This window comes from Pelodiscus sinensis, chromosome 2 (assembly GCF_052426305.1).
Source record: "Pelodiscus sinensis isolate ZL-2025 chromosome 2, ASM5242630v1, whole genome shotgun sequence".
NCBI classification, from domain to species: Eukaryota; Metazoa; Chordata; order Testudines; family Trionychidae; genus Pelodiscus; species Pelodiscus sinensis.
In genome coordinates, this window is record NC_143053.1 from 263887167 (window position 1) to 264004221 (window position 117055).

Genomic DNA, 117055 nt, shown 5'->3' on the forward strand with positions numbered 1-117055 from the left:
CCATTGTAGATGTAGCCACCCTGAGTGAGGGAAAACTGCCTTGGGTTTGTTTTAAACCTGCTGCCTGTTCCTTTCATTGGGCGAGCCCCAGGTCTTACACTGTGGGTCTGTCTACACTGAAAAGTTAGTTCGAACTAACATTCCTAGGCGCTACACTAGCGCTCCGGTAGTTCCAATTTGAATCGAACTAGCGGAGCGCTTAGTTCGAACTAGGAAACCCTCATTCCACGAGGATTAAGCCTAGTTCGAACTAGCTAGTTCGAATTAAGGGCTGTGTAGCCCCTTAATTCGAACTAGTGGGAGGCTAGCCCTCCCCAGGTTTCCCTGGTGGCCACTCTGGCCAACACCAGGAAACTCTATGCCCCCCTCCCGGCCCCGGACCCCTTAAAGGGGCACGGGCTGGCTACGGTGCCCATGCCAAGTGCAAGCCTGCCAGCACCCAGCCAGCAGACCCTGCACCTGGCACGGCACAGAGCCACCCACCCGATGTCCCCCAGCCCACCCCCTCTTGCCGGGACCAGGCTGGCGGCTCCCGGGAGCTTGCCCTGGACCGCAAGAGGCGGGCACATTCCTGGGCTAGTGCGGACATCATAGACCTCGTCCATGATCTCCGCACTAGGCACAGGAAAGTGGCCGGCTAGGGCAGGAGAGCTGCCAGCCTGGCCACCCAGGAGCAGGTGTGCATGAAAATCAAGGGGGTCCACTGAGACCCCCGACCCTGAGCCCTGAGCTTACAATGGCCATGCTGGGTCAGACCAAAGGTCCATCTAGCCCAGTAGCCTGTCTGCCAATAGCGGCCAACCCTAGGGACCCTGGAGGGGATGGACCGAAGACAGTGACCAAGCCATTTGTCTCGTGCCATCCCTCTCCAGCCTTCCACAAACCTTGGGCAGGGACACCACTCCTACCCCCTAGCTAAGACCACTCCATGGACCCAACCTCCATGACTTGATCTCACTTCCCTTTCAACTCTGTTCTAGTTCTAGCCTTCACAGCCTCCTGCAGCAAGGAGTTCCACAGGTTAACTATTTGCTCTCTCTCTCTCTCTCTCTCTCTCTCTCTCTCTCTTTTTTTTTTTTTTTTTTTGGGAAGAACAACTTTCTGTTACTAGTTTGAAGCCTGCTACCCATTCCTTTCCTTTGGTGTCCTCTAGTCCTTCTTTATGGGAACTCAGGAAGAACTTTTCTGAATGCACCGTCTCCACCCAACTCCTGCTTTTAGAGACCTCTATCCTGTCCCCCTCCGTCTCCTCTTTTCTAAGCTGAACAGTCCCAGTCTCTGTAGCCTCTCTTCATATGGGACCTGTTCCCAACCCCTGATCATATTAGTTGCCCTCCCCTCTCCCAGCCTTTCTCTTCCCCTCTCCCACCTCCTTTTCCCAGTCTCCCCCAGTTTTGTTCAATAAAGACAGAGTCAATGTTGGAAGAAACGTTATCTTTATTTTGTACATCAATAAGAAGGGGGGCTAGGGAAGGATAAGTGGAAGGGGGTGAGGGAGGAATGGGGTACAAGCCCCCGATGGGGAGGACTGGGCTGGCTCTGCGGGCTTCTGGGGGTGGAAGCTCTCCTGCAGCCCCCCAATTACTCCCTCTCCCCAGATGGCAGCCTGCGGCAAGTGCAGCCGGGCTGATGGCCGAGTGCTGTGATGTGCCCAGTGTGGGCACTCAGGGCACTCCAAGCCAGAACTTCTTTGCAAGCGGGGCACCCCTTAGAACTGTGTGTCCGGGGTGGGGGTCGGGACCCTTTAAGCGCAGCCCTCGGCTAGCCTGAGACAGTATCTCCATGCTCTAAGTCCTCCTCTGATGCCCTGCCGGCACTGCTTCCGGCCATCATTAAGCCCTGTTCAGAGTCCACTCAATGTGGACTTACTAGTTCGAACTAGCAAAACTCTAGTTCGAACTAGTTTTTAGTTCTAGATGCGTTAGTTCGAACTAGCTTAGTTCGAATTAACTAATTCGAACTAAGTTAGTTCGAACTAGCGCTGTAGTGTAGACGTACCCTCTGAGCTCAAGTCCCAGCTTTCGGATCTCTCCTCACGCGGCCGCTCCGGACCCCTCGTCCTCCTCGCTGCCCTTCTCTGCGCCTTTCCCAGGGCCAAGATACAGGGTTGGACATGGGGCGACCTCGTCTGTGCGCAGCATTGGACACGTGGGCGCCCCATGGCTGCAGCGAGGCGATGAGAGTCTGCCTCCCCCATCCCTGTCGGAGCCACTCCCAGCTCTGTCTGCGCCTTTACCTAGTGACTGGGAGACAGTGAATGTGATGCTGTGAGGAAGTGGGGAGTTTGGGGGGTTCAGGGGGCTGCATGCAGGGGGGCGCTCAGTGCCCGGATGTCCCTGGTTCAATGTGTCTAGGGGGAGGGAGTTTTGGGGTTCAGGGGGCTGCATGCAGGGGGGCGCTCAGTGCCCGGATGTCCCTGGTTCAATGTGTCTAGGGGGAGGGAGTTTTGGGGGTTCAGAGGGGCTGCATGCAGGGGGGCACTCAGTGCCCGGATGTCCCTGGTTCAATGTGTCTAGGGGGAGGGAGTTTTGGGTGTTCGGGGGGCTGCATGCAGGGGGGCACTCAGTGCCCGGATGTCCCTGGTTCAATGTGTCTAGGGGGAGGGAGTTTTGGGGGTTCAGGGGGCTGCATGCAGGGGGGCGCTCAGTGCCCAGATGTCCCTGGTTCAATGTGTCTAGGGGGAGGGAGTTTTGGGGGTTCAGGGGGCTGCATGCAGGGGGGCGCTCAGTGCCCGGATGTCCCTGGTTCAATGTGACGAGGGGGAGGGAGTTTTGAGTGTTCGGGGGACTGCATGCAGGGGGTCGCTCAGTGCCCGGATGTCCCTGGTTCAATGTGACGAGGGGGAGGGAGTTTTGGGGGTTCAGGGGGCTGCATGCAGGGGGGCACTCAGTGCCCGGATGTTCCTGGTTCAATGTGACGAGGGGGAGGGAGTTTTGGGAGTTCAGGGGGCTGCATGCAGGGGGGCGCTCAGTGCCCGGATGTTCCTGGTTCAATGTGACGAGGGGGAGGGAGTTTTGGGGGTTCAGGGGGCTGCATGCAGGGGGGCGCTCAGTGCCCAGATGTCCCTGGTTCAATGTGACAAGGGGGAGGGAGTTTTGGGGGTTCGGGGGGCTGCATGCAGGGGGGGGCTCAGTGCCCGGATGTTCCTGGTTCAATGTGATGAGGGGGAGGGAGTTTTGGGGGTTCAGGGGGCTGCATGCAGGGGGGGCTCAGTGCCCGGATGTTTCTGGTTCAATGTGACGAGGGGGAGGGAGTTTTGGGGGTTCGGGGGGCTGCATGCAGGGGGGGGCTCAGTGCCCAGATGTTCCTGGTTCAATGTGACGAGGGGGAGGGAGTTTTGGGGGTTCAGGGGGCTGCATGCAGGGGGGTGCTCAGTGCCCGGATGGTCCTGGTTCCATGTGACGAGGGGGAGGGAGTTTTGGGGGTTCAGGGGGCTGCATGCAGGGGGGCGCTCAGTGCCCAGATGTCCCTGGTTCAATGTGACAAGGGGGAGGGAGTTTTGGGGGTTCGGGGGGCTGCATGCAGGGGGGGGCTCAGTGCCCGGATGTTCCTGGTTCAATGTGATGAGGGGGAGGGAGTTTTGGGGGTTCAGGGGGCTGCATGCAGGGGGTGCTCAGTGCCCGGATGGTCCTGGTTCCATGTGACGAGGGGGAGGGAGTTTTGGGGGTTCAGGGGGCTGCATGCAGGGGGGTGCTCAGTGCCCGGATGTTCCTGGTTCAATGTGACGAGGGGGAGGGAGTTTTGAGGGTTCAGGGGGGTGCTCAGTGCCCGGATGTTCCTGGTGGGGAGTTGGTTGTTGCAGAGACCAGCCCAGAACTGGAGCCCAGTGCCGGGACCCTGGTGCCCCAGCGCTGCTCAGAGGAGAAGGCCGGGTCCAGCCAGACAACAGACAAGGGGCTGCAGAGGGGACCCTGGGGACCAGCCCAGCTGACCCCGGAGGGGAGAATATTGGACGGGGGGGGGGGGAGAAGAGGGGCCCAGGCGACCCGGTTACCTGGGGTCCGTCTACACTACCGCTCTAGTTAGCACCAGGGTGGTTAATGTAGCCAATCCAAGTTGCAAATGAAGCCGGGGATTTGAATTTCCCGGGCTTCATTTGCATCTTGTCGGGCGCCGCCATTTTTAAAGCCCCGGTAGTGCAGACTCCGTGCCCGCGGCTACACGCGGCTACACGCGGCTACACGCGGCTACACGCGGCACGGAGAAGGTGGTTTGGATTAGGCTTTCTAATTCGAACCACCGTTTCTCCTCGTGGAACGATGTGTACTGGTAGTACGAATTAGAAAGCCTAATCCAAACTACCTTCTCCGTGCCGCGTGTAGTCGCGTGTAGTTGCGTGTAGCCGCGTGTAGCTGCGTGTAGCCGCGTGTAGCCATGGGCACGGAGTCTGCACTAGCGGAGATTTAAAAATGGCGGCACCCGGCAAGATGCAAATGAAGCCGGGGATATTTAAATCCCGGGCTTCATTTGCACGTTCGTATGACTACATTAACCACCCTAGTTTGAACTAGGGGGCTAGTGTAGACAGACCCCCGGGGAGCAGACACTGGCTGGGGGAGGGGCTGTTGCTGGGGGTATTGGGGCTCTGCTGGGAGACGGGGGCTGTATTGGGGGACAGGGCAGGGCAGGCAGGACTCAGCCGGCTGCAGGGAGACTGACGTGTGGCCGGAGGGATCCGTTGCTGTCTTGAAAGCTCCATAACCCTCCTGTCTGGGGCTGGCTGGGGGTCGCTCTGGGCTGGGGGGCAGGGCTGCGCTGTTCCCTCTGGGAGGGGAGGCCCCAGGGGCCAGAGGGCGGGGACCCCCGAGGGGCTCACGGCGGAGGCAGGGGGCCCTGAGAAGTGCCATCCCAGAGGCGGAGGGGCAGCCCCCCAGGTGAGAGGGCCCCCCAGAGAGGGCTGCCCCACCGCCGCGGGAGAGGAGGGGCCCCCGGGAAGGGGGGTCCTGCCAGGGAGCCGAAGGGCAAGTGTGGGCAGGCCCCGTGAGCCGTGCAAGATGTCGATATTTCCAAAGGGCCCTAGCGGCGACCCTGGCGATTCCCGGCCGGTCAGTGCCGGGCTCGTCACCCGAAACGATCGGAAAGAATAAAATTGTCGGACACGCGGGTGAAGGTAAATGGGGGGGTCGACATGGTCCCTGTGGAGGGGAATCCTGCCCCACTGATGGGCGGGGGCTCTGTGGGGGTCAGCACGTGGCCAAGGGGCCCGTGGCGCTTTCCAGAGACGCGGTGACAAGGACCCTCGGCAAAGGCTCCGGCGTTCCTGGGATGAGAGGGGAGGGCTCCCGCGGACTCCGCCTCCACGACCGGCCGTTTCTCCATGCGGCGCGTCATGCTGCCTGGGCCCGTCACGCAGGCTGGGGGATCTCGCCGACGCGCCTCACTCCGCTTCGCTCTGAGCCACCTGGCGCAGCCCGGGCTCATCGCCACATTGCGCCCACCCCGCTCCCCCTTGGACGGGCCCGGAAAGCCCCTGGGGGCCCCGCTGGTCCCTCTCCCCTCGGGAAACCGACCCTTTATCCCCCTTTGAACGGGCCCCGGAAAGCCCCTGGGGGCCCCGCTGGTCCCTCTCCCCTCGGGAAACCGACCCTTTATCCCCCTTGGACGGGCCCCGGACAGCCCCTGGGGGCCCCGCTGGTCCCTCTCCCCTCGGGAAACCGACCCTTTATCCCCCTTTAGACGGGCCCCGGACAGCCCCTGGGGGCCCCGCTGGTTCCCTCTCCCCTTGGGAAACCGACCCTTTATCCCCCTTTGGACGGGCCCCGGACAGCCCCTGGGGGCCCCGCTGGTCCCCTCTCCTCTCGGGAAACCGACCCTTTATCCCCCTTTGGACGGGCCCCGGACAGCCCCTGGGGGCCCCGCTGGTTCCCTCTCCCCTCGGGAAACCGACCCTTTATCCCCCTTTGGACGGGCCCCGGACAGCCCCTGGGGGCCCCGCTGGTTCCCTCTCCCCTCGGGAAACCGACCCTTTATCCCCCTTTGGACGGGCCCCGGACAGCCCCTGGGGGCCCCGCTGGTCCCTCTCCCCTCGGGAAACCGACCCTTTATCCCCCTTTGGACGGGCCCCGGACAGCCCCTGGGGGCCCCGCTGGTCCCTCTCCCCTCGGGAAACCGACCCTTTATCCCCCTTTGGACGGGCCCCGGACAGCCCCTGGGGGCCCCGCTGGTCCCTCTCCCCTCGGGAAACCGACCCTTTATCCCCCTTTGGACGGGCCCCGGACAGCCCCTGGGGGCCCCGCTGGTCCCTCTCCCCTCGGGAAACCGACCCTTTATCCCCCTTTGGACGGGCCCCGGACAGCCCCTGGGGGCCCCGCTGGTTCCCTCTCCCCTTGGGAAACCGACCCTTTATCCCCCTTTGGACGGGCCCCGGACAGCCCCTGGGGGCCCCGCTGGTCCCCTCTCCCCTCGGGAAACCGACCCTTTATCCCCCTTTGGACGGGCCCCGGACAGCCCCTGGGGGCCCCGCTGGTTCCCTCTCCCCTCGGGAAACCGACCCTTTATCCCCCTTTGGACGGGCCCCGGACAGCCCCTGGGGGCCCCGCTGGTCCCTCTCCCCTCGGGAAACCGACCCTTTATCCCCCTTTGGACGGGCCCCGGACAGCCCCTGGGGGCCCCGCTGGTCCCTCTCCCCTCGGGAAACCGACCCTTTATCCCCCTTTGGACGGGCCCGGACAGCCCCTGGGGGCCCCGCTGGTCCCTCTCCCCTCGGGAAACCGACCCTTTATCCCCTTTGGACGGGCCCGGACAGCCCCTGGGGGCCCCGCTGGTCCCTCTCCCCTCGGGAAACCGACCCTTTATCCCCCTTTGGACGGGCCCCGGACAGCCCCTGGGGGCCCCGCTGGTCCCTCTCCCCTCGGGAAACCGACCCTTTATCCCCCTTTGGACGGGCCCCGGACAGCCCCTGGGGGCCCCGCTGGTTCCCTCTCCCCTCGGGAAACCGACCCTTTATCCCCCTTTGGACGGGCCCCGGACAGCCCCTGGGGGCCCCGCTGGTCCCTCTCCCCTCGGGAAACCGACCCTTTATCCCCCTTTGGACGGGCCCCGGACAGCCCCTGGGGGCCCCGCTGGTCCCTCTCCCCTCGGGAAACCGACCCTTTATCCCCCTTTGGACGGGCCCCGGACAGCCCCTGGGGGCCCCGCTGGTTCCCTCTCCCCTCGGGAAACCGACCCTTTATCCCCCTTTGGACGGGCCCGGACAGCCCCTGGGGGCCCCGCTGGTCCCTCTCCCCTCGGGAAACCGACCCTTTATCCCCCTTTGGACGGGCCCGGACAGCCCCTGGGGGCCCCGCTGGTCCCTCTCCCCTCGGGAAACCGACCCTTTATCCCCCTTTGGACGGGCCCCGGACAGCCCCTGGGGGCCCCGCTGGTCCCTCTCCCCTCGGGAAACCGACCCTTTATCCCCCTTTGGACGGGCCCCGGACAGCCCCTGGGGGCCCCGCTGGTTCCCTCTCCCCTCGGGAAACCGACCCTTTATCCCCCTTTGGACGGGCCCCGGACAGCCCCTGGGGGCCCCGCTGGTTCCCTCTCCCCTCGGGAAACCGACCCTTTATCCCCCTTTGGACGGGCCCCGGACAGCCCCTGGGGGCCCCGCTGGTCCCTCTCCCCTCGGGAAACCGACCCTTTATCCCCCTTTGGACGGGCCCCGGACAGCCCCTGGGGGCCCCGCTGGTTCCCTCTCCCCTCGGGAAACCGACCCTTTATCCCCCTTTGGACGGGCCCCGGACAGCCCCTGGGGGCCCCGCTGGTCCCTCTCCCCTCGGGAAACCGACCCTTTATCCCCCTTTGGACGGGCCCCGGACAGCCCCTGGGGGCCCCGCTGGTCCCTCTCCCCTCGGGAAACCGACCCTTTATCCCCCTTTGGACGGGCCCCGGACAGCCCCTGGGGGCCCCGCTGGTTCCCTCTCCCCTCGGGAAACCGACCCTTTATCCCCCTTTGGACGGGCCCCGGACAGCCCCTGGGGGCCCTGCTGGTTCCCTCTCCCCTCGGGAAACCGACCCTTTATCCCCCTTTGGACGGGCCCCGGACAGCCCCTGGGGGCCCCGCTGGTCCCCTCTCCCCTCGGGAAACCGACCCTTTATCCCCCTTTGGACGGGCCCCGGACAGCCCCTGGGGGCCCCGCTGGTCCCCTCTCCCCTCGGGAAACCGACCCTTTATCCCCCTTTGGACGGGCCCCGGACAGCCCCTGGGGGCCCCGCTGGTCCCTCTCCCCTCGGGAAACCGACCCTTTATCCCCCTTTGGACGGGCCCCGGACAGCCCCTGGGGGCCCCGCTGGTCCCTCTCCCCTCGGGAAACCGACCCTTTATCCCCCTTTGGACGGGCCCCGGACAGCCCCTGGGGGCCCCGCTGGTCCCTCTCCCCTCGGGAAACCGACCCTTTATCCCCCTTTGGACGGGCCCCGGACAGCCCCTGGGGGCCCCGCTGGTCCCTCTCCCCTCGGGAAACCGACCCTTTACCCCCTTTGGACGGGCCCCGGACAGCCCCTGGGGGCCCCGCTGGTTCCCTCTCCCCTCGGGAAACCGACCCTTTATCCCCCTTTGGACGGGCCCCGGACAGCCCCTGGGGGCCCCGCTGGTCCCTCTCCCCTCGGGAAACCGACCCTTTATCCCCCTTTGGACGGGCCCCGGACAGCCCCTGGGGGCCCCGCTGGTCCCTCTCCCCTCGGAAAACCAACCCTTTATCCCCCTTTGGACGGGCCCCGGACAGCCCCTGGGGGCCCCGCTGGTCCCTCTCCCCTCGGGAAACCGACCCTTTATCCCCCTTTAGACGGGCCCCGGACAGCCCCTGGGGGCCCCGCTGGTTCCCTCTCCCCTCGGGAAACCGACCCTTTACCCCCCTGTGGATGGGCCCCGGACAGCCCCTGGGGGCCCCGCTGGTCCCTCTCCCCTCGGGAAACCGACCCTTTATCCCCCTTTGGACGGGCCCCGGACAGCCCCTGGGGGCCCCGCTGGTCCCTCTCCCCTCGGGAAACCGACCCTTTATCCCCCTTTGGACGGGCCCGGACAGCCCCTGGGGGCCCCGCTGGTCCCTCTCCCCTCGGGAAACTGACCCTTTATCCCCCTTTGGACGGGCCCCGGACAGCCCCTGGGGGCCCCGCTGGTTCCCTCTCCCCTCGGGAAACCGACCCTTTATCCCCCTTTGGACGGGCCCCGGACAGCCCCTGGGGGCCCCGCTGGTTCCCTCTCCCCTCGGGAAACCGACCCTTTATCCCCCTTTGGACGGGCCCGGACAGCCCCTGGGGGCCCCGCTGGTCCCTCTCCCCTCGGGAAACCGACCCTTTACCCCCCTTTGGACGGGCCCCGGACAGCCCCTGGGGGCCCCGCTGGTCCCTCTCCCCTCGGGAAACTGACCCTTTATCCCCCTTTGGACGGGCCCCGGACAGCCCCTGGGGGCCCCGCTGGTTCCCTCTCCCCTCGGGAAACCGACCCTTTACCCCCCTTTGGATGGGCCCCGGACAGCCCCTGGGGGCCCCGCTGGTCCCTCTCCCCTCGGGAAACCGACCCTTTATCCCCCTTTGGACGGGCCCCGGACAGCCCCTGGGGGCCCCGCTGGTCCCTCTCCCCTCGGGAAACCGACCCTTTATCCCCCTTTGGACGGGCCCCGGACAGCCCCTGGGGGCCCCGCTGGTCCCTCTCCCCTCGGGAAACCGACCCTTTATCCCCCTTTGGACGGGCCCCGGACAGCCCCTGGGGGCCCCGCTGGTTCCCTCTCCCCTCGGGAAACCGACCCTTTATCCCCCTTTGGACGGGCCCCGGACAGCCCCTGGGGGCCCCGCTGGTTCCCTCTCCCCTCGGGAAACCGACCCTTTATCCCCCTTTGGACGGGCCCCGGACAGCCCCTGGGGGCCCCGCTGGGTCCCTCTCCCCTCGGGAAACCGACCCTTTATCCCCCTTTGGACGGGCCCCGGACAGCCCCTGGGGGCCCCGCTGGTCCCTCTCCCCTCGGGAAACCGACCCTTTATCCCCCTTTGGACGGGCCCCGGACAGCCCCTGGGGGCCCCGCTGGTCCCCTCTCCCCTCGGGAAACCGACCCTTTATCCCCCTTTGGACGGGCCCCGGACAGCCCCTGGGGGCCCCGCTGGTCCCTCTCCCCTCGGGAAACCGACCCTTTACCCCCCTTTGGACGGGCCCCGGACAGCCCCTGGGGGCCCCGCTGGTTCCCTCTCCCCTCGGGAAACCGACCCTTTTATCCCCCTTTGGACGGGCCCCGGACAGCCCCTGGGGGCCCCGCTGGTTCCCTCTCCCCTCGGGAAACCGACCCTTTATCCCCCTTTGGACGGGCCCCGGACAGCCCCTGGGGGCCCCGCTGGTCCCCTCTCCCCTCGGGAAACCGACCCTTTATCCCCCTTTGGACGGGCCCCGGACAGCCCCTGGGGGCCCCGCTGGTCCCTCTCCCCTCGGGAAACCGACCCTTTATCCCCCTTTGGACGGGCCCCGGACAGCCCCTGGGGGCCCCGCTGGTCCCTCTCCCCTCGGGAAACCGACCCTTTACCCCCCTTTGGACGGGCCCCGGACAGCCCCTGGGGGCCCCGCTGGTCCCTCTCCCCTCGGGAAACCGACCCTTTATCCCCCTTTGGACGGGCCCCGGACAGCCCCTGGGGGCCCCGCTGGTCCCTCTCCCCTCGGGAAACCGACCCTTTATCCCCCTTTGGACGGGCCCCGGACAGCCCCTGGGGGCCCCGCTGGTCCCTCTCCCCTCGGGAAACCGACCCTTTACCCCCCTTTGGACGGGCCCCGGACAGCCCCTGGGGGCCCCGCTGGTTCCCTCTCCCCTCGGGAAACCGACCCTTTATCCCCCTTTGGACGGGTCCCGGACAGCCCCTGGGGGCCCCGCTGGTTCCCTCTCCCCTCGGGAAACCGACCCTTTATCCCCCTTTGGACTGGCCCCGGACAGCCCCTGGGGGCCCCGCTGGTCCCTCTCCCCTCGGGAAACCGACCCTTTATCCCCCTTTGGACGGGCCCCGGACAGCCCCTGGGGGCCCCGCTGGTCCCTCTCCCCTCGGGAAACCGACCCTTTACCCCCCTTTGGACTGGCCCCGGACAGCCCCTGGGGGCCCCGCTGGTCCCTCTCCCCTCGGGAAACCGACCCTTTATCCCCCTTTGGACGGGCCCCGGACAGCCCCTGGGGGCCCCGCTGGTTCCCTCTCCCCTCGGGAAACCGACCCTTTATCCCCCTTTGGACGGGCCCCGGACAGCCCCTGGGGTCCCCGCTGGTTCCCTCTCCCCTCGGGAAACCGACCCTTTATCCCCCTTTGGACGGGCCCCGGACAGCCCCTGGGGGCCCTGCTGGTTCCCTCTCCCCTCGGGAAACCGACCCTTTATCCCCCTTTGGACGGGCCCCCGGACAGCCCCTGGGGGCCCCGCTGGTCCCTCTCCCCTCGGGAAACCGACCCTTTATCCCCCTTTGGACGGGCCCGGACAGCCCCTGGGGGCCCCGCTGGTCCCTCTCCCCTCGGGAAACCGACCCTTTATCCCCCTTGGACGGGCCCCGGACAGCCCCTGGGGGCCCCGCTGGTCCCTCTCCCCTCGGGAAACCGACCCTTTATCCCCCTTTGGACGGGCCCCGGACAGCCCCTGGGGGCCCCGCTGGTCCCTCTCCCCTTGGGAAACCGACCCTTTATCCCCCTTTAGACGGGCCCCGGACAGCCCCTGGGGGCCCCGCTGGTCCCTCTCCCCTCGGGAAACCGACCCTTTATCCCCCTTTGGACGGGCCCCGGACAGCCCCTGGGGGCCCCGCTGGTCCCTCTCCCCTCGGGAAACCGACCCTTTATCCCCCTTTGGACGGGCCCCGGACAGCCCCTGGGGGCCCCGCTGGTCCCCTCTCCCCTCGGGAAACCGACCCTTTATCCCCCTTTGGACGGGCCCCGGACAGCCCCTGGGGGCCCCGCTGGTCCCTCTCCCCTCGGGAAACCGACCCTTTATCCCCCTTTGGACGGGCCCGGACAGCCCCTGGGGGCCCCGCTGGTTCCCTCTCCCCTTGGGAAACCGACCCTTTATCCCCCTTTGGACGGGCCCCGGACAGCCCCTGGGGGCCCCGCTGGTCCCTCTCCCCTCGGGAAACCGACCCTTTATCCCCCTTTGGACGGGCCCCGGACAGCCCCTGGGGGCCCCGCTGGTTCCCTCTCCCCTCGGGAAACCGACCCTTTATCCCCCTTTGGACGGGCCCCGGACAGCCCCTGGGGGCCCCGCTGGTCCCTCTCCCCTCGGGAAACCGACCCTTTATCCCCCTTTGGACGGGCCCCGGACAGCCCCTGGGGGCCCCGCTGGTCCCTCTCCCCTCGGGAAACCGACCCTTTATCCCCCTTTGGACGGGCCCCCGGACAGCCCCTGGGGGCCCCGCTGGTCCCTCTCCCCTCGGGAAACCGACCCTTTATCCCCCTTTGGACGGGCCCCGGACAGCCCCTGGGGGCCCCGCTGGTCCCTCTCCCCTCGGGAAACCGACCCTTTATCCCCCTTTGGACGGGCCCCGGACAGCCCCTGGGGGCCCCGCTGGTTCCCTCTCCCCTCGGGAAACCGACCCTTTATCCCCCTTTGGACGGGCCCCGGACAGCCCCTGGGGCCCCGCTGGTCCCTCTCCCCTCGGGAAACCGACCCCTTTATCCCCCTTTGGACTGGCCCCGGACAGCCCCTGGGGGCCCCGCTGGTTCCCTCTCCCCTCGGGAAACCGACCCTTTATCCCCCTTTGGACGGGCCCCGGACAGCCCCTGGGGGCCCCGCTGGTCCCCTCTCCCCTCGGGAAACCGACCCTTTATCCCCCTTTGGACGGGCCCCGGACAGCCCCTGGGGGCCCCGCTGGTTCCCTCTCCCCTCGGGAAACCGACCCTTTATCCCCCTTTGGACGGGCCCCGGACAGCCCCTGGGGGCCCCGCTGGTTCCCTCTCCCCTCGGGAAACCGACCCTTTATCCCCCTTTGGACGGGCCCCGGACAGCCCCTGGGGGCCCCGCTGGTCCCTCTCCCCTCGGGAAACCGACCCTTTATCCCCCTTTGGACGGGCCCCGGACAGCCCCTGGGGGCCCCGCTTGGGAAACCGACCCTTTATCCCCCTTTGGACGGGCCCGGACAGCCCCTGGGGGCCCCGCTGGTCCCTCCCCTCGGGAAACCGACCCTTTATCCCCCTTGGACGGGCCCGGACAGCCCCTGGGGGCCCCGCTGGTTCCCTCTCCCCTCGGGAAACCGACCCTTTATCCCCCTTTGGACGGGCCCCAGACAGCCCCTGGGGGCCCCGCTGGTCCCTCTCCCCTCGGGAAACCGACCCTTTATCCCCCTTTGGACGGGCCCCGGACAGCCCCTGGGGGCCCCGCTGGTCCCTCTCCCCTCGGGAAACTGACCCTTTATCCCCCTTTGGACGGGCCCCGGACAGCCCCTGGGGGCCCCGCTGGTCCCTCTCCCCTCGGGAAACCGACCCTTTATCCCCCTTTGGACGGGCCCCGGACAGCCCCTGGGGGCCCCGCTGGTCCCTCTCCCCTCGGGAAACCGACCCTTTATCCCCCTTTGGACGGGCCCCGGACAGCCCCTGGGGGCCCCGCTGGTCCCTCTCCCCTCGGGAAACCGACCCTTTATCCCCCTTTGGACGGGCCCCGGACAGCCCCTGGGGGCCCCGCTGGTTCCCTCTCCCCTCGGGAAACCGACCCTTTATCCCCCTTTGGACGGGCCCCGGACAGCCCCTGGGGGCCCCGCTGGTTCCCTCTCCCCTCGGGAAACCGACCCTTTATCCCCCTTTGGACGGGCCCCGGACAGCCCCTGGGGGCCCCGCTGGTCCCTCTCCCCTCGGGAAACCGACCCTTTATCCCCCTTTGGACGGGCCCCGGACAGCCCCTGGGGGCCCCGCTGGTCCCTCTCCCCTCGGGTAACCGACCCTTTATCCCCCTTTGGACGGGCCCCGGACAGCCCCTGGGGGCCCCGCTGGTTCCCTCTCCCCTCGGGAAACCGACCCTTTATCCCCCTTTGGACGGGCCCCGGACAGCCCCTGGGGGCCCCGCTGGTTCCCTCTCCCTCGGGAAACCGACCCTTTATCCCCCTTTGGACGGGCCCCGGACAGCCCCTGGGGGCCCCGCTGGTTCCCCTCCCCTCGGGAAACCGACCCTTTATCCCCCTTTGGACAGGCCCGGACAGGCCCCTGGGGGCCCCGCTGGTTCCCTCTCCCCTCGGGAAACCGACCCTTTATCCCCCTTTGGATGGGCCCCGACAGCCCCTGGGGGCCCGCTGGTCCTCTCCCCTCGGGAAACCGACCCTTTATCCCCCTTTGGACGGGCCCCGGACAGCCCCTGGGGGCCCCGCTGGTCCCCTCCCCTCGGGAAACCGACCCTTTATCCCCCTTTGGACGGGCCCGGACAGCCCCTGGGGGCCCCGCTGGTCCCCTCTCCCCTCGGGAAACCGACCCTTTATCCCCCTTTGGACGGGCCCCGGACAGCCCCTGGGGGCCCCGCTGGTTCCCTCTCCCCTCGGGAAACCGACCCTTTATCCCCCTTTGGACGGGCCCCGGACAGCCCCTGGGGGCCCCGCTGGTCCCCTCTCCCCTCGGGAAACCGACCCTTTATCCCCCTTTGGACGGGCCCCGGACAGCCCCTGGGGGCCCTGCTGGTCCCTCTCCCCTCGGGAAACCGACCCTTTATCCCCCTTTGGACTGGCCCCGGACAGCCCCTGGGGGCCCCGCTGGTCCCCTCTCCCCTCGGGAAACCGACCCTTTATCCCCCTTTGGACGGGCCCCGGACAGCCCCTGGGGGCCCCGCTGGTCCCTCTCCCCTCGGGAAACCGACCCTTTATCCCCCTTTGGACGGGCCCCGGACAGCCCCTGGGGGCCCCGCTGGTCCCTCTCCCCTTGGGAAACCGACCCTTTATCCCCCTTTGGACGGGCCCCGGACAGCCCCTGGGGGCCCCGCTGGTCCCCTCTCCCCTCGGGAAACCGACCCTTTATCCCCCTTTGGACGGGCCCCGGACAGCCCCTGGGGGCCCTGCTGGTCCCTCTCCCCTCGGGAAACCGACCCTTTATCCCCCTTTGGACTGGCCCCGGACAGCCCCTGGGGGCCCCGCTGGTCCCTCTCCCCTCGGGAAACCGACCCTTTATCCCCCTTTGGACGGGCCCCGGACAGCCCCTGGGGGCCCCGCTGGTCCCTCTCCCCTCGGGAAACCGACCCTTTATCCCCCTTTGGACGGGCCCCGGACAGCCCCTGGGGGCCCCGCTGGTCCCTCTCCCCTCGGGAAACCGACCCTTTATCCCCCTTTGGACGGGCCCCGGACAGCCCCTGGGGGCCCCGCTGGTCCCTCTCCGCTCGGGTAACCGACCCTTTGATCCTGTCTTGTGGCCAGTTCTCCGTCCGGGAAGGCCCTTCCCTCTTGTGCCGTCACAGCTCACTGAGCTTCAGGGCCTGTGGCCGGGGCCTCGTCCAGGGCTTGCTGGGACACAGGTGCCCTGCACCCACCGGGCCCCCTTGTCCACGTGGGGTGAGCCCCTCCCAGACCTCGGGCGGCGCGGCGGGACGGCCCTTTGCACGGCCCCAGCTGACCCGCCCCTCGGGGTCTCTCCGCTGCCCCAGGAACCCTGCCCGGGCGCCCGGCCGAGGCCCCGCAGCGGTGGGGGCAGCGACTGCCGCAGGAGGGGAATGGGGCAGGGGGACCGGCGAGCCCCTGGGGGGCAGGCACCTGCTGGGGGTTCTGACTCGCCCCTGCAGAGCCAGGCCCCCCACACCCCATGGCCAAGAAACACTGGAGATATTCCACAGAGATGTCAACAACCTACACCCCACCATCAACCTCAGCCTGGACCATTCCACACGAGAGATCCACTTCCTGGACACCACCGTACAAATCAACAATGGAAAATTAGACACCACTCTCTACAGAAAACCCACCGACTCATACAGTTACCTACATGCATCCAGCTCCCATCCAGAACACACCACACGATCCAGCGTCTATAGCCAAGCCCTTCGATACAACCGCATCTGCTCTGATCCCACTGACAGAGACCAGAAGCTTCAGGATCTCTACCAAGCATTTATAAATCTCAACTACCCACCCGGAGAAATAAAAAAAGCAAATTGAAAGAGCCAGACGAATACCTAGAAACCAGCTACTACAAGACAGACCCAAGAAAACCAACAATAGAACACCACTTGTCATCACCTACAACCCCCAGCTTAAACCTGTCCAACACATTATCAATAAACTACAGCCTATATTGGAACAGGATACCATACTCAAAGAGGCTCTGGGAGACAGACCCATAGTCTCCTAGGGTACGTCTACACTACAGCGCTAGTTCGAACTAACGCATCTAGAACTAAAACTAGTTCGAATTAGCGTTTTGCTAGTTCGAACTAGCAAGTCCACATTGAGTGGACTCTGAACAGGGCTTAAGGATGGCCGGAAGCAGTGCCGGCAGGGCATAAAAGGAGGACTTAGAGCGTGGAGATGCTGTCTCAGGCTAGCCGAGGGCTGCGCTTAAAGGGTCCCGACCCCCACCCCGGACACACAGTTCTAAGGGGTGCCCCGCTTGCAAAGAAGTTCTGGCTTGGAGTGCCCTGAGTGCCCACACTGGGCACATCACACCACTCGGCCATCAGCCCAGCTGCACGTGCCGCAGGCTGCCATCTGGGGAGAGGGAGTAATGGGGGGCTGCAGGAGAGCTTCCACCCCCAGAAGCCCGCAGAGCCAGCCCAGTCCTCCCCATCGGGGGCTCGTACCCCATTCCTCCCTCACCTCCTTCCACTTACCCTTCCTTAGCCCCCCTTCTTATTGATGTACAAAATAAAGATAACGTTTCTTCCAACATTGACTCTGTCTTTATTGAAAAAAAACTGGGGGAGACTGGGAAAAGGAGGTGGGAGAGGGGAAGAGAAAGGCTGGGAGAGGGGAGGGCAACTAACATGATCAGGGGTTGGGAACAGGTCCCAGATGAAGAGAGGCTACAGAGACTGGGACTGTTCAACTTAGAAAAGAGGAGACGGAGGGGGACAGGATAGAGGTCTCTAAAAGCAGGGGTTGGGTGGAGAGGGTGCATTCAGAAAAGTTCTTCCTGAGTTCCCATAAAGAAGGACTAGAGGACACCAAAGGAAAGGAATGGGTAGCAGGCTTCAAACTAGTAAGAGAAAGTTGTTCTTGACAAAGCAAATAGTTAACCTGTGGAACTCCTTGCTGCAGGAGGCTGTGAAGGCTACAACTAGAACAGAGTTGAAAGGGAAGTGAGATCAAGTCATGGAGGTTGGGTCCATGGAGTGGTCTTAGCCAGGGGGTAGGAGTGGTGTCCCTGCCCAAGGTTTGTGGAAGGCTGGAGAGGGATGGCACGAGACAAATGGCTTGGTCACTGTCTTCGGTCCATCCCCTCCAGGGTCCCTAGGGTTGGCCGCTGTCAGCAGACAGGCTACTGGGCTAGATGGACCTTTGGTCTGACCCAGCATGGCCATTGTAAGCTCAGGGCTCAGGGTCGGGGGTCTCAGTGGACCCCCTTGATTTTCATGCACACCTGGTCCTGGGTGGCCAGGCTGGCAGCTCTCCTGCCCTAGACGGCCACTTTCCTGTGCCTAGTGCGGAGATCGTGGACGAGGTCCACGATGTCCGCACTAGCCCAGGAAGGTGCCCGCCTCTTGCGGTCCAGGGCAAGCTCCCGGGAGCCGCCAGCCTGGTCCTGGCAAGAGGGGGTGGGCTGGGGGGCATCGGGTGGGTGGCTCTGTGCCGTGCCAGGTGCAGGGTCTGCTAGCTGGGTGCTGGCAGGCTTGCACCTGGCACGGGCACCGTAGCCAGCCCGTGCCCCTTTAAGGGGTCCGGGGCCGGGAGGGGGGCATAGAGTTTCTCTGGTGTTGGCCAGAGTGGCCACCAGGGAAACCTGGGGAGGGCTAGCCTCCCACTAGTTCGAACTAAAGGGCTACACACCCCTTAATTCGAACTAGCTAGTTCGAACTAGGCGTTAGTCCTCGTAAAATGAGGTTTACCTAGTTCGAACTAAGCGCTCCGCTAGTTCAATTCAAATTCGAACTAGCGGAGCGCTAGTGTAGCACCTATTAAAGTTAGTTCGAACTAACGTCCGTTAGTTCGAACTAACTTTGTAGTGTAGACATACCCCTATAGACAACCACCTAACCTCAAGATGATTCTTACCAACCACCACAGGACATACCACACTAATACCAACCCTGGTACCTTCCCTTGCAACAAACCCCGTTGCCAGCTTTGTCCACATATTCATTCTGCTGATACCATTATTGGACCCAACCAAGTGAGTTATAAGATCAAGAACACATATTCCTGCGCATCCAGAAATATAATCTACGCTATCGTGTGTCGAAAGTGTCCGTCTGCTATGTACATTGGACAAACATCTCAGACACTTCGCCAAAGGATTAATGCCCACAAAACAGATATCAGACAAGATCACAAAGAGAAAACAGTTTCTTGCCATTTTAACCAGAAAGGACACTCTCTAAGGGTATGTCTACACTACCCCGCTAGTTCGAACTAGCGGGGTAATGTATGCATACCGCACTTGCTAATGAAGCCCGGGATTTGAATTTCCCGGGCTTCATTAGCATAAGCGGGGAGCCGCCATTTTTAAATCCCCGCTGCTTCGAACCCCGTGTAGCGCGGCCACACGGGGCTCGAACTAGGTAGTTCGGACTAGGGTGCCTATTCCGAACTACCGGTACACCTCGTTTCACGAGGAGTACCGGTAGTTCGGAATGGGACCCTAGTCCGAACTACCTAGTTCGAGCCCCGTGTAGCCGCGCTACACGGGGTTCGAAGCAGCGGGGATTTAAAAATGGCGGCTCCCCGCTTATGCTAATGAAGCCCGGGTAATTCAAATCCCGGGCTTCATTAGCAAGTGCGGTATGCATACATTACCCCGCTAGTTCGAACTAGCGGGGTAGTGTAGACATACCCTCAATGACTTGACCACCTGCATTCTGCTACAAAGACCTTTTACATCTGCACTTGAAAGGGAATCCTCTGAACTGTCATTCATGTTAAAATTCGACACTTGCCAACAAGGACTTAACAAACATTTGAACTATCTCACCCATTACCAAGATAGTTTCCCCAATTATCACCTCTAATACCATTAACTCACAAACATCCCACTCTCCCTACCTCTAATATCATCAATTCACAGACACTTACCTTCCTTCCCCCTCCCCCCCACCGCATCCCCCTTCTGTTCTGCAATGTGATTTGTCCTTTTCATATTTGTTCATTTTTTTAATTGTATCCTTTGGTATATATGGTTGTGACTATTTTCTTCCACTATTTGATCTGAGGAAGTGGGTCTGGCCCACGAAAGCTCATCATCTAATAAACCATCTTGTTAGTCTTTAAAGTGCTACATTGTCCTGCATTTTGCCCCACACCCAGTGTGAGGCTGCCCTCCCAGCCCCCACTCGCAGCCTCCGCCACTCCCCCCGGCTGCTCCCCCCACCTCCCCTCCACCCCCTAGGCACCACTCCCCCGGCTGCTCCCCCCACCTCCCCTCCACCCCCTAGGCACCACTCCCCCAGCTGCTCCCCTTCACCCCCTAGGCACCACTCCCCCAGCTGCTCCCCTTCACCCCCTAGGCACCACTCCCCTGGCTGCTCCCCCCCCCCTCCACCCCCTAGGCACCACTCCCCCGGCTGCTCCCCTCACCTCCCCTCCACCCCCTAAGCACCACTCCCCCGGCTGCTCCCCTCCACCCCCTAGGCCCCACTCCCCAGGCTGCGAGATAACCCAGGAATCCTGGCTCCCAGCTCCCCGTGCTCTAATCACCAGGCCGCACTGCCCTCCAGGGCCAGGCTAGAGGCCAGGCATCCTGCCCACCCCTCCCATTGTGCGGAGGGCGGAGGGAGCCAGAGTCACTCCCAGGCCCGGTCGCCCACAGCTCTTTCTCTGCAGAGGAAGCGGCTGTTCCTGGCCGGGAGCTCAGTGGGGCGCGATGGGGAACCTGCAGGGCGTGTTGCCGGAGCCGGGCCGTGCCTGGGCCCTCAGCCTCTGCTCCCGGCAGGGGGGCTCCGCGCCCGAGGATGGCGCCGGCGGTGCCAAGGCCAGGTAAGGGCACCGGGGACGGTGCTGGGCCGGGCATGAGCCGCCCAGCCCACGGCCCTGTGCTCCGGGGCTCTGGCATTCGGGCTGCTCTGCCACATGCTCCCCCGGGCCCTGGGCAGAGTCCTGGCCCCTTACCCCCCCCCCCCTAGTGCCCCTGCCTGGCCCCCTGTGGCGCAGCAGCACCCCCTAGGGCCTCCACCAGGCCCCTGCTGCCCAGTGCCCCCAGTGCCCCCGCCTGGCACCCTGTGATACAGCTCCCCCTAGTGCCCCCGCCCGGCATCCTCCCATATAGCACCCCCTAGTGCCTCCGCCTGGCACCCTGTGATACAGCTCCCCCTAGTGCCCCCGCCCGGCATCCTCCCATATAGCGCCCCCTAGTGCCTCCGCCTGGCACCCTGTGATACAGCTCCCCCCTAGTGCCCCCGCCTGGCACCCTGTGATACAGCTCCCCCTAGTGCCCCCGCCTGGCACCCTGTGATACAGCTCCCCCTAGTGCCCCCGCCTGACATCCTGTGATACAGCTCCCCCTAGTGCCCCCGCCTGGCACCCTGTGATACAGCTCCCCCTAGTGCCCCAGCCTGGCATCCTGTGATACAGCTCCCCCTAGTGCCCCCGCCTGGCATCCTGTGATACAGCTCCCCCTAGTGCCCCCGCCTGGCACCCTGTGATACAGCTCCCCCTAGTGCCCCCGCCTGGCACCCTGTGATACAGCTCCCCCTAGTGCCCCCGCCTGACATCCTGTGATACAGCTCCCCCTAGTGCCCCCGCCTGGCATCCTGTGATACAGCTCCCCCTAGTGCCCCCGCCTGGCACCCTGTGATACAGCTCCCCCTAGTGCCTCCGCCTGGCACCCTGTGATACAGCTCCCCCTAGTGCCCCCGCCTGGCACCCTGTGATACAGCTCCCCCTAGTGCCCCCGCCTGACATCCTGTGATACAGCTCCCCCTAGTGCCCCCGCCTGGCACCCTGTGATACAGCTCCCCCCTAGTGCCCCCGCCTGGCACCCTGTGATACAGCTCCCCCTAGTGCCCCCGCCTGGCACCCTGTGATACAGCTCCCCCTAGTGCCCCCGCCTGGCACCCTGTGATACAGCTCCACCCTAGGGCCCCCGCCTGGCACCCTGTGATACAGCTCCCCCTAGTGCCCCCCGCCTGGCATCCTGTGATACAGCTCCCCCTAGTGCCTCCGCCTGGCACCCTGTGATACAGCTCCCCCTAGTGCCTCCGCCTGGCACCCTGTGATACAGCTCCCCCTAGTGCCTCCGCCTGGCACCCTGTGATACAGCTCCCCCTAGTGCCCCCGCCTGGCACCCTGTGATACAGCTCCCCCTAGTGCCCCAGCCTGGCGTCCTGTGATACAGCTCCCCCTAGTGCCCCCGCGTGCCACCCTGTGATACAGCTCCCCCTAGTGCCCCCGCCTGGCACCCTGTGATACAGCTCCCCCTAGTTCCCCACCGCCTGGCACCCTGTGATACAGCTCCCCCCTAATGCCCCCGCCTGGCACCCTGTGATACAGCTCCCCCTAGTGCCCCAGCCTGGCGTCCTGTGATACAGCTCCCCCTAGTGCCCCCGCCTGGCACCCTGTGATACAGCTCCCCCTAGTGCCCCCGCCTGGCACCCTGTGATACAGCTCCCCCTAGTGCCCCCGCCTGGCACCCTGTGATACAGCTCCCCCTAGTGCCTCCGCCTGGCACCCTGTGATACAGCTCCCCCTAGTGCCTCCGCCTGGCACCCTGTGATACAGCTCCCCCTAGTGCCTCCGCCTGGCACCCTGTGATACAGCTCCCCCCTAGTGCCCCAGCCTGGCACCCTGTGATACAGCTCCCCCTAGTGCCCCCGCCTGACACCCTGTGATACAGCTCCCCCTAGTGCCTCCGCCTGGCACCCTGTGATACAGCTCCCCCTAGTGCCCCCGCCTGGCACCCTGTGATACAGCTCCCCCTAGTGCCTCCGCCTGGCACCCTGTGATACAGCTCCCCCTAGTGCCTCCGCCCGGCACCCTGTGATACAGCTCCCCCTAGTGTCCCCGCCTGGCATCCTGTGATACAGCTCCCCCTAGTGCCTCCGCCCGGCACCCTGTGATACAGCTCCCCCTAGTGTCCCCGCCTGGCATCCTGTGATACAGCTCCCCCTAGTGCCCCCGCCTGGCACCCTGTGATACAGCTCCCCCTAGTGCCCCCGCCTGGCACCCTGTGATACAGCTCCCCCTAGTGCCCCCGCCTGGCACCCTGTGATACAGCTCCCCCTAGTGCCTCCGCCTGGCATCCTGTGATACAGCTCCCCCTAGTGCCTCCGCCTGGCACCCTGTGATACAGCTCCCCCCTAGTGCCCCCGCCTGGCACCCTGTGATACAGCTCCCCCCTAGTGCCCCCGCCTGGCATCCTGTGATACAGCTCCCCCTAGTGCCTCCGCCTGGCACCCTGTGATACAGCTCCCCCTAGTGCCTCCGCCTGGCACCCTGTGATACAGCTCCCCCTAGTGCCTCCGCCTGGCACCCTGTGATACAGCTCCCCCTAGTGCCTCCGCCTGGCACCCTGTGATACAGCTCCCCCCTAGTGCCCCCGCCTGGCACCCTGTGATACAGCTCCCCCTAGTGCCCCCGCCTGACATCCTGTGATACAGCTCCCCCTAGTGCCCCCGCCTGACATCCTGTGATACAGCTCCCCCTAGTGCCTCCGCCTGGCACCCTGTGATACAGCTCCCCCCTAGTGCCCCCGCCCGACATCCTGTGATACAGCTCCCCCTAGTGCCTCCGCCCGGCACCCTGTGATACAGCTCCCCCTAGTGTCCCCGCCTGGCATCCTGTGATACAGCTCCCCCTAGTGCCTCCGCCTGGCACCCTGTGATACAGCTCCCCCTAGTGCCCCCGCCTGGCACCCTGTGATACAGCTCCCCCTAGTGCCTCCGCCTGGCACCCTGTGATACAGCTCCCCCTAGTGCCTCCGCCTGGCACCCTGTGATACAGCTCCCCCCTAGTGCCTCCGCCTGGCACCCTGTGATACAGCTCCCCCTAGTGCCCCCGCCTGACATCCTGTGATACAGCTCCCCCTAGTGCCTCCGCCTGGCACCCTGTGATACAGCTCCCCCTAGTGCCTCCGCCTGGCACCCTGCGATACAGCTCCCCCTAGTGCCCCCGCCTGGCATCCTCCATTATAGCGCCACCTAGTGCCCCCGCCTGGCACCCTGTGATACAGCTCCCCCTAGTGCCTCCGCCTGGCACCCTGTGATACAGCTCCCCCTAGTGCCCCCCGCCTGACACCCTGTGATACAGCTCCCCCCTAGTGCCTCCGCCTGGCACCCTGTGATACAGCTCCCCCTAGTGCCCCCCGCCTGGCATCCTGTGATACAGCTCCCCCTAGTGCCCCCGCCTGGCACCCTGTGATACAGCTCCCCCTAGTGCCCCCGCCTGGCACCCTGTGATACAGCTCCCCCTAGTGCCCCCGCCTGGCACCCTGTGATACAGCTCCCCCTAGTGCCTCCGCCTGGCACCCTGTGATACAGCTCCCCCCTAGTGCCCCCGCCTGGCACCCTGTGATACAGCTCCCCCTAGTGCCCCCGCCTGGCACCCTGTGATACAGCTCCCCCCTAGTGCCCCCCGCCTGGCACCCTGTGATACAGCTCCCCCTAGTGCCTCCGCCTGGCACCCTGTGATACAGCTCCCCCTAGTGCCCCCGCCTGGCACCCTGTGATACAGCTCCCCCTAGTGCCCCCGCCTGGCACCCTGTGATACAGCTCCCCCTAGTGCCTCCGCCTGGCACCCTGTGATACAGCTCCCCCTAGTGCCCCCGCCTGGCACCCTGCGATACAGCTCCCCCTAGTGCCTCCGCCTGGCACCCTGCGATACAGCTCCCCCTAGTTCCCCACCGCCTGGCACCCTGTGATACAGCTCCCCCTAGTTCCCCACCGCCTGGCACCCTGCGATACAGCTCCCCCTAGTTCCCCACCGCCTGGCACCCTGTGGTACAGCTCCCCCTAGTGCCTCCGCCTGGCACCCTGTGATACAGCTCCCCCCTAGTGCCCCCGCCTGGCACCCTGTGATACAGCTCCCCCTAGTGCCCCCGCCTGGCACCCTGTGATACAGCTCCCCCCTAGTGCCCCCCGCCTGGCACCCTGTGATACAGCTCCCCCTAGTGCCTCCGCCTGGCACCCTGTGATACAGCTCCCCCTAGTGCCCCCGCCTGGCACCCTGTGATACAGCTCCCCCTAGTGCCCCCGCCTGGCACCCTGTGATACAGCTCCCCCTAGTGCCTCCGCCTGGCACCCTGTGATACAGCTCCCCCTAGTGCCCCCGCCTGGCACCCTGCGATACAGCTCCCCCTAGTGCCTCCGCCTGGCACCCTGCGATACAGCTCCCCCTAGTTCCCCACCGCCTGGCACCCTGTGATACAGCTCCCCCTAGTTCCCCACCGCCTGGCACCCTGCGATACAGCTCCCCCTAGTTCCCCACCGCCTGGCACCCTGTGGTACAGCTCCCCCTAGTGCCTCCGCCTGGCACCCTGTGATACAGCTCCCCCTAGTGCCCCCGCCTGGCACCCTGTGATACAGCTCCCCCTAGTGCCTCCGCCTGGCACCCTGCGATACAGCTCCCCCTAGTGCCCCCGCCTGGCACCCTGTGATACAGCTCCCCCTAGTGTCTCCGCCTGGCATCCTCTGATATAGCGCCCCCTAGTGCCCCCGCCTGGCACCCTGTGATACAGCTCCCCCTAGTGCCCCCGCCTGGCACCCTGTGATACAGCTCCCCCTAGTGCCCCCGCCTGGCACCCTGTGATACAGCTCCCCCTAGTGCCTCCGCCTGGCACCCTGCGATACAGCTCCCCCTAGTGCCCCCGCCTGGCACCCTGTGATACAGCTCCCCCTAGTGTCTCCGCCTGGCATCCTCTGATATAGCGCCCCCTAGTGCCCCCGCCTGGCACCCTGTGATACAGCTCCCCCTAGTGCCCCCGCCTGGCACCCTGTGATACAGCTCCCCCTAGTGCCCCCGCCTGGCACCCTGTGATACAGCTCCCCCCTAGTGCCCCCGCCTGGCACCCTGTGATACAGCTCCCCCTAGTGCCCCCGCCTGGCACCCTGTGATACAGCTCCCCCTAGTGCCCCCGCCTGGCACCCTGTGGTACAGCTCCCCCTAGTGCCCCCGCCTGACATCCTGTGATACAGCTCCCCCTAGTGCCTCCGCCTGGCACCCTGTGATACAGCTCCCCACTAGTGCCCCCGCCTGGCACCCTGTGATACAGCTCCCCCTAGTGCCTCCGCCTGGCACCCTGTGATACAGCTCCCCCTAGTGCCCCCGCCTGGCACCCTGTGATACAGCTCCCCCTAGTGCCTCCGCCTGGCACCCTGTGATACAGCTCCCCCTAGTGCCCCCGCCTGGCACCCTGTGATACAGCTCCCCCTAGTGCCTCTGCCTGGCACCCTGTGATACAGCTCCCCCTAGTGCCCCCGCCTGGCACCCTGTGATACAGCTCCCCCTAGTGCCCCCGCCTGGCACCCTGTGATACAGCTCCCCCTAGTGCCCCCGCCTGACATCCTGTGATACAGCTCCGCCTAGTGCCCCCGCCTGGCACCCTGCGATACAGCTCCCCCTAGTGCCCCCGCCTGGCACCCTGTGATACAGCTCCCCCTAGTGCCCCCGCCTGGCACCCTGTGATACAGCTCCCCCTAGTGCCCCCGCCTGGCACCCTGCGATACAGCTCCCCCTAGTGCCCCCGCCTGGCACCCTGCGATACAGCTCCCCCTAGTGCCCCCGCCTGGCACCCTGCGATACAGCACCCCCTAGTGCCCCCGCCTGGCACCCTGTGATACAGCTCCCCCTAGTGCCCCCGCCTGACATCCTGTGATACAGCTCCCCCTAGTGCCCCCGCCTGGCACCCTGTGATACAGCTCCCCCTAGTGCCCCCGCCTGGCACCCTGTGATACAGCTCCTCCTAGTGCCTCCGCCTGGCACCCTGTGATACAGCTCCCCCTAGTGCCCCCCGCCTGGCATCCTGTGATACAGCTCCCCCTAGTGCCTCCGCCTGGCACCCTGTGATACAGGTCCCCCTAGTGCCCCCCGCCTGGCACCCTGTGATACAGCTCCCCCTAGTGCCCCCGCCTGGCACCCTGTGATACAGCTCCCCCTAGTGTCCCCGCGTGGCACCCTGTGATACAGCTCCGCCTAGTGCCTCCGCCTGGCACCCTGTGATACAGCTCCCCCTAGTGCCCCCGCCTGGCACCCTGCGATACAGCTCCCCCTAGTGCCCCCGCCTGGCACCCTGTGATACAGCTCCCCCTAGTGCCCCCGCCTGGCACCCTGCGATACAGCTCCCCCCTAGTGCCCTCCGCCTGGCACCCTGTGATACAGCTCCCCCTAGTGCCCCCGCCTGGCACCCTGTGATACAGCTCCCCCTAGTGCCCCCGCCTGGCACCCTGTGATACAGCTCCCCCTAGTGCCTCCGCCTGGCACCCTGTGATACAGGTCCCCCTAGTGCCCTCCGCCTGGCACCCTGTGATACAGCTCCCCCTAGTGCCCCCGCCTGGCACCCTGTGATACAGCTCCCCCTAGTGCCCCCGCGTGGCACCCTGTGATACAGCTCCCCCTAGTGCCCCCGCCTGGCACCCTGTGATACAGCTCCCCCTAGTGCCCCCGCCTGGCATCCTCCATTATAGCGCTCCCCTTAGTGCCCCCGCCTGGCACCCTGTGATACAGCTCCCCCTAGTGCCCCTGCCTGGCACCCTGTGATACAGCTCCCCCTAGTGCCCCCGCCTGGCACCCTGTGATACAGCTCCCCCTAGTGCCCCCGCGTGGCACCCTGTGATACAGCTCCCCCTAGTGCCCCCGCCTGGCATCCTCCATTATAGCGCTCCCCTTAGTGCCCCCGCCTGGCACCCTGTGATACAGCTCCCCCTAGTGCCTCCGCCTGGCACCCTGTGATACAGCTCCCCCTAGTGCCCCTGCCTGGCACCCTGTGATACAGCTCCCCCTAGTGCCCCCGCCTGGCATCCTCCATTATAGCGCCCCCTAGTGCCCTGCCTGGCCCCTTGCTGCCCCCACCTGCCAGGGGACTCACGAGGCGCACTGGTTGGGGGGCAGGGAAGTGATGCTCTCACCCAGGGCCCCCTTGCTGACCACGCCCCCTTCCCCCAGCTCTGTGCCCGTCCGGCCCATTGAGGCCCCCCGATACTCGCGGATCAAGAACTGGGAAGCGGGCAGCATCGCCTACGACACCCTCAGTGCCCAGGCCACGCAGGTGAGAGCAGGGCTGCGGGCTGCGGGCTGGCGGGGGGGATGGGATTCCGGCCTGGGGGAGGGGCGGTCACAGATCTGGCCGGGTGCCCCCTTCAGCTGCCCCCCAGCTACCGTGGGGGGGAAGAGGAGTCCAGGCCTCTGGCTCCCTGCATCTCGGGAGCGGTGAACCTGAGGGTCTGACCAGGGCTCAGCCGCGTGCAGCAGCTGGAAAGGGCAGCTGGGCCTGAGCCCTGGGCACACGGCTCGCTGGGCTTCCCGCCACAGGCACGGGGCTAACGGCGGCGCCCCCCAGCTCTCAGCCACGGGGGAGCAGCCGTGTGGCTAAGGGAGACGTGGTGGGACGTGGCCGTGGGACACCTGAACTGTAGTGAGGCGTCTGACACGGTCTCGCACGGCCTTGGCAATGCACAAGGGGAAAGCAACCGAGACGGGGCTCCTGCAAGCTGGGTGCAGGACTGGCTGGAGAACCGTTCTCCGAGAGTCGTTATTAACGGTTCCCAACACTGCTGGACGGGCAGAACAAGGGGGGTTCTGCAGGGCTCTGTTCTGGGCACTGAGCGCCCCCTGCATGCAGCCCCTGAACCCCCGAAACTCCCTCCCCCCCGTCACATTGAACCAGGAACATCCGGGCACTGAGCGCCCCCCTGCATGCAGCCCCCCTGAACCCCCGAAACTCCCTCCCTCTCGTCACATTGAACCAGGAACATCCGGGCACTGAGCGCCCCCCTGCATGCAGCCCCCTGAACCCCCAAAACTCCCTCCCCCCTCGTCACATTGAACCAGGGACATCCGGGCACTGAGCGCCCCCCTGCATGCAGGCCCCTGAACCCCCAAAACTCCCTCCCCCTCGTCACATTGAACCAGGAACATCCGGGCACTGAGCGCCCCCCTGCATGCAGCCCCCTGAACCCCCAAAACTCCCTCCCCCTCGTCACATTGAACCAGGGACATCCGGGCACTGAGCGCCCCCCTGCATGCAGCCCCCTGAACCCCCAAAACTCCCTCCCCCCTCGTCACATTGAACCAGGAACATCCGGGCACTGAGCACCCCCCTGCATGCAGCCCCCCGAACCCCCAAAACTCCCTCCCCCTCGTCACACTGAACCAGGGACATCCGGGCACTGAGCGCCCCCCTGCATGCAGCCCCCCCGAACCCCCAAAACTCCCTCCCCCTCGTCACATTGAACCAGGGACATCCGGGCACTGAGCGCCCCCCTGCATGCAGCCCCCTGAACCCCCAAAACTCCCTCCCCCCTCGTCACATTGAACCAGGAACATCCGGGCACTGAGCACCCCCCTGCATGCAGCCCCCCGAACCCCCAAAACTCCCTCCCCCTCGTCACACTGAACCAGGAACATCCGGGCACTGAGCACCCCCCTGCATGCAGCCCCCTGAACCCCCAAAACTCCCTCCCCCTCGTCACATTGAACCAGGAATATCCGGGCACTGAGCGCCCCCCTGCATGCAGCCCCCTGAACCCCCAAAACTCCCTCCCCCTCATCACACTGAACCAGGAACATCCGGGCACTGAGCGCCGCCCTGCATGCAGCCCCCTGAACCCTCAAAACTCCCTCCCCCCCGTCACATTGAACCAGGAACATCCGGGCACTGAGGACCCCCCTGCATGCAGGCCCCGAGCCCCCAAAACTCCCTCCCCCTCGTCACATTGAACCAGGAATATCCGGGCACTGAGCGCCCCCCTGCATGCAGCCCCCCGAACCGTCAAAACTCCCTCCCCCTCGTCACACTGAACCAGGAATATCCGGGCACTGAGCGCCCCCCTGCATGCAGGCCCCGAGCCCCCAAAACTCCCTCCCCCTCGTCACATTTTGAACCAGGAACATCCGGGCACTGAGCGCCCCCCTGCATGCAGGCCCCGAGCCCCCAAAACTCCCTCCCCCTCGTCACATTGAACCAGGAATATCCGGGCACTGAGCGCCCCCCTGCATGCAGGCCCCTGAACCCCCAAAACTCCCTCCCCCTCGTCACATTGAACCAGGAATATCCGGGCACTGAGCGCCCCCCTGCATGCAGCCCCCTGAACCCCCAAAACTCCCTCCCCCTCGTCACATTGAACCAGGAACATCCGAGCACTGAGCGCCCCCTGCATGCAGCCCCCTGAACCCCCAAATCTCCCTCCCCCTCGTCACATTGAACCAGGAACATCCGGGCACTGAGCGCCCCCCTGCATGCAGCCCCCTGAACCCCCAAAACTCCCTCCCCCCCGTCACATTGAACCAGGAACATCCGAGCACTGAGCGCCCCCTGCATGCAGCCCCCTGAACCCCCAAATCTCCCTCCCCCTCGTCACATTGAACCAGGAACATCCGAGCACTGAGCGCCCCCCCTGCATGCAGCCCCCTGAACCCCCAAATCTCCCTCCCCCTCGTCACATTGAACCAGGAACATCCGGGCACTGAGCGCCCCCCTGCATGCAGCCCCCTGAACCCCCAAAACTCCCTCCCCCCCGTCACATTGAACCAGGAACAGCCGGGCACTGAGCGCCCCCCTGCATGCAGCCCCCCTGAACCCCCAAATCTCCCTCCCCCTCATCACAGGGTGGGGGGGTGGGACCGAGGGGCGCCGGCAGGGCGGGGGTCCCAGGGTGGGGGGCTGGGACTGAGGGGCGCCGGCAGGGCGGGGTGCGGGGCACAGTTCGGGGCCCCGCTGGGGAGGCGCCTGCCCGGGGGGGGGGGGCAGATGACTCCCTGGCCCCAGCCTCTCTCTCTCTGGGGCAGGAGCTGGCCTGCGGCGGGCGGCGCTGTCTGGGGTCGCTCATGTTCCCCAGGCACCTGGTCTGCCAGGCGGGCGAGGGGCCCCGGACCCAGGAGGAGCTGCTGGCCATGGCCCGCGACTTCATCAGCCAGTATTACAGCTCCATGAAGCGGTGAGTGGGGGGGTACAGCACCGGGGGGGGCACAGAGCCAAGGGGGGGCTCAGTGCTGGGGGGGTACAGCACCGGGGGGTACAGAGCCAGGGGGGGCTCAGTGCTGGGGGGGGTACAGCACCGGGGGGTACAGAGCCAGGGGGCTCAGTGCTGGGGGGGGTACAGCACCGGGGGGTACAGAGCCAGGGGGCTCAGTGCTGGGGGGGGTACAGCACCGGGGGGGGTACAGAGCCAGGGGGGGCTCAGTGCTGGGGGGGGGTACAGCACCGGGGGGGGTACAGAGCCAGGGGGCTCAGTGCTGGGGGGGGTACAGCACCGGGGCGGGGCACAGAGCCAGGGGGGCTCAGTGCTGGGGGGCTCACAGCCGGGGGGCACAGCACCGGGGCGGGGCACAGAGCCAGGGGGGGCTCAGTGCTGGGGGGGGTACAGGCCGGGGCGGGGCACAGAGCCAAGGGGGGGCTCAGTGCTGGGGGGGGGTTCTGCACGGAGGGGTACAGCACTGGGGGGGGGCTCAGCACTGGGGGGCTCAGAGCTGGGGGGCACAGCACCAGGGGGTTCTGCACGGGGGGATACAGCACTGAGGGGGGCTCAGCACTGGGGGGCTCAGAGCCAGGGGGGGCACAGCGCCGTGGGGGTTCTGCACGGGGGGGTACAGCACTAGGGGGCTCAGAGCCTGGGGGGGCTCAGCACTGGGAGGGCCCAGCGCCGGGGGGGCACAGTGCCGGGGGGGCACAGTGCCGGGGGGGTTCTGCACGGGGGGGGTACAGCACTGAGGGGGGCTCAGCACTGGGGGGTCTCAGAGCCGGGGGGGCCCAGCGCGGGGGGGGGCACAGTGCCGGGGGGGTTCTGCACGGGGGGGTACAGCACTGAGGGGGGCTCAGCTCTGGGGGGGGTGTGACGGCGCGTTGGGGTTCCCCGTCTCCTGCACCCCGAAATGGCACAAACAGACTGCACCAGCCAGTGGAATTGAGGGTGGTTTATTGCTCCTCCAGCACAGCGCAGCACAGATGTAATCTGGTTACAGGAACTGGGCTAGGATGCCTCAGGCCCCCCTTGAGATGGGGGAGACTGGGCCCCTAAACTCCAGCCCCTTCCCCTAGGCTCTCCTCCATGCCCTCCGACAGCCAGCAACCAACTCACTAACTTCCAGCCCTGCCCCCAAGCCAAGGCAGCATTCCACCTTCCTTTGTTCCTCTCCATGGGGGTGTCTGGCCATACTGGTTTGCATAGTGACTCATCCTGTTTTGCTGGGTCGTGGTACCCACGGCAGCCAGTGGGGGTTCCCCCAGAGCCAGCAGCATAGAAACCAGCCAGGTACCCCCACTACGTCACAGGGGGCTCAGAGCCGGGGGGGTTCTGCACTGGGGGGTACAGCACTGAGGGGGGCTCAGCACTGGGGGGCTCAGAGCCGGGGGGGTTCTGCACTGGGGGGTACAGCACTGAGGGGGGCTCAGAGCCGGAGGGGTTCTGCACTGGGGGGTACAGCACTGAGGGGGGCTCAGCACTGGGGGGCTCAGAGCCTGGGAGGGCCCAGCGCCGGGGGGGCACAGTGCCGGGGGGCACAGTGCCGGGGGGGTTCTGCACGGGGGGGTACAGCACTGAGGGGGGCTCAGCACTGGGGGGGTCTCAGAGCCGGGGGGCCCAGCGCTGGGGGGGGCACAGTGCCGGGGGGTTCTGCACTGGGGGGTACAGCACTGAGGGGGGCACAGTGCCAGGGGGGTTCTGCACTGGGGGTACAGCACTGAGGGGGGCTCAGCACTGGGGGGCTCAGAGCCAGGGGGGTTCTGCACTGGGGGGTACAGCACTGAGGGGGGCTCAGCACTGGGGGGGGCTCAGAGCCGGGGGGGTTCTGCACTGGGGGGTACAGCACTGAGGGGGGCTCAGCACTGGGGGCTCAGATCCGGGGGGGTTCTGCACTGGGGGGTACAGCACTGAGGGGGGCTCAGAGCCGGGGGGGTTCTGCACTGGGGGGTACAGCACTGGGGGGGGGCTCAGAGCCGGGGGGGTTCTGCACTGGGGGGTACAGCACTGAGGGGGGCTCAGAGCCGGGGGGGCCCAGTGCCGGGGGGGGCACAAGCTGGCAAAAGGCCCCGGGGGGCCCAGGGCGGGGGCGGCTCTTTGGCGACACGGGGCAAGGCCCAGGCCGGCTGCCTGCCGGGGGACGGACCCGGGGCCGGCGCGCCGGGGGCTACCCTGCGCTGCATGTGAGAAGGGTCCCACCAGGACTGGCTCTGGGCCCGGATCGGATCTGCACGGGCTGAGCTATCAGTGCACGGCCCAGCCTGCCCCCAGGGGCGCCCCGGCCCTGCCCCCCCACAGCCGGGGGCTCCTGGAGGGTCACTGGCCCCAGGGACCCAGCGCGGCCCAGACCGGCCAGTGCAGGGACCAGGGGCAGCCCGGCCTGGGGAGCGGGGCCCAGGCGCAGGAAGGGGGCTTGGGTGGGACGCTCTGCTTGGGGCAGAGGCCGGGGTGCGGAAGAGCTTGCGGGCTGGCTACACGGGCCGCTTGAATTTGCGCAAAAGCACCGACCCCTCCTGTACGATTGTCACTGCTCTGTGCAAACGCTGCGCTGCGCCCGCCCCTAGCGCAGGGACCACGGAGACACCGCGCTGCTGTTCTGCGCAGAAGCACTGACCCCTCCTGTACGATTGTCACTGCTCTGTGCAAACGCTGCGCCCGCCCCTAGCGCAGGGACCACGGAGACACCGCGCTGCTGTTCTGCGCAGAAGCACCGACCCCTCCTGTACGATTGTCACTGCTCTGTGCAAACGCTGCGCTGCGCCCGCCCCTAGCGCAGGGCCACGGAGACACCGCGCTGCTGTTCTGCGCAGAAGCACCTACCCCTCCTGTACGATTGTCACTGCTCTGTGCAAACGCTGCGCTGCGCCCGCCCCTAGCGCAGGGCCACGGAGACACCGCGCTGCTGTTCTGCGCAGAAGCACCGACCCCTCCTGTACGATTGTCACTGCTCTGTGCAAACGCTGCGCTGCGCCCGCCCCTAGCGCAGGGACCACGGAGACACCGCGCTGCTGTTCTGCGCAGAAGCACCGACGCCTCCTGTGAGATTGTCACTGCTCTGTGCAAACGCTGCGCTGCGCCCGCCCCTAGCGCAGGGCCACGGAGGCACCGCGCTGCTGTTCTGCGCAGAAGCACCTACCCCTCCTGTACGATTGTCACTGCTCTGTGCAAACGCTGCGCTGCGCCCGCCCCTAGCGCAGGGACCACGGAGACACCGCGCTGCTGTTCTGCGCAGAAGCACCGACCCCTCCTGTACGATTGTCACTGCTCTGTGCAAACGCTGCGCTGCGCCCGCCCCTAGCGCAGGGACCACGGAGACACCGCGCTGCTGTTCTGCGCAGAAGCACCGACCCCTCCTGTACGATTGTCACTGCTCTGCGCTGCGCCCGCCCCTAGCGCAGGGCCACGGAGGCACCGCGCTGCTGTTCTGCGCAGAAGCACCGACCCCTCCTGTACGATTGTCACTGCTCTGTGCAAACGCTGCGCTGCGCCCGCCCCTAGCGCAGGGACCACGGAGACACCGCGCTGCTGTTCTGCGCAGAAGCACCGACCCCTCCTGTACGATTGTCACTGCTCTGTGCAAACGCTGCGCTGCGCCCGCCCCTAGCGCAGGGCCACGGAGACACCGCGCTGCTGTTCTGCGCAGAAGCACCTACCCCTCCTGTACGATTGTCACTGCGCTGCGCTGCGCCCGCCCCTAGCGCAGGGACCACGGAGACACCGCGCTGCTGTTCTGCGCAGAAGCATCGACCCCTCCTGTGAGATTGTCACTGCTCTGTGCAAACGCTGCGCTGCGCCCGCCCCTAGCGCGGGACCACGGAGACACCGCGCTGCTGTTCTGCGCAGAAGCACCGACCCCTCCTGTACGATTGTCACTGCTCTGCGCTGCGCCCGCCCCTAGCGCAGGGACCACGGAGGCACCGCGCTGCTGTTCTGCGCAGAAGCACCGACCCCTCCTGTACGATTGTCACTGCTCTGCGCTGCGCCCGCCCCTAGCGCAGGGCCACGGAGGCACCGCGCTGCTGTTCTGCGCAGAAGCACCGACCCCTCCTGTACGATTGTCACTGCTCTGTGCAAACGCTGCGCTGCGCCCGCCCCTAGCGCAGGGACCACGGAGGCACCGCGCTGCTGTTCTGCGCAGAAGCACCGACCCCTCCTGTACGATTGTCACTGCTCTGTGCAAACGCTGCGCTGCGCCCGCCCCTAGCGCAGGGCCACGGAGACACCGCGCTGCTGTTCTGCGCAGAAGCACCGACCCCTCCTGTACGATTGTCACTGCGCTGCGCTGCGCCCGCCCCTAGCGCAGGGCCACGGAGACACCGCGCTGCTGTTCTGCGCAGAAGCACCGACCCCTCCTGTACGATTGTCACTGCTCTGTGCAAACGCTGCGCTGCGCCCGCCCCTAGCGCAGGGCCACGGAGGCACCGCGCTGCTGTTCTGCGCAGAAGCACCGACCCCTCCTGTACGATTGTCACTGCTCTGTGCAAACGCTGCGCTGCGCCCGCCCCTAGCGCAGGGACCACGGAGACACCGCGCTGCTGTTCTGCGCAGAAGCATCGACCCCTCCTGTGAGATTGTCACTGCTCTGTGCAAACGCTGCGCTGCGCCCGCCCCTAGCGCGGGACCACGGAGACACCGCGCTGCTGTTCTGCGCAGAAGCACCGACCCCTCCTGTACGATTGTCACTGCTCTGCGCTGCGCCCGCCCCTAGCGCAGGGCCACGGAGGCACCGCGCTGCTGTTCTGCGCAGAAGCACCGACCCCTCCTGTACGATTGTCACTGCTCTGTGCAAACGCTGCGCTGCGCCCGCCCCTAGCGCAGGGACCACGGAGACACCGCGCTGCTGTTCTGCGCAGAAGCACCGACCCCTCCTGTACGATTGTCACTGCTCTGTGCAAACGCTGCGCTGCGCCCGCCCCTAGCGCAGGGCCACGGAGACACCGCGCTGCTGTTCTGCGCAGAAGCACCGACCCCTCCTGTACGATTGTCACTGCTCTGTGCAAACGCTGCGCTGCGCCCGCCCCTAGCGCAGGGACCACGGAGACACCGCGCTGCTGTTCTGCGCAGAAGCACCGACCCCTCCTGTACGATTGTCACTGCTCTGTGCAAACGCTGCGCTGCGCCCGCCCCTAGCGCAGGGACCACGGAGACACCGCGCTGCTGTTCTGCGCAGAAGCACCGACCCCTCCTGTACGATTGTCACTGCGCTGCGCTGCGCCCGCCCCTAGCGCAGGGCCACGGAGACACCGCGCTGCTGTTCTGCGCAGAAGCACCGACCCCTCCTGTACGATTGTCACTGCTCTGTGCAAACGCTGCGCTGCGCCCGCCCCTAGCGCAGGGCCACGGAGACACCGCGCTGCTGTTCTGCGCAGAAGCACCGACCCCTCCTGTACGATTGTCACTGCGCTGCGCTGCGCCCGCCCCTAGCGCAGGGACCACGGAGACACCGCGCTGCTGTTCTGCGCAGAAGCACCGACGCCTCCTGTGAGATTGTCACTGCTCTGTGCAAACGCTGCGCTGCGCCCGCCCCTAGCGCAGGGCCACGGAGGCACCGCGCTGCTGTTCTGCGCAGAAGCACCGACCCCTCCTGTACGATTGTCACTGCTCTGTGCAAACGCTGCGCTGCGCCCGCCCCTAGCGCAGGGCCACGGAGACACCGCGCTGCTGTTCTGCGCAGAAGCACCTACCCCTCCTGTACGATTGTCACTGCTCTGTGCAAACGCTGCGCTGCGCCCGCCCCTAGCGCAGGGCCACGGAGACACCGCGCTGCTGTTCTGCGCAGAAGCACCGACCCCTCCTGTACGATTGTCACTGCTCTGTGCAAACGCTGCGCTGCACCCGCCCCTAGCGCAGGGACCACGGAGACACCGCGCTGCTGTTCTGCGCAGAAGCACCGACCCCTCCTGTACGATTGTCACTGCTCTGTGCAAACGCTGCGCTGCGCCCGCCCCTAGCGCAGGGCCACGGAGGCACCGCGCTGCTGTTCTGCGCAGAAGCACCGACCCCTCCTGTACGATTGTCACTGCTCTGCGCTGCGCCCGCCCCTAGCGCAGGGCCACGGAGGCACCGCGCTGCTGTTCTGCGCAGAAGCACCGACCCCTCCTGTACGATTGTCACTGCTCTGTGCAAACGCTGCGCTGCGCCCGCCCCTAGCGCAGGGCCACGGAGGCACCGCGCTGCTGTTCTGCGCAGAAGCACCGACCCCTCCTGTACGATTGTCACTGCTCTGTGCAAACGCTGCGCTGCGCCCGCCCCTAGCGCAGGGCCACGGAGACACCGCGCTGCTGTTCTGCGCAGAAGCATCGACCCCTCCTGTGAGATTGTCACTGCTCTGTGCAAACGCTGCGCTGCGCCCGCCCCTAGCGCAGGGCCACGGAGACACCCCGCTGCTGTTCTGCGCAGAAGCACCTACCCCTCCTGTACGATTGTCACTGCTCTGTGCAAACGCTGCGCTGCGCCCGCCCCTAGCGCAGGGCCACGGAGACACCGCGCTGCTGTTCTGCGCAGAAGCATCGACCCCTCCTGTGAGATTGTCACTGCTCTGTGCAAACGCTGCGCTGCGCCCGCCCCTAGCGCGGGACCACGGAGACACCGCGCTGCTGTTCTGCACAGAAGCACCGACCCCTCCTGTACGATTGTCACTGCTCTGTGCAAACGCTGCGCTGCACCCGCCCCTAGCGCGGGACCACGGAGACACCGCGCTGCTGTTCTGCGCAGAAGCACCGACCCCTCCTGTACGATTGTCACTGCTCTGTGCAAACGCTGCGCTGCGCCCGCCCCTAGCGCAGGGACCACGGAGACACCGCGCTGCTGTTCTGCGCAGAAGCACCGACCCCTCCTGTACGATTGTCACTGCGCTGCGCTGCGCCCGCCCCTAGCGCAGGGACCACGGAGACACCGCGCTGCTGTTCTGCGCAGAAGCACCGACCCCTCCTGTACGATTGTCACTGCTCTGTGCAAACGCTGCGCTGCGCCCGCCCCTAGCGCAGGGCCACGGAGACACCGCGCTGCTGTTCTGCGCAGAAGCACCGACCCCTCCTGTACGATTGTCACTGCTCTGTGCAAACGCTGCGCTGCGCCCGCCCCTAGCGCAGGGACCACGGAGACACCGCGCTGCTGTTCTGCGCAGAAGCACCGACCCCTCCTGTACGATTGTCACTGCTCTGTGCAAACGCTGCGCTGCGCCCGCCCCTAGCGCGGGGACACGGAGGCACCGCGCTGCTGTTCTGCGCAGAAGCACCGACCCCTCCTGTACGATTGTCACTGCTCTGTGCAAACGCTGCGCTGCGCCCGCCCCTAGCGCAGGGGCCACGGAGGCACCGCGCTGCTGTTCTGCGCAGAAGCACCGACCCCTCCTGTACGATTGTCACTGCTCTGTGCAAACGCTGCGCTGCGCCCGCCCCTAGCGCAGGGCCACGGAGACACCGCACTGCTGTTCTGCGCAGAAGCACCTACCCCTCCTGTACGATTGTCACTGCTCTGTGCAAACGCTGCGCTGCGCCCGCCCCTAGCGCAGGGCCACGGAGACACCGCGCTGCTGTTCTGCGCAGAAGCATCGACCCCTCCTGTGAGATTGTCACTGCTCTGTGCAAACGCTGCGCTGCGCCCGCCCCTAGCGCGGGACCACGGAGACACCGCGCTGCTGTTCTGCACAGAAGCACCGACCCCTCCTGTACGATTGTCACTGCTCTGTGCAAACGCTGCGCTGCACCCGCCCCTAGCGCGGGACCACGGAGACACCGCGCTGCTGTTCTGCGCAGAAGCACCGACCCCTCCTGTACGATTGTCACTGCTCTGTGCAAACGCTGCGCTGCGCCCGCCCCTAGCGCAGGGACCACGGAGACACCGCGCTGCTGTTCTGCGCAGAAGCACCGACCCCTCCTGTACGATTGTCACTGCGCTGCGCTGCGCCCGCCCCTAGCGCAGGGACCACGGAGACACCGCGCTGCTGTTCTGCGCAGAAGCACCGACCCCTCCTGTACGATTGTCACTGCTCTGTGCAAACGCTGCGCTGCGCCCGCCCCTAGCGCAGGGCCACGGAGACACCGCGCTGCTGTTCTGCGCAGAAGCACCGACCCCTCCTGTACGATTGTCACTGCTCTGTGCAAACGCTGCGCTGCGCCCGCCCCTAGCGCAGGGACCACGGAGACACCGCGCTGCTGTTCTGCGCAGAAGCACCGACCCCTCCTGTACGATTGTCACTGCTCTGTGCAAACGCTGCGCTGCGCCCGCCCCTAGCGCGGGGACACGGAGGCACCGCGCTGCTGTTCTGCGCAGAAGCACCGACCCCTCCTGTACGATTGTCACTGCTCTGTGCAAACGCTGCGCTGCGCCCGCCCCTAGCGCAGGGGCCACGGAGGCACCGCGCTGCTGTTCTGCGCAGAAGCACCGACCCCTCCTGTACGATTGTCACTGCTCTGCGCTGCGCCCGCCCCTAGCGCAGGGCCACGGAGGCACCGCGCTGCTGTTCTGCGCAGAAGCACCGACCCCTCCTGTACGATTGTCACTGCTCTGTGCAAACGCTGCGCTGCGCCCGCCCCTAGCGCAGGGCCACGGAGACACCGCGCTGCTGTTCTGCGCAGAAGCACCGACCCCTCCTGTACGATTGTCACTGCTCTGTGCAAACGCTGCGCTGCGCCCGCCCCTAGCGCAGGGCCACGGAGACACCGCGCTGCTGTTCTGCGCAGAAGCACCGACCCCTCCTGTACGATTGTCACTGCTCTGTGCAAACGCTGCGCTGCGCCCGCCCCTAGCGCGGGGACCACGGAGACACCGCGCTGCTGTTCTGCGCAGAAGCACCGACCCCTCCTGTACGATTGTCACTGCTCTGCGCTGCGCCCGCCCCTAGCGCAGGGCCACGGAGACACCGCGCTGCTGTTCTGCGCAGAAGGCCCTGGCGGCGAAATGGCGACCGGGACGTTCTTGGGCAATAGCGTCTGACTGGCAGGACGCTTGGCTGCGAGATTCGCTTGTGGGAAGCGTCCCGCCAGCCCAGACGCAGCCCGTGTCAGACCCGCAGCTGAACCGCAGCTCTGCGCTGGCTCTGAGCCTGGGGCTGGTGCGCTGGTCCCGGGTGGCTGCTTTTCTGTGCCCAGGGAGACTGGCGTGTTGGCCCGCAGGGTGGGTTTTGCCCTTCCTCACAGCTGACTCGTGGCCATTTCTTCTTTTACATGTGGATCGGCTCAGACACCTAGTCCCAGCCGGAGCAGATAACAAGGCTCTTCCGAGGGGGGAGACAAAGGGAGGGGGGGGATGGGCACCAGGCTGGTGGGCAGGGCTGGGAGTGGGGCAGTCCGAGCGTGGGGAATCATGGAGGGATCAGACTAACCCGTGTAGGGGGCTCAGGGGCCTGCAACCCCTTCCCCCAGGGGAGCTAGGGCTGTGGGCCTATCCTCCCACGGCCTATCCCGGAGCAGCAATAGCCCCTCTCTCTCCTACTGCCCGGCGGGGTCACCTCGTGCTGCGGACGGGGTGCAGGGTCGGGGGTCCCCAGGAAGGACTGGAGCAGGGCTGGGCTGCAGGCCAGCTGGTCGCGTGGGGGGCCGGGAGCCCTGCACCCAAGTGTGACCCTCCCTGCGTGGGACGCAGCCAGCCCAGCCCCTCGGCCAAGGCAGCGTCGTGCTGGGCGGGTGACGCAGCAGGGACTGAACGTGCTGCGGGTGCTTGGCGCTGTGAGGGATCCGACTGGCTGGGCCGCTCCGGGGTGACCCTGCGTGCCTCAGTTTCCCTGGGCTGCCGCACTGTCTGGGGGGGGGGGACTCTGCTGAATTGGGGTCAGCCTCACACCTGAGGGCCAGGCACAGGAGATAAGGACTGTGGACTGCAGGCTGGGGAGGGTGTCTGGGGGTCCCAGCTGGGTTAGGGTGGGGGGCTTAGAGCAGGAAGGGGGCGGGGCCCCGAGAGGATCAGAAGCGGCTGCCCCGGGTCCCTGTCACAGCAAGTCTGGGCTGCGCCGTGTGCCGGGGACTGGACAGCCCTTCTCCTCTACCTGCCACCGGAGAGTCCCCCTGGCAGAGGGGGGGCTGACAGCCCTTCTCCTCTACCTGCCACCGGAGAGTCCCCCTGGCTGGGAGGGGGGGGGGGCTGACAGCCCTTCTCCTCTACCTGCCGCCGGAGAGTCCCCTGGCTGGGAGGGGGGGGGGGCTGACAGCCCTTCTCCTCTACCTGCCGCCGGAGAGTCCCCCTGGCTGGGAGGGGGGGGGGGGCTGACAGCCCTTCTCCTCTACCTGCCTTCGGAGAGTCCCCCTGGCTGGGAGGGGGGGGGGGGCTGACAGCCCTTCTCCTCTACCTGCCGCCGGAGAATCCCCCTGGCTGGGGGGGGGGGGGGGGCTGACAGCCCTTCTCCTCTACCTGCCGCCGGAGAGTCCCCCTGGCTGGGGGGGGGGGGGGGGCTGACAGCCCTTCTCCTCTACCTGCCATCGGAGAGTCCCCCTGGCTGGGGGGGGGGGGACCCAACAGCCCTTCTCCTCTACCTGCCGCCGGAGAGTCCCCCTGGCTGGGGGGGGGGGACCCAACAGCCCTTCTCCTCTACCTGCCGCCGGAGAGTCCCCCTGGCTGGGGGGGGGGGGCTGACAGCCTTTCTCCTCTACCTGCCACCGGAGAGTCCCCCTGGCTGGGGGGGGGCTGACAGCCGGCTCTCCCCCAGGGCGGACTCCAGGGCCCACGTGCAGCGGCTGCAGGACGTGGAGCAGGAGATCCAGGCCACGGGCACCTACCAGCTGCTGGAGCCGGAGCTGATCTTCGGGGCCAAGCAGGCCTGGCGCAACGCCGCCCGCTGCCTGGGCCGCATCCAGTGGAGCAAGCTGCAGGTGGGCCGGGTTAGCGGGGCAGTGCCCCACAGGGCCCCTCTGCTCCAGCCCCCCGACAGGCCCCCCTGGACAGGGGCCCCCTTCTCCCAGACAGAGCACCCAGGGGCCCCCTCCCCCTCCCAGGACCAGAGGAGAACAGCACTCCTCAGCGGGGACAGCGCGGCCTAGGGGTTAGGGCTGCCGCTCACTGCTGCCCCCCCAGGTGTTTGACGCCCGCGACTGCTCCAGTGTCCAGGAGATGTTCGGCTTCCTCTGCACCCACCTGCAGTACGCCACCAACCGCGGCAACCTCCGGTGAGACGCTGCGGACCCGCCCCCACGGGGCCCCCCGCCACAGCCCCCCGGGGAACCGCCCCCACGGGGCCCCCCGCCACAGCCCCCCGGGGAACCGCCCCCACAGGGCCCCCCACCACAGCCCCCCCGGGGAACCGCCCCCACACGGCCCCCCGCCACAGCCCCCCCGGGGAACCGCCCCCACACGGCCCCCTGCCACAGCCCCCCGGGGAACCGCCCCCACGGGGCCCCCCGCCACGGCCCCCCCCGGGGAACCGCCCCCACGGGGCCCCCCGCCACAGCCCCCCCGGGGAACCGCCCCCACGGGGCCCCCCGCCACAGCCCCCCGGGGAACCGCCCCCACGGGGCCCCCCGCCACAGCCCCCCGGGGAACCGCCCCCACGGGGCCCCCCGCCACAGCCCCCCCAGGGAACCGCCCCCACGGGGCCCCCCGCCACAGCCCCCCCGGGGAACCGCCCCCACACGGCCCCCCACCACAGCCCCCCCGGGGAACCGCCCCCACACGGCCCCCCGCCACAGCCCCCCCGGGGAACCGCCCCCACGGGGCCCCCCGCCACAGCCCCCCCGGGGAACCGCCCCCACGGGGCCCCGCCTCCCCCACAAAACCACCCCCACGGGCCCCCGCTGAACCACCCCACGGAGCCCCCCCCTGCCCGGGCCCACACCCCACCCAGAGCCACCACCTCACTCCTAGGCCCCCCGGCTCTCCTGGGTCCACCCCAGCCCACACTCCATTGGGCCACCCGCCCCTCAGGACCACTCCCGGGGGGACACCCACACTCACTGGACCCCCCCCCCCGCCTTTCCGGCAGGTCGGCCATCACCATCTTCCCACAGCGGGTGCCCGGCCGGGGCGACTTCCGCATCTGGAACAGCCAGCTGGTCCGCTACGCCGGGTACCGGCAGCCCGACGGCTCGGTGCTGGGCGACCCGGCCAACGCCGACATCACCGAGGTGGGTGCAGCGGGGGCCCCTCCCCCAGCGCGGCCCCCCCTCCGCCCCCCCAGTGCGGCACACCCCTCCGGCCCCCCAGCGCCCCTCCCCCAGTGCGGCACACCCCTCCTGTCCCAGCGACCCCCCTCCGGCCCCCCCTCCTGCCCCAGCGCCCCTCCCCCAGCGCGGCCCCCCAACCGCCCCCCCAGTGCGGCACACCCCTCCGGCCCCCCAGCGCCCCTCCCCCAGTGCGGCACACCCCTCCTGTCCCAGCGACCCCCCCTCCGGCCCCCCCTCCTGCCCCAGCGCCCCTCCCCCAGCGCGGCCCCCCAACCGCCCCCCCAGTGCGGCACACCCCTCCGGCCCCCCAGCGCCCCTCCCCCAGTGCGGCACACCCCTCCTGTCCCAGCGACCCCCCTCCGGCCCCCCCTCCTGCCCCAGCGCCCCTCCCCCAGCGCGGCCCCCCAACCGCCCCCCCAGTGCGGCACACCCCTCCGGCCCCCCAGCGCTCCTCCCCCAGTGCGGCACACCCCTCCTGCCCCAGCGGCCCCCCCTCCTGCCCCAGCGCCCCTCCCCCAGCGCGGCCCCCCAACCGCCCCCCCAGTGCGGCACACCCCTCCTGCCCCAGTGCCCCCCCAGCGCCCCTCCCCCAGCGCGGCCCCCCCTCCGCTCCCCCCAGTGCGGCACACCCCTCCTGCCCCAGTGCCCCCAGCACCCCTCCCCCAGCCTGGGCCTCCCCCAGCGCGGCACCCCCCTCCTGCCCCAGTGCCCCCCAGTGCCCCTCCCCCAGCCTGGGCCTCCCCCAGCGCGGCACCCCCCTCCTGCCCCAGTGCCCCCCCCCAGCGCTCCTCCCCCAGCCTGGGCCTCCCCCCGCGCTCCTCACTGAGCCTGGGCCTCCCCCCACACGCCCCCCGCCTCCTGCCCCGCCCCCGCCCCCGCCGTGTTCACTGCCGGTGCCCTTGCAGCTCTGTGTGCAGCACGGCTGGACCCCTGGGCACGGCCGCTTCGACGTCCTCCCCCTGCTGCTGCAGGCGCCTGATGAGCCCCCGGAGCTCTTCCCCCTGCCGCCCGAGCTGGTCCTGGAGGTGCCCATCCAGCACCCCACGTGAGCACCGCCGGGGGGGTGGGGGGACCCCCCGTGAGCACCGCCCGGGGGGGACCCCACGTGAGCACCGCCGGGGGGGTGGGGGGACCCCCCGTGAGCACCGCCCGGGGGGACCCCCGTGAGCACCGCCGGGGGGGTGGGGGGACCCCACGTGAGCACCGCCGGGGGGGTGGGGGGACCCCCCGTGAGCACCGCCCGGGGGGTGGGGGGACCCCACGTGAGCACCGCCGGGGGGGTGGGGGGACCCCACGTGAGCACCGCCGGGGGGGTGGGGGGACCCCCCGTGAGCACCGCCCGGGGGGTGGGGGGACCCCCCGTGAGCACCGCCGGGGGGACCCCCCGTGAGCACCGCCGGGGGGGGGCAGGGCCAGGACACTCCCTGTCTCGCAGCCAGGAGCTGCAGGCCCCTTGGGCAGCTGGACGGGTGGGGCCCCAGGAGCTCTGGGCATGGGGGGATGCTGGGGGGCAGTGCTGGGCATGGGGGGGATGCTGGGGGGCAGCGCTGGGCATGGGGGGGATGCTGGGGGGCAGCGCTGGGCATGGGGGGATGCTGGGGGGCTCCCCGGAGGCGCTGTAAAGGGGTCACTCTCCTGCGAGCGCCCCCTTGTGGCCAGGGCGCGTCTGCACTTTCAGCCCAGCCACGTCTCCTCGCCCCCTTGCTGGGGCTGTGGGGACCCAGGCCCGCCCGCTCCCCTGGGACCCCCCAAGTAGCAGCCGCGCTGCTGCCTGGGCCCCTGCCCAGGACACCGCCCCACGCAGCCCTCTCGCTCTGGGGCCCAGTTCTTGGCACAGCCTGCCCCGCCCCCTGCCCCCTCTGCAGCCACCGGGCCTGGGTCTCAGCCCGGCCCCCCCCCGTCCTGCCCGGGTCCCGTTCCAGCACCGAACTGCCGGCCTCGCCCCTGCTGCTGCGTTTATAGCTGCCTGCTGGGCCCTGACTGGCTGCAGCAGAGCCTGCCTGGAGGACCTCTCTCCTGCCCCTCTCCTGGGGGCGGGGTGGTCCCTGCTGGGCTCAGGGCATGGCCTGACTCGGCAGCCCAGGGGCTTTGGATGACTGGGCGGGACCCAGCGCTGGGCCGGGGGCGAAGGCAGCTCCCTGCCTGGCTGGCCCCCAGACTGCGCTGCACCCCAGAAGTGGCCGCCAGGCCTGGCTCCTAGTGGGGGAGCACCCAGTCTCCCTGCCCCGCCCCAGGCGCTAGCGCCGCCCCCCGTGGCTGGGAACCTGCGGCCGGGGCCAGGAGAGGGGGGAGCGGCCTCAGCCCCCCGCTGTGCCGCCGGGGAGCCTGTTTGGACCCGCGTGGATCCCGACGCGAGTCCTGCAGCTGGGCCTGCGCCGAGCCGGGCTGATCCCTGCGACAGGCCCGTGTGAGCGGCTCCGCCGTCCCGCGCCCCGAAACGGCCCAAAGCCGCCAGACGGCCCTCCCCCCGAGGCCCCGCGCTCAGCCATGGCAAGGGGGTCCTAGGCAGCGGGGCAGGGAGGGGGCCAGGTCTAGTGGTTAGAGCAGGGGGCCGGGCGCCCGGGTTCTGCCCTGGCTCTGGAAGGCAGTGGGGCGCAGTGGTTAGAGCAGGGGGCCGGGCGCCCGGGTTCTGCCCTGGCTCTGGAAGGCAGCGGGGCGCAGTGGTTAGCGCAGGGCCGGGCGCCCGGGTTCTGCCCTGGCTCTGGAAGGCAGCGGGGCGCAGTGGTTAGTGCAGGGGGCCGGGCGCCCGAGTTCTGTCCTGGCTCTGGAAGGCAGCGGGGCGCAGTGGTTAGCGCAGGGGGCCGGGCGCCCGGGTTCTGTCCTGGCTCTGGAAGGCAGCGGGGCGCAGTGGTTAGCGCAGGGGGCCAGGCGCCCGGGTTCTGCCCTGGCTCTGGAAGGCAGCGGGGCGCAGTGGTTAGTGCAGGGGGCCAGGCGCCCGGGTTCTGCCCTGGCTCTGGAAGGCAGCGGGGCGCAGTGGTTAGCGCAGGGCCGGGCGCCCGAGTTCTGCCCTGGCTCTGGAAGGCAGCGGGGCGCAGTGGATAGAGCAGGGGGCCTGGCGCCCGAGTTCTGCCCTGGCTCTGGAAGGCAGCGGGGCGCAGTGGTTAGAGCAGGGGGCCAGGCGCCCGGGTTCTGTCCTGGCTCTGGAAGGCAGCGGGGCGCAGTGGTTAGCGCAGGGCCGGGCGCCCGAGTTCTGCCCTGGCTCTGGAAGGCAGCGGGGCGCAGTGGTTAGCGCAGGGCCGGGCGCCCGAGTTCTGTCCTGGCTCTGGAAGGCAGCGGGGCGCAGTGGTTAGCGCAGGGCCGGGCGCCCGAGTTCTGCCCTGGCTCTGGAAGGCAGCGGGGCGCAGTGGTTAGAGCAGGGGACCAGGCGCCCGAGTTCTGCCCTGGCTCTGGAAGGCAGCGGGGCGCAGTGGTTAGAGCAGGGGCCAGGCGCCCGGGTTCTGCCCTGGCTCTGGAAGGCAGCGGGGCGCAGTGGTTAGCGCAGGGCCGGGTGCCCGGGTTCTGCCCTGGCTCTGGAAGGCAGCGGGGCGCAGTGGTTAGAGCAGGGGGCCGGGCGCCCGAGTTCTGCCCTGGCTCTGGAAGGCAGCGGGGCGCAGTGGTTAGAGCAGGGGCCGGGCGCCCGGGTTCTGTCCTGGCTCTGGAAGGCAGCGGGGCGCAGTGGTTAGAGCAGGGGGGCCAGGCGCCCGGGTTCTGTCCTGGCTCTGGAAGGCAGCGGGGCGCAGTGGTTAGAGCAGGGGGCCGGGTGCCCGGGTTCTGTCCTGGCTCTGGAAGGCAGCGGGGCGCAGTGGTTAGCGCAGGGGGCCAGGCGCCCGGGTTCTGTCCTGGCTCTGGAAGGCAGCGGGGCGCAGTGGTTAGTGCAGGGGGCCAGGCGCCCGGGTTCTGTCCTGGCTCTGGAAGGCAGCGGGGCGCAGTGGTTAGTGCAGGGGGCCAGGCGCCCGGGTTCTGCCCTGGCTCTGGAAGGCAGCGGGGCGCAGTGGTTAGTGCAGGGGGCCAGGCGCCCGGGTTCTGCCCTGGCTCTGGAAGGCAGCGGGGCGCAGTGGTTAGAGCAGGGGGCCAGGCGCCCGAGTTCTGCCCTGGCTCTGGAAGGCAGCGGGGCGCAGTGGTTAGTGCAGGGGGCCAGGCGCCCGGGTTCTGTCCTGGCTCTGGAAGGCAGCGGGGCGCAGTGGTTAGTGCAGGGGGCCAGGCGCCCGGGTTCTGCCCTGGCTCTGGAAGGCAGCGGGGCGCAGTGGTTAGAGCAGGGCCGGGCGCCCGGGTTCTGCCCTGGCTCTGGAAGGCAGCGGGGCGCAGTGGTTAGTGCAGGGGGCCGGGTGCCCGGGTTCTGCCCTGGCTCTGGAAGGCAGCGGGGCGCAGTGGTTAGTGCAGGGGGCCGGGTGCCCGGGTTCTGCCCTGGCTCTGGAAGGCAGCGGGGCGCAGTGGTTAGAGCAGGGGCCGGGCGCCCGGGTTCTGCCCTGGCTCTGGAAGGCAGCGGGGCGCAGTGGTTAGCGCAGGGCCGGGCGCCCGGGTTCTGCCCTGGCTCTGGAAGGCAGCGGGGCGCAGTGGTTAGTGCAGGGGGCCGGGCGCCCGAGTTCTGTCCTGGCTCTGGAAGGCAGCGGGGCGCAGTGGTTAGTGCAGGGGGCCGGGCGCCCGGGTTCTGTCCTGGCTCTGGAAGGCAGCGGGGCGCAGTGGTTAGAGCAGGGGGCCGGGCGCCCGGGTTCTGTCCTGGCTCTGGAAGGCAGCGGGGCGCAGTGGTTAGAGCAGGGGGCCGGGCGCCCGGGTTCTGTCCTGGCTCTGGAAGGCAGCGGGGCGCAGTGGTTAGAGCAGGGGGCCAGGCGCCCGGGTTCTGTCCTGGCTCTGGAAGGCAGCGGGGCGCAGTGGTTAGCGCAGGGGGCCGGGCGCCCGGGTTCTGCCCTGGCTCTGGAAGGCAGCGGGGCGCAGTGGTTAGCGCAGGGGGCCAGGCGCCCGGGTTCTGCCCTGGCTCTGGAAGGCAGCGGGGCGCAGTGGTTAGCGCAGGGGGCCGGGCGCCCGGGTTCTGCCCTGGCTCTGGAAGGCAGCGGGGCGCAGTGGTTAGCGCAGGGCCGGGCGCCCGGGTTCTGCCCTGGCTCTGGAAGGCAGCGGGGCGCAGTGGTGAGAGCAGGGGGCCGGGCGCCCGAGTTCTGCCCTGGCTCTGGAAGGCAGCGGGGCGCAGTGGTTAGTGCAGGGGGCCGGGCGCCCGGGTTCTGCCCTGGCTCTGGAAGGCAGCGGGGCGCAGTGGTTAGCGCAGGGCCGGGCGCCCGGGTTCTGTCCTGGCTCTGGAAGGCAGCGGGGCGCAGTGGTTAGTGCAGGGGGCCGGGCGCCCGGGTTCTGCCCTGGCTCTGGAAGGCAGCGGGGCGCAGTGGTTAGAGCAGGGCCGGGTGCCCGGGTTCTGCCCTGGCTCTGGAAGGCAGCGGGGCGCAGTGGTTAGAGCAGGGGGGCCGGGCGCCCGAGTTCTGTCCTGGCTCTGGAAGGCAGCGGGGCGCAGTGGTTAGCGCAGGGGGCCGGGCGCCCGGGTTCTGTCCTGGCTCTGGAAGGCAGCGGGGCGCAGTGGTTAGTGCAGGGGGCCGGGCGCCCGGGTTCTGCCCTGGCTCTGGAAGGCAGCGGGGCGCAGTGGTTAGAGCAGGGCCGGGTGCCCGGGTTCTGCCCTGGCTCTGGAAGGCAGCGGGGCGCAGTGGTTAGAGCAGGGGGGCCGGGCGCCCGAGTTCTGTCCTGGCTCTGGAAGGCAGCGGGGCGCAGTGGTTAGCGCAGGGGGCCGGGCGCCCGGGTTCTGTCCTGGCTCTGGAAGGCAGCGGGGCGCAGTGGTTAGTGCAGGGGGCCGGGCGCCCGGGTTCTGCCCTGGCTCTGGAAGGCAGCGGGGCGCAGTGGTTAGTGCAGGGGGGCCGGGCGCCCGGGTTCTGTCCTTGCTCTGGAAGGCAGCGGGGCGCAGTGGTTAGAGCAGGGGGGCGGGCGCCCGGGTTCTGCCCTGGCTCTGGAAGGCAGCGGGGCGCAGTGGTTAGAGCAGGGGGCCGGGCGCCCGGGTTCTGTCCTTGCTCTGGAAGGCAGCGGGGCGCAGTGGTTAGCGCAGGGCCGGGCGCCCGGGTTCTGCCCTGGCTCTGGAAGGCAGCGGGGCGCAGTGGTTAGCGCAGGGGGCCAGGCGCCCGAGTTCTGCCCTGGCTCTGGAAGGCAGCGGGGCGCAGTGGTTAGAGCAGGGGGCCTGGCGCCCGGGTTCTGCCCTGGCTCTGGAAGGCAGCGGGGCGCAGTGGTTAGAGCAGGGGGCCAGGCGCCCGAGTTCTGCCCTGGCTCTGGAAGGCAGCGGGGCGCAGTGGTTAGAGCAGGGGGCCGGGCGCCCGAGTTCTGCCCTGGCTCTGGAAGGCAGTGGTTAGAGCAGGGGGGCGGGCGCCCGGGTTCTGCCCTGGCTCTGGAAGGCAGCGGGGCGCAGTGGTTAGAGCAGGGGCCGGGCGCCCGGGTTCTGTCCTTGCTCTGGAAGGCAGCGGGGCGCAGTGGTTAGCGCAGGGCCGGGCGCCCGGGTTCTGCCCTGGCTCTGGAAGGCAGCGGGGCGCAGTGGTTAGCGCAGGGCCGGGCGCCCGAGTTCTGCCCTGGCTCTGGAAGGCAGCGGGGCGCAGTGGTTAGAGCAGGGGGCCAGGCGCCCGAGTTCTGCCCTGGCTCTGGAAGGCAGCGGGGCGCAGTGGTTAGAGCAGGGGGCCGGGCGCCCGGGTTCTGCCCTGGCTCTGGAAGGCAGCGGGGCGCAGTGGTTAGAGCAGGGGGCCAGGCGCCCGAGTTCTGCCCTGGCTCTGGAAGGCAGCGGGGCGCAGTGGTTAGAGCAGGGGGCCAGGCGCCCGAGTTCTGCCCTGGCTCTGGAAGGCAGCGGGGCGCAGTGGTTAGCGCGGGGGGGGGCAGGCGCCCGGGTTCTGCCCTGGCTCTGGAAGGCAGCGGGGCGCAGTGGTTAGCGCGGGGGGGGGGTAGGCGCCCGGGTTCTGCCCTGGCTCTGGAAGGCAGCGGGGCGCAGTGGTTAGCGCGGGGGGGGGGGCAGGCGCCCGGGTTCTGCCCTGGCTCTGGAAGGCAGCGGGGCGCAGTGGTTAGCGCAGGGCCGGGCGTGGCCTGACGGACGTGTCGGGCGCAGGCTGGCGTGGTTCGGGGAGCTGGGCCTGCGCTGGCACGCGCTGCCCGCCGTGGCCAACATGCTGCTGGAGATCGGGGGTCTGCAGTTCCCGGCCGCCCCCTTCAACGGCTGGTACGTGGGCAGCGAGATCGGCATGAGGAACTTCTGCGACAGCCACCGCTACAACGTGCTGCAGGTACCCCCCAGCCCCGCCCCCGCACTGCCCCCCATTCCCCCGCCCCTGCCCCGTCCCCCCGCCCCTGCCCCCGTCCCCCCACCGCCCCCCATTCCCCCCGCCCCTGCCCCGTCCCCCCACCGCCCCCATCCCCCCGCCCCAGCCCCGTCCCCCCACCGCCGCCATGCCCCCCGCCCCTGCCCCCATCCCCCCATCGCCTCCCCATGCCCCCTCGCCCCTGCCCCCGTTCCCCCACCGCCCCCCATTCTCCCGCCCCAGCCCCGTCCCCCCACCGCCCCCCCCATGCCCCCCGCCCCTGCCCCATCCCCCCATCGCCTCCCCATGCCCCCTCGCCCCTGCCCCCCGTCCCCCCACCCCGCCCCCGCATGCCCTCCCGCCCCTGCCCCCCGACCCCCACTGCCTCCCCATGCCCTCCCGCCCCTGCCCCCCGTTCCCCTACTGCCCCCCATGCACCCCCCCGCCCCTGCTCTCCACCGCCCCCTCATTCCCCCCGCCCCTGCCCCCTCTCCCCCCACTGCCCCCCATGCCCCCCGCCTCTGCTCCCCACTGCCCCCCATTCCCCCCACCCCTGCCCCATCCTCCCACCGCCCCCCCATTCCCCCCGCTCCTGCCCCCCATTCCCCCACCGCCCCCCATGCCCCTCCGCCCCTGCCCCCGTCCCTCCATCGCCTCCCCATGCCCCCCTGCCCCCCGTCCCCCCACTGCCCCCCATGCACCCCCGCCCCTGCTCTCCACCGCCCCCCATTCTCCCCGCCCCTGCCCCCGTCCCCCCACTGCCCCCCATGCCCCCCGCCCCTGCTCCCCACTGCCCCCCATTCCCCCCACCCCTGCCCCCGTCCTCCCACCGTCCCCCCATTCCCCCCTGCCCCCCGTCCCCCCAGCACCCCCCATACCCCCCCACCCCCCCATGCCTCCCCCACCCCTGCCCCCCGTCTCCCCACTGCCCCCCATGACCCCTCGCCCCTGCCCCCTGTCCCCCCAGAACCCCCCCATGCCTCCCCCGCCCCTGCCCTCTGTCTCCCCCCGGCAGGGGGTGGCCGTGGGGGGCGGGGCGGGGCGGGTGACGCTCCCCCCGGCAGGGGGTGGCCGTGGGGGGCGGGGCGGGCGGGTGACGCTCCCCCGGCAGGCGGTGGCCGTGGGGGGCGGGGCAGGGCGGGTGACGCTCCCCCCGGCAGGAGGTGGCCGTGGGGGGCGGGGCAGGGCGGGTGACGCTCCCCCCGGCAGGGGGTGGCCGTGGGGGGCGGGGCAGGGCGGGTAACGCTCCCCCCGGCAGGCGGTGGCCGTGGGGGGCGGGGCAGGGCGGGTGACGCTCCTCCCGGCAGGAGGTGGCCGTGGGGGGTGGGGCGGGGCGGGTGACGCTCCCCCGGGCAGGAGGTGGCCGTGGGGGGTGGGGCGGGGCGGGTGACGCTCCCCCCGGCAGGCGGTGGCCGTGGGGGGCGGGGCAGGGCGGGTGACGCTCCCCCCGGCAGGGGGTGGCCGTGGGGGGGAGGGTGGGGCGGGGCGGGTGACGCTCCCCCCGGCAGGCGGTGGCCGTGGGGGGCGGGGCAGGGCGGGTGACGCTCCCCCCGGCAGGAGGTGGCCGTGCGCATGGGGCTGGACACGCGGAGGAGCTCGTCGCTGTGGAAGGACCAGGCGGCCGTGGCGGTGAACGTGGCCGTGCTGCACAGCTTCCAGGTACGGGGAGGCGGGGGGAGCCAGGCGCTGTCGGGGGCTGGGCGCACACAGCAGCCCAGTGTCACCCCGGGGTGGGGAGCCCCGGCCCTGCCCCCCCACACAGCCGGGGGCTCCCAGCCCGCAGGGGCACAGACAGGCCAGCAGCAGCCAGGCAGCCCAGCCTGGGGAGAGGGGGGCCCAGAGCCAGGGCCCTGTCCCCCAAGCCAGCCCAGCTTCCCCCACCTCCAGCAGCCAGCCCCAGACCTGCAGCCCCCCCCCGTGTTCCCCTCCCGGGCAAAGGGGTCACCTGGTCCCGCCCCTCCCATGCTCAGGTTACTGGCGCCTGGGTCAATGTGAACCTGCTGGGCCGGGGCAGCTCCCCGCTGTGAGGCCCCGAAATCCCCCATGTCCAGAGCGGTGCAGGGCCCAGGGAAACTGAGGCACACAGGTGTTCGCACAGGACAGCAGGAATCACGCACAACTGAACCGAGTGACGGCCCCCCAGCCAGGGCGGGGCAGGCACAGACCCGGGCACAGTGTGGGCAACAGGGACGGTCGTGGCTCCTGGCCCGGGGGGTGGGTGTGTGTGTGACCTGACTCCCTCCTCAGGGTATGTGTGTCTGTGTGTGCGCGTGCCCTGTGTGTGTCGGGGGGTGACCTGGCTCCCTGCCCAGTGCGTGTGTGTGTGTGGGGGGGGGTGACCTGGCTCCCTGCCCAGTGTGTGTGTGTGTGTGGGGGGGGTGACCTGGCTCCCTGCCCAGTGCGTGTGTGTGTGTGGGGGGGGGTGACCTGGCTCCCTGCCCAGTGCGTGTGTGTGTGGGGGGGGTGACCTGGCTCCCTGCCCAGTGTGTGTGTGTGGGGGGGGTGACCTGGGTCCCTGCCCCAGTGTGTGTGTGTGTGGGGGGGGGTGACCTGGCTCCCTGCCCAGTGTGTGTGTGTGTGGGGGGGGTGACCTGGCTCCCTGCCCAGTGCGTGTGTGTGTGTGTGTGGGGGTGACCTGGCTCCCTGCCCAGTGTGTGTGTGTGTGGGGGGGTGACCTGGCTCCCTGCCCAGTGTGTGTGTGTGGGGGGGTGACCTGGCTCCCTGCCCAGTGTGTGTGTGTGTGGGGGGGGTGACCTGGCTCCCTGCCCAGTGCGTGTGTGTGTGGAGGGGTGACCTGGCTCCCTGCCCAGTGTGTGTGTGTGTGTGGGGGGGGTGACCTGGCTCCCTGCCCAGTGCGTGTGTGTGTGGAGGGGTGACCTGGCTCCCTGCCCAGTGCGTGTGTGTGTGTGGGGGGGTGACCTGGCTCCCTGCCCAGTGCGTGTGTGTGTGTGGAGGGGTGACCTGGCTCCCTGCCCAGTGCGTGTGTGTGTGTGTGGGGGGGTGACCTGGCTCCCTGCCCAGTGCGTGTGTGTGTGTGGAGGGGTGACCTGGCTCCCTGCCCAGTGCGTGTGTGTGTGTGTGGGGGGGTGACCTGGCTCCCTGCCCAGTGCGTGTGTGTGGGGGGGGGTGACCTGGCTCCCTGCCCAGTGCGTGTGTGTGGGGGGGGGTGACCTGGCTCCCTGCCCAGTGCGTGTGTGTGTGTGGGGGGGGTGACCTGGCTCCCTGCCCAGTGCGTGTGTGTGTGGGGGGGGGTGACCTGGCTCCCTGCCCAGTGCGTGTGTGTGGAGGGGTGACCTGGCTCCCTGCCCAGTGCGTGTGTGTGTGTGTGGAGGGGTGACCTGGCTCCCTGCCCAGTGCGTGTGTGTGTGTGGGGGGGTGACCTGGCTCCCTGCCCAGTGCGTGTGTGTGGGGGGGGGTGACCTGGCTCCCTGCCCAGTGCGTGTGTGTGTGGGGGGGGTGACCTGGCTCCCTGCCGGGGGGGCGCCCGGCTCTGCCACAGCTTCCTTCCCTCCCCGGCCAGGTGGCCAAGGTGACCATCGTGGACCATCACGCGGCCACCGAGTCCTTCGTCAAGCACATGGAGAACGAGCTGCAGGCGCGGGGCGGGTGCCCGGCCGACTGGGTCTGGATCGTCCCCCCCCTCTCGGGCAGCCTCACCCCCGTCTTCCACCAGGAGATGGTCAACTACCTGCTCTCGCCCTGTTTCCGCTACCAGGTGGGCCCCGCCCCGCGGCCCCCCATATCCCCGCGGCCCCCTATATCCCCGGGGACCCCCCATTTCCTCCGGGGACCCCCCATTTCCTCCCCTCGCCCATTTCCCCCGCGGCCCCCCATTTCCCCCGGGGACCCCCCATTTCCCCCGGGGACCCCCATATCCCCCACGGCCCCCCATATCCCCGGGGACCCCCCATATCCCCGGGGACCCCCCATTTCCTCCGGGGACCCCCCATTTCCTCCCCTCGCCCATTTCCCCCGCGGCCCCCCATATCCCCGCGGCCCCCCATATCCCCCGGGGACCCCCCATTTCCCCCGGGGACCCCCATATCCCCCATGGCCCCCCATGTCCCCCAGGGACCCCCATTTCCTCCCCTCACCCATTTCCCCCGGGGACCCTCCATTTCCCCCGGGGACCCTCCATTTCCTCCCCCCCATTTCCTCTTTCCTCCCCCCCCATTCCCTCGGTGATTCTCACACACACACCCAGCTGCACCTGTCTCTGCATGACAGGCTGAACCAGGCTGCGGGAGGTGGGGGCCAGTCAGCCCTCTCGGGGGGTTCCTGTGACCCCCCTACAGTCTTCCAGCCTGGCAACGGCCCCCTTGGCCCTCAGGGACCACGCCTGAGCGGGTCACGCTGGGAGTGCAGGTGAGCCCGTGGCACCGCCGCCAGCTCGGGGCGCGTCCCTGGAGCCCCGCTCGCCCGTGGGGAGCAGCTGCTCGTGCAGCGTCACCCGAGATGCTGAGAGCTTTGCCCCGCGAGGCGCAGCGGCTGGGGCCCCCGGCGGCCGTCACGAGTCCAGTGCCCAGTTCACTCCGGACTGGCTCACTGACCCTTTGCACCGGAGACACGGGCCCACACGCTACGCACACGGCACGGCCGCTCGCCGGGCAGCCCCGTCGGGCCACAGCCGCCGCGAGTCCCCCTGCCGCTCGCCCGGAGCCGTGAGGGGCCCCAGCGGCTCGGTCTGCCAGCCGGCTTCCCGCAGGCCCCGGGGCGGCCGCCAGCCTCCGACTGGGGGCGCCGTTACCTGAGGAACCATTTGACCTTTGGGGACAGGTCACCACTGTCCCCGTCCCATTCCCGCGCCCCCCTAAAATCCCCCCCCAACAAATTCCCTGTGGCCTTTCGGGACCAGCCGCGTGGCCAATGGCAGCTCCGTTCTCTTGGGAACTGCCAGGGATGCGCATCTCCCCTGCCAGCGAGGGCACCCCTCCCCTGGGCAGTGCCCGCTGGGCCGGCCTGGAGAACCACTCGCTGCCCCACTGCGGCGCTGGCGAAGGGGCCGGGGCTGGGCTCTCCCAGCTCGTCTCAGCCCTCGCAGAGCGGGGCTCGCCCGCCGGGCCTGAGCGCCAGTCGCGCCCAGCGCCTCCCGCGGCCCCTTGCGTTGGGCCACCCGCCCCGCCTGGCTGGGAGCAGGTTAAACGGCCCCGGTGCCACGGGGGGCAGCGACCAGTGTCCCCACAGCCCCCCCCCCATTAGCGATGTCACCGCCCGCTCGCCGGGCTCCCTCTGGTTTTACCGGCAGCGCGGCCTCGTGTTCCAGGTGTGTTGCGCCTTCGCCTCCTGTCCCTGTCCGCCAGCCTGGCGCTGGGCCCTTCGGGACGCTGGAGCCTGCGCTCACCCCCAGAGACTCAGGAACCCTTCGCCTCCTGTCCTTGTCCGCCAGCCTGGCGCTGGGCCCTTCGGGACGCTGGAGCCTGCGCTCACCCCCAGAGGCTCAGGAACCCTTTGTGACGTAGTGGGGGTACTTGCTGGGCTGTGGTGACCCCTGCTGTCTGGAGCAAGACCCAGCAGGGAAAACCTCACTAGGCAGAGGTAAGGCCAAACTTGTTGAACCAGTGGCCAGACACCCCCCATGGAGAGGAACAAAGGAAGGTGGATGCTGCCCTGGCTGGGGGGCAGGGCTGGAAGAGAGTTAGTTAGTTCCTGGCTGGACGGCAGGGAATAAGGAGCTGGGGAGGGGGCTGGGACTCCCCTATCTCAAGGGGGGGCACTGAGGCCCCTTAGCCCCAGTTCCTGTAACCAGATTACATCTGTGCTGCGCTGTGCTGGAGGAGCAATAAACCACCCTCAATTCCACTGGCTGGTGCAGTCTGTTTGTGCCATTTCGGGGTGCAGGAGACGGGGAACCCCCAACGCGCCGTCACACTGGTGTCAGGGGTGGGATCCACTGCACCCCATGGATGAAGCTCCCAGTGGCAAGCGACAAGGCGCCGGAGAAGCAAGAGCCCTGGAGCCAGGCGTGCTGGAGACAGAGCGAAGCGGTTCCTGGGAATCGTGGGGCGCTGCAGCACTAGACTGGTGAGTCTGCACCGGGGGGCCCAGCGGGCAGATGACCTACGCCCAACTCTTGAAGGCAGAGCTGGTGGGGCTGTGCAGAGAGAGGGGCTTGCCTGTGCAGAAAGCAACCAAGGCCCAGCTGATTGCCCAGCTGGAAGAGAATGACCAGCCACAGGGCCAGGATCTTGTCCCCAGGGGAAGCAGCCAGACCCCCCCTGAGAGTGTGTCAGGCTCAGAGAGAGGGAGGAGCGCTGGAACCCACCGGAGAGATGAGACAGCGTCTCCCGGGAGGCCTGCAAGCCGTAGCCCATCTAGGGCAGGGGCCAGCCCAGCGGAGCTGCGGCGGCTGGAGATCCAGCTGCGGATGAAGGAATTGGAAGTAGAGGACCGAGAGAAGGACCGCCAGGACTGAGAGAAGGAACGCCAAGATCGAGAGAGGCAGCGGCAGCATGAGCTGGCCATGGCAGAGCGGAGAACCGGCGGGGCACCGGCTGCGCCAAGTGCGGATGGGCCCCAGGGTCCCAGGACTGCCAGACGCTTGGAGAGGCTCGTGGCGGCCCAATTGAAGGACATGGGCGACATAGACGGGTTCCTCAGCTCCTTTGAGAGGGCCTGTGGACTGCAACGGGTCCCCCCAGCTGACTGGCTGCAGGAGCTCGTCCCCGCACTGAACCAGGAGGCGGCCGGAGTGCTCAGTCAGCTGGAGGACCTACAGCCAGGGGATTACAACCGAGTCAAGGAGGCCCTGCTGCACAAGTTCGGGCTGACCCCCGAGATGTACAGGAAGAAGTTCCGGGGGGTACAGAAAGGGCCACGGGAGACCTATGTGGACCTGGCCTCCCGCCTGGCGCAATACTGCCGCAAGTGGGTGTCTGGAGTCGGAGCCCAGACCACAGAGGAGCTGCTCAAGCTGGTCATGATGGAGCAGTTCTATGAAGCGTGCCCACCCAAACTGAGGCTGTGGCTCAAGGACCGGAGACCAGAGAACCCCCAGGAGGCCGGGAGACTGGCAGATGAGTTCACGGAGAGCCGGTCCGGGGGTGAACGGGAGTCCCGGAGAGAAAGAGAATCGCGCAGAGACCGGTTCTCGGCTGAGCAACGTAGAGAGACACCTCCGAGGCGAGCCCCGGGGACCAGGACCAGTCATCGATACCCCAGAGAACCAGCCAGGGCCCGGGCAGAGCCGACCCGAATGGGCCCACAGAACCTAACTTGCCATCGCTGTGGGCAACGAGGCCACAAGAGGGCTCAATGCCCCAGGCGCAAGAACAGGTCCCATGACCTGGGACATTCCAGGGTTAACTGGCTGGGGCGGGAGGAAGGGCCGGCTGCCCCAGAGGCAGGGGCTGGCCGGCAAACCTCCGCTCGGGGAGGGGGGAAGGATGCTCAGTGCACCTCCCCTGGGAGGTCTGACCCTCGGGAGACAGATTTATCCGTGCACCGGGTGGGGGCGGGGCGGCCCCTACGGAGGGACTGCCTCGTACCCCTGGAGGTGGACGGCAGGAAGGTGACGGGTTTCTGGGACACGGGGGCGGAGGTGACGCTGGCCCGGCCCGACATAGTGGCCCCAGACCGTATGCTACCCGACACTCAGCTGACACTGAGGGGCATAGGCGGCACCCCCTTTGAGGTACCGGTAGCCAGGGTGCATCTGAAATGGGAGGCCAAGGAGGGCCCCAAGGAAGTGGGGGTGCACCCGCACTTGCCCACCGACGTGCTAATGGGGAGTGACCTGGAGGAGTGGCCAGACGGACCCCACAGGACGCTGGTCACCACCCGTAGCCAGAGCAAGCGAGGGGCTGGCAGCCCGGAATTTGAGGAGGTTCCCCAACAGGGGGCCCAGGGCCCCGTCCCAGCAGACCTAGAGTTGGACCTAGGCAGTGGGGGGAACCACGGCCCTGTCCCAGCCCCAGCCGCTGAATTCCAGGCGGAGGTGCGAGCGGATCCCTCCTTGCAGGCCCTGAGGGACCGGGCTGACCTGGGTGCTGCTCAACCCCTAGGAGGAGATTGCCAGGAGAAGTTCCGGTGGGAGAGGGGATTTCTGTACCGGGAATGGCTTTCCCCCGGGACGGTAGGCAAGTGGGGGCTCCAGCGGCAGCTGGTGGTTCCCCAAAGGTATCGCCGCAAGCTGCTACACCTGGCCCATGACATCCCGTTCTCGGGACACCAGGGGATCCGGCGCACGCGGCTGAGGCTGCTCCAAAACTTCTATTGGCCGGGGATGTTTGCAGCTGTCCAGCGGTACTGCCGGTCCTGCGACTCCTGCCAACGAGTGGGGACGGCCCAAGACAGGAAGAAAGCTGCATTGAGACCCCTGCCCATCATAGAGGAGCCTTTCCAGAAGGTGGCGATGGATATTGTGGGGCCCTTCAACAGAGCGACCCGGACAGGGAAGAAATACATCCTGGTGGTGGTGGACTTCGCCACCCGCTACCCCGAGGCCGTGGCCCTGCCCTCCATCGAGGCAGACATGGTGGCAGACGCACTGCTGACCATTTTCAGCTGGGTGGGGTTTCCCCAGCAGGTTCTCACGGACCAGGGATCCAACTTCATGTCGGCCCTGCTCCGGTGCTTGTGGGAAAAGAGTGGGGTGCAACACACCTGGGCCTCGGCGTATCACCCCCAGACCAACGGGTTGGTGGAGAGGTTCAACGGGACTCTGAAGCAGATGCTACGGACCTTTATGCACAAACACCCGCAGGACTGGGACAAGTACCTACCCCACCTGCTGTTTGCGTACAGGGAAGTGCCCCAGGAGTCCACGGGGTTCTCGCCGTTCGAGCTGTTATATGGGAGGCGAGTGAGGGGCCCCCTGGACTTATTGAAAGACGAGTGGGAGGGGAAGGTCTCCCCGGAGGGTGAGCCGGTCGTGGAATACGTCCTGACATTCCGGGAAAGACTTGCCGAGCTCATGGGCCTGGCCAGAGAGAACCTGAGCAGGGCCCAGAGGAAGCAGAAGGTCTGGTACGACCGCAATGCACGGGCCCGCGCCTACGCTACCGGGGACCAGGTGATGGTCCTGATCCCCGTGCGGAAGAACAAGCTGCAAGCCGCCTGGGACGGCCCCTTCAAGGTGGTTAAGCAGCTGAACGAGGTGAACTACGTGGTGGAGCTGACGGGCCGGACGCGCGGCCAGCGGGTATATCATGTTAACATGATGAAGCCGTACTGGGACAGGGAGAACTTGGTGCTGGCCGTGTGTAAGCCCTGGGAGGAGCAGGGGGAGGATCCCCTGGTGGGCCTGTTCCCTGGGACCGGAGAGGACTCTCCGCTGGAGTCAATTTCCCTCTCGGAACAGCTCACCCCGGCCCAGCAGGCCGAGATCCGGGAGGTGCTGCGCTCCCACCAGCAGCTGTTCTCCAACAAGCCGGGTCTCACCAACCTGGCTGTCCACCGGGTGCAGACGGGCACTCACCCCCCGGTGCACTGCTCCCCATTCAGGGTCACAGGGAAAACAGCCCAGGACCTGGAGAGAGAGGTCCAGGACATGTTGGCCCTGGGGGTGATCCAGCCGTCCTCCAGCCCCTGGGCCTCTCCCGTGGTGCTGGTTCCCAAGAAGGACGGGTCGATCCGGTTCTGCGTGGACTACCGGAAGCTCAACGCCATCACGGTGTCCGACGCCTACCCGATGCCAAGGCCCGATGAGCTCCTGGACAAGCTGGGGGGAGCTCGCTATCTCACCACCCTGGACCTAACCAAGGGCTACTGGCAGGTGCCGCTAGACCAGGAGGCCAGACTGAAATCGGCTTTCATCACGCCGCTGGGGCTCTATGAGTTCCTGGTCCTACCCTTTGGCCTCAAAGGGGCGCCGGCCACCTTCCAGCGCCTGGTGGACCAGCTGCTGAGGGGAATGGAGAACTGTGCCCTAGCGTACATCGATGACATCTGCGTCTTCAGCCAGTCCTGGGAGGACCACGTGGCCCAGGTCAGCCAGGTACTGGATCGGCTGAGGGAGGCTGGGCTGACCGTAAAGGCTGGGAAGTGCAAGGTTGGAATGGCCGAAGTGTCCTACCTGGGCCATAAGGTGGGGAGCGGCTGCTTGAAGCCAGAGCCGGCCAAAGTGGAGGCCATCCGGGACTGGCCTGTGCCCCAGACCAAGAAGCAGGTCCAGGCTTTCATTGGGATGGCGGGGTACTACCGGAGGTTTGTGCCCAACTTCAGCTCCATCGCTGCCCCGATCACAGAGCTGTGCAGGAAGGGGAGGCCCGACAGGGTGGTCTGGACGGAGCAGTGCCAGAGGGCTCTCTGTGCACTGAAGGGAGCCCTGGCCAAGGCCCCAGTGTTGGTAAACCCAGACTTCGACAAGCCCTTTATCGTGTTTACGGACGCCTCGGACACCGGGCTGGGGGCGGTGCTGATGCAGGCGGACGAGAAAGGGGAACGTCACCCCATCGTGTACCTGAGCAGGAAGCTGCTGCCCCGGGAGCGGAGCTACGCGACCGTAGAGAGGGAATGCCTGGCCATGGTGTGGGCCCTGCAAAAGCTGCAGCCGTACCTGTTTGGCCGGCGTTTCACGGTGACACCGACCACTGTCCCCTGACCTGGCTGCACCAGATGAAAGGGACGAACGCCAAGCTGCTGCGGTGGAGCCTGCTCCTGCAGGACTACGACATGGAAGTAACCCACGTCAAGGGGAGGCCAACATCATCGCCGACGCGCTGTCCCGTAGCGAGGGGCCCGAACTTCCCCAGGTCACGAGCGGAGTGACCCTGCTCAGTTCGCTCTCGGAGGGGGGAGAACTGTGACGTAGTGGGGGTACTTGCTGGGCTGTGGTGACCTCTGCTGTCTGGAGCAAGACCCAGCAGGGAAAACCTCACTAGGCAGAGGTAAGGCCAAACTTGTTGAACCAGTGGCCAGACACCCCCCATGGAGAGGAACAAAGGAAGGTGAATGCGGCCCTGGCTGGGGGGCAGGGCTTGAAGTGGGTGAGTTGGTTGGTGGCTGTCTGTGAGGATGGATGAGACAGCCTAGGGAGAGGAGCTGGAGTTTTAGGGGCCCAGTCTCCCCCATCTCAAGGGGGCCTGAGGCATCCTAGCCCAGTTCCTGTAACCAGATTACATCTGTGCTGCGCTGTGCTGGAGGAGCAATAAACCACCCTCAATTCCACTGGCTGGTACAGTCTGTTTGTGCCATTTCGGGGTGCAGGAGACGGGGAACCCCCAACGTGCCGTCACAGCACGCTTCATAGAACTGCTCCATCATGACCAGCCTGAGCAGCTCCTCTGCGGTCTGGGCTCTGACTCCAGACACCCACTTGCGGCCGTATTGCGACAGGCGGGAGGCCAGATCCACATAGGTCTCCCGTGGCCCTTTCTGGACCCCCCGGAACTTCTTCCTGTACATCTCGGGGGTCAGCCCGAACTTGTGCAGCAGGGCCTCCTTGACTCGGTTGTAATCCCCTGGCTGTAGGTCCTCCAGCTGACTGAGCACTCCGGCCGCCTCCTGGCTCAGTGCAGGGATGAGCTCCTGCAGCCAGTCAGCTGGGGGGACCCGTTGCAGTCCACAGGCCCTCTCAAAGGAGCTGAGGAACCCGTCTATATCGCCCATGTCCTTCAATTGGGCCACCACAAGCCTCTCCAAGCGTCTGGCAGTCCTGGGACCCTGGGGCCCATCCGCACTTGGCGCAGCTGGTGCCCCGCCGGTTCTCCGCTCTGCCATGGCCAGCTCATGCTGTCGCTGCCTCTCTCGATCTTGGCGCTCCCTCTCTCTGTCCTCTGCTTCCAATTCCTTTATCCGCAGCTGGATCTCCAGCCGCCGCAGCTCCGCTGGGCTGGCCCCTGCCCTAGATGGGCTACGGCTTGCAGGCCTCCCAGGAGACGCTGTCTCATCTCTCCGGTGGGTTCCAGCGCTCCTCTCCCTCTCTGAGCCTGACACACTCTCAGGGGGGGTCTGGCTGCTTCCCCTGCAGACAAGATCCTGGCCCTGTGGCTGGTCATTCTCTTCCAGCTGGGCAATCAGCTGGGCCTTGGTTGCTTTCTGCACAGGCAAGCCCCTCTCTCTGCACAGCCCCACCAGCTCAGCCTTCAAGAGTTGGGCGTAGGCCATCTGCCCGCTGGGCCCCCCGGTGCAGACTCACCAGTCTAGTGCTGCAGCGCCCCACGATTCCCTGGAACCGCTTCGCTCTGTCTCCAGCACGCCTGGCTCCAGGGCTCTTGCTTCTACTGCGCCTTGTCGCTCACCGCTGGAAGCTCCATCCACGGGGTGCAGTGCATCCCACCCCTGACACCAGTGTGACGGCGCGTTGGGGGTCCCCCGTCTCCTGCACCCCGAAATGGCACAAACAGACCGCACCAGCCGGTGGAATAGAGGAAGTTTATTGCCTCTCCAGGATACAGCACAGCACAGATGTAGTCTGGTCACAGAGCTGGGCTAGGATGCCTCAGGCCCCCTTGAGATGGGGGAGACTGGGCCCCTAAACTCCAGCCCCTTCCCTAGGCTGTCTCCTCCATGCTCTCAGACAGCAACTAAACTCACCCTCTTCCAGCCCTGCCCCCCAGCCAGGGCAGCATCCACCTTCCTTTGTTCCTCTCCATGGGGGGTGTCTGGCCACTGGTTTGCATAGTGACTCATCCTGTTTTGCTGGGTCGTGGTACCCATGGCAGCCAGTGGGGGTTACCCCAGAGCCAGCAGCATAGAAACCAGCCAGGTACCCCCACTACGTCACAGCATCTGCCTCCCTTCTCATCACACGCAGGGCGGCTCGAGCCATTCCTGCAGCCCGGGCAGCGGGCGCGTCGCGCATGTGCGGCCGTGCCCCCCGGCGTCCCGCGCACGTTACAGCTGCAATCGGGCACACGGCGCCTGACGACAGCTCTAAGGGGCTCCAGGTGCCCCCCGGCCCCAGACACACGGCGCCTGACGACAGCTCTAAGGGGCTCCAGGTGCCCCCGGCCCCAGACACACGGCGCCTGATGGCAGCTCTAAGGGGCTCCGGGTGCCCCCCGGCCCCAGACACACAGTGCCTGACGGCAGCTCTAAGGGGCTCCAGGTGCCCCCGCCCCAGACACACGGCGCCTGATGGCAGCTCTAAGGGGCTCCGGGTGCCCCCCGGCCCCAGACACACGGCGCCTGAGGGCAGCTCTAAGGGTGGGGGCTGGGCAGCCAGGTGTGCGGCGCCCCTTACAGCTGCCATCAGGTGCCCCCCATAGGTTGGCACCCCGGGCAGCTGCCCGGCTAGTCCCCCCCCTTAATCTGGCCCTGATCACGTGCCCTATCCGTCTCCAGCGTCTTCTCATAATGCCAGTGGGCACGTCCTCCTGGCGGCATCGCAGGAGCAGGCCGTGGTTGGAGACTGTTTTCGGCCAAGGGTGCGGAGTATCTCAGGGGGGCCGGTGGTGTGAAAGGGGAGAGCGCAGCACGGTCACTCTGAGCCGGACAGCCGGCGGCTAGGACACAGCTCTGGTGCAGCGTGAGCCTGGTGTGGCACTGTACTGCGCAGATCTCCGCACAGTGTTCATAGTCCTGGACATTTCTGGCCTTGCTTAGCCTGCTCTGGCTGCTCCACCGTGGCGGATGCTGCTGCCGAAGTGCATAAAGCTGTCTGCTGGGTGAGTCTGCGTCCTCTGTCTTGACTGGTGCTGGTGAATCTATAGTGAGGATCACAATCTCTGTTTTCTCCTGGCTAACGCTTAGTCCAGCCTGGCGTCCAACGGTGCCTCGGCGCGGTGCCTCGGCGCGGTGCCTCGGCGCGGTGCCTCGGCGCGGTGCCTCGGCGCGGTGCCTCGGCGCGGTGTCTCGGCGCGGTGCCTCGGCGCGGTGTCTCGGCGCGCTGCCTCGGCGCGGTGTCTCGGCGCGGTGCCTCGGCGCGGTGCCTCGGCGCGGTGCCTCGGCGCGGTGTCTCGGCGCGGTGTCTCGGCGTGGTGCCTCGGCGCGGTGTCTTTCCCTGCGTGTGTCGATGGGCAGGGGGAGCAACGCGAGGTCGCCCGCAAAGTCAGGCTCTTCTGATGTGGAAAAGGTGCCCATGTGACACCCCTTGATGCGCCTGCTGTTGAAGAGTAGCGCACACATGACGCATCCCTGCCTGACCCCCGGCGTGACGTCGAGGCAGGTCGCAGTGTCCCACGCTGCGTGTGAACTTGGGGAAACACTCCTAGTGAACTGGCCCCTTGCAGAGGGGCTCTCGGAAGGCGCCAGGGCTCTCTCTGTGTACGCTGTCAAAAGCCTTCTCAGACTCAACAAAGCTTATGTCCAGCTGTCTGCCCCGCTGTGCCCTGCTCTGTGACGTTTCTCAGGTGACTCCTCTTCCCTCGCGAAATCCGGCTTGTCACAGACTTGTCGACAGCATCTGAGAGCCGCTGGATGAGACCTTGGCTAGGATCTTGCTGGGTATGGAGAGAAGCGCGATCCCGCACCACCTGTTGTGCAAGAAATTGATGTTACCTGTCTACACGGGCCTCTTGCGCAAGAGTAGGAGCGTCGGAGTGTCTGCGCAAGTAGCACCGATTTTGTACATTACAACGTCCGGGTCCTTGTGCGAATACTCGCGGCCAGTGCAGACACAGCCTACGTGTTTCCTTGCTTCCCTCGATTAGCTGCATCTTCCGCTTTTGTTGCAAGGTCCTCCATGAGAGCTTGTGTGTCTGCCCCGCGAGCTTCTTTACTTTTCGATTTGCCTCTGTAATTCTGCTTGTACCTTTCTTGAATTCTGGCTGATCTGGCGTCTGCCAGTCTTCTTTATGGCCCGTCTCTCTTCGACGGCTTTCCATGTATCAGGCTTAATCCCTCCTTCCTCTTCTTCCTACCCTTGAAAGCCGACAGGCCTCGCTGCTCTCTGCGTAGACTGATGCAATCTGTTCCCACGCGTGTTGATTTTCTCTGGGACACTGGTAGATACGTCATCCCTTAGCTCTTGCAACGCGTGGGATCTGTTCCTCAGCCGAATGGTGAGGGCAGGCTTTGCGGTGACATCTCGGAGCTTTTCAACATTGAAGTGTCTCTGGCTGGATGTCTTAATATCTGCTCTTCGCAGCTTAAGTTTCACAAGTGCCATCACTAAATAGCAATCGCCGCCAGCGTCCGCTCCTCTCCTCACTTTGGGTACGTCTACACTCGCTCGTTAGTTCGACCTAGGGAGGGTAATTAGGGCAAGCGGAGTTGCAAATGAAGCCTGCGATTTAAACATGCCGGGCTTCATTTGCATGTTCCCGGGCGCCGCCATTTTTAAATCCCCCTTAGTCCCACCTCCGTGCCCGCGGCTCCACGCGGCTCCACGCGGCACGGAGTAGGTAGTTCGAATTAAAGATCCTACCGTTACTCCTCCTTCCACGTCGCCCCCTGCTGTTGTCGCCGAAAGCCGAGGAATCCGCAATCTGCCCACGTTCCCGGCTCCGGCTGCCCTGGCGTATAAAACCATCTGGAAGCTTGTAAAGCGTCGAGGTGCCTTGCGGGTGAAATGCGAAGGACCGACAGCCGAGCCCCGATACCCGTGTCTGGCAAACAGCGACTTGGCAAGGTTGCGGCGCTCGGCCAGGTGGCCTGTTGCGCACGAGCAGGCGCGCTGGGCGGGTCCCGGAAACTCGCCTGCTACGCCGGGGCGCGCGGCTCCCTTCGCAGGCCCACGCTCTGTCCACGCAGCCGGGCAAAGCGGCCTCGCCCTTGTGCGCCGGGCAGGCCCCGCTCGCCTTTCAGCAGACGGAGCCCCACGCCCCGCGCTCTCCGGGTGCCTCTGCCTGGCTGGCCAACGGCCTCGGGGAAGGCTGCGAAGGAACCCGGGATTCTCCCGAGAACGCTTTTCCTTCTCGGCGCTTTTCCACTGCTCAGGCCCCTCCAGACGCCGCAGCAGGAACCGCTCCCTCTCCCCGAACCACCCCAGGACAGCGCCGGCCGGGCTCCCAGGTAACCGGTCCAAGGGGTGACTCTCCCTGCTCCCCTCCTCCTGCCACAAGGCCTCAGTCCACCTCTCTTTAGCCTGCCTGTCCCGCTGCCAGTTTAGCAAGGGGGGGGGGCTCCTCAGCTCCCCCCCCACCTCCTGGTCCTTTTCGTTACACGCTTTCACGTCCGCACTGTTTACCCGTCGCAGTCCAGTTTGCCCAGTTCGCTGCTGGGATTTACCAGTGTTCCTCCTCTGACGGCCTGTTCTCCTCCGCACCCTGCCTCGCACTGCGCTTCTCTCTTGCAGCTCAGCCCTGGGGCCCAGGGCGCCTGCACCAGCACCCTGTCCCCAGTGCCGGGCCGGAGAGGGGCGCGAAACCTCCCTCCCGCGCTCAGCCCTGGGGCCCAGGGAGCCTGCACCAGCACCCTGTCCCCAGTGCCGGGCCGGAGAGAGGCACGAAACCTCCCTCCCGTGCTCAGCCCTGGGGCCCAGGGCACCTGCACCAGCACCCTGTCCCCAGTGCCGGGCCGGAGAGGGGCACGAAACCTCCCTCCCGCGCTCAGCCCTGGGGCCCAGGGCGCCTGCACCAGCACCCTGTCCCCAGTGCCGGGCCGGAGAGGGGCGCGAAACCTCCCTCCCGTGCTCAGCCCTGCGGCCCAGGGCACCTGCACCAGCACCCTGTCCCCAGTGCCAGGCCGGAGAGGGGCGCGAAACCTCCCTCCCGTGCTCAGCACTGGGGCCCAGGGCGCCTGCACCAGCACCCTGTCCCCAGTGCCGGGCCGGAGAGGGGCGCGAAACCTCCCTCCCGTGCTCAGCACTGGGGCCCAGGGCACCTGCACCAGCACCCTGTCCCCAGTGCCGGGCCGGAGAGGGGCACGAAACCTCCCTCCCGTGCTCAGCACTGGGGCCCAGGGCACCTGCACCAGCACCCTGTCCCCAGTGCCAGGCCGGAGAGGGGCACGAAACCTCCCTCCCGCGCTCAGCCCTGGGGCCCAGGGCGCCTGCACCAGCACCCTGTCCCCAGTGCCGGGCCGGAGAGGGGCGCGAAACCTCCCTCCCGTGCTCAGCCCTGGGGCCCAGGGCACCTGCACCAGCACCCTGTCCCCAGTGCCGGGCCGGAGAGGGGCGCGAAACCTCCCTCCCGCGCTCAGCCCTGGGGCCCAGGGCGCCTGCACCAGCACCCTGTCCCCAGTGCCGGGCCGGAGAGGGGCGCGAAACCTCCCTCCCGTGCTCAGCACTGGGGCCCAGGGCGCCTGCACCAGCACCCTGTCCCCAGTGCCGGGCCGGAGAGGGGCGCGAAACCTCCCTCCCGCGCTCAGCCCTGGGGCCCAGGGCGCCTGCACCAGCACCCTGTCCCCAGTGCCGGGCCGGAGAGGGGCACGAAACCTCCCTCCTGTGCTCAGCCCTGGGGCCCAGGGCGCCTGCACCAGCACCCTGTCCCCAGTGCCGGGCCGGAGAGGGGCACGAAACCTCCCTCCTGTGCTCAGCCCTGCGGCCCAGGGCACCTGCACCAGCACCCTGTCCCAGTGCCAGGCCGGAGAGGGGCGCGAAACCTCCCTCCCTTGCACAGCCCTGCAGCCCAGGGCGCCTGCACCAGCACCCTGTCCCCAGTGCCAGGCCGGAGAGGGGCACGAAACCTCCCTCCCGTGCTCAGCACTGGGGCCCAGGGCGCCTGCACCAGCACCCTGTCCCCAGTGCCGGGCCGGAGAGGGGCGCGAAACCTCCCTCCCGCGCTCAGCCCTGGGGCCCAGGGAGCCTGCACCAGCACCCTGTCCCCAGTGCCGGGCCGGAGAGAGGCACGAAACCTCCCTCCCGTGCTCAGCCCTGGGGCCCAGGGCACCTGCACCAGCACCCTGTCCCCAGTGCCGGGCCGGAGAGGGGCACGAAACCTCCCTCCCGCGCTCAGCCCTGGGGCCCAGGGCGCCTGCACCAGCACCCTGTCCCCAGTGCCGGGCCGGAGAGGGGCGCGAAACCTCCCTCCCGTGCTCAGCCCTGCGGCCCAGGGCACCTGCACCAGCACCCTGTCCCCAGTGCCAGGCCGGAGAGGGGCGCGAAACCTCCCTCCCGTGCTCAGCCCTGGGGCCCAGGGCGCCTGCACCAGCACCCTGTCCCCAGTGCCGGGCCGGAGAGGGGCGCGAAACCTCCCTCCCTTGCACAGCCCTGGGGCCCAGGGCGCCTGCACCAGCACCCTGTCCCCAGTGCCAGGCCGGAGAGGGGCGCGAAACCTCCCTCCCGTGCTCAGCCCTGGGGCCCAGGGCGCCTGCACCAGCACCCTGTCCCCAGTGCCGGGCCGGAGAGGGGCACGAAACCTCCCTCCCGTGCTCAGCCCTGCGGCCCAGGGCGCCTGCACCAGCACCCTGTCCCCAGTGCCGGGCCGGAGAGGGGCGCGAAACCTCCCTCCCGTGCTCAGCACTGGGGCCCAGGGCGCCTGCACCAGCACCCTGTCCCCAGTGCCGGGCCGGAGAGGGGCGCGAAACCTCCCTCCTGTGCTCAGCACTGGGGCCCAGGGCGCCTGCACCAGCACCCTGTCCCCAGTGCCGGGCCGGAGAGGGGCACGAAACCTCCCTCCTGTGCTCAGCACTGGGGCCCAGGGCGCCTGCACCAGCACCCTGTCCCCAGTGCCGGGCCGGAGAGGGGCGCGAAACCTCCCTCCCGCGCTCAGCCCTGGGGCCCAGGGTGTGTTCACCCCGGCAATAGCCCTGCCCCGCGAGGGGGGAGCGAAGAATCTAATTCTCCGTTTCCTGGTCGCTCTCCAGCCGGGTGCGACGCCGAGTGCTCCGTCCCCCAACCACACAGCACACCTCCCCCGCTCGCGGGCGCCGGGGGGGGGCCCCTTAAGCTCACGGGAGCTTTCCCAGGGAAAAGGCAGCCGGGCACTTGCTGAAATGCAGCGTGAAACAAATGACGGTTTGGTGACGTCTGGGCCCCGGGTTGGGCTTCCTGGAGCCCCCCTTCTAGGTCTCGGGGGCGGGTCCCCCGCTGTCCCCGATCTGCTGGCCACACGCTCGTCTGCTGGTGCCCCCGCCCTGCGCAGTCTGGGGGTGCCGCTCGGCCACCTCGACAGCCAGACGGGCAACGTCCTACAGCTGCTCCAGCCGCGCGTGTCCCTGGGGGAGCAGCCTCCGCCCCCTTCCCCCGCTTGTGGGGCGATTCCCCCAGCATGGTGGCCACCTCCTTGTAGGTGGCGCCAGGGGATGGTGCAGGCCCCGGAACCGTGTCTGCTGCTGCCGGCCTCGGTCCTCTCGCTCTCTGCCCCTCCAGCTCCAGCTCCCCCGGGGGGAACCCGGACTGGGGCTCCGCAGACTCCAGGCTGCTACACTGACCCCCCTCCCTGGCTCTCCAGGCATCCCGGGAACCCCGCTGGGACCCGGAGCCCCCCACGGGTCATTCTCCACCAGCTGAGCTTGCAGCTGCTCCTCAGTCAGCCCCCCTGCACAGACGGGCCAGGTCGCTCCTCGGAGCTGGGCCCAGGCCACGTCCCCGCTGGGTCCTTTGGCGCCTCGCTCATCTCTGGCATCGCTCTGCCCTGCGCCTGCAGCCAGCCGGCTCCAGCAGGGGTGGGCAACTCTGGAACCCGGGGCCACAGTGATACAGCACATGCCGAGCGCCGCAGCCTAAGTGTGATTGCATAGACGTGCCGCTAGATATGCAAATACATGCAAATAGCTTTACAGACATGAATACAAAGCTCTCCCACAATGCCCCGGCACTCCCGGCACCTCCTCCCTGGGGCTAGGAACGCCGACACCTCGTACCCGCCTGCCCGTCTGCTGGCGTCTCTCAGGGTGTGTCTAGACTACATGCCTCCTTCGACGGAGGCATGTAGATTAGCCAGATCGGCAGAGGGAAATGAAGCTGCGATTAAAATAATCGCGGCTTCATTTAAATTTAAATGGCTGCCCCGCTCTGCCGATCAGCTGTTTGTCGGCAGATCGGGGGAGTCTGGACGCGATGCCCCGACAAAGAAGCCTTTCTTCATCGACACAGGTAAGCCTCGTGAAACCAGGTTTACCTGTGTCGATGAAGAAAGGCTTCTTTGTCGGGGCATCGCGTCCAGACTCTCCCGATCTGCCGACAAACAGCTGATCGGCAGATCGGGGCAGCCATTTAAATTTAAATGAAGCCGCGATTATTTTAATCGCGGCTTCATTTCCCTCTTCCGAGCTGGCTAATCTACATGCCTCCGTCGACGGAGGCATGGAGTCTGGACACAGCCTCAGTGGCCAGCCGCCCGGGAGACGCTGCGCCGCGCGTTCCCGGTGGAGGCCACGTTCAAAGGATCCCGCCCCCCGCGGGCCACGTGCCAAGCCCCCCGTAAACCCAACCTGCCCCGCGGACCGAGCCCCCCATAAACCCAACCTGCCCCACGGGCCATGGGCCGAGCCCCCCATAAACCCAACCTGCCCCGCGGGCCACGGGCCGAGCCCCCCATAAACCCAACCTGCCCCGCGGGCCACGGGCCGAGCCCCCCGTAAACCCAACCTGCCCCACGGGCCGAGCCCCCCGTAAACCCAACCTGCCCCGCGGGCCGATCCCCCCGTAAACCCAACCTGCCCCGCGGGCCGCGCCCCCTGTAAACCCAACCTGCCCCGCGGGCCGAGCCCCCCGTAAATCCAACCTGCCCCGCGGGCCGATCCCCCCGTAAACCCAACCTGCCCCGCGGGCCGCACCCCCCGTAAACCCAACCTGCCCCACGGGCCGAGCCCCCCGTGAACCCAACCTGCCCCGCGGGCCACGGGCCGAGCCCCCCATAAACCCAACCTGCCCCGCGGGCCACGGGCCGCGCCCCCCGTAAACCCAACCTGCCCCCCGGGCCGCGCCCCCCGTAAACCCAACCTGCCCCCCGGGCCGCGCCCCCCGTAAACCCAACCTGCCCCCCGGGCCGCACCCCCCGTAAACCCAACCTGCCCCACGGGCCGAGCCCCCCGTAAACCCAACCTGCCCCGCGGGCCGCGCCCCCCGTGAACCCAACCTGCCCCGCGGGCCGAGCCCCCCGTGAACCCAACCTGCCCCGCGGGCCGAGCCCCCCGTGAACCCAACCTGCCCCGCGGGCCACGGGCCGAGCCCCCCATAAACCCAACCTGCCCCGCGGGCCACGGGCCGCGCCCCCCGTAAACCCAACCTGCCCCGCGGGCCGCGCCCCCCGTAAACCCAACCTGCCCCGCGGGCCGCGCCCCCCGTGAACCCAACCTGCCCCGCGGGCCGAGCCCCCCGTGAACCCAACCTGCCCCGCGGGCCGCGCCCCCCGGAAACCCAACCTGCCCCGCGGGCCGAGCCCCCCGTGAACCCAACCTGCCCCGCGGGCCACGGGCCGAGCCCCCCATAAACCCAACCTGCCCCGCGGGCCACGGGCCGCGCCCCCCGTAAACCCAACCTGCCCCGCGGGCCGATCCCCCCGTAAACCCAACCTGCCCCGCGGGCCGAGCCCCCCGTAAACCCAACCTGCCCCGCGGGCCGATCCCCCCGTAAACCCAACCTGCCCCGCGGGCCGAGCCCCCCGTGAACCCAACCTGCCCCGCGGGCCGATCCCCCCGTAAACCCAACCTGCCCCGCGGGCCACGGGCCGAGCCCCCCATAAACCCAACCTGCCCCGCGGGCCGAGCCCCCCGTAAACCCAACCTGCCCCGCGGGCCGCGCCCCCCGTAAACCCAACCTGCCCCGCGGGCCGAGCCCCCCGTAAACCCAACCTGCCCCGCGGGCCGCGCCCCCCGTAAACCCAACCTGCCCCACAGGCCGAGCCCCCCATAAACCCAACCTGCCCCGCAGGCCACGGGCCGAGCCCCCCGTAAACCCAACCTGCCCCGCGGGCCGAGCCCCCCGTGAACCCAACCTGCCCCGCGGGCCGCGCCCCCCGTGAACCCAACCTGCCCCGCGGGCCGAGCCCCCCGTGAACCCAACCTGCCCCGCGGGCCACGGGCCGAGCCCCCCGTGAACCCAACCTGCCCCGCGGGCCACGGGCTGAGCCCCCCATAAACCCAACCTGCCCCGCGGGCCACGGGCTGAGCCCCTCGTAAACCCAACCTGCCCCGCGGGCCACGGGCCGCGCCCCCCATAAACCCAACCTGCCCCGCGGGCCGAGCCCCCCGTGAACCCAACCTGCCCCGCGGGCCACGGGCCGAGCCCCCCATAAACCCAACCTGCCCCGCGGGCCACGGGCCGAGCCCCCCGTAAACCCAACCTGCCCCGCGGGCCGCGCCCCCCGTAAACCCAACCTGCCCCGCGGGCCGCGCCCCCGTGAACCCAACCTGCCCCGCGGGCCGCGCCCCCCGTGAACCCAACCTGCTCCGCGGGCCGAGCCCCCCGTAAACCCAACCTGGCCCCCGGGCCGCGCCCCCCGTAAACCCAACCTGCCCCGCGGGCCGCGCCCCCCGTGAACCCAACCTGCCCCGCGGGCCGAGCCCCCCGTGAACCCAACCTGCCCCGCGGGCCGAGCCCCCCGTGAACCCAACCTGCCCCGCGGGCCGCGCCCCCCGTAAACCCAACCTGCCCCGCGGGCCGATCCCCCCGTAAACCCAACCTGCCCCGCGGGCCGAGCCCCCCGTGAACCCAACCTGCCCCGCGGGCCGCGCCCCCCGTGAACCCAACCTGCCCCGCGGGCCGAGCCCCCCGTGAACCCAACCTGCCCCGCGGGCCACGGGCCGAGCCCCCCGTGAACCCAACCTGCCCCGCGGGCCACGGGCCGAGCCCCCCATAAACCCAACCTGCCCCGCGGGCCACGGGCTGAGCCCCTCGTAAACCCAACCTGCCCCGCGGGCCACGGGCCGCGCCCCCCATAAACCCAACCTGCCCCGCGGGCCGAGCCCCCCGTGAACCCAACCTGCCCCGCGGGCCACGGGCCGAGCCCCCCATAAACCCAACCTGCCCCGCGGGCCACGGGCCGAGCCCCCCGTAAACCCAACCTGCCCCGCGGGCCGCGCCCCCCGTAAACCCAACCTGCCCCGCGGGCCGCGCCCCCCGTGAACCCAACCTGCCCCGCGGGCCGCGCCCCCCGTGAACCCAACCTGCCCCGCGGGCCGAGCCCCCCGTAAACCCAACCTGGCCCCCGGGCCGCGCCCCCCGTAAACCCAACCTGCCCCGCGGGCCGCGCCCCCCGTGAACCCAACCTGCCCCGCGGGCCGAGCCCCCCGTGAACCCAACCTGCCCCGCGGGCCGAGCCCCCCGTGAACCCAACCTGCCCCGCGGGCCGCGCCCCCCGTAAACCCAACCTGCCCCGCGGGCCGAGCCCCCCGTAAACCCAACCTGCCCCACGGGCCACGGGCCGAGCCCCCCGTAAACCCAACCTGCCCCGCGGGCCACGGGCCGAGCCCCCCATAAACCCAACCTGCCCCGCGGGCCGCGCCCCCCGTAAACCCAACCTGCCCCACGGGCCGCGCCCCCCTGTAAACCCAACCTGCCCCGCGGGCCGCGCCCCCCGTAAACCCAACCTGCCCCGCGGGCCGCGCCCCCCGTGAACCCAACCTGCCCCACGGGCCGAGCCCCCCGTGAACCCAACCTGCCCCGCGGGCCGCGCCCCCGTAAACCCAACCTGCCCCGCGGGCCGAGCCCCCCGTGAACCCAACCTGCCCCACGGGCCACGGGCCGAGCCCCCCATGAACCCAACCTGCCCGCGGGCCGCGCCCCCCGTAAACCCAACCTGCCCCGCGGGCCGATCCCCCCGTAAACCCAACCTGCCCCGCGGGCCGAGCCCCCCGTGAACCCAACCTGCCCCGCGGGCCGATCCCCCCGTAAACCCAACCTGCCCCGCGGGCCGAGCCCCCCATAAACCCAACCTGCCCCGCGGGCCGAGCCCCCCATAAACCCAACCTGCCCCGCGGGCCGAGCCCCCCGTAAACCCAACCTGCCCCGCGGGCCGAGCCCCCCGTGAACCCAACCTGCCCCGCGGGCCGAGACCCCGTGAACCCAACCTGCCCCGCGGGCCGCGCCCCCCGTAAACCCAACCTGCCCCGCGGGCCGAGCCCCCCGTAAACCCAACCTGCCCCGCGGGCCGATCCCCCCGTAAACCCAACCTGCCCCGCGGGCCGAGCCCCCCGTAAACCCAACCTGCCCCGCGGGCCGAGCCCCCCGTGAACCCAACCTGCCCCGCGGGCCGAGCCCCCCATAAACCCAACCTGCCCCGCGGGCCACGGGCCGCGCCCCCCGTAAACCCAACCTGCCCCGCGGGCCGAGCCCCCCGTGAACCCAACCTGCCCCGCGGGCCACGGGCCGAGCCCCCCATAAACCCAACCTGCCCCGCGGGCCACGGGCCGCGCCCCCCGTAAACTCAACCTGCCCCGCGGGCCGAGCGCCCCGTGAACCCAACCTGCCCCGCGGGCCACGGGCCGAGCCCCCCATAAACCCAACCTGCCCCGCGGGCCACGGGCCGAGCCCCCCATAAACCCAACCTGCCCCGCGGGCCGAGCCCCCCGTAAACCCAACCTGCCCCGCAGGCCACGGGCTGAGCCCCCCGTAAACCCAACCTGCCCCGCGGGCCACGGGCCGAGCCCCCCATAAACCCAACCTGCCCCGCGGGCCGAGCCCCCCGTAAACCCAACCTGCCCCGCGGGCCGCGCCCCCCGTAAACCCAACCTGCCCCGCGGGCCGAGCCCCCCGTAAACCCAACCTGCCCCACAGGCCGAGCCCCCCATAAACCCAACCTGCCCCGCAGGCCACGGGCCGAGCCCCCATAAACCCAACCTGCCCCGCAGGCCACGGGCCGAGCCCCCGTAAACCCAACCTGCCCCACGGGCCGCGCCCCCCGTAAACCCAACCTGCCCCGCGGGCCGAGCCCCCCGTAAACCCAACCTGCCCCGCGGGCCGAGCCCCCCGTGAACCCAACCTGCCCCGCGGGCCGCGCCCCCCGTGAACCCAACCTGCCCCGCGGGCCGCGCCCCGTGAACCCAACCTGCCCCGCGGGCCACGGGCCGAGCCCCCCGTGAACCCAACCTGCCCCGCGGGCCGGGCCCCCCGTGAACCCAACCTGCCCCGCGGGCCACGGGCCGAGCCCCCCGTGAACCCAACCTGCCCCGCGGGCCACGGGCCGAGCCCCCCATAAACCCAACCTGCCCCGCGGGCCACGGGCTGAGCCCCCCGTAAACCCAACCTGCCCCGCGGGCCACGGGCCGCGCCCCCCATAAACCCAACCTGCCCCGCGGGCCGAGCCCCCCGTGAACCCAACCTGCCCCGCGGGCCACGGGCCGAGCCCCCCATAAACCCAACCTGCCCCGCGGGCCACGGGCCGAGCCCCCCGTAAACCCAACCTGCCCCGCGGGCCGAGCCCCCCGTAAACCCAACCTGCCCCGCGGGCCGAGCCCCCCGTGAACCCAACCTGCCCCGCGGGCCGATCCCCCCGTAAACCCAACCTGCCCCGCGGGCCGAGCCCCCCGTAAACCCAACCTGCCCCACGGGCCGAGCCCCCCCGTGAACCCAACCTGCCCCGCGGGCCGCGCCCCCCGTAAACCCAACCTGCCCCGCGGGACGAGCCCCCCGTGAACCCAACCTGCCCCGCGGGCCGAGCCCCCCGTGAACCCAACCTGCCCCGCGGGCCACGGGCCGAGCCCCCCATAAACCCAACCTGCCCCGCGGGCCACGGGCTGAGCCCCCCGTAAACCCAGCCTGCCCCGCGGGCCGAGCCCCCCGTAAACCCAACCTGCCCCGCAGGCCGAGCCCCCCATAAACCCAACCTGCCCCGCGGGCCACGGGCCGAGCCCCCCATGAACCCAACCTGCCCCGCGGGCCGCGCCCCCCGTAAACCCAACCTGCCCCGCGGGCCGAGCCCCCCGTGAACCCAACCTGCCCCGCGGGCCACGGGCCGAGCCCCCCATAAACCCAACCTGCCCCGCGGGCCACGGGCCGCGCCCCCCGTAAACCCAACCTGCCCCGCGGGCCGCGCCCCCCGTAAACCCAACCTGCCCCGCGGGCCGAGCCCCCCGTGAACCCAACCTGCCCCGCGGGCCACGGGCCGAGCCCCCCATGAACCCAACCTTCCCGCGGGCCGCGCCCCCCGTAAACCCAACCTGCCCCGCGGGCCGATCCCCCCGTAAACCCAACCTGCCCCGCGGGCCGAGCCCCCCATAAACCCAACCTGCCCCGCGGGCCGAGCCCCCCGTGAACCCAACCTGCCCCGCGGGCCGCGCCCCCCGTAAACCCAACCTGCCCCGCGGGCCGAGCCCCCCATAAACCCAACCTGCCCCGCGGGCCGATCCCCCCGTAAACCCAACCTGCCCCGCGGGCCGAGCCCCCCGTGAACCCAACCTGCCCCGCGGGCCGATCCCCCCGTAAACCCAACCTGCCCCGCGGGCCGAGCCCCCCCATAAACCCAACCTGCCCCGCGGGCCGAGCCCCCATAAACCCAACCTGCCCCGCGGGCCGAGCCCCCCGTGAACCCAACCTGCCCCGCGGGCCGAGCCCCCCATAAACCCAACCTGCCCCGCGGGCCACGGGCCGCGCCCCCCGTAAACCCAACCTGCCCCGCGGGCCGAGCGCCCCGTGAACCCAACCTGCCCCGCGGGCCACGGGCCGAGCCCCCCATAAACCCAACCTGCCCCGCGGGCCACGGGCCGAGCCCCCCATAAACCCAACCTGCCCCGCGGGCCACGGGCCGAGCCCCCCATAAACCCAACCTGCCCCGCGGGCCGAGCCCCCCGTAAACCCAACCTGCCCCGCAGGCCACGGGCTGAGCCCCCCGTAAAGCCAACCTGCCCCGCGGGCCACGGGCCGAGCCCCCCATAAACCCAACCTGCCCCGCGGGCCGAGCCCCCCGTAAACCCAACCTGCCCCGCGGGCCGCGCCCCCCGTAAACCCAACCTGCCCCACAGGCCGAGCCCCCCATAAACCCAACCTGCCCCGCAGGCCACGGGCCGAGCCCCCCATAAACCCAACCTGCCCCGCAGGCCACGGGCCGAGCCCCCCGTAAACCCAACCTGCCCCACGGGCCGCGCCCCCCATAAACCCAACCTGCCCCGCGGGCCGAGCCCCCCGTAAACCCAACCTGCCCCGCGGGCCGAGCCCCCCGTGAACCCAACCTGCCCCGCGGGCCGCGCCCCCCGTAAACCCAACCTGCCCCGCGGGCCGCGCCCCCCGTGAACCCAACCTGCCCCGCGGGCCGAGCCCCCCGTGAACCCAACCTGCCCCGCGGGCCACGGGCCGAGCCCCCCGTGAACCCAACCTGCCCCGCGGGCCACGGGCCGAGCCCCCCATAAACCCAACCTGCCCCGCGGGCCACGGGCTGAGCCCCCCGTAAACCCAACCTGCCCCGCGGGCCACGGGCCGCGCCCCCCATAAACCCAACCTGCCCCGCGGGCCGAGCCCCCCGTGAACCCAACCTGCCCCGCGGGCCACGGGCCGAGCCCCCCAGAAACCCAACCTGCCCCGCGGGCCACGGGCCGAGCCCCCCGTAAACCCAACCTGCCCCGCGGGCCGAGCCCCCCGTAAACCCAACCTGCCCCGCGGGCCGAGCCCCCCGTGAACCCAACCTGCCCCGCGGGCCGATCCCCCCGTAAACCCAACCTGCCCCGCGGGCCGAGCCCCCCGTAAACCCAACCTGCCCCGCGGGCCGAGCCCCCCGTGAACCCAACCTGCCCCGCGGGCCGAGCCCCCCGTGAACCCAACCTGCCCCGCGGGCCACGGGCCGAGCCCCCCATAAACCCAACCTGCCCCGCGGGCCACGGGCTGAGCCCCCCGTAAACCCAACCTGCCCCGCGGGCCGAGCCCCCCGTAAACCCAACCTGCCCCGCAGGCCGAGCCCCCCATAAACCCAACCTGCCCCGCGGGCCACGGGCTGAGCCCCCCATAAACCCAACCTGCCCCGCGGGCCGAGCCCCCCGTGAACCCAACCTGCCCCGCGGGCCGAGCCCCCCATAAACCCAACCTGCCCCGCGGGCCACGGACCGAGCCCCCCGTAAACCCAACCTGCCCCGCGGGCCACGGACCGAGCCCCCCGTAAACCCAACCTGCCCCGCGGGCCACGGACCGAGCCCCCCGTGAACCCAACCTGCCCTGCGGGCCGCGCGTCGAGTAACCCTGGTCCACAGGGTGCTCCTCAGTCACCCTCTGCTACCACGTGCCACAGCTCCCAGGGCCTGCCCACGCCGGCCCGTCTGCCCCCGGCAGGATGCCCCCTCCACTGTGACAGCCCCTTCTCGGGGGCCACTCTCACCTGAGGGGCCGCCCCTCTGCCTCCTGTGACCCCACCTCTCTGAGCCCCCAAGTACCCCCTTGCGGTCCCCTCGCTCTGGGCCCCGGGCCCCACCCCCGAGGGACTCGAGCAGCCTGGGCTCCAGCCGGCAGTGACCCCTGGCCAGCGTCACCGGGGGGGGGGGGTTATGGGGCTTTGAACCCGGCCCAGGAGCCCTCAAGGCTGTCGGCCTACCCCCCCCCCACAGCCCGTCCTGCAGCCCCCCTCCTCCTAGACCAGCCCCCCGGCCCGTGTTTGTGGCCAGGTAATGGGCCCCCTCTTCTCCTTCCCCTCTCCACAGCCCCTTGTCCCCCCTGGCTGGGCCTCCGAGCTGGGTCTGCCGGGCACCAGGTGTTGGGGGCCCAGTCAACTCCCCCCTCCCCCGACACACCAGTGACACGGGGCCCCCTCCCCCACAGGCAGCCCCTTGGGACTCCCAGCTCCCCCACTTTGTGACACAAGCACCCAATGGCTTCCGCCCCCACAGGGGCTCCCCCCAGCAGCTCCCTGGGTCCTGCACAGACGACCACCTCCTCTCCTGCACAGGGGTGGCTCCCCAGCCTGCCCCTCCCCGGACTTTGCTCCCACCTGCCTGACCTGGCTGGTTCTTTTGCAGCCCGACGCCTGGAAAGTTTATACCTCGAAGGGGCCCAGCCTGCCCAGGAAGAAAACCTTCAAAGAGGTGGCCAAGTGAGTGCGGGCCCTGGGAGAGGGGGTCAGAGGGCAGCTGAGGAGTGGGCGGGGGGCAGTGAGGAGCTGAGGGGCGGGCGAGAGGCAGAGGGGAGCTGGGGGGCAGGCGGGGGACAGTGGGGAGCTGGGGGGCAGTGAGGAGCTGAGGGGCGGGCGGGGGGCAGTGGGAAGCTGGGGGGCGGGCGGGGGCAGTAAGGAGCTGAGGGGCAGGCGGGGGGCAGTGGGAAGCTGGGGGGCGGGTGGGGGCAGTGAGGAGCTGAGGGGCGGGCGGGGGCAGTGAGGAGCTGGGGGGCAGGTGGGGGACAGTGGGGAGCTGGGGGGGGGCAGTGGGGAGCTGGGGGGCAGGCGGGGGGCAGTGAGGAGCTGAGGGGCGGGCAGGGGGCAGTGGGAAGCTGGGGGGCGGGTGGGGGCAGTGAGGAGCTGAGGGGCGGGCGGGGGCAGTGAGGACTCAGCTGGGGGAAGTAAGGAAGGAGTGGGGGGGCACTAGGGGCAGCAACAGTGAAGAACGGGGCAAATGGGAGCAGAGATGAAGAAGAAGGAGAAAGGAGCGAGCGTGGGGGATGCAGGAGGAGCCAGGACTGGCAGGGCGTGGATTCGTGTGTCTGGGCGTTACAGGAACAGCAGGGCGTGGATAGGAGACTCCTAGTGTAGCAGGATGGGAAGGGCGTGGAGAGGTGTGGTTGAGCATGTGAGGATGGGCAGGGCGTGGCTAGGTGTGTGTCCGTGGCAGATTGGGAAGGGCGTGGATAGGAGTGGTTGGGCGTGGAAGGGTAGGGAGGGCGTGGCTAGGTGTGTGTCTCTGGCAGGATGGGAAGGGCATGGATAGGTGTGTGGCTGTGGCAGGATGGGGAGGGTGTGGATAGGTGGGGTTGGGCGTGGAAGGATGGGAGGGCGTGGCTAGGTGTGTGTCCCTGGCAGGATGGGAAGGGCGTGGAGAGGTGTGGTTGAGCATGTGAGGATGGGGAGGGCGTGGCTAGGTGTGTGTCTCTGGCAGGATGGGAAAGGCGTGGATAGGTGTGTGGCTGTGGCAGGATGGGGAGGGTGTGGATAGGTGTGGTTGAGCATGTGAGGATGGGGAGGGCGTGGCTAGGTGTGTGTCCGTGGCAGATTGGGAAGGGCGTGGATAGGTGTGTGGCTGGGCGTGGAAGGATGGGGAGGGCGTGGATAGGTGTGTGGCCGGGCGTGGAAGGATGGGGAGGGTGTGGCTAGGTGTGTGTCCGTGGCAGATTGGGAAGGGCATGGATAGGTGTGGTTGGGCGTGGAAGGGTAGGGAGGGCGTGGCTAGGTGTGTGTCCATGGCAGATTGGGAAGGGCGTGGCTAGGTGTGTGCTGGGCGTGGAAGGATGGGAAGCGCTTGGAGAGGTGTGGTTGGGCGTGGAAGGATGGGGAGGGCATGGCTAGGTGTGGTTGAGCATGTGAGGATGGGGAGGGCGTGGCTAGGTGTGTGCTGGGCGTGAAAGGATGGGAAGCGTGTGGATAGGTGTGGTTGGGCGTGGAAGGATGGGGAGGGCATGGCTAGGTGTGGTTGAGCATGTGAGGATGGGGAGGGCGTGGCTAGGTGTGGTTCGGGGTGGAAGGATGGGGAGGGCGTGGCTAGGTGTGGTTGGGCGTGGAAGAATGGGGAGGGTGTGGCTAGGTGTGTGTCCGAGGCAGGATGAAAAGGGTGTGGATAGGTGTGTGGTTCGGGGTGGAAGGATGGGGAGGACATGGCTAGGTGTGGTTGGGCGTGGAAGAATGGGGAGGGTGTGGCTAGGTGTGTGTCCGAGGCAGGATGAAAAGGGTGTGGATAGGTGTGTGGTTCGGGGTGGAAGGATGGGGAGGACATGGCTAGGTGTGGTTGGGCGTGGAAGAATGGGGAGGGTGTGGCTAGGTGTGTGTCCGAGGCAGGATGAGAAGGGCGTGGATAGGTGTGGTTCGGGGTGGAAGGATGGGGAGGGCGTGGATAGGTGTGGTTGGGCGTGGAAGAATGGGGAGGGCGTGGCTAGGTGTGTGTCCCAGGCATGATGAGAAGGGCGTGGGTAGGTGTGGTTCGGGATGGAAGGATGGGGAGGGCGTGGATAGGTGTGTGTCCGTGGCGGGAAGGGCGTGGAGAGGTGTGGTTGGGCGTGGAAGGATGGGGAGGGTGTGGATAGGTGTGGTTGAGCATGTGAGGATGGGGAGGGCATGGATAGGTGTGGTTGGGCGTGGAAGAATGGAGAGGGCGTGGCTAGGTGTGGTTGGGCGTGGAAGAATGGGGAGGGCGTGGCTAGGTGTGTGTCCCAGGCAGGATGGGAAGGGCGTGGAGAGGTGTGGTTGGACGTGGAAGGATGGGGAGGGCGTGGCTAGGTGTGTGTCCCAGGCAGGATGGGAAGGGCGTGGAGAGGTGTGGTTGGACGTGGAAGGATGGGGAGGGCGTGGCTAGGTGTGTGTCCCAGGCAGGATGGGAAGGGCGTGGAGAGGTGTGGTTGGGCATGGAAGGATGGGGAGGGCGTGGCTAGGTGTGTGTCCCAGGCAGGATGGGAAGGGTGTGGAGAGGTGTGGTTGGGCGTGGAAGGATGGGGAGGGCGTGGCTAGGTGTGTGTCCCAGACAGGATGGGAAGGGCGTGGAGAGGTGTGGTTGGGCGTGGAAGGATGGGGAGGGCGTGGCTAGGTGTGTGTCCCAGGCATGATGAGAAGGGCGTGGGTAGGTGTGGTTCGGGATGGAAGGATGGGGAGGGCGTGGATAGGTGTGTGTCCGTGGCGGGAAGGGCGTGGAGAGGTGTGGTTGGGCGTGGAAGGATGGGGAGGGTGTGGATAGGTGTGGTTGAGCATGTGAGGATGGGGAGGGCATGGATAGGTGTGGTTGGGCGTGGAAGAATGGAGAGGGCGTGGCTAGGTGTGGTTGGGCGTGGAAGAATGGGGAGGGCGTGGCTAGGTGTGTGTCCCAGGCAGGATGGGAAGGGCGTGGAGAGGTGTGGTTGGACGTGGAAGGATGGGGAGGGCGTGGCTAGGTGTGTGTCCCAGGCAGGATGGGAAGGGCGTGGAGAGGTGTGGTTGGACGTGGAAGGATGGGGAGGGCGTGGCTAGGTGTGTGTCCCAGGCAGGATGGGAAGGGCGTGGAGAGGTGTGGTTGGGCATGGAAGGATGGGGAGGGCGTGGCTAGGTGTGTGTCCCAGGCAGGATGGGAAGGGTGTGGAGAGGTGTGGTTGGGCGTGGAAGGATGGGGAGGGCGTGGCTAGGTGTGTGTCCCAGACAGGATGGGAAGGGCGTGGAGAGGTGTGGTTGGGCGTGGAAGGATGGGAGGGCGTGGCTAGGTGTGTGTCCCAGGCAGGATGGGAAGGGCGTGGAGAGGTGTGGTTCGGGGTGGAAGGATGGGGAGGGCGTGGCTAGGTGTGTGTCCCAGGCAGGATGGGAAGGGCGTGGAGAGGTGTGGTTCGGGGTGGAAGGGTGGGGAGGGCGTGGCTAGGTGTGTGCCCCAGGCAGGATGGGAAGGGCGTGGAGAGGTGTGGTTGGGCGTGGACGGATGGGGAGGGCATGGCTAGGTGTGTGTCCCAGGCAGGATGGGGAGGGCGTGGAGAGGTGTGGTTGGGCGTGGAAGGATGGGGAGGGCGTGGCTAGGTGTGTGTCCCAGGCAGGATGGGAAGGGCGTGGAGAGGTGTGGTTCGGCGTGGAAGGATGGGGAGGGCGTGGCTAGGTGTGTGTCCCAGGCAGGATGGGGAGGGCGTGGAGAGGTGTGGTTGGGCGTGGAAGGATGGGGAGGGCGTGGCTAGGTGTGTGTCCCAGGCAGGATGGGGAGGGCGTGGAGAGGTGTGGTTGGACGTGGAAGGATGGGGAGGGCGTGGCTAGGTGTGTGTCCCAGGCAGGATGGGAAGGACGTGGAGAGGTGTTTGGGGATGTGGCAGGACCGGCAGGGCGTGGCTTGTGTGGCTGTGGCCAACTGCTTCGAGATGCCAGCAGCTCCAGAGCCCCAGCCTGTCTGAGCCGGAGGGTGGGGGGCAGAGCCGCTGGAAGGGGCTAGTGAAGACCCGGCTGGCTGTGCCAGGCCCGTGGTAGTCCAGGCAGTGAGCCGTATCCTGGCCCATCGCTGCGTGGCTGCTGCCCGTGGCGGGGGCCGGGCTGCCACAGGCAGTGATGCTCTGGGCCTCCCCAGCGTGGTGAAGATCTCGGCCAAGCTGATGGGTCAGGTGATGGCGCGGCGCGTCAAGGCCACCATCCTGTACGCCACCGAGACCGGCAAGTCCCGCGCCTACGCCTGCAGCCTGGGCCAGCTCTTCCGGCGCGCCTTCGACCCCAAGGTGGGCCGGGAGCCGGGACGCCAGGGTTCACCCCTGCTCTTGGGGGGGCTGGAGGGTTACAGCAAGGGGGGGCAGGACGCCTGGGTCCAGGTCTCTCTGGTTGAGGCTGTGGCTGACCCAGCCCCTGGGCCCAACACAGAGCCTGCGGCGGGCAGTTCCGCTGGCTCTGCGGCACGTCAGCTGCTCCCCTGCCCCGCTTGCCCCCAGGTGCTCTGCATGGACGAGTACGACATCGTCTGCCTGGAGCACGAGACACTGGTCCTGGTCGTAACCAGCACCTTCGGCAACGGCGACCCACCCGAGAGCGGCGAGGTGAGGGGCCGGGAGCAGTCGGTAGAGGGGTGGGGGGGCCAAGGGGTGGGGGACAGTGCCCGGTGGGCTGGCAGCGCTGGAGGGGTTGGGGTGCCGGGGGGGCAGCGCTGGGGGGGTTGGGGTGCCGGGGGGGCAAGGCTGGGGGGCCTGTGCCCGTCTCAGGCTGTCCTTGTCCCACAGAGCTTTGCCAAGGCTCTCATGGAGATGTCCTGCCCCTATGGCCGCTCCGAGCAGCCTGAGCAGCAGAAGTGAGTGGGGGTCCCTGGGCACGGCTCTGGGGCTGGGCCTGGGGGGTTGGGGGGGTCCCCGGGCAGGGCTCTGGGGCCGGGCCTGGGGGGCTGGGGGGGTCCCCGGGCTCAGGACCAGTCACAGGGCCCTGGGTCATGGCTCCCAGGTCCTGCCCACACGTGGCCCATGCAGGGGGCCCATCATTCTCGGGGGCCACCCTCCCCTAGGGGCCCGCCCCTCTGTCTCCTGGGGCCCCTCGTCCCCTGGCCAGGCCTCCGAGCAGGGTCTGCCTGTGCTGGGCCCTGGAGCAGCCAAGTCCCCCCCATCACACCAGTGACCCCCAGGGACATGGGCCCAGCCCCGCAGACAGCCCTGGACCCCCAGCGCCCCCCTCACAGGGGCCCGGCCCTTGGGTGGGAATGGCTGGAAATGCCCCAACACACCGGTGCCTGGGAGGGAAAAGGCCCCAGCCTGCCCCACACCCACCGCCCTGCCCCACACCCACTGCCCTGCCCCGCCTCACACCCACCACCCTGCCCCACACCCACCGCCCCGCCCCGCACCCACTGCCCCGCCCTGCCCCGCACCCACTGCCCCGCCCTGCCCCACCCTGCCCCGCCCCACACCCACCGCTCCACCCTGCCCAAAGCCCACAGCCCTGCCCTGTCCCACACCCACCAGCCTGCCCCACCCCGCCCCACACCCACCGCCCCGCCCCTGAAGGGGAAATCTCGCTCCCCTGGGGTACAGAGACCCCAGAAGGGTCCGAGGCTGGAGGTCAAATCAGTGAGGCAGGAGAGAAATCTAGAAGGAAAAACTTTCTGATGCCTGCATGCTGGCTGGCACACCAAGAGTGAAGCAGCAGCCCTGACAGACAGATTCAGGGATCCTATACACAGTATGCTCAGACAGCCCAGTTGTGGATTGTTTCTCTTTAACATCTCACAGTCTCAGCAGAAGCACTCGGAGACGTTTCTGTTCCCCCCAGGAGAGCTAGAAGTAAGTTTTACAGAACAAAGCCACATGAGAACGTGAGTGGAGGAGTCTACAAGGCAAACTGACAAAGATAAGGGTTTACAGGACAAATTGTGACAGACTAGGAGTCTCCATGCACTTGACATAGTCATTGGAAGGGTCTTGATTAGAGTTAATTTGATTTTACTCTGATACGGGGAGAGAGGTCTGGAAACTTGTAACCCTCACAGCAGTTTTCTTTCAGAGAGTTTTGATTTCTGCACAGTCCCTCCTTTAGACACAATTGGAGTTATTTGATTTTTCTCCCACACCCCACACCCACCGCCCCACCCCGCCCTGCCCCACACCCACTGCCCCGCCACACACCCGCTGCCCCGCCCCACATCCACCGCCCTGCCCCACCCCACCCCGCCCCACACCCACCGCCCCGCCCCACATCCACCGCCCTGCCCCACCCCACCCCGCCCCACACCCACCGCCCCGCCCCGCCCTGCCCCACACCCACTGCCCCGCCCTGCCCCACATCCACCGCCCCGCCCCACACCCACCGCTCCACCCTGCCCAAAGCCCACAGCCCTGCCCTGTCCCACACCCACCAGCCTGCCCCACACCCACTGCCCCGCCCCACCCCGCCCCACAGCCACCGCCCTGCCCCACACCCACTGCCCCGCCCCGCCCCGCGCTCATTGCCCAGCCTGGCTTCCTTGCCCCCCAGGAGCTACAAGATCCGGTTCAACAGCGTCTCGCAGAGCGACGGGCTGGTGGCCGCGTGGAAGCGGAAGCGGAAGGAGTCGAGCAACACGGACAGCGCGGGGGCCCTGGGCACGCTCCGGTGGGTGCCGCGGGCCGTCCGGCGTCGCCATGGCGAGGGCCCCGGGGCGCCCAGCTCGGCCCCTGGCCGGGGCTCTGGGGCAGTTCCCTGGTTGTGGAGCCCGGCCCCGAGTGGCCCACGGTTCCCTGGGGCTGCCCCGCGGCCTTGCCCAGCACGCACGTGCCGGCGCGTCGGGGGCCCGGCCCTGCGCCCCCCGCAGCCCGACGGGGCCCTGCCGGCCAGTGGAGCGGAAGGTTCGGGGTCCCGGCCTGGCTTAGGGTCCATGTTGGCGCCGGGGCAGAGCCTCGCTCCTCTCGGGGTGGCTCACAGGCCCCTGAACCCCCCGTCCTGGACTCACTCTGCTCCCCCAGCCCAGACTGACCCGGCCCCCAGCCAGGGGCCGTGCCCCCTCCCGCCCTTTGTCTCCCCCGGGAAGAGCCTTGTTCCCTGCCAGGCTGGGACGGGGTGTCTGGGCCAATCCCCGTGTGGGGGAGTCAGACCCCACAGCCCGGGGCCACAGACGCCCCCCCGCAGCACAGGGTCCCCGCACTCCCGGCTGTGAGGCCTGCAGGGTCCTGCCAGCACGATGCCCCCGGAGCCGCTGGGAGTCACCTGGGCAGCGTCAGCCCCAGGCACCTGCCCCCCCCCCAGAGCCCCTCGCCCCGAGTGTGTCCCTGGGGGCTGGGCAACATGTTCCTGACCAGCTATTGGAGGGGGGGAGCCAGCAGGCTGAGTGGCTGGGGGGGGGGAAGGGGGGAGCCGGCAGGCTGAGTGGCTGGGGGGGGAAGGGGGGAGCCGGCAGGCTGAGTGGCTGGGGGGGAAGGGGGGAGCCGGCAGGCTGAGTGGCTGGGGGGAAAGAGGGGAGCCAGCAGGCTGAGTGGCTGGGGGGGGGAAGGGGGGAGCCAGCAGGCTGAGTGGCTGGGGGGGGGAAGGGGGGAGCCGGCAGGCTGAGTGGCTGGCGGGGGGGGGGGGGGGGGGAGCCGGCAGGCTGAGTGGCTGGGGGGGGAAGGGGGGAGCCGGCAGGCTGAGTGGCTGGGGGGGAAGGGGGGAGCCGGCAGGCTGAGTGGCTGGGGGGGGAAGGGGGGAGCCGGCAGGCTGAGTGGCTGGGGGAAGGGGGGAGCCGGCAGGCTGAGTGGCTGGGGGGGAAGGGGGGAGCCGGCAGGCTGAGTGGCTGGGGGGGAAGGGGGGAGCCGGCAGGCTGAGTGGCTGGGGGGGGAAGGGGGGAGCCGGCAGGCTGAGTGGCTGGGGGGGGAAGGGGGGAGCCGGCAGGCTGAGTGGCTGGGGGGAAGGGGGGAGCCGGCAGGCTGAGTGGCTGGGGGAAGGGGGGAGCCGGCAGGCTGAGTGGCTGGGGGGGAAGGGGGGAGCCGGCAGGCTGAGTGGCTGGGGGGGAAGGGGGGAGCCGGCAGGCTGAGTGGCTGGGGGGGAAGGGGGGAGCCGGCAGGCTGAGTGGCTGGGGGGAGGGGGGAGCCGGCAGGCTGAGTGGCTGGGGGAGGGAGAAGCCGGCAGGCTGAGTGGCTGGGGGGGAGGGGAAGCCGGCAGGCTGAGTGGCTGGGGGGCGGGGGGAGCCGGCAGGCTGAGTGGCTGGGGCGGGAGGGGGAAGCCGGCAGGCTGAGTGGCTGGGGGGCGGGGGGAGCCGGCAGGCTGAGTGGCTGGGGGGAGGGGGGAGCCGGCAGGCTGAGTGGCTGGGGGGAGGGGGGAGCCGGCAGGCTGAGTGGCTGGGGGGGCGGGGGGAGCCGGCAGGCTGAGTGGCTGGGGGGCGGGGGGAGCCAGCAGGCTGAGTGGCTGGGGGGAGGGGGAAGCCGGCAGGCTGAGTGGCTGGGGGGAGGGGGGAGCCGGCAGGCTGAGTGGCTGGGGGGGCGGGGAGCCGGCAGGCTGAGTGGCTGGGGGGGAAGGGGGGAGCCGGCAGGCTGAGTGGCTGGGGCGGGAGGGGAAGCCGGCAGGCTGAGTGGCTGGGGGGGCGGGGGGAGCCAGCAGGCTGAGTGGCTGGGGGGGGAAGGGGGAGCCAGCAGGCTGAGTGGCTGAGGGGAAGGGGGGAGCCGGCAGGCTGAGTGGCTGAGGGGGGAAGGGGGGAGCCGGCAGGCTGAGTGGCTGGGGGGGGCGGGGGGAGCCAGCAGGCTGAGTGGCTGGGGGGGGAAGGGGGAGCCAGCAGGCTGAGTGGCTGAGGGGAAGGGGGGAGCCGGCAGGCTGAGTGGCTGAGGGGGGAAGGGGGGAGCCGGCAGGCTGAGTGGCTGGGGGGGAGGGGGGAGCCGGCAGGCTGAGTGGCTGGGGGGAAGGGGGAGCCGGCAGGCTGAGTGGCTGGTGGGGGGGGGAGCCGGCAGGCTGAGTGGCTGGGGGAGTAGGGAGCCGGCAGGCTGAGTGGCTGGGGGTGGAAGGGGGAGCCAGCAGGCTGAGTGGCTGGGGGGAAGGGGGGAGCCGGCAGGCTGAGTGGCTGGGGGGGGGAAGGGGGGAGCCGGCAGGCTGAGTGGCTGGGGGGGAGGGGGGAGCCAGCAGGCTGAGTGGCTGGGGGGGAGGGGGGAGCCAGCAGGCTGAGTGGCTGGGGGGGGAAGGGGGGAGCCGGCAGGCTGAGTGGCTGGGGGGGGGAGGGGGGAGCCAGCAGGCTGAGTGGCTGGGGGGGAGGGGGGAGCCAGCAGGCTGAGTGGCTGGGGGGGGGAAGGGGGGAGCCGGCAGGCTGAGTGGCTGGGGGTGGAAGGGGGGAGCCGGCAGGCTGAGTGGCTGGGGGGAAGGGGGGAGCCGGCAGGCTGAGTGGCTGGGGGGGGAAGGGGGGAGCCGGCAGGCTGAGTGGCTGGGGGGGAGGGGGGAGCCAGCAGGCTGAGTGGCTGGGGGTGGAAGGGGGGAGCCGGCAGGCTGAGTGGCTGGGGGGGAGGGGGGAGCCAGCAGGCTGAGTGGCTGGGGGGGGAAGGGGGGAGCCGGCAGGCTGAGTGGCTGGGGGTGGAAGGGGGGAGCCGGCAGGCTGAGTGGCTGGGGGGGAGGGGGGAGCCAGCAGGCTGAGTGGCTGGGGGGGGAAGGGGGGAGCCGGCAGGCTGAGAGGCTGGGGGGAGGGGGGAGCCAGCAGGCTGAGTGGCTGCCGTCTGTGCCCCAGGTTCTCGGTGTTCGGGCTGGGCTCCCGGGCCTACCCCCACTTCTGCGCCTTTGCCCACGCCGTGGACACGCGACTGGAGGAGCTGGGGGGCGAACGCATCTTGGCCATGGGGGAGGGTGACGAGCTGTGCGCCCAGGAGGAGGCCTTCCGCACCTGGGCCAAGCGCGTCTTCCAGGTGAGCAGGGGGCATGGGCGGGTGGGGGGCTGGGGAGGGGGCAGGGGGAGAGGACAGGGGGAAGGGGCAGGGGCGGGTGGGGGACTGGGGAGAGGGTGGGGGGACGAGGCACAGGCAGGTGGGGAGCTGGGGAGGGGGCGAGGGAGGGGGCACAGGTGGGTGGGGGACTGGGGAGGGGGCGGGGGGACGGGGCACGGGCAGGTGGGGAGCTGGGGAGGGGGCACAGGCAGGTGGGGGACTGGGGACAGACAGGGAGGAGAGGCCAAGGGGAAAGTGGGGGGCAGGCTTGCTGTCTGCAAAGGAAAGGCCTCGCTCGCCATTAAGAGCAGCTCTGGGAGGGGCACCACCCAGACAAGGGAGCCCAAGGCAGACACCCCTCTCCCCACCACATCCCATCCCTGCGACACGATCCCCGCCACGTCCCCTCTCCGCGACACGATCCCTTCCACGTCCCATCCCTGCGACACGATCCCCGCCATGTTCCCTCTCCGCGACACGATCCCTTCCACGTCCCATCCCTGTGACACGATCCCCGCCACGTCCCCTCTCCACGACACGATCCCCGCCACGTCCCCTCTGTGCGACACGATCCCCGCCACATCCCCTCTCTGTGACACGATCCCCGCCATATCCCCTCTCCGCGACACGATCCCTGCCACGTCCCATCCCTGCGACACGATCCCCGCCACGTCCCATCCCTGCGACACGATCCCCGCCACGTCCCCTCTCCGCGACATGATCCCCGCCACGTCCCCTCTCCGCGACATGATCCCCGCCACCTCCCCTCTCTGCGACACGATCCCCGCCACGTCCCATCCCTGCGACATGATCCCCGCCACGTCCCATCCCTGCGACATGATCCCCGCCACGTCCCATCCCTGCGACACGATCCCCGCCACGTCCCCTCTCCGCGACACGATCCCCGCCACGTCCCATCCCTGCGACATGATCCCCGCCACGTCCCCTCTCCGCGACACGATCCCCGCCACGTCCCCTCTCCGCGACATGATCCCCGCCACCTCCCCTCTCTGTGACACGATCCCCGCCACCTCCCCTCTCTGTGACACGATCCCCGCCACGTCCCATCCCTGCGACACGATCCCCGCCACGTCCCCTCTCCGCGACACGATCCCCGCCACGTCCCATCCCTGCGACACGATCCCCGCCACGACCCCTCTCCACAACACGATCCCCGCCACGTCCCATCCCTGTGACATGATCCCCGCCACGTCCCATCCCTGCGACACGATCCCCGCCACGTCCCCTCTCCGCGACACGATCCCCGCCACGTCCCATCCCTGCGACACGATCCCCGCCACGTCCCCTCTCCGCGACACGATCCCTTCCACGTCCCATCCCTGCGACACGATCCCCGCCACGTCCCATCCCTGCGACACGATCCCCGCCACGTCCCATCCCTGCGACACGATCCCCGCCACGTCCCATCCCGGCGACACGATCCCCGCCACGTCCCCTCTCCGTGACACGATCCCCACCACGTCCCATCCCTGCGACACGATCCCCGCCACGTCCCATCCCTGCGACACGATCCCCGCCACGTCCCCTCTCCGCGACACGATCCCTTCCACGTCCCATCCCTGCGACATGATCCCCGCCACGTCCCCTCTCCGCGACACGATCCCCGCCACGTCCCATCCCTGCGACACGATCCCCGCCACGTCCCCTCTCCGCGACATGATCCCCGCCACCTCCCCTCTCTGCGACACGATCCCCGCCACATCCCATCCCTGCGACACGATCCCCGCCACGTCCCCTCTCCGCGACATGATCCCCGCCACGTCCCATCCCTGCGACACGATCCCCGCCACGTCCCCTCTCCGCGACACGATCCCCGCCACGTCCCCTCTCCGCGACATGATCCCCGCCACCTCCCCTCTCTGCGACACGATCCCCGCCACGTCCCCTCTCCGCGACACGATCCCCGCCACGTCCCATCCCTGCGACACGATCCCCGCCACGTCCCCTCTCCGCGACACGATCCCCGCCACGTCCCATCCCTGCGACACGATCCCCGCCACGTCCCCTCTCCGCGACACGATCCCCGCCACGTCCCATCCCCTCCAGTGCGGCAGCCCCTTCTCGGGGGCCCCCTCCACTCCAGCGGCGGTGAGACAGCCCTTTCCCAGGGGGTCACTCCAGTGCAGTGACCCTCTCTTGGGGGCCCACTCTCACCTTGGGGGTCTGCGCCTCTCAGTGCCTCCAGCCACCTGCATCTGCCGTGAGCCCCTCAGGGGGTCCTCGCCCTCTGACCCCCAGGGCCTCCCATCCTAGAGGGAACAGCGCAGCCTGTTCCCCAGCCCGGAGTAACTCTTGGCCCGCACCAAACAGGAGGAGCTATTGAGCTTTGAACCCAGCAAAGGATCCCTCAGGCCTGTCACTCCTAGCCCCCCCAACTCCCCACATCTGAGTCTCCCCTGCAGCCTGGGAGGCTCTGCCCCCTGCCCTGATCCGCCCCCGTCTGCCAGCTGAGCCTCCAATACCCCTAGCAACAGCCCCCCCAGCCAGTGTCCTCCCCAGGTAACCGGGTCGCCTGGGCCCCTCCCTCCCTATCCAATGTTCTCAAAAGTCCCCACTTCATCACACCTGCCTTGGGAGCGTCAGGTCTCCCCGAGGAGCTGGCCTGCCAGCCCCCGTCCCTGGGGGAGTGTGCCCAGCCCCAGCCGGTTACCCTGCGAAGTCTCCAGTCGTGGGGCCTGTCCTGGTGCCTGGGGCACTGAGCCTCTTGATGACAGGTCAGGCCCCCGGGTCCCATCGGGCTGGCGCTGTCCAGGCCCTGGCTGTCCCTCTGGGGGGAGGACTGCTGGTCCCCTTCCTGGGCTCGCCCCGTTGACGCTTCCGCCGGTTGCACTGTCAAGAACCGGTTGTGGCGGCTGTGACGGCGCGTTGGGGGTTCCCCGTCTCCTGCACCCCGAAATGGCACAAACAGACTGTACCAGCCAGTGGAATTGAGGGTGGTTTATTGCTCCTCCAGCACAGCGCAGCACAGATGTAATCTGGTTACAGGAACTGGGCTAGGATGCCTCAGGCCCCCTTGAGATGGGGGAGACTGGGCCCCTAAAACTCCAGCTCCTCTCCCTAGGCTGTCTCATCCATCCTCACAGACAGCCACCAACCAACTAACTAAATTCCCTTGCAGCCCTGCCCCCCCCAGCCAGGGCCGCATCCACCTTCCTTTGTTCCTCTCCATGGGGGGTGTCTGGCCACTGGTTCAACAAGTTTGGCCTTATCTCTGCCTAGTGAGGTTTCCCTGCTGGGTCTTGCTCCAGACAGCAGGGGTCACCACAGCCCAGCAAGTACCCCCACTACGTCACAGCGGCGCATCAGGATCCCCCGACTCCTGCACCCCGAAATGGCACGAACAGACTCCCCCAGCCAGTAGAACAGGGAGTTTATTGCTTCTCCAGGATACAGCCCAGCACAGATGTAACCCGGTTTCAGGGCAGGCCTAGGATGCCTCAGCCCCCTGGAGATGGGGGAGCCTGGGCCCCTAAATCCCAGCCCCTTCCCTAGGCTGCTTCCTCCATGATACCAGACAGAGACTAAAACCCTCTTCCAGCCCCGCCCCCTCAGCCAGGTGCTGGTCTCCTCCTCCCTCCGTCTCTCCCTGGGCGGCTGAGCCTGGGTGTCTGGTTAATCCATATTGGGAGAGTCAGGGTCTGTCTACACTACCACTCTAGTTCGAACTAGGGTGGTAATGTAGGCAATGGAAGTTGCAAATGAAGCCCAGGATTTAAATATCCCCGGCTTCATTTGCATCTTGCCGGGCGCGGCCATTTTTAAATCCCCGCTAGTTCAGACTCCGTGCCTGCGGCTCCACACGGCTCTACGCGGCTCCACGCGGCACGGAGAAGGTAGTTGGGATTAGACTCTCTAATTCAAACTACCGGTGACCCTCGTTCTCTCCCCCCCCCCCCCGCACACCCACTCGCGGCAGGATTGCGCCAGGCGGGAGCCAGATCCACATAGATCTCCCCCGGCTCCTTCTGCCCCCCAGCACTTCCTCCTGTACGTCTCGGGGGTCAGCCCGGGCTTGTGCCGCAGGGCCTCCTTTGCCTGTTCGTAGGCGCCCGGCGGCAGATCCTCCAGCTGGTTGAGCCCCCTGCGGCCTCCTGATCCAGCAAGGGGGGAGCGGCTGGAGCCGGTCCGCGGGGGGATGGTGCAGTTCACAGGCCTGCTCGAAGGAGTTCAGGGACCGTCCATGTCCCTCACGTCCTTACACTGGGCCAACACGAGCTGCTCCAAGCGTCTGGCCGCCCCGGACCCCCTGGGCCCCTCCCTGCTCACCGCAGCCGGGGCCCCTCGGCGTCTCCGCTCCGCCATGGCCGGCTTGTGCTGCTGCTGCTCCCTGGGGGCCTCGCGCTCCCCTCTCCTGTGCCTCCGATTCCTGTAGCCGCAGCTCGATCTCCAGCTGCCGCAGCGCTGCCGGGGGACCCGCCTGGACGACCCGCTGCCGGCAGAGCGTGGCCCGGGGCAGGGGGACGGGGAGGGTGGGATGAGGCGGGCAGGGTGCTGGGGGGCGCTGCCCCCAGAGATCTGAGCTCCCAGCGACACCCCCAGGCCGCCTGCGACACCTTCTGTGTTGGGGACGACGCGGAGGAGGCAGCCAGGGAGATGTTCAGCAGCCGCAGCACCTGGCAGCGCCAGAACTACCGGCTGAGCCCCCGCGCCGACGCCCCGGACACGCTGACAGGTACCCGCCAGCCCCCCACGGACCGTCCACCCCGGCCCCTCCCCCCACGGACCGTCCACCCCGGGCCCTCGGCCCCTCCCCCCACGGAGCCGTCCACCCCGGGCCCTCGGCCCATCCCCCCCACGGAGCCGTCCCACCCAGGGCCCTCGGCCCCTCCCCCCACGGAGCCGTCCACCCCGGGCCCTCGGCCCCTCCCCCCCCCCCACGGAGCCGACCACCCCGGGCCCTCGGCCCCTCCCCCCACGGAGCCGACCACCCCGGGCCCTCGGCCCCTCCCCCCACAGAGCCGACCACCCCGGGCCCTCGGCCCCTCCCCCCACGGAGCCGTCCACCCCGGGCCCTCGGCCCATCCCCCCCACGGAGCCGTCCACCCAGGGCCCCTCAGCCCCTCCCCCCCATGGAGCCAGCCCACTTAAGGCCCCTCAGCCCCCCCCCCCCCCGCTGAGCTGGCCAGCCAGGGCCCCCCAGCTACCTCCCTAATGGAGCCAGCCCAGCCAGGGGCCCCTCAGCCCCCCTCGTGGGAGCCAGGAGCCGAGCGGGCCAGTGAGCCCCCCGCAGGCCGTGGGGCTGGTGGGGCAGAGAGCTCTCCCACCCCAGGCGGCTGCCGGGCCCGCTGACCCCTCTGGCGCCTGCTCGGCAGGTTTGTCCCAGGTGCACAAGCGCCAGGCGTATCCCTGCCGCGTCCTCTCCGTGCAAAACCTGCAGAGCCAGGAGTCCAGGTGAGACCCCCCCGCCTGGGACCCCCCCGGGACCTTCCACCCCTCCCCCCTGCCTGGGACCCCCCCCGGGACCTTCCGCCCCTCCCCTCGCTGGGTCCCTAGCCCACACTGGGACCCCATGCTGAGCCCCCTCCCCCCGCCTGGGACCCCCCCGGGACCTTCCACCCCTCCCCCCTGCCTGGGACCCCCCCCGGGACCTTCCGCCCCTCCCCTCGCTGGGTCCCTAGCCCACACTGGGACCCCATGCTGGGCCCCCTCCCCCCCTCGAACCCCCCGGGACCTTCCGTCCCTCCCCTCGCTGGGTCCCTAGCGCACACTGGGACCCCATGCTGGGGCCCCTCCCCCCTTCGAAGCCCCCCGGGACCTTCCGTCCCTCCCCTCGCTGGGTCCCTAGCCCACACTGGGACCCCATGCTGGGCCCCCTCCCCCCCTCGAATCCCCCCGGGACCTTCCGCCCCTCCCCTCGCTGGGTCCCTAGCGCACACTGGGACCCCATGCTGGGACCCCTCCCCCCTCGAACCCCCCGGGACCTTCCACCCCTCCCCCCTGCCTGGGACCCCCCCCGGGACCTTCCGCCCCTCCCCTCGCTGGGTCCCTAGCCCACACTGGGACCCCATGCTGGGACCCCTCCCCCCTCGAACCCCCCGGGACCTTCCGCCCCTCCCCTCGCTGGGTCCCTAGCCCACACTGGGACCCCATGCTGGGACCCCTCCCCCCTCGAACCCCCCGGGACCTTCCGCCCCTCCCCTCGCTGGGTCCCTAGCCCACACTGGGACCCCATGCTGGGACCCCTCCCCCACTCGAACCCCCCGGGACCTTCCGTCCCCTCGCTGGGTCCCTAGCGCACACTGGGACCCCATGCTGGGACCCCTCCCCCCTCGAACCTCCCCGGGACCTTTTGTCCCTCCCCTCGCTGGGTCCCTAGCGCACACTGGGACCCCTCCCCCCTTCGAAGCCCCCCGGGACCTTCCGCCCCTCCCCTCGCTGGGTCCCTAGCCCACACTGGGACCCCATGCTGGGACCCCTCCCCCACTCGAACCCCCCGGGACCTTCCGCCCCTCCCCTCGCTGGGTCCCTAGCGCACACTGGGACCCCATGCTGGGCCCCCTCCCCCCCTCGAATCCCCCCGGGACCTTCCGTCCCCTCGCTGGGTCCCTAGCGCACACTGGGACCCCATGCTGGGCCCCCTCCCCCCCTCGAATCCCCCCGGGACCTTCCGTCCCCTCGCTGGGTCCCTAGCCCACACTGGGACCCCATGCTGGGACCCCTCCCCCCCTCGAAGCCCCCCGGGACCTTCCGTCCCCTCGCTGGGTCCCTAGCGCACACTGGGACCCCATGCTGGGACCCCTCCCCCACTCGAACCCCCCGGGACCTTCCGCCCCTCCCCTCGCTGGGTCCCTAGCCCACACTGGGACCCCATGCTGAGCCCCCCCCGCCATGCTGGGACCCCCTCCGCCCCCTTTAACCTCTCCGGAACCTTCCGCCCCTCCCGTCGCTGGGGAGCCCCGCACCTTAGCCCACACTGGGACCCCCACCCCCACGCTGGGCTCCCACTCTGACCCCTTCCTCCGCCCCAGCCGTGCCACCATCCTGGTGCGCCTGGACACGGCTGGGCAGCCGGAGCTGCAGTACCTGCCCGGGGACCACGTGGGCGTCTTCCCTGCCAACCGCCCGGAGCTGGTGCAGGAGCTGCTGGCGCACGTGGAGGACGCGCCCCCCGCGGGGCAGAGCGTGGCCGTGGAGTTCCTGGAGAAGGCGCCTGGTGGTGAGGGGCGAGGGGCTCCCCCCCGAGCCAGCGTCGGGAGCAGAACCTGCTGCTACCACCTGGGGGTTCCCTGGGGACTTGGGGGGCAGTATTAATGCCTAGGGGTCCTCTGGGCAGTTGGGGGCAGTGCTGGTGCCTGGGGGTCCCCTGGAGGATTGGGGGGCTGCTACTAGCACCTGAGGGGATACTCTGGGGCATTGGGGGGCTGGTGGTCCCCTGGGGGAATTGGGGGGCTGGTGCTACCACCTGAGGAGATCCGAGGCATCTGGGGGTCTGGTATTAGGACCTGGGGGATCCCAGAGGTCTGGGGGCCCTGTGGCTGGGGCCCTCTTTTGCTTTGACTGTGCTGCTCTGCAGACGGCACTCAGGCCCCCCGGCCTGGACTACGCCCGGCTTGGCTCCTGGCAGGGCCCCCCAGTTCCTGGCAGTCCTGTGGCCTCCATGCCTGGGCCTGCAGCAAGCACGGGGCTTGTCGGGCCCCCAGTCCCACTGCCTCGGGCGCCTGGCTGCAGAGCCTGATGTCGCCGCCCCACAGGAGCCACACAACGCGCGGGGGAAACTGAGGCAGGCAATCCCAGACAGGGTTCGCTGGGTCCCTTGCAGGTGGGCGAGCCAGCCCCACAGCCAGCTGGGTCCCCCTCAGGCGCCTGCCGCCCTGCACCCTAGCCCAGGCCCTCACCTTCTTCCTGGACATCACGGCCCCGCCCAGCCCCCAACTCCTGCAGCTCCTGGCCACACTGGCCACCGATGGCACCGAGCGGGAGCAGCTGCAGCGGCTCAGCCAGGTGCGCGGGCCCCGGGGCCAGGGGAGGCGGCTGGGGGCCACATGGGAGTGGGGGATGGGAGAGCGTGGGGGGCACCGAGGGGCGCTCGGCAGCTCCCAGTGCGGCTTTGGCTGGGAAGCATGGGAGCCTATGGGGTGGGGCTCTGGCTGGGTGGGGGGGCGCAGGGGGCGGGGCTCCGGCTGGGTGGGAGGCGTGGGGGGCACAGGGGGCGGGGCTCTGGCTGGGTGGGGGGCACAGGAGGCGGGGCTCCGGCTGGGCGGGGGGCGCAGGGGGCGGGGCTCCGGCTGGGCGGGGAGCTCGGGGGCGGGGATGTGGGCGGAGGCACAGGGGGCGGGGCTCCGGCTGGGTGGGGGCGCAGGGGGCGGGGCTCCGGCTGGGCGGGGGGCTCGGGGGGCGGGGATGTGGGCGGGGGCGCAGGGGGCGGGGCTCCGGCTGGGCGGGGGGCGCAGGGGGCGGGGCTCCGGCTGGGTGGGGGCGCAGGGGGCGGGGATGTGGGCGGAGGCACAGGGGGCGGGGCTCCGGCTGGGCGGGGGCGCAGGGGGCGGGGCTCTGGCTGGGCGGGGGCGCAGGGGGCGGGGATGTGGGCGGAGGCACAGGGGGCGGGGCTCCGGCTGGGCGGGGGCGCAGGGGGCGGGGCTCCGGCTGGGCGGGGGCGCAGGGGGCGGGGCTTTGGGGGCTGGGGCGGGGGGGGGCGGGGCAGGGGGCGGGGATGTGGGCGGAGGCACAGGGGGCGGGGCTCCGGCTGGGCGGGGGGCGCAGGGGGCGGGGATGTGGGCGGAGGCACAGGGGGCGGGGCTCCGGCTGGGCGGGGGCGCAGGGGGCGGGGCTCCGGCTGGGCGGGGGCGCAGGGGGCGGGGCTCCGGCTGGGCGGGGGGCGCAGGGGCCGGGCGCTCGTGGGTCCCACCGGCTGCCGTTGCAGGACGCCCGGCTCTACGAGGAGTGGAAGTGGTTCTGGTGCCCGTCGCTGGCCCAGGTGCTGGGGCAATTCCCCTCGCTGGCCCTGCCGGCCTCCCTGCTGCTCACCCAGCTGCCCCTGCTGCAGCCGCGCTACTACTCCGCCAGCTCCGCGCCCGGCGCCCACCCCGGCCACCTGCACCTCACTGTGGCCGTGCTGGCCTACCGCAGCCAGGGTGAGCCCCGCTGCAACCCCCCCCCAGCTAGCAACGCCCCCCCAGCCAGGGTGAGCCCCGCTGCAACCCCCCCCAGCCAGGGTGAGCCCCGCTGCAGCCCCCCCCACCCCGCAACCCCCCCAGCCAGGGTGAGCCCCCAGCCAGCCAGCCACTGCCCCCCAGCCAAGGGCGTGACTCCCTCAGCCAGGGAGAGTGACTCATGGCAGCAAGGGGCGACCCCCGTGCCCAGGACAAGGCCCTGCCCCACAGGACGTAGGGGTGTAAAGGGTTAATCAGTTACCGGCCTGCTTACATGGGCACTCCCCGCCCCTGGGCCACCACCTGGCTGGGATGTGGTATCCCTGCCGGGGCTGCGCTGCCCACTGTGGGGATGGGCTGAGGGTGCCTGGGGGCCAGGTGCCATCCCGGCCGGGCCCCTGAACACCTGCTCCTCTCCCTGTGGCCGCAGACGGGCATGGACCCCTGCACTACGGCGTCTGCTCCACCTGGCTGGCCCAGCTGGAGGAGGGGGACACCGTGCCTGCCTTCATCAGAGGGTAAGGGGCCGGGCCCCGGGTGGGGGGCAGAGCTTGGGCAGGGTACTAAAATGCTCTCTCAGCATGCTCGTTCCTGAGCCCCATTTACCCCAAAGGCCTATAGTTCCCAGCATGCACTGCCCCCCAGAGGGACTACATTTCCCAGCATGTACCCCCCAAGACACAGGGACTACATTTCCCAGCATGCACTGCTCTACCCCCCCCCCGAGGGACTCCATTTCCCAGCATGCACTGCTCTACCCCCCTCCCCCGAGGGACTCCATTTCCCAGCATGCACTGCTCTGCCCCCAGAGGGACTACATTTCCCAGCATGTACCCCCCCAAGACACAGGGACTACATTTCCCAGCATGCACTGCTCTACCCACCCCCCCCCCCTCCGAGAGACTACATTTCCCAGCATGCACTGCTCCCACCAGTGGTCACCAACCAGTAGATGGGGATTTAGCCTCTGAGAGCAGGATCCTGGCTGGTTGGACACTTCAGTCCCCCCCCCCCCCCCCACTGGCCTCAGAGCTCCCCCGTCGGGCACTCCTCCCACCCTGGACCCTCTCTCCACAGAGCAGAGGGCGTTTGCTGGCTGCTGTTGGGAGTGGGGCAGGAACAGGGTAGGGCAGGAGGGAGCCGCCTGAGCCCCACTGCACCACCACCCAGGAGCCACCAGAGGCAAGCCGGGCCCGGCTGGAGCCAGCTCCAATCCCCTGCCCCAGTCATGAAACCGCTGCCCCCCTGCAGCCCAAGGCCCTGCCCTAGCCTTGAGCCCTCTGGCCCCAAATTCCCTTACGAAGCCTGCACCCAGAACCCCCTCCTGCCCCCCAACTCCCTGCCCCAGGCTCAGCTCGGAGCCCCTCACACTCACAGTCCATTAGCCCAAGAACAGAGCCTGCGCCCAACCTTCTGCCCGCCCCATGCCGGTGAAAGGGAGGGAGGACGGAGTGAGCAAGGGCGGGGCCTCAGAGAAGGGGCACGAAGGAGGCGGAGCCAGGGGGGTTGGGTCTGAATTAGGTCCTGGATTGCCCTTAAATTCAAAACATGATCTTGTGCTTAAAAACGTTGGTGAGCACTGCCCTACAGGGCTGGCTTTCCCCAGCATGCATTGCTCCCCTGGGATTACATTTCCCAGCATGCATTTCTCCCTAGGACTACACTTCCTAGCATGCATTTCTCCCCAGGACTACACTTCCTAGCGTTCATTGCTCCCTGGGACTACACTTCCCAGCATGCATTTCTCCCCAGAACTACACTTCCTAGCGTTCATTGCTCCGTGGGACTACACTTCCTATCATGCATTTCTCCTTAGGACTACACTTCCCAGCATGCATTTCTCCCTGGGACTACACTTCCCAGCATGCATTTCTCCCTGGGACTACACTTCCTAGCATGCATTTTTCCTCCCCAGCTCCACACTTCCCAGCATGCATTACCATAGACTCATAGACTTTAAGGTCAGAAGGGACCATTATGATCATCTAGTCTGACCCCCTGCACAGTGCAGGCCACAGAATCTCACCCACCCCTCCTAGAATAATCCTCTCACCTAGATCTCAGATATTGAAGCCTTCAAATACTTTGAAGGCCCCAACATGCAGAGAGTCCTTCAGCTGTGATCTGTGCCCCATGCTACAGAGGAAGGCGAAAAACCTCCAGGGCCTCTGCCAATCTACCCTGGAGGAAAATTCCTTCCCGACCCCAAATGTGGCGATCAGCTAAACCCTGAGCATGTGGGCAAGACTCACCAGCCAGACACCCAGAAAGTTCTCTAGTAACTCCTATCATCCCTCCATTGACCTATTCCCACTGATAATGAATGGTCAATTAGTTACCAAGATCCTGTTATTTCATCCAACCATCCCCTTATCATAGAACCATAGAGCTGGAAGAGACCTCAGAAGGTCGTCAAGTCCAGCCCCCTGCTCTAGGCAGGACCAATCCCAACTAAATCAACCCGGCCAGGGCTTTGTCAAGCCGAGACTTAAACACCTCTAGGGATGGAGACTCCGCTACTTCCCTAGGGAACCCATCCCAGTGCTTCACCACCCTCCTAGGGAAATAGTTTTTCCTAATACCCAACCTGGACCTCTCCTGCCACAACTTGAGCCCATTGCTCCTTGTTCTGCCACCTGTCACTACTGAGAACAGCCTCTCTCCATCCTCTTTGGAACCTCCCTTCAGGAAGTTGAAGGCTGCTCTCAAAGCCCCCCTCACTCTTCGCTTCTGCAGACTAAACAGACCCAAGTCCCTCAGCCTCTCCTCATAAGTCATATGCTCCAGACCCCTAATCATTTTGGTTTCCCTCCGCTGGACCCTCTCCAATGCGTCCACGTCCTTTTTGTAGTGGGGGGCCCAGAACTGGACACAATACTCCAGATGTGGCCTCACCAAAGCCGAATAAAGGGGAATAATGACATCTCTGGATCTGCTGGCAATGCTCCTCTTAATGCAACCTAATATGCCATTAGCCTTCTTGGCTACAAGGGCACACTGTTGACTCATAGAATCATAGAATCATAGAATAATAGGACGGGAAGGGACCTCGAGAGGTCATCGAGTCCAGCCCCCCGCCCTCAAGGCAGGACCAAGCTCCGTCTACACCATCCCTGACAGATGTCTATCTAACCTGTTCTTAAATATCTCCAGAGAGGGAGATTCCACCACCTCCCTTGGCAATTTATTCCAATATTTGACCACCCTGACAGTTAGGAATTTTTTCCTAACGTCCAATCTAAACCTCCCCTGCTGCACTTTAAGCCCATTACTCCAATTTGTCATCTCCAGCTTCTCATCCACTGTAACCCCCAGGTCCTTTTCTGCAGAACTGCTACTTAACTGGTTGGTCCCCAGCTTGTACCAATACTTGGGATTCTTCCATCCCTAGTGCAGGACTCTACACTTGTTCTTGTTGAACCTCATCAGATTTCTCTGTGCCCAATCCTCCAATTTGTCTAAGTCATTCTGGACCCTATCTCTGCCCTTAAGCGTATCTACCTCTCCCCCCAGCTTAGTGTCATCCGCAAACTTGCTGAGGGTGCAATCCATCCCCTCATCCAGATCATTAATAAAGATATTGAAAAAAACCGGTCCTAGAACCGAACCTTGGGGCACTCCGCTAGAAACCGACCCCCATCCTGACATCGAACCGTTGATCACTACCCGCTGGGCCCGGCCTTCTAGCCATCTTTCTATCCATCTGTGACGGACCGGGCCGTGTCTGGGCACAACTGAGGGCGTCCGCTCAGGGTGAATTGCTCAAATCCGGGGCTCCTTACAGCCCCCCGACTGGTGACCTCTCCAAACAGGCCACAAACCAGTCCCAGAGAGCGCTTCAGCAGCCTGCCTGAAGCCTCACGAGCAAAACCCCTCCAACACCCCAGCAATATCCGTGCCCCAGATGGCCCTGGGCCTATACACAGGTGGGGGGTCCTAGCACCCAATCCCACCTACCCCGAACAAGTTCTGTCCGGTTCCAAGAAACCAGCCACAGATCCCTGGTCAATTTACCCTCTGGACCTTACCCACAAATCACGCTGGGCCAATCCTTTAGAATCTATATCTAAAGGTTTATTATTACAAGAAAGAAAAGCCTGAGAGTAAGGTTACTAAAGTACAGTATGTTACATGCACCGAATCTCCCAGTCCTCGATGCAGGCTCTAGCAGAGATGTTACAGCTGCTGGTTTAAAAGTTCTTATTGCACATCCTACGATCAGGATGGGTTCACAGGTCTTCCAGGCTCTTCGATCCCTGAAATGCTGCCTCTGGGATGAAGTGCTGAGCTGGCATCGACCGCATGGCCTCTTTATACCCCTTCCTGGCCTCTTCTGGTCTCAGCCGGTCACCTGGTCAGAGGCCAATCTCTGTGTTCCCTGCTGGCTGCTCTCAGGTGACAAATCCCATTCTTTGGGTGTGTCCTTGGCCCATCAAGTGCCATTGTCCCACAGGGCCTCAGTAATTAGCATGTCCACAGGCTCGGCCTGCCCAATGCTCAACCACATGCAGGGAAATCTTCAGTGTCCATACAAGTACATGCTGATAATTGCACCCACATTATACAAACACCAGAACAGCGTACATAGGATTAGCAGACAGTGAGCTTCTATTCAATACCTCACATGGCCCCTTCTATACCATTTTTGGGGCCAATGCCCCCACCTATGGGTGCAGCAGCGATCTGGCTGCTCCCCTCAAGATCCAGCAACATGACACCATCTTACCGTCCATTTATCCAATCCACAATCCCTTAACCTGCTGGCAAGAATATTGTGGGAGACCGTATCAAAAGCCTTGCTAAAGTCAAGGTATATAACATCCACTGACTTCCCCATGTCCACCGAGCCAGTTACCTCATCATAGAAGCTAATCAGATTGGTCAGGCACGACTTGCCCTTTGTGAATCCATGCTGACTATTCCTGATCACTTTCCTCTCATCCAAGTGTCTCAAAATGGATTCCTTAAGGATCCCTTCCATGATTTTTCCAGGAACCGAGGTAAGACTGACCAGCCTATAGTTCCCTGGATCGTCCTTCTTCCCTTTTTTGAAGATGGGCACTACATTTGCCTTTTTCCAGTCATCCGGGATTTCTCCCGATCTCCACGACTTTTCAAAGATAATGGCCAAAGGCTCCTCAATGACATTTGCCAAACTCCCTCAGTACCCTCGGATGCACTAAGTCCGGACCCATGGATTTGTGTACGTTTAGCTTTTCTAAATAGTTCCTAACCTGTTCTTTACCCACCACGGGCTGTCCATCTTCATCCCACCTTGTGTCACTTAGCACAGAAGTCCAGGAGCCGACCTTGTCCGTGAATACAGAGGCAAAGAAAGCATTGAGTACTTCAGCTTTCCCCACATCATCTGTCACTAGGTTACCTCCTTCATCCAGTAGGGGCTGCACACCCTCTCTGATCACCTTCTTCTTGTTAACAGGCCTGTAGAAACCTTTCTTGTATCCTTCACATCCTTAGCCAGTCGCAATTCCATTTGCGCTTTCGCCTTCCTGATAACCCCCCGGCATTCTCGAGCTAGACCTTTAAACTCCTCCCTGGTCATTTGTCCAAGTTTCCACTCTTTGTAAGCTTCCTTTTTGTGCTTAAGTTCACCAAGGATTTCCCCTGTGAGCCAGTCCGGACTCCTACCGTGTTTGCCTCTCTTGCTACGCGTCGGGATGGTTTCTTTCTGTGCCTTCAATAAGGCTTCTTTAAAATACTGCCAGCTGTCCTGGACTCCTTTCCCCTTCATGTTAACATCCCAGGGGATTCTGCCCATCAGATCTCGGAGGGTATGTCTACACTACCCCGCTAGTTCGAACTAGGGTGGTAATGTAGTCAACCGGAGTTGCAAATGAAGCCCGGGATTTGAATTTCCCGGGCTTCATTTGCATGTTGCTGGGCGCCGCCTTTTTTAAATGTCCGCTATCTAGTTTGGACTCCGTGCCTGCACAAGGAGTAACGGTAGCTCGGAATAGGAAGCCTAGTCCGAACTACCTAGTTCGTGCCTTTGGTCAGGATCCTGAAATCGACCATCTCATGATCACTGCTTCCCAGGTTGTCACCCACCTCCACTTCCCCTATTAGTTCCTCCCTGTTTGTGAGCAGAAGGTCAAGCTGAGCACGGCCCCTGGTCAGATCCTTCAGCACCTGTGTCAAGAAGTTATCCCCAACATTCTCCAAAAACTTCCTGGATTGCCTGTGTACTGCCGTATTGGTTTCCCAGCAGATGTCAGGGGGATTAAAGTCCCTCACGAGAACCAGGGCCTGAGATCTGGAAGCTTCTCTCAGGTGTCCGAAGAAAGCCTCATCTACCTCATCCACCTGATCCGGTGGCCTGTAGCAGACACCAACCACAACATCACTGCTGTTGTTTGCTCCTTTAAACTTAACCCTTAGACTCTCAACAGGTTTTTCTTCCTCTTTATGCTGGAGTTCAGTACCACTTCCCCTCTGCAAGACTACACTTCCCAGCATGCATTGCTGTCCCTGGGACTACACTTCCCTGCATGCATTGCCTTCCTTCCTGCCCCTTTCCCCCCTGGACTACACTTCCCAGCATGCATTGCTGTTCCTGGGACTACACTTCCCAGCATGCATTGCTCTCCCTGGGACTACACTTCCCTGCATGCATTGCTGTGTCCCCAGCCTAGACCCCCCCCCCCATCATTAGCTCTCTGTGGCCCTGCAGTGCACTGGCTGGGGGTGCAGCCGGGGCCGTCCCAGGCCGTGCCCCAGACACCGTCACTCCCCACACAGGGCCCCGTCCTTCCGCCTGCCGCAGGACCCCAGCGTCCCCTGCATCCTGGTGGGCCCCGGCACCGGCATCGCCCCCTTCCGGGCCTTCTGGCAGCAGCGGCTGCACGACATAGAGCGTGAAGGTCGGACGGGGTGGGGGCACAGCCTGGGGGCCCTGGATTGCATGGGGCCAGGGTTCCCTAGGGCTCATGGCCAGGGCTGGTTGGGGTGCCCAGGAGGGTCGGGGGGCCCAGGAGGGTCGGGGGCCCGGGAGGGTCTGGGGGCCCAGGAGGGTCGGGGGCCCGGGAGGGTCGGGGTGCCCAGCAGCGGGGCCCGGGAGGGTCGGGGTGCCCAGCAGTGGGGCCCGGGAGGGTCAGGGGGCCCAGGAGGGTCGGGGGCCTGGGAGGGTCGGGGGGCCCAGCAGCGGGGCCCGGGAGGGTCGGGGTGCCCAGCAGCGGGGCCCGGGAGGGTCAGGGTGCCCAGCAGCGGGGCCCGGGAGGGTCGGGGGCCTGGGATGGTCGGGGGGCCCGGGAGGGTCGGGGGGCCCAGCAGCGGGGCCCGGGAGGGTTGGGGGGCCCAGCAGCGGGGCCCGGGAGGGTCGGGGGCCTGGGAGGGTCGGGGTGCCCAGCAGCGGGGCCCGGGAGGGTCGGGGGCCCGGGAGGGTCGGGGTGCCCAGCAGCGGGGCCCGGGAGGGTCGGGGGGCCCAGCAGGGGGCCCGGGAGGGTCGGGGTGCCCAGCAGCGGGACCCGGGAGGGTCGGGGGCCCGGGATGGCCGGGGGGCCCAGCAGTGGGGCCCGGGAGGGTCGGGGGCCTGGGAGGGCCGGGGGGCCCAGCAGCGGGGCCCGGGAGGGTCGGGGGCCTGGGAGGGTCGGGGTGCCCAGCAGCGGGGCCCGGGAGGGTCGGGGGCCTGGGAGGGTCGGGGTGCCCAGCAGCGGGGCCCGGGAGGGTCGGGGGCCTGGGAGGGTCGGGGTGCCCAGCAGCGGGGCCCGGGAGGGTCGGGGGCCCGGGAGGGCCGGGGGGCCCAGCAGCGGGGCCCGGGAGGGTCGGGGGCCCGGGAGGGTCGGGGTGCCCAGCAGCGGGGCCCGGGAGGGTCGGGGGCCCGGGAGGGTCGGGGTGCCCAGCAGCGGGGCCCGGGAGGGTCGGGGGCCTGGGAGGGTCGGGGTGCCCAGCAGCGGGGCCCGGGAGGGTCGGGGGCCTGGGAGGGTCGGGGTGCCCAGCAGCGGGGCCCGGGAGGGTCAGGGGCCTGGGAGGGTCGGGGTGCCCAGCAGCGGGGCCCGGGAGGGTCGGGGGCCCGGGATGGCCGGGGGGCCCAGCAGCGGGGCCCGGGAGGGTCGGGGGCCTGGGAGGGTCGGGGGGCCCAGCAGCGGGGCCCGGGAGGGTCGGGGGCCCGGGAGGGTCGGGGTGCCCAGCAGCGGGGCCCGGGAGGGTCGGGGGCCCGGGAGGGTCGGGGTGCCCAGCAGCGGGGCCCGGGGGGCCCATGGGCGTCTCTGCAGGGGCCAAGGCCCAGGGCGGGCGCGGCCCATGACCCGCCCTGGCCCCGTGGTTCCAGGCCTCCAGCCGGGCGCCATGACCCTGGTGTTCGGCTGCCGCTCCGCCCGCCTGGACCACTTGTACCGGCAGGAGGCGCGGGAGGCCCAGCAGCGCGGGGCGCTGAGCCGGGTGCTGACGGCCTTCTCCAGGGACCCCGCGGTGCCCAAGGTAACGGGGCGCCTGGGGCGGGGGGGGCGGGGCTGGCTCGGGGTGACTCCGGCTGCCTCCCCAGGCCTACGTGCAGGACGTGCTGCGGGCGCAGCTGGCGGGCGAGGTGCACCGGGTGCTGTGCCGGCGCGGCGGCCACCTCTACGTCTGCGGGGACGTCACCATGGCCACCGGCGTCCTGCAGGCCGTGCAGCACATCCTGGCCCAGGAGGGAGGCACGACGCTGGCCGAGGCCGGGGACCTCATCAGCGAACTCCGGGTAAGGGAGCAGATCCAGCCGGGCTGGGGGTGCTGGTGGGGGTGGAGGGACCAGCGGGGCTGGGGGCAGAGGGGCGCTGGCAGAGTGGGGAGGGAGGGGCTGGAGGATGTCAGCAGAGCTGGCAGGGGGAGGGGCACTGGCAGAGTGGGGGGGCTGGGATTGAGGGGGTGTCAGCAGAGCTGGCAGGGGGAGGGGAGCTGGCAGAGCGGGGGGGCGGGATTGAGGGGGTGTCAGCAGAGCTGGCAGGGGGAGGGGAGCTGGCAGAGCGGGGGGCGGGATTGAGGGGGTGTCAGCAGAGCTGGCGGGGGAGGGGAGCTGGCAGAGCTGGGGGGCAGGGCTGAGGGGGTGTCAGCAGAGCTGGTAGGGGGAGGGGAGCTGGCAGAGCTGGGGGGCAGGGCTGAGGGGGTGTCAGCAGAGCTGGCAGGGGGAGGGGAGCTGGCAGAGCGGGGGGGCGGGATTGAGGGGGTGTCAGCAGAGCTGGCAGGGGGAGGGGAGCTGGCAGAGCTGGGGGGCAGGGCTGAGGGGGTGTCAGCAGAGCTGGCAGGGGGAGGGGCACTGGCAGAGCTGGGGGGCGGGATTGAGGGGGTGTCAGCAGAGCTGGCAGGGGGAGGGGAGCTGGCAGAGCTGGGGGGCAGGGCTGAGGGGGTGTCAGCAGAGCTGGTAGGGGGAGGGGAGCTGGCAGAGCTGGGGGGCAGGGCTGAGGGGGTGTCAGCAGAGCTGGCAGGGGGAGGGGAGCTGGCAGAGCGGGGGGGCGGGATTGAGGGGGTGTCAGCAGAGCTGGCAGGGGGAGGGGAGCTGGCAGAGCTGGGGGGCAGGGCTGAGGGGGTGTCAGCAGAGCTGGCAGGGGGAGGGGCACTGGCAGAGCTGGGGGGCGGGATTGAGGGGGTGGCAGCAGAGCTGGTAGGGGGAGGGGAGCTGGCAGAGTGGGGGGCGGGATTGAGGGGGTGTCAGCAGAGCTGGTAGGGGGAGGGGAGCTGGCAGAGTGGGGGGGTGGGATTGAGGGGGTGTCAGCAGAGCTGGCAGGGGGAGGGGAGCTGGCAGAGCGGGGGGCGGGATTGAGGGGGTGTCAGCAGAGCTGGCAGGGGGAGGGGAGCTGGCAGAGCAGGGGGGCGGGATTGAGGGGGTGTCAGCAGAGCTGGTAGGGGGAGGGGAGCTGGCAGAGCGGGGGGCGGGATTGAGGGGGTGTCAGCAGAGCTGGTAGGGGGAGGGGAGCTGGCAGAGTGGGGGGTGGGATTGAGGGGGTGTCAGCAGAGCTGGCAGGGGGAGGGGAGCTGGCAGAGCGGGGGGCGGGATTGAGGGGGTGTCAGCAGAGCTGGCAGGGGGAGGGGCACTGGCAGAGCAGGGGGGCGGGATTGAGGGGGTGTCAGCAGAGCTGGCAGGGGGAGGGGCACTGGCAGAGCGGGGGGCGGGATTGAGGGGGTGTCAGCAGAGCTGGCAGGGGGAGGGGCACTGGCAGAGCGGGGGGCGGGATTGAGGGGGTGTCAGCAGAGCTGGCAGGGGGAGGGGCACTGGCAGAGCGGGGGGCGGGATTGAGGGGGTGTCAGCAGAGCTGGTAGGGGGAGGGGAGCTGGCAGAGCTGGGGGGCAGGGCTGAGGGGGTGTCAGCAGAGCTGGCAGGGGGAGGGGAGCTGGCAGAGCGGGGGGGCGGGATTGAGGGGGTGTCAGCAGAGCTGGCAGGGGGAGGGGAGCTGGCAGAGCTGGGGGGCAGGGCTGAGGGGGTGTCAGCAGAGCTGGCAGGGGGAGGGGCACTGGCAGAGCTGGGGGGCGGGATTGAGGGGGTGTCAGCAGAGCTGGCAGGGGGAGGGGAGCTGGCAGAGCTGGGGGGCAGGGCTGAGGGGGTGTCAGCAGAGCTGGTAGGGGGAGGGGAGCTGGCAGAGCTGGGGGGCAGGGCTGAGGGGGTGTCAGCAGAGCTGGCAGGGGGAGGGGAGCTGGCAGAGCGGGGGGGCGGGATTGAGGGGGTGTCAGCAGAGCTGGCAGGGGGAGGGGAGCTGGCAGAGCTGGGGGGCAGGGCTGAGGGGGTGTCAGCAGAGCTGGCAGGGGGAGGGGCACTGGCAGAGCTGGGGGGCGGGATTGAGGGGGTGGCAGCAGAGCTGGTAGGGGGAGGGGAGCTGGCAGAGTGGGGGGCGGGATTGAGGGGGTGTCAGCAGAGCTGGTAGGGGGAGGGGAGCTGGCAGAGTGGGGGGTGGGATTGAGGGGGTGTCAGCAGAGCTGGCAGGGGGAGGGGAGCTGGCAGAGCGGGGGGCGGGATTGAGGGGGTGTCAGCAGAGCTGGCAGGGGGAGGGGAGCTGGCAGAGCAGGGGGGCGGGATTGAGGGGGTGTCAGCAGAGCTGGTAGGGGGAGGGGAGCTGGCAGAGTGGGGGGGTGGGATTGAGGGGGTGTCAGCAGAGCTGGCAGGGGGAGGGGAGCTGGCAGAGTGGGGGGTGGGATTGAGGGGGTGTCAGCAGAGCTGGCAGGGGGAGGGGAGCTGGCAGAGCGGGGGGCGGGATTGAGGGGGTGTCAGCAGAGCTGGCAGGGGGAGGGGCACTGGCAGAGCAGGGGGGCGGGATTGAGGGGGTGTCAGCAGAGCTGGCAGGGGGAGGGGCACTGGCAGAGCGGGGGGCGGGATTGAGGGGGTGTCAGCAGAGCTGGCAGGGGGAGGGGCACTGGCAGAGCGGGGGGCGGGATTGAGGGGGTGTCAGCAGAGCTGGCAGGGGGAGGGGCACTGGCAGAGCGGGGGGCGGGATTGAGGGGGTGTCAGCAGAGCTGGCAGGGGGAGGGGCACTGGCAGAGCGGGGGGCGGGATTGAGGGGGTGTCAGCAGAGCTGGCAGGGGGAGGGGAGCTGGCAGAGCGGGGGGGCGGGATTGAGGGGGTGTCAGCAGAGCTGGCAGGGGGAGGGGAGCTGGCAGAGTGGGGGGCGGGATTGAGGGGGTGTCAGCAGAGCTGGCAGGGGGAGGGGAGCTGGCAGAGTGGGGGGCGGGATTGAGGGGGTGTCAGCAGAGCTGGCAGGGGGAGGGGAGCTGGCAGAGCGGGGGGCGGGATTGAGGGGGTGTCAGCAGAGCTGGCAGGGGAGGGGCACTGGCAGAGCGGGGGGCGGGATTGAGGGGGTGTCAGCAGAGCTGGCAGGGGGAGGGGAGCTGGCAGAGCGGGGGGGCGGGATTGAGGGGGTGTCAGCAGAGCTGGCAGGGGGAGGGGAGCTGGCAGAGCGGGGGCGGGATTGAGGGGGTGTCAGCAGAGCTGGCAGGGGGAGGGGAGCTGGCAGAGCGGGGGGGCGGGATTGAGGGGGTGTCAGCAGAGCTGGCAGGGGGAGGGGAGCTGGCAGAGCGGGGGGGCGGGATTGAGGGGGTGTCAGCAGAGCTGGCAGGGGGAGGGGAGCTGGCAGAGTGGGGGGCAGGGCTGAGGGGGTGTCAGCAGAGCTGGCAGGGAGAGGGGCACTGGCAGAGCGGGGGGCGGGATTGAGGGGGTGTCAGCAGAGCTGGGGGTGGCGTAGCAGGGTCCCCTTGGCCCCATCCTAGCCCCACAGGGCTGCCCGGAGAGGCGGCGCCCCTCACGGCGGGTCTCTCCCCAGGACCAGAACCGCTACCACGAGGACATCTTCGGCCTGACCTTCCGCACGCAGGAGGTGGCCTCCCGCATCCGCTCTCAGTCCTTCTCGCTGCAGGCGCGGAGCCCGCTGCCCCCGGCCCCCTGAGCGCCCCCCAGCCCCCTGAGCGGCCCAGCTCCTCGGCCCTGGGGTGCAGGCAGGGCCTTGTGCCCCACCGCTGCTGCCCCAGCCCTCAATAAAGCTCTTCCTTTGGCTAATGGTGGCTTGTGTCCTTTTCCCTCCCCCTCTGCCCCGTGGGCCCGCCCCGCCCCCAGACACATGGTCTCTGCCCGGCCCAGCCGCCTCTGGTGTGCCCACAGGGCATGGGGCTGGCCGGCGCAGGGACGGGGCCCAGGGCCAGCGAGGCCCCGGCTGCCAGGGATGGGGCACCCCTCAGCCTGCAGATAGAGGAACAGGCATCCGTGGAGGAGGGGCGGTGCAGGAAGGGGCTGTGGTCTGGAGTGGGCGGGGTGTGACGGCGGGTTGGGGTCCCCCATCTCCTGCACCCCGAAATGGCACAAACAGACTGCACCAGCCGGTGGAATAGAGGAAGTTTATTGCCTCTCCAGGATACAGCACAGCATAGATAGAATCTGGTCACAGAACTGGGCTAGGATGCCTCAGGCCCCCTTGAGATGGGGGAGACTGGGCCCCTAAACTCCAGCCCCTTCCCCTAGGCTGTCTCCTCCATGCTCCCAGCCAGCAACTAACTAACCCTCCTCCAGCCCTGCCCCCCAGCCAGGGCAGCATCCACCTTCCTTTGTTCCTCTCCATGGGGGGTGTCTGGCCACTGGTTTGCATAGTGACTCATCCTGTTTTGCTGGGTCGTGGTACCCACGGCAGCCAGTGGGGGTTACCCCAGAGCCAGCAGCATAGAAACCAGCCAGGTACCCCCACTACGTCACAGTTCTCCCCCCTCCGAGAGCAAACTGAGCAGGGTCACTCCGCTCGTGACCTAGGGAAGTTCAGGTCCTCTGCGTGGGAACCCGCCCCGGGGACATGGGTGCTCCCCTTGACTCAGGCCAGCTGCGGCGAGGCCCCACATGAGCTGGCTTCCCTCTGTCCACTCGCCGCCCCGCTCCAGGGCGACTGGCACAGGCCTGTCCTCGGGGGTCACACCCACCCTTCCGCTGGCCTTGATCTCTGGCCGGGGTCTCTCGGGCCGGGGCCATGAGCCCAGCGAGCCTCTCCAAGCGTCTGGCAGCCCCGGGACCCTGGGGCCCATCCGCACTTGGTACAGCTGGGGCCCCGCCGGTTCTCCGCTCTGCCATGGCCAGCTCATGCTGTCGCTGCCTCTCTCGGTCCTGGCGGTCCCTCTCTCGGTCCTGTACCTCCAGTTCCTTTATCCGCAGCTGGATCTCCAGCCGCCGCAGCTCCGCTGGGCTGGCCCCTGCCCTAGATGGGCTATTACTTGCAGGCCTCCCGGGAGATGCTGTCTCATCTCTCCGGTGGGTTCCAGCGCTCCTCCCCCTCTCTGAGCCTGACACACTCTCAGGGGGGGTCTGGCTGCTTCCCCTGGGGACAAGATCCTGGCCCTGCGGCTGGTCATTATCTTCCAGCTGGGCAATCAGCTGGGCCTTGGTTGCTTTCTGCACAGGCAAGCCCCTCTCTCTGCACAGCCCCACCAGCTCTGCCTTCAAGAGTCGGGCGTAGGCCATCTGCCCGCTGGGCCCCCCGGTGCAGACTCACCAGTCTAGTGCTGCAGCGCCCCACGATTCGCAGGAACCGCTTCGCTCTGTCTCCAGCACGCCTGGCTCCAGGGCTCTTGCTTCTACAGCGCCTTGTCGCTCGCCGCTGGAAGCTCCATCCACGGGGTGCAGTGCATCCCACTCCTGACACCAGTGTGACGGCGCGTTGGGGGTTCCCCGTCTCCTGCACCCCGAAATGGCACAAACAGACTGCACCAGCCGGTGGAATAGAGGAAGTTTATTGCCTCTCCAGGATACAGCACAGCACAGATGGAATCTGGTCACAGAGCTGGGCTAGGATGCCTCAGTGCCTCCTTGAGATGGGGGAGACTGGGCCCCTAAACTCCAGCTCCTCTCCCTAGGCTGTCTCCTCCATGCTCCCAGACAGTAACTAACTAACCCCCTTCCAGCCCTGCCCCCCAGCCAGGGCAGCATCCCCCTTCCTTTGTTCCTCTCCATGGGGGGTGTCTGGCCATACTGGTTTGCATAGTGACTCATCCTGTTTTGCTGGGTCGTGGTACCCACGGCAGCCAGTGGGGGTTCCCCCAGAGCCAGCAGCATAGAAACCAGCCAGGTACCCCCACTACGTCACACGGGGTCAGTGCACAAAAGGGCGGGGCTCTGGCCAAGTGTCACTGTGATGTGGGGGGAGGCCGTACGCTGTGTGCGCGGGGGCGACCCCTACTGGCCCGTGTCTGTAGCTCTGCCCCGCGGGGCCCCTGAGGAGCCTACGGTCCTAGACAAAGACCCAACCGGTCCTACCTGCTGGGGGCAGGGACTGAGCGAAGGCCGGGGGTGTCGGGGAAGGGTCAGTTCTGGACGGGGGAACCATGAAGGGGCCAGACTAAGGGGGGGCTGGAATCGGGGGGCTGAGGGACCCGTTCCAAGGGGGGCTGAGGCGCTCTGGCCCTGACTCCTGTACCCGCGTCCCGTCTGTGCTGGGCTGTACCCGGAGGAGCGACGACCCCCCTGTTCTCCCGGCCGGCGGGGCCTGGTCTGGCTGCTCCGGGGGTGCAGGGGCGGGGGGACCCCAATGCATCATCACAGTCACCAAAAGGTGGGGGAGTCTCCAGGCCCTGCCCCCCCCGCAGTCGGGGGTTCCCAGCCGGCAGGGGCGCAGGAGGGTCACTGGCCCCAGGGACCCAGCGCGGCCCAGACCGGCCAGTGCAGGGACCAGGAGCAGCCCGGCAGCCCAGCCTGGGGAGCGGGGCCCTGGGCCCCGGGGGCACTCGAAGCCAGCCCAGACTCCCCCACACCGGCGACTGTCCCCAGCCCTGCAGGCGCCCCTCCCCCCGTCCCTTTCCCGGGCCAAAGGGGTCACCTGTTGCACTCTTCCACGCTCAGGTTCCTGCAGCCTGGCCCAGTGGGAATGCGCTGGGCTCGGACGCCCCCCGGCAGGGCCCAGAGAACAGGCACCCGGGTTACCAGTGGGGAACGCGCTGGGCTCGGACGCCCCCCCGGCAGGGCCCAGAGAACAGGCACCCGGGTTACCAGTGGGAATGCGCTGGGCTCGGACGCCCCCCCGGCAGGGCCCAGAGAACAGGCACCCGGGTTACCAGTGGGGATGCGCTGGGCTCGGACGCCCCCCCGGCAGGGCCCAGGGAACAGGCACCCGGGTTACCAGTGGGAATGCGCTGGGCTCGGACGCCCCCCCGGCAGGGCCCAGGGAACAGGCACCCGGGTTACCAGTGGGGATGCGCTGGGCTCGGACGCCCCCCGGCAGGGCCCAGGGAACAGGCACCCGGGTTACCAGTGGGGATGCGCTGGGCTCGGACGCCCCCCCGGCAGGGCCCAGGGAACAGGCACCCGGGTTACCAGTGGGAATGCGCTGGGCTCGGACGCCCCCCCGGCAGGGCCCAGGGAACAGGCACCCGGGTTACCAGTGGGAATGCGCTGGGCTCGGACGCCCCCGGGCAGGGCCCAGAGAACAGGCACCCGGGTTCCCAGTGGGAATGCGCTGGGCTCGGACGCCCCCCCCGGCAGGGCCCAGGGAACAGGCACCCGGGTTACCAGTGGGAATGCGCTGGGCTCGGACGCCCCCCGGCAGGGCCCAGAGAACAGGCACCCGGGTTACCAGTGGGAATGCGCTGGGCTCGGACGCCCCCCCGGCAGGGCCCAGGGAACAGGCACCCGGGTTACCAGTGGGAACGCGCTGGGCTCGGACGCCCCCCGGCAGGGCCCAGAGAACAGGCACCCGGGTTACCAGTGGGGATGCGCTGGGCTCGGACGCCCCCCGGCAGGGCCCAGAGAACAGGCACCCGGGTTACCAGTGGGAATGCGCTGGGCTCGGACGCCCCCCCGGCAGGGCCCAGAGAACAGGCACCCGGGTTACCAGTGGGGATGCGCTGGGCTCGGACGCCCCCCCGGCAGGGCCAGGGAACAGGCACCCGGGTTACCAGTGGGAATGCGCTGGGCTCGGACGCCCCCCGGCAGGGCCCAGGGAACAGGCACCCGGGTTACCAGTGGGAATGCGCTGGGCTCGGACGCCCCCCCGGCAGGGCCCAGGGAACAGGCACCCGGGTTACCAGTGGGGATGTGCTGGGCTCGGACGCCCCCCCGGCAGGGCCCAGGGAACAGGCACCCGGGTTACCAGTGGGGATGCGCTGGGCTCGGACGCCCCCCCCCGGCAGGGCCCAGGGAACAGGCACCCGGGTTACCAGTGGGGATGCGCTGGGCTCGGACGCCCCCCCGGCAGGGCCCAGGGAACAGGCACCCGGGGTACCAGTGGGAATGCGCTGGGCTCGGACGCCCCCCCGGCAGGGCCCAGAGAACAGGCACCCGGGTTACCAGTGGGAATGCGCTGGGCTCGGACGCCCCCCCGGCAGGGCCCAGAGAACAGGCACCCGGGTTACCAGTGGGAACGCGCTGGGCTCGGACGCCCCCCCGGCAGGGCCCAGGGAACAGGCACCCGGGTTACCAGTGGGAATGCGCTGGGCTCGGACGCCCCCCCGGCAGGGCCCAGAGAACAGGCACCCGGGTTACCAGTGGGAATGCGCTGGGCTCGGACGCCCCCCGGCAGGGCCCAGGGAACAGGCACCCGGGTTACCAGTGGGAATGCGCTGGGCTCGGACGCCCCCCCGGCAGGGCCCAGAGAACAGGCACCCGGGGTACCAGTGGGGACGCGCTGGGCTTGGACGCCCCCCGGCAGGGCCCAGGGAACAGGCACCCGGGTTACCAGTGGGAATGCGCTGGGCTCGGACGCCCCCCCGGCAGGGCCCAGAGAACAGGCACCCGGGTTACCAGTGGGAATGCGCTGGGCTCGGACGCCCCCCCGGCAGGGCCCAGGGAACAGGCACCCGGGGTACCAGTGGGAATGCGCTGGGCTCGGACGCCCCCCCGGCAGGGCCCAGGGAACAGGCACCCGGGTTACCAGTGGGAATGCGCTGGGCTCGGACGCCCCCCGGCAGGGCCCAGAGAACAGGCACCCGGGTTACCAGTGGGAATGCGCTGGGCTCGGACGCCCCCCCGGCAGGGCCCAGGGAACAGGCACCCGGGTTACCAGTGGGAACGCGCTGGGCTCGGACGCCCCCCCGGCAGGGCCCAGGGAACAGGCACCCGGGTTACCAGTGGGAATGCGCTGGGCTCGGACGCCCCCCGGCAGGGCCCAGGGAACAGGCACCCGGGTTACCAGTGGGAATGTGCTGGGCTCGGACGCCCCCCGGCAGGGCCCAGGGAACAGGCACCCGGGTTACCAGTGGGAATGCGCTGGGCTCGGACGCCCCCCCGGCAGGGCCCAGACAACAGGCACCCGGGTTACCAGTGGGAACGCGCTGGGCTCGGACGCCCCCCCGGCAGGGCCCAGAGAACAGGCACCCGGGTTACCAGTGGGAATGCGCTGGGCTCGGACGCCCCCCCGGCAGGGCCCAGAGAACAGGCACCCGGGTTACCAGTGGGAATGCGCTGGGCTCGGACGCCCCCCCGGCAGGGCCCAGAGAACAGGCACCCGGGTTACCAGGGGGAATGCGCTGGGCTCGGACGCCCCCCGGCAGGGCCCAGGGAACAGGCACCCGGGTTACCAGTGGGAATGCGCTGGGCTCGGACGCCCCCCGGCAGGGCCCAGAGAACAGGCACCCGGGTTACCAGTGGGAATGCGCTGGGCTCGGACGCCCCCCCGGCAGGGCCCAGGGAACAGGCACCCGGGTTACCAGTGGGAATGCGCTGGGCTCGGACGCCCCCCCGGCAGGGCCCAGAGAACAGGCACCCGGGTTACCAGTGGGAATGCGCTGGGCTCGGACGCCCCCCCGGCAGGGCCCAGAGAACAGGCACCCGGGTTACCAGTGGGAACGCGCTGGGCTCGGACGCCCCCCCGGCAGGGCCCAGAGAACAGGCACCCGGGTTACCAGTGGGAATGCGCTGGGCTCGGACGCCCCCCCGGCAGGGCCCAGAGAACAGGCACCCGGGTTACCAGTGGGAATGCGCTGGGCTCGGACGCCCCCCGGCAGGGCCCAGGGAACAGGCACCCGGGTTACCAGTGGGAATGCGCTGGGCTCGGACGCCCCCCCGGCAGGGCCCAGAGAACAGGCACCCGGGTTACCAGTGGGAATGCGCTGGGCTCGGACGCCCCCCCGGCAGGGCCCAGGGAACAGGCACCCGGGTTACCAGTGGGAATGCGCTGGGCTCGGACGCCCCCCCGGCAGGGCCCAGAGAACAGGCACCCGGGTTACCAGTGGGAATGCGCTGGGCTCGGACGCCCCCCGGCAGGGCCCAGGGAACAGGCACCCGGGTTACCAGTGGGAATGCGCTGGGCTCGGACGCCCCCCGGCAGGGCCCAGGGAACAGGCACCCGGGTTACCAGTGGGGATGCGCTGGGCTCGGACGCCCCCCGGCAGGGCCCAGGGAACAGGCACCCGGGTTACCAGTGGGAATGCGCTGGGCTCGGACGCCCCCCCCGGCAGGGCCCAGGGAACAGGCACCCGGGTTACCAGTGGGGATGCGCTGGGCTCGGACGCCCCCCCGGCAGGGCCCAGGGAACAGGCACCCGGGTTACCAGTGGGAATGCGCTGGGCTCGGACGCCCCCCCGGCAGGGCCCAGAGAACAGGCACCCGGGTTACCAGTGGGAATGCGCTGGGCTCGGACGCCCCCCCGGCAGGGCCCAGGGAACAGGCACCCGGGTTACCAGTGGGAATGCGCTGGGCTCGGACGCCCCCCGGCAGGGCCCAGAGAACAGGCACCCGGGTTACCAGTGGGGATGCGCTGGGCTCGGACGCCCCCCCGGCAGGGCCCAGAGAACAGGCACCCGGGTTACCAGTGGGAATGCGCTGGGCTCGGACGCCCCCCCGGCAGGGCCCAGAGAACAGGCACCCGGGTTACCAGTGGGAATGCGCTGGGCTCGGACGCCCCCCGGCAGGGCCCAGAGAACAGGCACCCGGGTTACCAGTGGGAACGCGCTGGGCTCGGACGCCCCCCCCGGCAGGGCCCAGGGAACAGGCACCCGGGTTACCAGTGGGAATGCGCTGGGCTCGGACGCCCCCCCCGGCAGGGCCCAGGGAACAGGCACCCGGGTTACCAGTGGGAATGCGCTGGGCTTGGACGCCCCCCGGCAGGGCCCAGAGAACAGGCACCCGGGTTACCAGTGGGAATGCGCTGGGCTCGGACGCCCCCCGGCAGGGCCCAGGGAACAGGCACCCGGGTTACCAGTGGGAATGCGCTGGGCTCGGACGCCCCCCGGCAGGGCCCAGGGAACAGGCACCCGGGTTACCAGTGGGAATGCGCTGGGCTCGGACGCCCCCGGGCAGGGCCCAGGGAACAGGCACCCGGGTTACCAGTGGGAATGCGCTGGGCTCGGACGCCCCCCGGCAGGGCCCAGAGAACAGGCACCCGGGTTACCAGAGGGGATGCGCTGGGCTCGGACGCCCCCCCGGCAGGGCCCAGAGAACAGGCACCCGGGTTACCAGTGGGAATGCGCTGGGCTCGGACGCCCCCCGGCAGGGCCCAGAGAACAGGCACCCGGGTTACCAGTGGGAATGCGCTGGGCTCGGACGCCCCCCCGGCAGGGCC

The 117055-nt window shown here is 68.6% G+C and overlaps 1 protein-coding gene across 2 annotated transcripts; it reads left to right on the forward strand.

Annotated features, from left to right (window-relative positions):
• The first annotated feature begins 19830 nt into the window (after positions 1 to 19830).
• Positions 19831 to 109600, forward strand: NOS3 (nitric oxide synthase 3). 2 transcript variants are annotated; one of them, XM_089776860.1, is made up of 26 exons: positions 19834 to 20006; positions 27123 to 27225; positions 29964 to 30112; positions 40776 to 40938; positions 41141 to 41232; positions 42045 to 42186; positions 43131 to 43270; positions 49313 to 49487; positions 51060 to 51161; positions 53023 to 53217; positions 78081 to 78154; positions 82263 to 82407; positions 82615 to 82719; positions 82900 to 82967; positions 84638 to 84754; positions 87813 to 87987; positions 92566 to 92698; positions 93339 to 93417; positions 94995 to 95182; positions 95786 to 95967; positions 96887 to 97097; positions 97546 to 97633; positions 103875 to 103996; positions 105403 to 105551; positions 105616 to 105810; positions 109355 to 109599. In XM_089776860.1, exons 1-26 carry the CDS (start codon positions 19894 to 19896, stop codon positions 109475 to 109477), a joined length of 3528 nt encoding a protein of 1175 aa, XP_089632986.1. In that variant the 5' UTR covers positions 19834 to 19893; the 3' UTR covers positions 109478 to 109599. The 2 variants fall into 2 exon arrangements, with proteins under 2 accessions (XP_089632987.1, XP_089632986.1); XM_089776861.1 differs by lacking the exons at positions 95786 to 95967; positions 96887 to 97097 and having other exon boundaries at positions 19831 to 20006; positions 109355 to 109600.
• Positions 109601 to 117055: the final 7455 nt, after the last annotated feature.

Coding starts and splice junctions, on each gene's coding strand:
- NOS3 (XM_089776860.1), top strand. CDS start 19,894: ATGGGGAACCTGCAGGGCGTGTTGCCGGAGCCGGGCCGTGCCTGGGCC. Junction 82,968..84,637: donor GAGCAGCCTGAGCAGCAGAA/GTGAGTGGGGGT, acceptor CTTGCCCCCCAG/GAGCTACAAGATCCGGTTCA. Junction 87,988..92,565: donor GGGCCAAGCGCGTCTTCCAG/GTGAGCAGGGGG, acceptor CGACACCCCCAG/GCCGCCTGCGACACCTTCTG.